At 49.7% G+C, this 141,600-nt stretch overlaps 5 protein-coding genes and 4 non-coding genes across 20 annotated transcripts; 4 read left to right on the top strand and 5 right to left on the bottom strand.

Moving 5' to 3' along the window:
• Positions 1–30,092: 30,092 nt before the first annotated feature.
• On the bottom strand, positions 30,093–73,200 carry LOC117226002 (uncharacterized). Of its 4 annotated transcripts, XM_033479900.2 has the most exons (10): positions 73,072–73,200; positions 72,486–72,840; positions 72,154–72,341; positions 53,905–57,260; positions 53,166–53,396; positions 42,015–42,152; positions 41,600–41,686; positions 32,439–32,639; positions 31,824–32,015; positions 30,093–31,482 (listed from the first exon to the last, which is right to left on the bottom strand). In XM_033479900.2, the coding sequence occupies exons 4-10, from the start codon at positions 54,212–54,214 to the stop codon at positions 30,761–30,763; spliced, it is 1,881 nt and encodes a 626-aa protein (XP_033335791.1). In that variant the 5' UTR covers positions 54,215–57,260; positions 72,154–72,341; positions 72,486–72,840; positions 73,072–73,200; the 3' UTR covers positions 30,093–30,760. The 4 variants fall into 4 exon arrangements, with proteins under 4 accessions (XP_033335791.1, XP_033335792.1, XP_033335793.1 ...); XM_033479901.2 differs by lacking the exon at positions 73,072–73,200 and having other exon boundaries at positions 41,600–41,701; positions 42,039–42,152; positions 72,486–72,847; XM_033479902.2 differs by lacking the exon at positions 73,072–73,200 and having other exon boundaries at positions 42,039–42,152; positions 72,486–72,847.
• Positions 73,201–73,303: 103 nt separating this feature from the next.
• On the top strand, positions 73,304–74,662 carry LOC117226004 (ceramide-1-phosphate transfer protein). Its single transcript, XM_033479904.2, has 4 exons — positions 73,304–73,435; positions 73,610–73,818; positions 73,891–74,066; positions 74,135–74,662. The coding sequence occupies exons 1-4, from the start codon at positions 73,308–73,310 to the stop codon at positions 74,255–74,257; spliced, it is 636 nt and encodes a 211-aa protein (XP_033335795.2). The 5' UTR covers positions 73,304–73,307; the 3' UTR covers positions 74,258–74,662.
• CNT2 (Concentrative nucleoside transporter 2) lies at positions 74,482–80,157 on the bottom strand. Its single transcript, XM_033479903.2, has 12 exons — positions 79,716–80,157; positions 79,022–79,081; positions 78,362–78,530; positions 77,698–77,866; positions 77,465–77,630; positions 77,015–77,209; positions 76,721–76,882; positions 76,562–76,655; positions 76,323–76,482; positions 75,816–76,002; positions 75,260–75,599; positions 74,482–75,197 (listed from the first exon to the last, which is right to left on the bottom strand). Exons 1-12 carry the CDS (start codon positions 79,740–79,742, stop codon positions 75,106–75,108), a joined length of 1,821 nt encoding a protein of 606 aa, XP_033335794.2. The 5' UTR covers positions 79,743–80,157; the 3' UTR covers positions 74,482–75,105.
• A 218-nt stretch (positions 80,158–80,375) lies between these two features.
• Positions 80,376–99,480, top strand: LOC117225908 (uncharacterized). Of its 3 annotated transcripts, none has more exons than XM_033479721.2 (6): positions 80,376–90,991; positions 91,239–91,265; positions 96,338–96,459; positions 96,631–96,870; positions 96,958–97,190; positions 97,723–99,480. In XM_033479721.2, exons 1-6 carry the CDS (start codon positions 89,577–89,579, stop codon positions 97,777–97,779), a joined length of 2,094 nt encoding a protein of 697 aa, XP_033335612.2. In that variant the 5' UTR covers positions 80,376–89,576; the 3' UTR covers positions 97,780–99,480. The 3 variants fall into 3 exon arrangements, with proteins under 3 accessions (XP_033335612.2, XP_033335610.2, XP_033335611.2); XM_033479719.2 differs by having other exon boundaries at positions 96,958–97,194; XM_033479720.2 differs by lacking the exon at positions 91,239–91,265 and having other exon boundaries at positions 96,958–97,194.
• Positions 99,481–99,958: 478 nt separating this feature from the next.
• LOC117225909 (NAD kinase) lies at positions 99,959–134,865 on the bottom strand. Of its 7 annotated transcripts, XM_033479724.2 has the most exons (9): positions 134,145–134,865; positions 129,249–129,302; positions 109,803–109,886; positions 106,447–106,576; positions 105,578–105,703; positions 105,325–105,496; positions 104,230–104,582; positions 103,056–103,138; positions 99,959–102,170 (listed from the first exon to the last, which is right to left on the bottom strand). In XM_033479724.2, exons 1-9 carry the CDS (start codon positions 134,255–134,257, stop codon positions 101,978–101,980), a joined length of 1,308 nt encoding a protein of 435 aa, XP_033335615.1. In that variant the 5' UTR covers positions 134,258–134,865; the 3' UTR covers positions 99,959–101,977. The 7 variants fall into 7 exon arrangements, with proteins under 7 accessions (XP_033335615.1, XP_033335616.1, XP_033335613.2 ...); XM_033479725.2 differs by lacking the exon at positions 129,249–129,302; XM_033479722.2 differs by lacking the exons at positions 129,249–129,302; positions 134,145–134,865 and adding an exon at positions 119,447–119,930.
• TRNAE-CUC (transfer RNA glutamic acid (anticodon CUC)) lies at positions 118,715–118,786 on the bottom strand. Its single transcript has one exon. It is a non-coding gene; the product is annotated as a tRNA-Glu (tRNA).
• Positions 124,487–124,558, top strand: TRNAG-UCC (transfer RNA glycine (anticodon UCC)). Its single transcript has one exon. It is a non-coding gene; the product is annotated as a tRNA-Gly (tRNA).
• TRNAG-CCC (transfer RNA glycine (anticodon CCC)) lies at positions 125,028–125,098 on the top strand. The gene has a single exon. It is a non-coding gene; the product is annotated as a tRNA-Gly (tRNA).
• On the bottom strand, positions 132,835–132,906 carry TRNAG-UCC (transfer RNA glycine (anticodon UCC)). The gene has a single exon. It is a non-coding gene; the product is annotated as a tRNA-Gly (tRNA).
• Positions 134,866–141,600: the final 6,735 nt, after the last annotated feature.

Below are 141,600 nucleotides of genomic sequence, written 5' to 3'. Positions count from 1 at the left end.
ATTCGGCTAACTAGAAACTTGCCCCGAGACTCGACCGCGAGGGTTCACCGACAAAAAATCACGAGCTGCCGGCGGATCGACGCCCGCGCTGATTTTTTCCACCCGCCGATCGACAACCGACGCCCCGGCGTCGTTTCCGAAACGGAGGTTGATTCAAAAATCACCCGGAGACCGATAGCAACCGTGTTCGAATAAAAAAATACGATAACGGACGACTCGTAAGAATGAAAACGATCCGCGAAAATCGTCCGTACATTTTCTACAAATATTTTAAAAGCATTCTCCGAGCTTTCTCTACATTTTATTAAGTAAAATAAAATATTAATATTTAATTAATATATATCAACAACTAAAAGAAAAACTTCTCTAAGGTATTACGATAAATATTCCACTTAATATATTTATTTATTTAAGTAAAATATTCATCGTAATATTTTTACGAATTTATTATAATACTCTGCTCGACATAAATGCTGGTCTTCCTTTAGTTGTCCGACCATGTGCTGTCCATATTCTACTTATTTCGCTATTGCAATATATTTTCTCGACAAGCCACGGTTTCGTGCTACTTGTCCGACCACAGAAAGTCGCGTTCTACTTACTTTAAATAACTACGGTGCATTGAAACGCGCCGGACGATAAATCGTGAACAATATCGAGCGATCGAAGGGCTCGTTAAACGCGCGAGAAGTTTTCCCCGACGTTGAAAACACCATGGTGGAAATGCCACGGTGCGGAAGTCTCGCGTTCGGTTGATCATTCGACCACCATTCTTCCGGAGGGCGCAACTTTTAATTCGATGAATTTCGCGGCGGTGGCAGACAGCGATCTGGCAGGGCGAGAAGGACAGAGGGCGCGGAGATGAAACGAAACGAGAGGAGACGAGACGAAACGCAACGGAAACGGCTGCGTAACCGAATTTAGCGATTTTTAATTCCCGGCTACCCCGGCCGCCGGCCTCCAGTCAATACTACAAGGGGCGAATCACCCTAAATCGCTAATAAGGCTTCGCAAACCTCTGTACATCCCACCGACAGGGATTCCCGCGCCTGGTTCTCATTCCGAATGGTAATCCGTACAGATCTGATCGGACGCCTCGTGAACAACCACCCCTTGCTACCCTCGTCCAAGACATTTTATTAACTCCGGCCGTTCGTCGCTTGTTAAACACGCCACGGCAGAAATTAAATAATAATTATCGTTCGGATTAATCTCGCAATCGATGCGAAAGCTGCTGGAAGATCTCTGCCCGATGAATCGAGCCGCTACGATAATTCCGAATAAATGTAACTCTGCGAAATATATTGCGGCACGAAACGATATTCGTCAAATAATCTTCGTTAATTTCTTTTTACGGTTGCCGTTGCTAGGGCAACTAGAAAAACTTGCACGATTTATTTCGTGTCCGGCACGACGCGAAACGGCACGGGTGAAAAAAATGATTAATTCCGCTTTGGAATTCTTTAAACAGTTGGCAGGTTTCTTCCATCGAAGCGGAAATTTTGTTCCCGCATTAGACCGAAACGAACAGCGAGAGAGGGATTTCGTTTCGAGTGCTGGTTGCCACGGCTGATACCGGGCATCGGCCGAACAAATCTTCGTGCATCAACGTGCACGGGAAATGGATACGCATCGGTCGTAATTCGTGGCCGCAGAAGTGCAGCGCAATTAATTTTCTCGCTGCAACCCGGATCCGCAGTCTTTCCGCGTTTCGGCGGTGGGTCCGCGCAAGCCGGCCTTTAATCTCAAAGCGTCGGTGCTGCTGCATCGCGGAACGAAACGTTGATTCTTGCTAGAAATATTCGGCCATTCGAGGATCCGGGAATCCCTGGGCCGAGAGAGAGAGAGAGAGAGAGAGAGAGAGAGAGAGAGAGCGAAGGATTTCCGCCGGTCAAAGTAACAAGGTTGCTATCGCGGTATCGCGCGAAACTCTCTAATCATCGAAAACATTTGAAACGCGAACCGTAAAAATGTATTTGAGAAATTATAGCAACGCTGGAATTAGTTTCGGTATCGAGCGGTCCGTTCGAGCCACCGAAATTCAACGATATTTCACGGAAACAGGATTATCGAGTCCCGGAGAATATGGGAAATATTCGAGAGAAAGAATAGCGAGAGAAACGCGAGACGTTTCGCGCGACCGGGAAACCGTGTTTCGCGAAATAAAATTCGCGTCCGCGGATGAATAGGGCGGTTCGTTCGATCGAGGTTCGGAATCAATGCGCGGAGGTCGGGAACGGCTTATTCCGACGTGAAATCAATCGAAGGTATAAATAGAAGCGGAATAATTTAACAAACTGATTATACAATCAACGTCCGACTGTGATTCAATAAGTCGGAGAACCACTGGGTATTGATGCTCGATCAGGCAGCCCCTGGAGGTTTAATTAAATACAAGCCCCAACCCCCGTTAGCGTGGCCTCGCCTCTACCGCCTGTAAAACGAGCGATATTTTTCACGAAAACCACCTCCACTGCCGGTGATCTCATATCCGGCACCGGTATTGCGAGTCCGACGACCGAACCCGATCAAATTATTAAGTCCTGCCCGGTCTTCTTGACCGAATGTCCTTCTCCCCGTGAAAAATTGCGAACGCGCCGTTCGCAGTATTCGACGACGCGTATTCTCCGTGGAAATAGCCGGAAATTTGAGTTTTCGGTAGTCGAAACCAGTCATCGATCGGACGTCGCTAAGTTGTACATTTTGGCGTGTTCCAGAATGTCTCAATATACCCGACTAATTTTCAATCGTACGAGCTTGCAATAGAAGGTGCGTTTGAGAGAATTTTTACTGGCACGAGTCGATGGTTCTCGGCGCATTGTTACCGCATGGTTCGATACAAAAACGATGGATTTTAGGATATGCGAATGCGCGATATTCGGAAATAAAATGTACAGTAATGTTTCTCTAAGTGACGCTCAGATTGTACCCAAAAATGGACAATTTAAGAAGATTATTCGAGGCTTGCGGTTCATTTTTATAGTCACGAATTGTCGACAACTATAAAAACGAGATTTAAGGCTCGAATAATCGTATCTGCTCTTCCAAAATTGTCCATTTTTCTGCACAATTTCGGCGTCAATTAGGGAGACATTACTGTAAATCGTTCCATAGGGAAACACGTCATGTCCATGATTTCTGGAACGATGCTATCGTTCGGACCACGAAATATCGCGAACGCGTCCGATAAATCTAGCGATATTAATTGCATCGCTTCGCTTTACTCGATTCGGTAGGAAGTCGCAGTTTCAGAGGCCGATCGCCGGCCAGATTCGCGATCCTTTCGTCACCGATGCTGCTGCGGGGGAGGGCGTGATCCCAAATTAAGCTGATCGCGTCGCGATACGATCCTGTCGTACCTATGGGCGCGTGACGTTGGCAGCAATGTTGCTGGGGGATATGACAGGCGCGCATGGCACGGAGCGTTGCAACACCCCCCGCGTCAAGAATTCATGCAGCCCCCGATGGGGGACCATAATTAACCGAATACCGATACTCACCGGCTTACCCGACTCCATCTGCGACATACGCCGCGTACGTATATACACGCACGCGTGCGTCAGTGTATATAGATATGCGGCTGGTCGCGTAATTCTGCGTGCACCTGTTCGCGCGCTAGGTATGCACCTGAAACGGCCGACCGCCCGAAAAATCCCGGTCCTCTGCTGCTGCCACCAGATATGCAACACTCCGAATTCTTCGATCGCCCAAGAATTCCCCGAGGCATCGTCGTCAACCCCATCGATATTAACCGTCCCTTTATTATTATAATCCGCGAACCGATCGTCATCCTTTGCCCCCGATCGATATTCGTCTCTTTTTCGACCAACGTTTTATTTACGATAAATCTAAGAGGAGTCGCCGTTCGTTTAAAAGCGAACTTTCAGGTGTCGCAGACTTGGAAATAGACTAGCGATAAAAATACTTCTGCTTCTTATAGCTGCTCTTCTGACAAGAGCAATTGCTTGCAATAATAACGTGTTCTAAATAATCTGTTCGAGCAATCTAAAAGTCTAGCATCGTTCGAGTTAGACTTACCACTTGAAAATTCAAGCTAGACTTTACCACTCTCTCTTTCTCTCTCGTCTCGTCAGAGCCTAATCCACGACCGACCATAGCCAGCTTATTCCACTATCCTCGTCGAGAGTCCTCCCAGTGATTTTTCCATTAGCTCTCGGCCCTAGGCGGGCAAAATAAGGTTTCCCACGGTCGTCGGCCACGGGATTTCCCGCAGGCGGACGTAAAATCACGCAGACACCTGTCGACAGGCCGGCAGCGGAGCCAGGTGGGGCGTGGGCTCCCGATTCTGTCAGAGACATCTCAATAATGCCCCGATAGGGTCGCGCCTAAAGGCCTCGGCGCGGCGAGTCGTCGTCCTTCGACTGCGACTATCTCCTCGCTATCTCGGCAATCGCGAGTTACAGAGCGAGAGCGCGCGCGGGGGGTGAGCGAGCAGTGAGAAGCGAGGAGCAAGAAGCGAGAAGAGAGATGCGAGAGAAAGGTGGCTAGATAGAGGCGAGACGAGGCGAGGCGAGGCGAGGCGCGGCAGGGTGGGCAACGAGGCGAGGCGAGGCGATGCGAGCCGAGGGAAGTGCTCTCTCGCGCGAAAGACAAGGAAGCCGAGCGAGAGAAGGCTCGAGGAGCGTTGCGAGTCGAGGAGCAAGGGGTGAGTCGAGGAGCAAAGGGGGTGAGTCGAGGGTGGCTGTACGTCGATAGAGCGGCGCGCCACGGAGGCCAAGATACGACACCGCCGCCACCGCCGGCACCGCCAGCATCGCCGGCAGACCCGGTGAGGAGCGGGGGTTTTCTCCGTCTCGCCCTACACTCTCCTCTCCGGCCGCTCGTCCTCTCGCTCCCTCTTCCCTGTGCGACGCGACCGGCGGCGGAGGGTTTCGGGGAACACGGGGAACCGCACCGGGGCCAGGGGGACCAGGGGGTCCCGGGGAAACGGGAAAGGCGGCAGCGGCGGTAGGAACCCGGAGGATGAGGAACCGCTCCTCGTTCCTTTCGAAGCTCCCGCAAGGAGCGCGACAGAGACCCGGAGACCCGGTCCGCGGTCTCCTTCCCGCCTTGCTTGGCTGCTTCTTTTTTGTACCGAGGCAGATGTTACACACACCGGGCGACGCGCGCCATGCCCGGCCCTGCTGCCTCGATCCGACCGACCCGCCAGACGGAATTTTTAATCGGCGCCTAGGCGAACCGGTCGACTAAGACGCTTTCCTGCTTCGACCTCCGCGAGGAACGATGCTCCTTTCGAATGTTTACCCTGGACCTGTTGGTCTTACTCTACGGGAAACTGTGCTTTAGGATAGATAGGTCGTGCGACTAGTTCGAACAATATATTGTTCGATTTTAATTCGATGCCGCGACACGGTCAAATTTGATCAAACTTTTCGACGCGTCGGCGTGACGGCGGTCGATCGGACGCGTTGAATCGGGTTGGTGGCAGTTCGCAATTTGTCTTGGTTCCGAAAGATAGTTCGGAGAATCGACGAGCCGTCGCGTCGAGGACGTCGTTCAGCCGGGGGCTGAAATCGGAGGCTAACAATCGAGAGCGATGCGGAATTGGTGAATGGAAACGCGGCTGGATGAGATGTATTATCGTGAAAACGCGTTATTGAGATCTCTATGGGTGAATTAGCTTCCCTCAACAGTTTGCGATGCACGGGACCCCGTCTGTGCACGTTCCCGAACATCGGGGATTTCCTGTAGGTTAGTTTGACACGACGGAAAATAGGTATCGCGGAATCCTGGATCCGGGGAAGGACTGCCGGGCTGTCACGAATCCTGCGTTTAGACGACTTTATAGGCTACCAATAATTACATTCTACCCGGTTGCAACTCTGTTTAATTCGCTCATCTTCCCATTTAGGTCATCGGAACTTCCCGGCTTGTACAGTCTTATTAACCGGAGCCACCTCCGAGAGTTCGCGCGAAGTTTACTGCAGTTTGACGCGATCGCCCCCGTCTGATTAATCGTGCCTCGCCAAATAATATCTCGATCGCTTCGCTATCAAATCCCGCGGAACGGAATCGTTCCGATTCGGTTCAAACTTCGTCGAACCGTCCCGAACAGCCTCGCCAATGTTTCGTCCGTTTCAAACTTCGTCGAACGTCGCTCAACGGCTCCGGAATCATCGTCCAAATCGACGCAAGATGTAAAATGCGCGGCAACCGCGGCGTCGAGTTTGAACTGGTTTGCGAAGAAAGTCAAAGCCGAGCCGGAATCGCCGAGATAAAAATCGTCGTCGTCGCGCGCGGTCGGGCGCTCGAAATTCCGCGCGCGAACGGCTCGGGATCGCGTTAAACCTCGCGTTGAAACCTCGTCAAACGGTGTTGAACAGCTCCGCGATATTTTTGCCGGGGGCAGGAGGTCCGAGGGCATCCGCAAGGATCACGAGCGCTGGTCAGGTAGTACTTGCGCGATGTACTTGGGGAATACGCGTGGCCCTAAATCAGGGCTGATATCCTCGAAACAATTCGACCCTCGGAGGATGGTGTCCGGCGGCTGCCGCTGGCCTGGCCGGGTAGCACGGAAGAAGATTTAATTAAGCCGGGACCGATTTATCTCTCTGACAGCTAACCCCGTCCTTTCCACCCTGTCTTCCTCCTCTTTCGAATCCTCGACCCCTCGGAGAGCCCATGCCGCCCTCCGCGACACGTTCTAGGTGCCCGGACTTACTCGGAACAGGGACACGCTGCTGGCGGTGAGGGGGGCTGGAAACCCTTTCGAGTCGAACCTCGACAACACGTAGGTGTTGCTTCCATCCGCATACCCTTTTATTGATACCCTAACCGGTCCCGGATGACGATAAAACGATCGATAAACCGATATTTCGGACGCCGCGCCGCTCGCTACCTGCTCGATGCTTTTCGTTTCGTTTCGTTTCGTTTCGTTCCGTTCCGTTCCGTTTCGTTTCGTTTCCCGCCGCGGCGGGGAGCGAGAGTTTGTGAAATTCGAGGGGATGTTTGGTCTGCTGCCTTTTTAGAGCCGCGCGTGCTGCTCGCTGCGCCAGGTGTAAACACAGAATTTGTCGGTGGCAGACAGAGTTTAGCAAGTCAGAAAATAGCGGGACGCGTTTAGAAAATCCTGCGGTTCTTCTCTCCTTCGCCTCCGCCGCCGTTTCTTTTTTTTTCCATCGAGTTCTGTCGCGCGATACTTCCTCCCGAGTAATTCCCGCGTTATTATTTTCTCGACTAAAACGTCCACTGGATAGATCGACGGCAAACCGATCGCATTTTACCGTAGTCGCTCGATCGTCGATCTTTAAAATATCTTCCACGGCGCCCGCGCGGATTGTACATTTTTTAACAATTATCTCGGATCGATAGCGATCCCCGGAAGCATTTCAGGAAGCGAACGAACCCTTCGCAGAAGCCATTTTCTAAGCGACTGCAGCCCCGCCGTAGGAAAAAAGGGCCGGTTACATTTTCTTTGATATATCTCGCATTAATTCCTACACGATAAAACGGAGGAACAGTTTTCCCCGGCAAAAAGGGGTGGAAGTACTACAGATCGATCACGATCGTTGATCTTTACTAGCGGCGGTTACCGGCACCTATGGGTCCCCGTCCTTCGAACCGTCTCTCCTCGTTTCTCTCCCGAGGACCGGTGGCACCCTCCAGCAATTATTAATTAACGCTCCCCTCTCAAGGCATTAACGCGGCTAAGAGCAACCCCCTTTGCATCTCCGCCGTCCCTGTCGGCCTCCTCCAACCCCTTGCCACCGGCTCAAAGCGACACGAAGTAACGATACACCTTGGCTACGGGAACGACGACGGCGCAGCGCGCCGCTGGAGAACGTCCGACGTCCCGGACTTTGTTCCACAAAGAGACGGACCGCGTCACCCACGCAACACTCTGCTAAGACGCGTGAACTTATTACCTGTCGCCGGAGAACCTCGGACACATCGTGCTCGCCCACTCGACGAACGAGCGAAACTTCCGCATCAGTCCGCGCCGCTGACACGGTTGACCCGTGCTACTGAATTTTTCGGAAAATTGCCTCGCCTCCGCTCGAGGATATTTCATCGGCACCACCCGCCGTTTTTATTTCATTCCGCCTCACCCTCTCAGTCGTCCCCGAGTCCGGATACAAATTTTTACTCGATATTTCTTGCCGCGAAAATAATTTCCTTCGAGACAGTCCGTCGGTGGAACAGAAATAAAAATACAAATATCTCTCTCGATTCGTCGATACAAACTGACGTAGTGCACGATGTGAAAAAGACCATCGGGCTTCTCCTCGTTGTAAATCGAAGGATAGCGCGCCTTATGATCGCCTCCGACGCCGCTGTAAAATAAAATTCAGCCGTTGCGTTCGACTCGAAAAAGGAGCTCCGCCGAGCTGTTCCACGGTCGTCCGTAATTTTTCGATCGTTTATAGATAATGCAGAGAAGCGAGGAAAGCTTGCCGGGTGGGGAAACGAAGTTCCGCGGACAGGAAGGCGAATCGTGGGAGTCGCGCGCGACACAAGGATATCGTCCTGGTCGAGTGTAGGGTGGTCTGGGTCCCGGTGTGGCGGTCCGCGTACCGGGATAAGGATTTATAGTTTAATATCTCGGCCGGCTGGGTCGTCGTCACATTTTCAACCCCCGAGAGAAACTATACACGCGGAGCTCCGCCACCCTCCGAGCCCCGGCCACCCCTTTTACGGATCCTCTCCTAGGCCCCGAGACACGCACACAGACTGCCGTCGCTTCCGGCGCGGCGGCCGTGTGTCTCCACTCTGGTCGAGCCAGCGTCGAGGATTACCGAGTCAGGATTCCGAGGAAGATTTGTTTCGGTTTGATGGGGCCGTTTAGACGTGTAAACGCGCTCGTTAGATTGGAAACGCGTGCTCGGGATCGATCAAGGCGGCGATCTCTAACGTTCCTCCAGAGACGTACCGTCCCCACGCCGGAGACGGTGGAAAAACGAACAGACAGCTCGGGGACACGGTTTATCGGAGGCTCGGTGCTTCAAAGCTACGATCCCACCCGGCACGTGGCCGAACACCGGAAACAATGTGGCGGAAGTGACGGCTGATGGGAGCGGCCGGACCACCGGCCGATCGGGAGCAGCTTCTGAAATCGCTGGTACTCTCTCTTCCGAATAATTATTGCATCGTTCTTGTCGCCGATGCTTTGCCGAGCTTTCAAAATTCCTTTTTTTATCGTAATATATTCGAACAAACTAAAGTCTTATAAGATGTTTAGAATATAACCCTTTGCACTCGAAGCTATTTTTCAACTGAAAGTATAAGATCATTTTTCTGACTTACAGTATTTCTATTTTATACGAGCAAATGCATTTTATGCATGAAAATTGACTCTTGGGACTCGCGCAACAGTTACACTCTTAACTATTTTTCAAACGTAAACTTTGTTAATATCAAAATTATCCTGAAAGGTGATATAACAAATATTAGTGGTGCCTCAGAGTCGCCATTCGAGAGCAAAGGGTTAAAAGAGTTCAAATATTACTCGGTACGATAAATTACAGCTCTCCAGTCTTGGCTTTAATAATTAAATCGCTTCGATCTTGCGGAATTTCTGATTAGAATTAGACGAAGATTTGCGTCTACAGTTCGATTCAAAAAGTTCTCTTCCCGATCCTGATCCGATCTACAGTAATGTCTTCCTAATCGATGCTCGGATTGTCCACAAAAATGGACAATTTTGGAAAAGGAGATAAGATTATTCGAGCCTTGCAGCTCGTTTTTATAACTGTTGAAAATTGGTAACTATAAAAACGAGTTGCAAGGATCGAATTCGCAAGGCTCCTCTTCCCAAATTGTCGATTTCTATGCACAATCTGAGCATCGGTAAGGGAGACATCAATATATTTGAAACAGAAAAAATATTCTAAAACAGAAAATTGCACGACCAATTCTAATAAAAAAAAAGTGCGATTAAAGGAGCCCGGATCAACCGAATCGTCGAGTCTGTTTAATCGTGCATTCGTGGACACGAAGTTTTTAGACGTTTCTTCGAATAACAATGTTGCAGCGTTCCCCCGATGTTTGAATTTTCCCCGTCCGTGTAATTGAATCGTTTAATGTGTCTCGTATTTCTGGCCGGTCCTCTAAACGTTAGCCGACAGCGGTCGTTTAATATGAGTTTCCAATTAATCCCGGAACCGACGAACAAGAAAGAAAGTCTGGGGGCCACGAGCGAGAGGCCGTATGCGGCGTATATTCGTGCACGTCCCCGATTAAAAGTTTCCTCGTGGCGGTCGACCGCTCGTGGATCGAACCGGCCTCCCCGCGACACTTTCAAATTCACCGGATAAAAATTCCCTCGCGGAATTAATTGAGCTCGTAAACAATTTGTCCGACCAGATGTTTCTTTTTTCAACTTTCGCTCGGGACAACGACGTGACAAACTTCCGCTCCCTGCGATATATAATCCCGCGCGCGATCGGCCGGCGATCGATTCCGACGATTTCCGAACGATATAATAATTGGAACGATTATACCGTCTCGATGGATTTTCCCCTTCCAAATCGGTCTTCCGCTCGTCGGTGAAACGAGATCGAGAAACTTTTTGGACCGCGGAGAATCTTCCAAAAAATTATTTCACGTTGCCGAAACGAACGTCGTTACTTGTTTCGTTCCATCGTTGCAATTTATGCCAAAGAAGGTGCTGCAAAATGTAGGAAATTGTACGATAAAAATACGGTCTGCTTAAAAATAGATTTCTCGCCCATCCTCACGATGTTCCACCGATGTTTCTGAAATCAATTTCCTAAACGTCATTGTTCGAGGCGAATTATTTCTCAAAATTTCAAGAAATCTGTGAACGCGATTCCGCAGTTTTCCAAAGTGTTACAGATAAGATCGAATAATTTATGTGCACCGAAGAGCAGCGAACAGTTGATAGAACATAATCGTGCAACCTCCAAAATCGATTCGTATAACGGCACCGTTTAAAGGGAATGATTTTCGAATTCCAATAAAACTGCAAACTGTAATTCACCAGCTTGGAGGCAGCAGTATTCCGAAATTTAATTGAAAAGACCCGAGAGACATTCGCTGGAATCATAATCGTGTCTGGTTCGCGTAAGAACGTTCTTCCAGGCAGTCGCAAGATGGCCAGAGTCATAATAAAAATTTATCGTCGTCCTGGACACTTTTAGTAGGCACCGTAGACAGTAATTTCATTCGACGTAACGTTCCATCTGACGAGGTGGAAGAAAAGGCTTGTTCCTCGGGCGCGGGGACGCGCGGGCTCGCGCGAACCCCTAAATCAAGCAAACAGCCCCCGAAAAACACGAGAGGCCGAGCAGTTACGCAGCCGGTTGGTCATTTGCGGTCCCGGAAATGTCCAGGATTGCGATGTCGCGATTCTTCGGCCTCTCTGTCGCCCGCTTCTCGTATTTATCAACGAAACTTTCAAAATTATGGAGTCCATGAAATTACGATTTCCTCGAATTTGCATCCCCCTCCGAAAATTCGGAGGTTCCACCATGATTGAACGTTGTTTAAAACGTTCTTTCGACGTCCCTCGAAATTTCCCTTTCAATATCTAAGAATTCGCGGGGATCGATGAATTTAAATCGTTAACTCTTCCGCGGAGCTCCGAGTCATTTTAATCGAGAATTGTATTCGTTAAAAATTATTAAGCGATTCTATCGATGCCAAATATTCATTCCGACGCTCTTTAAACGAGTCTCGATTTTTCATTTCTGATATCGAAAATGCCTATTCGATCGCGATCGAGAAAGTTCTTAATTTCCTTCGGGAAACCACAGCCGGGCGCGAGAAAGATCTTCCGCGAAAGTGTGTAGGAAATTTCTGGCCAGCTTGTAAGACCGAAGAACGGTGATTCATAGCGGTGCAGAAGGATTTCACCGAGCAGGGAAAATTGTAACGAGCACGGAGCTCGCACGGTGTATCCTTAAAACGAAACCAGCGCACGTATTCGACTAATCATACCGCCATTTCCTTTAATATCCGCAGATGCCCGCCCTACCGAACCGTCCTGCGGCACTCTTGCGAGTCTTAGGGACTTCCGGTGAGATTATACCGTCGACGAGAGCCTCGCATCCGCCGCCTAAATGTTTCAACTCCTACGCTCCCGGGGAGAGGGGCCGGGAAAAGTCTGCGTCGATAGAAATCCCGACGAAAATGTTCCGCGTTTCACCGGCGATCCTCCGGTTTTAAACCGGGCTACTTATTAAACTAATTTATTTAGCCATTCGAATATCTCGACCGTGCCCGTGTAATTAAGGGCTGAACATTTTACGAGGGTCGAACACACGGCGACATAAATAACCGTACAATTTGCAGACGCAACTTTTCTCGGAATTCCCGTGTCGCCAAAAATTTGCTAGACTCTTCGGACGCTTCGACTGCCGTGCCAACGATCTCGGAAATTTCGGAAAATTCAAGCGTTCGGTTTAAACGAACCAAAATCGGAAAGTCAAGCTGTGCGACGTGGATAAATTTTTCCAGATCCTACTAAATATTCGGAAGGTACAATGGATCGTAAATTTTCAAATTTGAACGAACAATTGGATCACAAAATCGATACGTTGGCATCGTCGGAGAGCCTCTCGAGTTTCAAGAAAAATATCTAATTTCTTGTTAAGACTTGTTAAATTTTATTCAATCGTCGTCCGGAGACAAAGTTCCACCGTCTCAGTCAACAATTGGCAAAATAAGAGAGACCCGAGGCCAGCGATTTCGGTCGGTGTTAAAACGGTGGTCCGATATATTTTTACGAGGACGGTTCATTCATCGAACTCCGATCCCGATCCGAACGAAAAGTGATTCGGAAAGGGCCAGGCTCGAGAGCTTCCTTGTGGACATTTTCATTTAAATGTGCCCGGCACACCGTGCACCCTTTCGATCCACCCTGTATTGGCCAAATCTCTCGCAGCACACGCACGTCATTAGTGCGGGCTCGGACTATCGATACCTAGCCTATGCCGGCCGCTAGTGCGTGGATCGTGTTAAGCGAATAAAAAGCCTATTGCTCCGAAATGCCGGAAATGTTCGTGACGAAACGGTCGGTCCGTGAATTCCGGGCCGCGGAATCATCTCCCCCGGGCAGGTGTGAAAATCGAACGTCTCTCGCTCTCGCCAGAGATTCTCCGATCTGAAAAATGAGGAGCATCACGATCGGCTTGCTCGGACATTTTCCCTGGAAAACCGTTCCCCGAAACCGCACAAACTTCGTTTAATACGATCAACGAGAAGCTGCGGACGAATTTCCGCGGAATCCCAAGGACATTTGAATCGGTTACCGTTAAAATAACGGCACAGATCAATTTATCCGTTGAAAGATTTTCCTGTTTCCTCTGTCTAGAAAAATATTTCACGACTATCGAGATACCGTGCAATTATGCAAATTATTATATAAATTAGCAAAGATTTTCTGACGGATCTAGCGAGGGTGCGCGATCGATTGAACGAATCGATCAAACTATTTGTCAAAATTTCTAATCTCTTCTTTCATAGTGCAATTTGAATTTGGACCGCAACTTTTGATAACGCACGATTACGATGGTGGCAAATTTATTCCGCTGTTCCAATTATGTCTCTGTCGGTGCACGAACTGGAAGATCGTCGACGGTTCGATTTCGATTCGCCGGCCAGGCCAACAGCCATATCGTCGTACAAACATTTCGGTTATTTACATACGGATAAGTTTCTCGCGCGGCCCTCCCCTCCCCTATGGTTTGTCTTATAATATTAATAAGGGTAGTTTCCGCCCTGGCGTGCTGCGGAATCGTGGAAGGGGTCTGGCAAGAGCTATGCCCGCTATGTCCGGTAAGGGTGGTATGTTGTAGATAGTCCTCGGCGTAGCCCCCCGAGGGATGAAGTCTGGACCTTGTTAGAACTAGAATGCTAATTTATTAGGGCGCGCCGGGGAACGGGAGATGCTCGTGCCGGCGATTTTCGGATGCTTCTTCGAAAGAAACTCGTCGAATTCTCGCCCCCCGCGCGCGCGATAATTATCAAATTTCATCGAACTGCCGACACGCCCCTCCGAAAGATACGCGTCTAAGCACGAGATTTAACGAGATCTAACTTCACGGACCTTCGAAGCCTTCCGCAAGATCGGCGAAACGACGACAGAACGATGAAGTGAAAATCGTGAAACGACAGCCGCGCACGATGCTGAAACTTCGTCGAACCTGTTCGATCCTTCGAACAACAATTTCTGGAAGAACGCTGCAACTCCGCAGTCTGTCGATTCTTCCGCGAGGTCGACGGGCAGTAACGGCGGAACAATTCGATACAAAAAATGGTCAACGATAATCGCGCTGCTTTGAAATAAGAATTCGAGAGAGAGAGAGAGAGAGAGAGAGCCCGGAGGTAGAAACAAGTGGCAGAGGATCGCGTAGCGTCGCAGCAAGATCGTAACAAACTCCGCGGTGGTACTTTCGAACCGTCTCAAACCTAAGAGCGAATAAAACAGGGCCGAGCCTGCCGATAGAAGATTGCTCTAACGAGCAAAAACGAGCGCGCCAGACGCGGTGGTCCTCGTGCAATCGCGGAAGACCGGCGGCGAGAAGGTGTGCTCCGGAGAGCGCAAGGGTGGCGGCGGTGTCGAAAGAAAAAGAGTAAGAAGCCGCGATCGATGCTGATGGCCCAGGATATCGGAAGTTATACTTTTAATAAAGAGGTATCCGGCTAGCCGACACTAGTATCCACCGGCATCAGCAGCCTCAGCATCGCCAACACCGATTCCCCGGCTTGGACCGAGTAGAGGGTTGTCGGGGTTCGGGCGACGGGGGTGGCGCACAGGGGGGATGGGATGCGCGAGCGCCACACGTGTCTTGAGGGTGGTAATTACGCGGCATCTGCAGCCAGCCCACACCACCCTGCCGTCCGCCGGTTCTGCCTCCACCTCCGACTTACTCCACAACCTTAGGTGGGCTGGTGGGTGGATTTGGGAGGGGGTTAGGGATGAGGCAAAGGGGTGGCGAGGGATGGGTGGCCACAGTATTGATTTTGTCCAAGACAGCCGACGCCGCCGCCGCCGCCGCCGCCGACGCCGCGGCCAACCAGACCCACCTCTGGTGGTACCCACTCGGCTACAACACCAATCCCCACCCCCACATTCCACCCTGACTGCTCTCTGTCTTCCTTTCGCTAATGTTCTTTCTCGGCTCCCTGCTCGCCCTCTCCGCGAGCCGAGCCGAGCCGTCTCTGTTTGACTTAGTGTATGCACTGCCGGTGCGTGTGTATGTCTATACACCGACCCACCCCACCCCATTCCCCCCGAACCCCCCGTGTTCACACTGGCTCCCGGATAAGATGCCTGCCGAGCATCCTTCCACGAGATCTTTTATCTGCACCGTGTCACACCTGGCCGCCGCGTCGATTCTTTCGTTCGGCTCCTCTCCCTGTCGGATTCGTCTGCAGAACACAGGATCGTTCTCTTTTTTTTATCGGGAGAGCTTGGTTCCGGCGGAGCGTTTAATTGCGGCTGGAAACGCGGTCGGTTCGAGCTTAGAAATTCCGGATGATTTATCGAATGTTAAACGAGCTGCTCGCGCACTTCGAAGTTCCATTATTTATAGCACAATTGTGTCGAGACGTTTGTCAATGTTTTTCTCTCGTTTAGATCTTCGCGTAAATTCTTCCGACCAGTTCTTCCGAAGCTGGAAACATCTTTGACGCGACCGATACTGAAAAATGTAGAATTATTGATCCCGAAGATTTTCGATATAAAAGATTTAAAAGATTTTTCTAAATTTAACGAGGGGCCTATTTTACCGAAACTCGGAATACTCGATAGATCTCTCCGCTTTTTTCGCCCATCGTTCGGTTTATCATTAATTCCAAGGAAATCAACGCGGTTCGCGTTGTCAATATTAATTACGCCCCGCGGATTTGGCCGATTCGCCAGGCGTGTTCGACTCCGGGTAGATGGAAAAAGGCGAGCACCGTGGATGGAAGGGGAACGGAAACTGACGAATGTCTTCGGAATTCGCGTCCCCTCCGCCCTCGGTCCAAGTAACGATAGTTTAGAAACTTGACGATGGCTGGGCGACGGGGCAGCGTGAGAGCCACGGCATCTGGCCGGTAGTTAAAATGCATGTAGTCCTCCGAGAGTCTCGTATTCAAATACAGGATCAGTCCTTCTTCGACCTCTCCGTAACTGATCCCGATCCCGATCTCGATCCCGTGTGCCTCAGGAAAAGAACTTTTCGTCTTGTTGGGAGGGTTCCAGGATTCGCCGCCTCGACTTGGATTTTCCCACACGAGGCCAGGCTGCTGCTGTCCTCGTAACCCGTCCCCGCGCCGCCCCGTTCGTTCCTTGGCCCATAGCTCCCGGAGAAAACGTTGAATCCGAAAATTGGAATTAACCGTGTCCCCAAAATTTGCTCGCGCCCGGGATCCGGTTCGAAAATTCGCTCGGACGTGAACGACGCGCTTCTCTCGCACGGAAACCTTCGGAAAATTATTCCTTTTCTTCCTTCGAAATTAAACGAAAACTGATTTAATTGGAATTTCTAGGAAGACGCGAGAAATTGTAAACGATGGCAACTCGATCGATGGATCTTCGAGGCTATGAGAAATTTCTATCCGGATTTAAGATTGCAACGCGGCTCCGTGTTAATTTTTACATCGTTCTCGGCGGGTCGAGGGGCGAGGGATCACCGTCGCAGTTTCTGTTGATAATTGGTAGCTTCGAAACGAACGCCGGGGCGTTCCGTAGCCGCCGCGAATCGTGAAAACGGAGAATTTATCGTTGCCGGAGTAGAAAGGCTCGGCGTTCGCGAATGGCCGGACACGCGTAGAACGAGCCTCGAAAAAGGGGAAATGAAGAAAAGCACCGATGTCTGTTTCGCCGGGCCGTTTTTATCGGCAATTCCGACTTTATCCCATCCGGCCTGCCCACCCCTCTCCTTACCATTCGATATTGTATTCATAGCCAGCGCTAAGAGACAGAGATATCGGAGTGATTCACGAGCGCGGAACCGACGGAATTCATATTAGGAGAAAAATGTCACGGGTCCCTCCCCTACCTCGGTCGCGCGCCAACCCTCCGGAACTAACTGCTCCGATGCCCGTTGCTGGACATCGTTCCCGCTTGTCCCCGGCTACATAGATTTCCGCGATATCGGCCCGTATCGATTGTCCACTCTTCCAGGAGCACCGAATAACAAATAGAAAGTCTCGGACAGCCGTCCCTGCTTAGCGAGATATTCCACAAGACTTTACGAAGAACCTTCCCTTCTCTCTAACGACATCGATATTTCTGTATCGGTGAACATTAGTCGTCATTTTCTTCTCTTACGTCGACACTTCTGGCTTTCGATTTGCTACTTTGTTCCATCTCGTTGCTACTTTGTCCCTTTTCTTGGCTACCTCGTTCCTCCCCCCTTGCTACTTTGTCCCTTTTCTTGGCTACTTTGATCCTTCCTGTTGCTACTTCGTTCCTTTTCTTGGCTACTTTGTTCCTCCTTTTGCTACTTCGTTTCGGTACGAAGTAGTATGGGCCAGCCACGATGCAGACACTCTTAACTCGACGAAGGCTTCGAATTAAAGTAAGACACCGCAATTTTTAAATGTTTGTTCACCCCTTCTGTACCGTGTTCGGCAACGAACGAGACGCGAAAGTAGTATAAGTCGACCGCCGGACTCGGACGGACAAATGGAAATTAGAATTAAACGCGGATTAATTTCGGACTTCCGGGCATTACGCTTAACACGGTGCGACGTCACAAAGGGACGCAGCAGCCGATGGCGATGCTGAACAAAGTCACCGATTGAATTAAACAAGGGGATGCGGCTCGGCGGGGACTGCGGAGGGGGTGCGGGAAAGGTGCACGGTGGGTAACGCGAGTCACCGTTTCCGCGAGGTAGACGAAATACAAATGTCTCCCGGAGCTTTCAGTCGCATCGAGTTGTTGTTACGCCGAGGAGTTCATGAGGAGTAAAGAGGATCACGCGATCCAGATAAAAGAGCGAGCCTCCGGTCGGAGGACGATCCATAGGTCCCTCGCATGTATCCAGCTTAGCCGCGACCGCAGTTTAAGGAGCTTTGGCTTTTGTTTAATCCAGAGTGAGTAAAAACGAGATGAAGCGATCCGGCCTGGCTGCAGTCACTCCCGGCTCTTGATTCGCGGGAAAATCCCTCTCATTCCGTGACGGCCACGGGGATCAGGCCGGAAGTTGACAGCCCTCTCCATCGCGGCGCGTTTCCTTAATCATTTTTCTCCCCTAACCCACGCGCGCCCGCGATCTTTTGCTCCCCGGCTAAGAAAAACCTACGAAAACCTAAAACGCTGCGACAGAAAAGCGTCGATTTCGGATAATATCCGAATCGAATCGATTCTAGCAATGAATTTGCAAGAGGCCGAGGTTATTCTCTCTTCGCGCCCTCGTAAAATTCGTTGCAACAACTCGAAAACGTACGTAAAAGTCTTCCAACCCCGTTCAGAAGTACAAAATTTGAAGTTGTTAACCTTAAAGGCCGCGTTCGCGTTCGCAGGATCGTTTCGAACGACCCGAAGATTATAATTCGCGTCGAGTAGCCTAGAAAATGTGCGAGCGAGCGAGCATATACCGAGAATTAGTTCGAGTCGCCGGTCGATACTCGATAGTTGGAGCGATAAGGGGTTGATCGTGGCACCTCCGGTGGGACATTGATCATTTTCCACGGGTGGCAGGTCGAGTTCTCGGACCACCCTCGAAATCTTGGGCAGCAAAGAAGCCGCGGCGGGAGGGCCGCGTCTGATTAATCGCGGCCGGGGGTGGAAGCGAGCGCTCCTCGAATATTCCGTGACATGACGGCTCGCGTCGTGTTTTCTCCTCAATTACGTCAATCCACTCACGACCCCCGCGTAACGGAGCGACTACTCGAATCGAAGCCCTCCGCTCCGGTCCTTAATCGGTCAAGTGATCGTAGACTCCGGCCGACAACCGGCTGCCTGGTCTGGCCGGCGGCCGAGCAGCGGAACAGAGACGGATCGCAGAGAAAGACAGCCGCGAGGGCGGCCGGCGGGGGGGTGTCGAGGCCAAACGGGGCGGCGGAGAGAGCGCGGCCCCGGCACCACAGAAAGAGAGAGAGAGGTCAGGAGAAATGGCTAATTCCGGATATTTATGTAGGGGGTAAAGTAGGGGTTGTTACGGGCCTCGAGATCGCCGCTATAACCCTGGAGAGCCAGAAGCGACCAACTGACCAGAAAATTAACCCTCCAGTCGATCGGATGGAGCCGGACCACCGGACCACCGGAACAGGCCGATGCCTTGACTCGCGTCAAGCCTCCCGCCTCGACTCGCCTTCTTTTTTTCACCGTGAATTTCGACCCTTTGAATTATCGACCGTCCCCGACGCGACGGGCTTCTTCAATCGGAGGATCGCGCGTCGAGTCGATCGCTCGGAACCACCCCGTGTGCGAAACACTCGGTTCACACCGATCTTAGGCTCCGTCCTAGACACCTGTCTGCTATCTCGCTATTACCTGTCCTAAAACCTGCTGGACAACGCGGGGTTCATCGCCATTTTTTTTTCAGTGACACAGTACCATTTCTTCCTTTGGTCGAAAGTGGCACAAGTTGCACCCTATCAGCCACATCCAAGTATTAAATACTGAGAAGAGAATGCCACGTTTTTCAGTGAAATATTTAAAAATAAAATTCAGCACTGAAAGAAGGATTAGATTAGCTTGCCATTGGATCGTCGAATCGACGAAACAGAAGAGTCGATCGTCCGCGACGGTTCGAAGTCGGTCTCCGAGCCAAAAAATTCTGACTTCTTTCCCGGTCCCGTCGATATAATTAGAGAAGTGTTCCGAGGGTTCAAAGAAAGGGTTCCGAGAGGCGAGACAACGCGAGCGGAGCGTAGGTCCGCATAAACCGTGTCGACCGGCGCACGAACACCGCCGCGCCGACCCCCAATAAAAGTCAACAAAAGACTAACGATTCATTCGGCTAATGGAAAAGTCCGAAAACAGAAGCGCACCCGGTCTCCCCCGCCCCACGCTGTCGCCCCCGACGCGTTCCTACCGCTCATAATTAAGCAAACTTTTAGCAGATTAGATCCGCGATTTCGCGCACGTCTCGTTCCGTAAGTTGTCGCGCGGAATTCTTTTTCGCGGAAAATGTCACGCGCGAGAGATATCTTATCGCCTGTTTTTCCCGAACGTTTCTTACGGCCGCCGAAAACATTTATTTAAGCCGAATCGATAGCTAGGATTTCTGGTTTAGCACGGCGATAGGAATCGAGAGGCGGAATCCGCTCTACGAGATTGCCGCTTGTATCGCGAAACCGATGCTTGCAGATAATTACTGTCGGATACCGGTGTCGATCCGTCGATGTTCGCACAGATCATTCTACTCCAACGATTTTTCACGTTAACCGGTGATTTCTACGGCTCTGTTATTCTGTAACCGAATTCATAGAATTAATGATCGGCTCAAATCAACCCCTTTTCAATCAATCATTCGAAACGGCTGATCGTTCGTTAAACTCGACCGTTCGTTGTTAATGTTAATCCCTCGTTTATTACCGCAACGCGGAACGTTACACGCGTTCCGATTTTTATTCGACAATTTCAGACCGCCGCGTGTAAAATAATATTGTTCTTTGCGGACTGGCTGACGCAAAAGAGAAGAAACGATATTTATTCTTCGACGAAGATTTTAAATCATCCCCTGCTTCAAAACCCTTGCAAAATTCCTAGAAAAATCGATGAGAAATGCCAACTGGTCTAAACCAATTTTGCGCTTCGCAAAATAATCGGCAACCCGAAAGTCCGAGCGAAAATCTCAGCGAGAAAATTCTCAGGGGTTGGTTCGTCCCGGCGTCCACGCTCCGGGCAGATTTCGGAGACCGCTCGCTCGTCTCGGAGAACCGAATAATCGCGAGAAAGGGCGGGATCTCGTCGGAACCGTCTTCCGCGCGGGTGTCGCGGCTCCGCCGTTTCAACGGAACGAAAACAAAGAAGATCGTTTAACGATATTGTCAGAGCAAAGCCCCTCGAGGGCCAGCGGCAGCCGCAGTTCCTCCGAGGCAGGCTTGAGGGGAACCAGTGCCGGATGTTGGATGTTGGATGTTGGGTGCCGGCCCGTTCGGCTGGCTGGTATTATTCCGAACCATTTGTCACTCGGGCAACCCGACAACCCCTTTCGTTTCACGGAGAGGAACCAGCCCCCTCCGCTCCGTGGCTCGTGAGTTTTTATAGCCGCGAATCGTCGCAATATGCCGACAAGGGGCTTAACGTTCCTCAGCCCGGATCCTCGAGGAGTCGAAGACAGATTAAGAGGGTGAGAAACTTCTTTTTCCCTTGGACCGTTCGGAGCCACCTTCTTCGAGGATAAGCCGAGCCTAATCCAGATTTCGCGACTCGTTCGGGATCGAGGGGCGACCCCGAAGAGTGTCCGCGGAAAGATAATTAATTCCATGGCGAGGGTGGTGTCATCGATGAGACGAAAACGGGGTAAGATCGCTTCAGCGGGCTGAACATTTTTCTGGGAGTCCTGCAGAGTCGAGGGTGCGATCGAGAATTATTTGAGGCTTGTAGAAAACTCTTGAATCCGTCGTCAGACTTCCAAGGAGGTTGCAGGCGTGTTTGAAAATCATTCGGAGCTACGAATACGCGAGAGGCTGCATTTGTAAATGCTTGCAAAATTTTTAAAAAATTGCTTTTGTAATTGACTTAGAATTCAAATCGACGTAGGAACATCGTTGAAGAGGACTTTGGTAATCAACCCCTTCGCATCGTGGTTTAAAATTGTGTGCCCCGGAAAAATTCTGTCGAATACCGCAGCAAAGAACAAACTCACCCCCTCGAACGGGTATAAAGAAAATTCGAAAATCGTCGCGGCGCGATGGGGTGCCAGCGCGAAGAAAGATTCCGCGTCTTCCACCCTCTCGCCGGAACTCGGCGCGAGCCATTAAGCAGAATCGTTTGGCTAACCGAGACAAAAATCCGGCTGCGATATTTTTTTTCTCCCACCCCTCCTCACGATTCGGTCGTAGGAGGGTTCCGTTGAATTCCGTGCGTGCCGGCACGGACAAAAGACAAACGCCGCGCGTTTCGTCGTCGTCTTTCGTTTGTTTCAAGCGTCATTTGTTTGGCGGCCTCGGATGGGACTCGGTCCTCGGTCCTGGGAGAAGGCACCGCGGGGTCGGGGGACGCGCCTCCTCCTTTTTCAGTGGAAAGGATGCGGGAGATATGAGGGCTGCATGGTTAGAAAGGCCGCATTTGAATGCCGCCTCCGGAAAGGGGCTGCAAGCGGCCTTTCATCTCCGCTTTGTCGTGCCACCTACCGGCCAGGACGCGCGCGCGCGCGCGCGCACCCGAAAACACTTCAGGCATGATGGGACCCTAAACTTTCGGGAATATGCACCGTACCGGATCCGGATGCTTCTGCTCGGATTTTTTCATTAGCCCCTGGCTTCCGTCCCGAGCCGGCGAAACAGATGTCCTTTTATGGACTGTAAACTTTATCGTTGGGATCGGCCGTGGATCTTTACGCGAATATATATCATTTTCTTCGATGCATATTTCGTTTATAGAAATTCCGGTCGAGGAACAATTTATGTTTGCCCACCGTTGAATTCGCGGAACGAAGCGAGAGAACTATTTTTCTGTATTCAATTTTCAAAGAATGAATTTTAAGGAATTTTGTAAGGAAAAAATAATATCGCAATTTAATACATCGTTCTGCGAAACTAAAACAAATCCGTTCTCTTGATTCCCAATTCCTGGATTGATTAGAACTATAAATTCCTCCTGGAATGGTCCTGATTGTTCTTGTCCGAGCTCCGCTCGAGCCTCGGTTCGATTCGAAAAAGATGAAGCAGAAGCAGCCGCGATTACTCGGACGAATTTGCAATCCTATTTCGAGGGAATCGGGGATTCTATTTCGCGAGGAGAGATTCTAATCCTAATTTCTATTTGTCCGTGCAATCTAGCGATCTCGGAAGCCGTTCGGAAGATCGAAAAGGAGGAGACGCCGGGGCGCGGGAGCCGGTTCCAAAGGGAGAGGTTTCTTTCATCAGAAAATAATTAAGGTTTTCTATGGAGATGATGGATTTGGCGGAGCTGCCGTTCGCTCAGTCAACGTCAGAGGTTGACAATAGGTTCAATGGATGGAGCGCTCCTTTATTTAAAGTAGCTTTGTGTCCTCTCCGGCCTCTCCTTACCCTTCGTCCAGCCGAATCTGGATCGTCCATTCTGCCCCACGGAGAATCGAGTTTCTTCGACCGGTGGGTCGCGGTAGTTAATGAAAAAACGGTGATGCGGCAGCCTAAAGTACACCTTAAAGTCCTCCGGTGTCCTCTAAAAAAATCCCCGTGCGACGTCTCCTCGTGAAAATTCCAAAGTCTGTCGAATCTCTTCGGAGCCACGTCGAGGAAGGCGGGACGAGAGAGCGGATGGAAGAGATCGAGCCAAAAAATGGTTGCTTCGAGCTGAAGACGTCATCCAGGACTTCCTGCGCCAGGAGCGAGGCGTTGATCGCTCGCAGGAAAGGGAGACACCGTTTACGGCGCCCTTCTCCCTTTTCTTTCAATACCTTAATGTCAGCCAGCGTTACGAGCCTTTGTCTCCAGCTCCAGCTTCGCCCCGCGCCTGGCGCTGCTGCAAAGGGGTTTTCGTCGCTCGAATCCTACTCGAGGATGAAGCTTTATTTAGCAGATGATATTTACGACTTCCAATCCACCGAGACCCACCCTCCCCGCCGCCCCGTCCCCGACCAACTTTTATATTGTCTTTCGCGAACTTCCTCGCCGTGTTGCCTCGAAACGGTCCCCCTTTTCTTTCATCGACTCGTCTTCGAGCTCGATTCAACCGCCGGAAAAGAGGATGCAGCCCACGGTCTTCGGGCAACACGCCTCTGTCATCGAGATTCTCGCTTCAGAAACTCCCCGCCACGTTCGATCATGTTCGAAGCCGTATTCGTCGGAACTTTTATCGTTTAACGCTGATTCGGTTCGATGTTCTCGCGAAAACTCGCTGTTTCAAGGTAACCCCGGAGTGCAGATTGAACAAGTGGCCGCGGATCGCGGGGCGCTTCGAGTTCTACGGCCTTTCGTAATGACGAAAGCTCGGATTTTTCGATTCTCGCGCGATCGACTTGTCGCCTTTTGCGCCATTTGTTTTCCCCGGCACTCGGAGCAGCGTGAATTTAACCGTGCAATAGTCTTTACCGAGGCCCCTCGACGGTTCGAATTCGAGGTTTCCCGGATTCCGAATAATGTGAAACGGCTCCGGGGAAGAGGTTCGACGCGATGACAGAGAATTTCTTCGGCAGAGATTAACGTCTACGCAGAAATAACTATAAGAGAGGAGGTTCGTTTCACGCATAGCCCGGAGCGTTCGGTATATTATGTTTGCCGCTGGTGTTTACAACTGCTCGTAGCCCGGATGACAATCTCGGATCAAGGGTGGCTCGACGATAAGACAGACGTGCGCGCATATTTGTTTCCAAGTCGGCTGCTGGAAACGTTCGGGGGAGGAGAATATCGAATGATGTTCCCGCTAAACCTTTCCCTTAACTCCGATCGTAGGAAAAAAGGGAAGGTGCATAAATTAAGGAAACATTCTACCGGTGGTGTAAACAGACAGCAGACGCGGACCACAGGGGGGTTGAAATACAACAATTGAGATTACACTCGCGAAAGGAATAGAGAATAAAATAACAGGAGAGCTTTGAGTAGAATGCGTCCATATTTATCGGACAAGCGTTGCTAACGCTCGGAATTATCGACCATCAGTACAGATATGAGCAAAAATTTGGAACAAACGATCGCGATGGTTCTCGAAATGGTTACCGAAATTAATCCGTCGAACAACATTTCCGTTTCGCCGGCGACAAGTTCCAGAGACGGTGACAGATTTCACCCGACGGTAACACGAATCGAGCGACAAAAGCTCCGAGTAAAAAGCATAGCAAAGATTCCACCCCCGATAAATTATACGTCGATAAATTAAAGCTGCGTCGGTGTCCGCCGATAAAAATCGAAGATGCAAACCGACCAGGCCGATGGAGGCGAAGCCCGACGGTAACAGCGATTCATTTTTCATCGACCTAACCGAATTTGTCGAACTCGGAGCCGCGCCAAGGGTGGGATCTAATTTTAGGGCCATTACGATGTGTACGAGCTTTTCCTACCCTAGCCGGCCCGATGGCCGTGAACCATCATTTGTACGAATTACACCGGCCGGGCCCCTCTATATCGGCGATCGTTTATTATTATTAGCATCGGCCCCGTCTTCCGTGGTACCTCTCGCCCAAGGATTCTACGATTAATCCGTCGGAATTCGTAGAAAAGTTGCTGCTCGCGTAACGCGATTAATCGAATCGCGAAACGAGTCTACCAAATTCTTTGTTGGTTATATCGTTGGTTTCGTTCGCTTCGTTCTAACCCTGTTCGGTGAATTTCGGGTCTGTTCTACTTTCCGGCATTCTTATTCCATCCCCCGTTATGGCTCGAAGTTTCGTAAAATGATTTGACTTCGTAAGGAATCGGAAATGCGATTTCGATAAACTTGGATCTCGACCGATTAATTTCGCTCTATTCTAGCAATATTATTTTGGATAAATCTATTCTGCGGTGACCGGGCCGATTAATTTTTATTCCTTCCCACTGTCGGCAAGCCTAATCCTTCCTTCGCCGACGCATACACGGGAAAATTCGACTGTCATCGACGACAGAATCCACGCGATACACCGCCGGGCTATCTGCGAGATAGTCGTGGCTGATTAAAGGGGGCGGGGGCGTATCAGCAAATTATTTAACAGGGCCTCGGCGTCTTCTGATCTTTTCCATCGGGTAGATGAATCCTTTCATCCGCGGGAGAGGGAGGGGGGGCGAGAGAAAAAGAGACAGAAAGAGAGAATCGGTGGCTGATGGGGTTCGGTCGAAGCCCCCGATCCGCGACGATGGAAATTCTATATACGAACATAAGAGGAAGGCGAGAGACTGGTACGTTAAAGAAATTAGAGAGATAATTCCTCGGACGAATACCCAATTTACCCTTTCGTCCGTTCCCGGAGCGTCCTGGCCTTATTATCTAAAGTGCTCGGCAGCCAGAGGCTGCCCGGCAGAAAAAAGGAACAGCTCGCGAAAAAACGATGAAAAAAATGAAAGAGGAACATGCACCCTCGGCACCGACGGCCTCCTGACAGCGGCCCGGAGGGTCCGCCGTAAGGGGGTTGAACGCGGTGGCCCCGCAAGGACAAAAAGTATTAAAGGATACCTCCGAGGATCCTCCGGCGAGGCTGCGCTGCCCGGAGCTCGCTGGCTCCGAGATGTTGGGCGAACTTTTTTCGGCTCCTATCATTTATTCACGCCAGAGTTATTTTCCTCCGCACTTCAACGCCTACCACCCACGCCCTGTTCTACCTTCCCACGGCCCGGCGCAACCCTCCGCGCTGGTACCAGCCCCCCTACCCCGGTCTACACAGTCCTCCCGGTCTTCCTCCTTATCTGACTTTCCACTTCGACAGCTGGTTCGACGATTTCAACCCCTTCGGGACGTCCCCCCCCCCCCCGTGAAAAATTCAAGTAATAATGAAGGCTTTCAAGGCGATTCTTCGGCAATTGCGCGACGTCCGCGACGATTGTGCGGTGGCCTTTAATAACTGTCGCGATGGATTATGCTCTGGACGATTAGAAGCGCGAATTGGGGTTCGTCCGGGAAGGATATTGGGAGAGAAGAACGATATCGTGTGGAACACAATGTCAATATAACACATGTCTCCCTAACTGACGCTCGGATTGTGCTTAAAAATGGACAATTTGGGAAGAGGAGAATACGATCGTTCGAGCCTCCTCGAGGTCGTTTTTATAGTCATTGACGATTCGTAACTATAAAAACGAACCCAAAGACTCGAATAATCGCATCTCCTCTTCCCAAATTCTCCCGTTTTTGTGGACAATCCGAGCGTCAATTAGAGAGACATTACTGTATTTTAGAACGATTAGAAAAGGAGAATAATCGACAAAGATCTCTAATCAAGTCCGAACAAAGGACTAAAATGTCTCCGATCCCCAAACAATAGCACCGACTTCTTGAGCGTTAATTAGAGAGACGTTACTGTATTTTAAAACGATTAGAAAAGGAGAACAATTGACGAAGATCTCCAATCAAGTCCGAACAAAGGACCAAAATTTCTCCGATCTCCAATCAATAGCCCCGATTTCCGAATCTCCACCCCGAAAGAAATATCTCATCGATCGTTCCATCGAATTACCGATTCTCGCTGTACGCGCGGTAGATCGAGCGATCGATCTCTGGATCGCTGCTCTCGAAATCAGCCCCTGTGCCAAGCATCCCCTATAATCGCAATCTTACACGGTTCCCGCCGCTGGAAATGGATGCTTGTATCGTGAAGGAGAGAGTCCGCAAACCGCGACGGAGAGTGCGACGAGGGAGTGATTCGGGGGTGGCTGTCCGGGGGTGTGGAGGGCGCGGGGGGTGGCCACGGTCGAGCGATTCCATCGGGAGATCGGTGAAAAAGAGATCGAGCCACAGGCCGCCACCGCTTGAATTGAAAGAACCGGCCCCAATCATCCTGTGGAAATGCATTTTCCGTCTCTCTGGCTTCTGTGCCGGACGCCGATCCGCGCCTCGCCTCGCCGCTCCGCTCTGCTCCGCGTCCGCGTCCGCGTTCGTGTCCGCGTCCGCGCCGCGCCGCTCCGCTCCGCGCCGTGGCGGCGGTTTTCGGGCATGGCTTCATACGAGCCGCACACGCCAGGAGGAGAGAGGGCCAGTCTTTGTCGCTATTTTGGGGGGATGAACGAGAGCCGGGGACACGAATACGAGTTCGATCGATGAATCACTCGACGTGCACCGTTGACGTTGACGTGGAACGAGAGGACCGGCCCGATAGGACAAACAGAGAGACGGAGAAGCCGAAAGCGAGAGAGAGGGAGAGAGAAAGTGAAAAAGAGAGAGAGAGAGAGAGAGAGAAGGAGAAAGTGGGAGCAGGGGCAGCGCAGTTTCGTGACGAACGATGCAACGAGAACGGAGAGAGAGGAATCGTTTAGAGGGCCGACGAGGGGCGGAAGCGGGGGTGACGCGGATGCACCCTCTCGCATATACAGTAGCAGCTCACCGGTTGCGGGTGTAGAGTATGCAGGTGCGGGTGTATTAAAAAGGCGGGGGTGGCTGCGGTCGCGTACCAATCACCCGGCGGGGATGAGCGGGGGCCGAAAGGTGGTCTGGGGCGGTGGGCTCGATGGACGGGGGCAGTCACGGTGTAGAGAGGGATCATACAGAGACGGTTTGTTCCGAGAGAGAACACGCCCGAGCCACGCAACCCCCGTGAAATTTTAATCGTGTCGTCATTGGGGTAGTTTGTTGCGATAACCCGACCAGCATGGACGTGTACGGGTTTCAACGGGGAGGGAAAAAAAAAGAGAAACGCCGGACACGCCGGTGGAGATCGTTGAACTGGTACGGTTTTTATCTCTTTTAGCGATCGGGACACCCTCGATCCTCGTCTTGTCCCGCTTTTACCCGTGCGGATTTTGAATCCGTGCGCCGCTCTCGATAGAATTAAATCTTCCGCTTTATTAGATCCTTCGCCGGATCATTTTCTCAAGCTGTTTGCTAATCGTTTAATTAGACGTTTCGTTCTGTCGCTCGATTCGCGGCTTTTTCGCTCGGTTGCTGGATCGATTTATTCTTTGAAAGTTGAACGTTGAAATAAATTTAATTTTTACATCGGAGATTAATATAAATAAGAATGTTCGATCGATCGATTTAACATTGACCCGTTGAGAAATTTTTATTGCTTTCTCGTCCCTCGAAAGATAGAGATTAGCGTCTTCGAACGATAAATTATTCGGAAACCGAATATAAATTTTAGAAATGTAAACTGGTTAAATATTGAGAATCGTGTGAATTTACGAACACGCTAAAATTGATCCAGCTCCGCGTTGTCAATAAATAAATAAACGTGGTCCGCGCAGCGTCGTTTAAGCCGAACCTATGTTTGCTAAACTTGGGGAACGATAAAAAATCATAATCGAATTCTGGAACGAACGAAAACAAATCGTTCGACAGTTTGGTACGGTAAAAGCCAACGAACGTAATAATAACGGCAATTAAAGAGTGCAATCCAGCGACGAAAATTCGCAAGCCCGAATTACAGCGTCGCCGCGTGAATTTTTGGTATCCTTTCGGATCGGCCGATAACGCGCGGAATGTTTACCGGTCGTAATTAGCGGCGTGTCGCATTTTCACCGGGCGAGCGGTGAGCAAGCGGACCGTGTGAATGGATCGGCCCCGAAAGATTCATGGAGACGCGACCCCCGGTGGTATTATTGCTCATTTGACCGGCCGCGCATCGGAAAATAATGTAGAAAATTGTTTTGCGGTCTTTTTATCTCGATTTCAGGGACGCGACCGAACGGCCGCGGTGATAGGCAACTGCATGACCGAGCGCCGGCGAGGGGTGTGGGTGGAAAACGCAGAGGGGGCACAGAGGCGAAAAGGGGAACAGGGGGGCGCTTTGTGTGTCCCATCAATCACGCGGACCTTTTCACCGAGCGGATATCGGGCCTGCCCGTTTTTGCGTGCGGTGCATCCCTCTCGATTGCAATCGCGGCGAATTATTGAATCTGCTGCATCTCGTCTGTCCGGATTAGGTTGGGTTAGTTCGCACTCGTCCCCGACTTCCCTTGGCGGTCCACGATCCTCCATAACGGAGGCCCGGACCATTTTCCGAAATACTTCCCCCCCGGACCGACGATTCCTTACCGATTTTCCGGCTCAGCGAACTCTGCCTCCCCAATCGCTGCGATTTTTCCTAATTTCGTGGAACAGCGGCTTTCGGAAATGCTTGTGGAACCGAACATTTCATCGACCAATTTCTCTGTTCGCATCGTTGCTAAAATAATTAGGCGGACTTCGTAGAAAAATGATATCGTTGTTAACTGCATGCGTCGCTTCGCGGTCTGAACAAAATCGCGGAACAAAACGAAACCACAAAATATGGTCGATCAATTGTCGCGAACCTTCGGTCGGCGACGTTCGACAGAATTTTGCACGCGATGTCGATAAAAAAAAAGAACAATAGACGTTCGCCAACGAAAACAAGCCGACACAAAATTCTCGACGGTGGTACTTACAGCGATATTAAGATCCACGGATCCCGGATTCGCCTGCGTAAGAAGATGGTCATTGATGGAACGGATGATATTACTTTATTTGACGACGTACTTAAACAGTGAAAGATTTCGTTCTCCCAGGATCGGTCACGCCCGCGCGATCGAGCACGTCGCATCCTCGATCGCTCGTATATCTCCTCGTACAAAAACAAAAAGAGAGGATCAACCCGGAGGCATGACTCGACCGGGGCTTGGAATCCTTTAGGACTTGTGGTATTTACAACGGTTCGCAGTTTCTCGTCGGGAAGTGGCCAACGATTCCCATCGCACAGGCTCCTCGATCGCTCCTCGTTTCTCATAAAATCTCCTCGTTGTCGGCCCGATGCGACGAGGATCGTCGCTGAACGACGATGTCAGGTCGGCGTTTTAACACGTACGTACGTTTAGCCTAGGTAATAATTGGACGCCGCTTATATTTACATACTATACGAACGTAAAACCCTGGTTAGTCCTCGAGTCCTTGATAGGTCCCAGCCAAAGGACCAGGCGCTAAGCATTCGCGGTCGCTAACCCTGAACGAGGGCGCTGTACATTCGAATACGGAAATCGACCGGACCACCTAGGTTGGGACAAGCGCGAACGAGACCGTGAGAGGATCCGCGGAGACGTGTCTGGTCGGAAGAAGACTCGTCTCGGAAGATTCGTGCCGAGTCCAGGTGCGCCCGGACGGTTCTACGACCCTTAATAAGGTCTCCAGACGTGTCTTGGCTTGGGCGTCCTCTCTCTTCTCGGTCTGACGGCGTCCCTTTCGACGTCGGTGTCGTCGTCCTTCTTCCTGGTGGTCAGATCTTGTCCAACGTTCTCCTTGTCCTGACCTCGCTTCGTGCTGAGGTCCACGGTGCCCTCGAGACGGATCTTCACGGACAGATCTCTCCGCGGGAGCTGATCGTCGCTGGTGGTCGTCTCCTGATCGTTCGAGTTCTCCATGCTGGGCCGCAGGTGAACAGAGTTCTGGAACGACGCGTCGTTCGTCCCGTCCTCGGCGTCGCTCCTCGCGGGAGAGATCCTCGGGGAATCCTGCTCGGGAAGCGAGTCGTCGCTCCTCACCCTGTCCCTCGTCTGCTCGTACTCGTTCCTGTCGTCCACCTCTATGCTTCCGTCGGGGCTGTCCAGTCCCGATCTTCGTAGCACGTCCTGGTCGTCGCCGTCCCGCTGTTTCTCTTCTTTCAGACCAGTCTCGGGGCTGTTGCTGGTGCTGCGGAGCTTCCTCAGCTCCTCCAGCCTGGCCTGGTCCGGCCTCTGCAACCGCTGCTGAGCCATTCTCAACGCCAGAGCGTGCCATTCCGGCTCCAGCATGTACTGTTGCGTGTGGTACAGAGGGTTGTAGAGCCAAGACGATTGCGGCAACAGCGGAGCGAATATCGAGCCGAAGATGGACCCTGTGGCTCCCAGGAGGTGCAGACCTGTTGTTAGAACGCGACAGTCAGTTTTCTCGTTGATCCGTGACGGAGGAGCAGGACCGAGGAAGCTTGGTCGGGTGATAGGATCGGTTGGTTCTTCCGTGGATTTTCAGGATCCGATGGGTTTCGTTGGTCGAGCGTTCGAACGACTGTTCGACGTTATTTTATCGTCGGTGCAGGAGGTGTTTTAGGTTTCTTAACGTTTTCATATTTTTCAACGAAACGAATCGAGAATGACAACGAACGGTTCGTTACTCTGGATTTCAGGCAACGGAGGAGGCAAAAATCCGCAATCCGGTTCCGGCGTAAGATTGCGAGAAGAGAAAAGGAACGGGGGACAGTACCTTGGAAATGAGAGTGATGTCCGGAGGGGCTGGGTGTCGTCGTGGTGGTGGTGGTGGTGGTCTCGGCCGGTGGGGTGGGCGCCGCGACGGTGGCCGTCGTGAGCAAACCTGGTCCAGAATTGCCAGGTGACGAGGTTGGCGTCACCTCCCTCACGGAGACGCTGATTGGACCCAGATCGTTTCTGGACGACTCTTTAAAAAAGATTCACAGTCTCCCGTTAACGAACGCACCGCCTGTCCATTTATCAGCGATCGCATTATGTGACAACAAAGGGAGGAAAATGCTTCGACTTGTGTCTCCGAAAATATCTGGATGTTCGGAGATGTTTCTAAAACCAGGGAATTATCTTTTCGTTGGAAGCTTTAGTTTGTAAAGCAATGTTTTATTTGCACTAATGTTTGCACTTCTGAGACTTCTGAGCTCTCTATTCGATTTAAGTTAGGATAAATAAAAGCGTATATTGTAATAAGTATGAATTTTCGTTTTTTTCAGAAAGTTATCAACGAGGAAGGGGGCTAATTTGCGAAGAAATTCGCAGAGCAAAGAGTTGAGAGAGAAGGTTTCTGGTCTATATCGACTCTTCGAGATACCGAGGAAGAAAGTTAGGCTCTTACCGGTGTTAGGTCCAGGCAGTCTGGGAGATCTCTGCTCGATGCTGTGGTGGAAGGGATTGAAGGCCGACGCACCAGCTGCAGGAGGATGTGTATGCGAATGGTGACCGGGAGGCGGCGGAAGACAGTGCGGTGGCAGAGACCCTCGAGGCAGTCCACCCCACCCTTGGCTGGCTCCTTGCTCCAGGCCCAGGTGTTGCAAGCCTGTGCAATCGAACAGATCTGAAATTATGTCTGTCAGGTAGCTCGGCTTCCGAGCCGCCTAAGACTTTGAATAACCGAGGGACCAATCGGGACGATACCTTCGGAAGGAAATTTCGTTTTCGGTCGAGGAAGGAATATCGGGACAAATTTTTGGGAGGGACGCGTCCCTTCGGATTGCAAACTGTCGTCTAGGTATTATTTCAGGACTACGGAAAAGGAAGAAAACAATTTGGATGCACGCGCTTCTGTTGTCTAAGCTGCGCGATACGTAACCATATTAAAAGAACGATCGTTTGGTATGGTAAGGGTTGGATACAGGTTGGAGTACGCGATGCGGTAAGTAGAACAGGTCTGTCACTAGTCGGACAATCTACATGGATCTATCTCGAAACAAATCCTTGGTAGAATTTAACATAGTTCTGGTTTGTTTCGCATCTACAGTGACTATAGGCGCTAACATTAAAAACCTGTTTGATTCTTTTTTATTGTATTCGATTTTACATGGTTCTATTTGATTTTGATTCGATGCTGCTTCATTCTATTTTATTGTACTTCATTCTATTCCATTCTATTTCATTTTATTCCATTCTGTTTCACATCCTATTTCATCGTATCTCAACCTACTCCATTCTATTTCATTCTATTCCATTTTTTATCTCATTCTATTCCATTATATTTCATTCCATTTCATTCTAATTGATTTTATTTTGTTACATTCTGGTCTGCTCCGACCCATTTTATTCTACTTAAGAAGAAAATAATTTTCCCACTATTCTGGAGATTCGCCAGCCAACAGAGGGTCAAGGAGAAGTCGATCAAAGTGACAGTCGCGGGCGGCACGTGATCCGGAAACGAGCACGCGGTCAAGCCCCGCGATAAACAAGCCCGGAATGTTCATTAGAAAAAAACTGGCCATCGGGAAGCGGGTTTCGCAAACGGCCGTACAACGTCAGACGGACAAACGATGATCGGGTGACAGACGTAGCAACAGAAAGCGTTTCCCTTTGACGGAGCTATCGTTTGACGTGGATGGACAGTTAAATTTATCCAATAGAGAATAGAGGGACGATCGATCATCTTTTTTCAGTGGGTGGCCAATACCGCGGGGCCACGGGGCGGAAAGGGTCGGCCCGTGTGTGTGCAGGTATGCAATTAAATCCACGACATCCGAAGAATTAATCTGTTCGAGCGCGATTACAGTGGTCGGCGACCGCTGTGCCATCGGTTCTTTGTCCGGGAAACGAAATTTCGAAACGGGTAAAACGCCGTTGCGAAGAACCCGCGAGACTTTCCGATCCGTTGGCGAAAGTATCTCCGCACCCGCCCCCTCCCCCTCTGAAAAGAAACCGGCGAATTTCTAATAACCGCGGGGAAGAAAAGAACCAGCCGAACTGCGAAGTTACGAAACCGCGGAGAAACGAGTTCCGCCCCCACCCCCCTCACCCCACGGTTTCATCCCTCGGGGCCGGGAGAGGGTGGTAAAGAAAGGAGTAAAAGTGAAGCCGTAGTCATCGGTATGGTATCGGTTTTTCGAAACACCTTGATCAATAGCAGATTATACCGTCATCTGTGCGGGGCAGTTTAAAAATTCCGTGAAAGCTCCGAAGCCACCGACTGCGGGGGTGGGGATCGCGGCGGGGCGAAGAAGATAGGGGAGGTTGGCGGCGAGGCGGTGGGGATGCTGGTCCGGTCACTGGAACGTGGGCGTGGCGGCTCGCCGCACGGCTCGCCGTGATTGGACCAGCCGGCATCCCCACCGATCCGGCCGGGAGCACCGGTGGGAACGGAAAAAGCTCGGTAGGGGACGAAGGGGTGATTTTTAAGCTCTCTTTAAGCCGAGCTTGCCAGAGAGGACACCACTATCTCGCGTTCTACCACACCGGCGTGGTACGGCGAGCAGCCCAGCTGGTAGCTCGCATGCCGAAAGAAAGGGGGTGCTCGATGCGGGGTGCCACGGGGGTGCCACGGGACCGGGCGAGAGAAAGCTTGTAGCTGCAGCTACTTTATGAGGGGATTAAGAAAACGATAAGAGGCGCGCGAAAGCTGCGCTGCCTGCGAGCTTAAGGAGCCAAAGGGTTTCCGTGTACCTGATGCGCCGTTAGCGCGGACTTTGTCGGGGCTGCTGGAATCCGCCGGCGATTTTTCACCCCCCCCCCTCTTCCCCGCGCATCGAAAGAATCCCTCATATCAAAGCTATCGCCGTGCTCCTTGTTTCACGGTGATATTCGTTTCTCGGAGTTATCGTCGACGAGGCATTTAGCTTTCAAGGGGTTGCCGGTTGCATCGGCGGCTCGGCGGGGAATGATTTCGGCGTTTGACAGCGGCTCGTAACACACTTTCAATTTAATAAACCCCCAAAACGCCCGGCACCCTCTTACGGTGCTCTCGCGTTCCGGGACGGGGTCGGGACGCCGCGCCGGGCGATAATTCCGAAAACAAATGAAGACTAATGAGGGGGAGAACCTGGCGAGATCTCTGAAAGAGTCGGTGGGAAAGAGACGGAACGCCTGTAGAGAGCTGAAAGGGTTCAAGGAGCCGCTACCCTTTAAGGGGTGAGAAATGTTAAGCTTAAACGTTACGGCCGTAGGGTTAGTTGCCTTTATGTGTGCCTTCCGCCGGGGCACCGAAGCTTTAAGGGATGATGTATTATCGAGCAGCATGCTCAAAATGTGCTAGGTTATTCTGGCCGCGACGCGCTCCGCCTGTGTCAATGTTACGCCCCGACCCGTGACACATTTAATTATGAATCCTGCCGAAAGACTGTCACAATTAATTACACGCTCGCGCGCCAGAATATACCCAAAGAAATCACGCGTGCACGCAAAAATTAGCGGTCGCTTTCCTGTTCGATCCTTCTTCGAAAGGAAAGCGAGATTTTCATTGAAATCGACGGATGTATCGTATATCGGATGTTCTATATTTATGGCTTAATTTGACATTCCGAAGCCTCGATGAACAAACGATAGAAAAATCTGCGAACAGGCTTCGAATTGGGTCGAACGATCGCGTAGATTTTTAGGAACAGCCGTGAGGAGAGCCGCGTCATCAGATTTAGCATGTGTTTCCGTTGACGGAAAAATGTTTGGCAAGAGAATAAACAGAAGCCTGAAGACTCCTTTGTTTCGCGCGGAACGGAGAGGGTTGTAGAACGAGAAAGAGAATGAGAAAGAGAAGAGGTGAAGGAGGAGAAGGAGAGCGAGAACGAGAGGGAGATCGCGTCTGTCACGCCTAGAAGAGGGCCGTCGGCAGGGCAAGTTAAGGGGCGTTTAAAGACGTTGGGCTAAAGTCGGACGGGCGCCTCCGACAGTAAAGAGTAAAGCCGGTCGTTCGGGGGTTGCTCGCTTAAAACCCCTCCGCTCGGCAGCCAGAGATACATAATAAATTAATTCGCGTATTTTCCTGTCCTCCTTATCTATTCAAATCTATGCAAAACAGGAGTTAAAACGCCCTTCTTACTCCTAAGGCGTTAACCCTTGTGGAGCCAGCTAGCGCGAAACCCTCTCCCTCTCCCTCTTTTCAGCTTCTTCTCTAAAACCACCCCCCGTTCCTCTCTGGCAGCCCCCGCTCGGTGCTCTGGGTGCCTCGAACCGACCTCATCCCCCTTTCCCACGTTCTAGCCTCTCACTACCGACGGTAGGATGTCTTTGCACACCCACCCTTTGCGCCCGTTCTCATTATCGCGTCGCAGCAACCCCTAAAATGCCACCCTGGAAAGGTCCCTGGCACCGATCTAAGCTCTACGAGGAGATATTTCGAGAAAGGACGAGAAAATTGCTGTCTCTCTTGCTCCCTCTTTCCCTCTCTCTCTCTCTCTCCCTCTCTCTCTCTCTCTCGCTCTCTCTCGCATCACCGCGTTTCCTCCCTTCCTTCTGCCGGCCGTCTCTCGGCCGCTCTCCCTCCCACCTACGACCTTTTCCTTCTCTTATTTACGCTTGCATCCTCTTTGAAGTTACGAACGCGGATAAAAACGACGAACTTTTCGAAACGCTCATTGTACGCCGGCTATTCTCCCCGGGTCACGTCCCCGTGTAATTCCAATTTTATTTCCCCCCGAGACGATTGCGTGGGCGGGATTAAAAATTGACGGGTTTCGCCTTCGACTTTCGTCACGTCGAATCCCGACCCGTGGCGTCCTTAGATTTTTTTTCGAAAACATTTGCGAATCGTTTTAGAACGTTCGGAGGCTGGCGCGTGCTCCGGGGATTTTTATTTATTTTCGGGGACGGAGTTAATTTGACGGACCCTCCGCATCCCCCCCGGTTTAATGGAAATCGATAGAAGGAAGGAATTACAAATCAATGCCGCCGCCGCCGTGTAAATTCGCCGAATTGATCCAACCCCCCTGCGTCTTTATGGGTTTTTGTGTCACCGATAGCAGGGAAGACGACGCTACGAGGGCGCGAGTGGGGGGACGAAGAAGAACGGCGCAGGGTATCATTAGTTACCGTCGCCTCCGCCGAAAGGTTCTGGTCACCGGGTCTGATTAAAAGACGGGGACACCCGGGGACGCCCTTGCAAGACACGCAGGAGGGTGAAATGTGACGCGAATTTAAAGGATCCGCCCGTGATTTGACGCAGGGGTGGACAACCCTTAAAAAGGGAACCTTTAAGGATCCGGCACCGCACTCCTGAAGGGTTACTCGGTTTTCCGTGTACGTGAAAAGGCCCTTTACGAACCACCGAAGGACTCGACTTCTTTGAAAACCACCCCCTCGACCATCCCAGCCCGCACGAACCCTACCGTCCGCGAGGATCTCAAAGAAATATTATTCATTAATTTTTCTAGCCTTCGGGGGTACCTTTCGCGAATATATACCCTCGATCAAACAACCCTTTGCAACACAGATATTCGACGCTGAAAATTGCATACTCGTTGTTCAACGCTGATTATTGATTCGGGCACCGACCGGATATTAAATAAATTGTTTTGTACCGAGAGTTTATAATAATCCACTTAAAAAAGATTGGCGGAGGAGAACGAAGGGCTGGCTTTTCAAGGGAAAAAAGTTCTCGAATGTACTGCGAAACGATCCAAGAACGAAACGACAGTTTTAAACGGAACGTTCCTAACAATCTCCCCCAAATGAGGTAAAGGCCACCTTATTGAAACAGGGGTTGCGATTTTTCCGGTGCTCCCCCGACCACCGGCAGGCGGTTAATTGACACTGGAGGGTGGAATCAAGGGGGTCGAAGAGGGGGGGGTGGCAGGAATCGAGCTGCGCGAGCTGTTCTTGTTAACTCGAATCTCCTGGCTCTCGCGATTTTTCATCCCCTTAGCCAGACTGACAAAGACCGCCTCTCGGGAGGCACGTGATCAGGGTGTTTTCGCTCCTGGACAATCTCAGCCAGGATCTTTCGCCTGTTGCCAGTCACCGGATACATTAATTCCCGTCCTGCCGACGAGCATTCCTCCTTTTCAACTTTTCTCCTATATGCAAATGGATTCCCGAAGACGAGCAGATAGCGCGGAGGAGTGGCGTTGATGGATGCAAAACACAAGAGCTCGCCCCGTGTCGATCGCAGATAAATACTAAACTATTTCCATACCGTATAAAAACAATTCTCTAGATATTAAATAATTAAAAAAAAAATACTAAAAAAGATCAAGAAGATATCTCTATGCAGTGGTATCGAGCAAAATATTTTGCAAGCCCGTAACCTGCTAGAATAGAAAGAAAATATTCTGCAACCCTTATATTTTATTTTCTGTGCTCGTATAAAAATTGTAAAAATATTCCTGATCGAACAATCGATTCGGCGACACAGTGCATCAAGATTCGCAGCTCCGCGCATGCAGAACAATGCGACCAAAGTGGTCGAACAGAAGCCAATGTGCCGGACTTCGAGGTCCTCGGGGTAGACCATAAAATTGAGGAGGGCGGCCCCTCGAGGTAGGCCCGAACGAAATTTAATAACATCCCCCTAGTTACACCTCAATGGGCACCTTAACAACCCCTGCTCGGGTAGCCAGCCGTCTCTCGCAGTTTTCCCTTACACCCTCGCCGGCTCCTTATCAACCCCACCGGCGAAGATATCTAATAAACCAGCTCTTGAAACGCGTCTTTATCCGCGCAGCGATACCGAAGAGGCTCCAGCGTATGGGCGGTGGAAGTTCAAAAGCTGGCCGACTGACCCCACCGCGAACTGGACGGAGGCGCAACCTGTGCGCCGACCGACGAACTACCAACGAAAGGGTTGAAAAACTGCTGGACAACCCTCGGAATAAACCGATCGATATGCGGGTGATGTCGGTCGCGACTGCGACAACGTGCACGACCCAGTTTCACGCGTGCACGTGTCGCCGTTGACGGCCAATCGAACATCTTCTCGCAGGGGTGGTTACTGCCAGTCTGCAGAATGTGTCCCGGCATGGATAATTGATGAGACTCGTACTACCGGATCAACACTGGTGGATGGTAAAAGGTTTCAACGATTTTTTTTCTATGCCGGAAAAATGTGAGAAATCATTTCTCGCTACGTTGGCGCAGTCGAAACGTTCGAGGGGGTAGTTTCTGCAACCTTTATTACGATGATTTGTGGCGGGAGGAAAAATATTTTCAACGTTTCTGGTAACGTCGCAGGTAAGCTATCCGTTTAATTATTTTCAACGATCCGACAATGCGAGTATATTAAATCATTTTGCAGCGTTCGCTCCGACGGATTCGCAGTTCGTACAAACGAAAATTGCGAACTGACAGCGGGCCGGAGATCCCGTAGGTTGAACGTTGTATCTCTGAAGTGTCGCCGAGGAACAGCTCAGAGTTCGCTGCATAATGCGGAGTAGATCAAGCGACTTTGCGAGCGGCGAGCGGATCAGGTGGCTGTTTATGAGGAATAACGATAGTGAGGAGCTTCTAAGCGCGGACTTTTGAGCGCTTACATCATCTGGAATACCTACACATCGGTGCTCCCAAACACCCCTCAACTGCAACGTACGCGTCGGACGACCAAAAATCGCGAACCCGAGCGAGGAGGAAAACGTTCTCGAACGAAAAGGATCGAGTCGAATAATCGAGGCGGCGTCGAACAGGGCTGATTCTTTGGCCGCAGGGGTGTCGGCTAGACGCGGAACAGCAAACTCTTGTTCCGTTATAATTGAATTTGCCGTAGTTGCACGGCCGCGTGACGCGACGGCGGAGGCTGCGGCGCTTCCGCTCGCGATCACCGTGAAACAATCTTATGCAGCCGGCTCGGAAATTGTTGCGTCCGTCCTCGTTAGCTGAAATTACGATGAAAATCCGAAGGAAAGAACGAGGCGAAGTCGACGGAGAAGAGAGCCTGCCGCCGGGCGCGGCACCGTTGGTCCTTGATTGAGTAGACCACGGGGGATGGGGCGCGATGGGGCGGCTGGGGGTCGACGGGGGGTCGACAGGCCGGTCGGAAAAAGGGGGTGACCGTAGGATGGGACGAGAAATCGACGGCAGGACTGCTACTCCACACCGCCGCCCCGGCAGAGGGGGCGGGGGAGATCGGGGGCCGAGCGGCTCGGCAGGGAGAGAAGCTCCGTTAAGCCGCTTATCATGCCGAAACAATACACTGTCGGTGCACCAGTATCAGTACCCGACCCTCGCTGCTCGAGGCTAGTCCCATCAAAATTTCGAGCTTCCGAACGAATTTGAATTGGAATCCGTGCCGCCGAACTAGCCTGTCGATGCTACGGAAAAACCCTTTGGAAATTCGCTCGCTGCTCGACGCGGACCGGCGACGACAGTCTGTTACCGTGATTTGATAGAAATAGAACCTTCCCGGATTTCGGGGGTGGTTTTTGGCTCCTGGACCGGCCCCCGGATGGAAATTCGAATTCTGCGGGACTTGCGGGTCGATCACAGCCCGCGTCACGACCGTTCGTCGATGGTCCGTCGCCCGGAAAAATGTTGCAGCTTTTCTGGATTCGATGAATTTTCAGCGGCAAGCGGCGCAGGCCGGGCCATTACAGTAATGTCTCCCTAACTGACGTTCGGATTGCGCAGAAAAATGGACAATTTGGGAAGAGGAGATACGATTATTCGAGCTTTGAAGCTCGTTTTTATAGTCGTTGACAATTCGTGACTATAAACATAAACCGCATTTTTGTGGACAATCTGAGCGTCAATTAGAGAGACATCACTGTAGTCCGACATCGAGGAAGATTACTGTTCCGGGATCGATGACTTTCGACGTCGGTTCGACAATTTTCTAAGAAGAAAAATATAATTCGCGGATCTTCCGATCTCTGGTGCGGCTCCTAAAAATTCCTGAACCACCGGAGAACCATTTCACGCTGCCTGGATAAACAATTTTCCATCGCCGAAACGATTAAACATTCGGTAAAAAGAACGAAAACGATCGACATCTCCGAATCTTCGGATCCGAGAATTACAGTTAGACTATTTCGGGGGTGGGAAAGGGTGTTGAGACACGCCTGCCGATCATCGTCGGTATCTAGACTGTTAACGACACGCGTGTCGTCGAGGAAAGTCCGGAATTTCGCCGTCAGCCAGGCGAACGGCGAACAGCGAGCCAAAGTTTCCGCGAAGAGTGAGCGTAAGTAGAAGCGTCGCGCGTCGGCAAACGAAAAGGCGGAGAGAGAGCCGCCTCGCCGCGCCTCGCCGCGCCGCGTCGTCGCCCGGGGTTTAATCAGAGTCTTCTCCACTTAGACGCCCGGTGGCAAAACCCAATTTTGAGTCGGTGCCTGCCGACGCTCAATTTTGACACCCTTCGTAGCCACGAAGCCAGAGCGCGCGCGACGCGCCGCGCCGAGCCGACCCTGGCGAGGATGTGAAAGGCGGCCTCTGCTTCCATGGGGGATAGGCGACGAGGGGTGGGCTTGCAAACTTAGTTACCCGGCGACTCGCGACCGTAGGAAGCCGTAGGACACCGTAGGAAACCGTAGGACACGTCCTAGGAAACCGAAGGTTCGCCGGACCAGGGAGACGAACTCGGGAAAGATAGTCGACCGGAGACGATCCGGGGCCACTTACCGGACAGCTTGAATCCCAGCGGGTCCTGAGGATGGCCGAAGGGAAACGGCCGGGGCCCGAAATGGAACGGATGAAAGGCCTGGTGTCCTGCAAAGAATGGGTCTAATATCAGTGAATAAAATCGCTTCGTTCTCCCCCAGCTCCGTCTCCACTTTACCCTAAAATCAATGCTGATCATGGGAGAATGCAACGATCGCGGCGATTCTGGTCGGCAGAGTCGACGATCTCCAAAAAATTCCGCTACTCTTCGAATTTAACCGGCGAGAGATCGGTTCGAAACGTCTCTTCGATCTGTTCTCTGGTCCCAGAATCGCCCGATAGCCTCGGATCAAGAGCGAAGACTGTAGTTGCGAAAATTTCGCAACTTCTAGACTCTTGGTGTCGAAAGTAATTAGAAAGTTAGGCGTCGCCTTACCTACGGTTGGTAACGACCACTCACTTGTCTTGGACCTCGGTTCCCTGGGTCCGTCGACGGTGACCTTGATCGCCTTGGACAGCGTGGCTACCTGGGGCGGCGAGGTCTGCAGCATGATCGTCAGGGTGAAACTTTTCCCTGGAACGAAAATCGGAAGTGAGAAAACGGGGCCAGTGCGCGGCTGGAATTATCGCCCGGTGGTAAAACGAAATGGCCAGGTGCTCCCGGCGGGGGTGGCTGTTCGTTTTCTGGCGGCTGGTCCCGGTATTAGAAACCGTGGAGCCGAGTTTCCTCGGTTTCGCGGCCCTCTATTATTCAGAATCAATCCGACCGACCCGCTAAGAGATGCTCGCGCTACCTCGGAATGCTCGGACACCGTGGTCGAAATTTTAGATCACGATCCGGGGGTGGAACTGCGTCAGCCACTGTTAAACGCGATTCTATCGCGGTAGATAATTATCTGGATTCTTGAGAAATTCGTTGGGTCGGTTTTACCGATGTTTTAAGGCTGATCGAGAAGGGCTGACTCGATACGAAGACCATTCTTTAACGCCTCGACGTGCGAATAAAAGGTCGGTCGATGCGTCCGCAAAATATTAATTAATTTGACAGAATTGAACGAGGTATATTCCGAAATATCAATTCACAAGATCGTTGTACGATATAGCAATAATTCTAGAAGCATGCTCCACAGAAATTTAACAATTACGCGAAACATCCTCGTACGATATTCGACAAATTTTCTCTTCGCAATTTCAATCGACCGGCTCGATTTAATTTCAAATAGATTCTCCGAGCTTCGAACGAGTTTGCTCTAAATTTTTGGCCACGTTTGTGCTACCCCTGGTTACCACGTTACTCTGTCGAATCATCCCCTGACACAATATCCGCTGCACGGAGCAAAGATTTTGCAAATCCCGTCAACGGAAACAGTTTTTCGGAATTCGACGTCGCGGAGGTTCGCCCGCAAATGGAATTTGTTTCGAGGGATGAATCAATAGAGAAACAGAAAGTCCTGGGTCCTGGGTGTCGCACGGCAAACATCCCCCATCGTCCTGGGCCACCCCTGCAATCGCTTTCGACTAAATGTCTTCCCTTTCTCCTTTTTCTGCCGCGGGAAACGCGGCCAACTGTTCGCGCGAGCAAAACGGCAATGTGCGCGGGGTGCGTTCGCTGGAAACAAAACACAAATGTGCCGGAAGTAAGGGGGTTGAACGAGTGGCGCCGCCGCGTCGATGTTTGGCCTGAATCGGCCGGAATATGTTAATGTCGGGGACGCTAAACGCGAAAACCCACACCCCCGCGCAGAAATATACGCGGGCCGCTTGTCACGCGCGATTTCGTTGTTCCACCTTTTCGCGATATTTTTGCCGAACGATTCAGATGCTTGCTGGATCGCTGACCGACGCGGCTGCAACCCCCTTCCACGCTATTTCATCCTTCGCGATCGAATTTTGCAACAGCTACTCGAAGCGTTAGGACGACGACTGAAATTAGGATACGTTTCTTCCCTGATTATTAAAATTCACAGTTGTTAATTCTTTGAGAAAGTACGACGAGTTTTATCGAGTTCCCATGCAGATGCGAGTAAACAATGCAATTATTTAGACCCCCAAAGATCGGCAAATATTTTTCCGATTCCTGTAGAAAATTATTTTCAATATTTTACAAGGTCCTCATCTACAGGGAGGTTATTTTTATCGTAAACATGGTGGAAACATCGAAGAAAATTTTTCCTAGAAAATAAAGTTAAATAAATATTGAAATCGTACGTTTTATCCCGGTGCAGAGAGCTTCCGAACAGTGTCAGGAATTTACAAAGAGGACGTGGAATAAATAAATTGTGAAACTGAAACGTGCAGATAAAGGTTAACGAGGAATTGCGAGTCGCCGAACGTTTCTCCGCAAAACTACCCTCAAAAGTGATAAAAGTGGTAACAGCAGTTTCGAATGCTATTTTATTTCGTGTTAAAAATCGAACTGATTTTTCACGTCGAAATGAGTCGAAGAATTCTTTCGGGCGAAGTGAAAAATGCCGGTGGTAAAACGGAAGCCGGCACTTAGGCGCGTTCTCGCGCTACGACCGTGAAGTTATACGGCTTATAATGGGGTCGGAGTGCGTATATGCACGCGGTTGCGTAGTTTTATTTTATGGTGGCGCGGCTTGGACGGCAAACGACCGCGTTTTTACGGTGAACCACGACATTTAACCGGCTTACCGCCATCGTCCAACGAAATATTCCGGCCCGGCTCGTAGCACAGCCAGAGGGAAACGTGTTCTATCGCGTGGCAGCTTCTAGATTGATGCTTGAATCCTTCAAACTGTTTCCAGCCACTTCCTTCCTGCAGTGAAATTTTGTTTTCCCCTCCTTTCTTTCCGGCTGACGTATTTTCCAACAAATTTTCTTTCGCGTTTAATTAGACAACGAAATCAGGAGCCTCTCGCGAACTCCAACTCGCGCTCTTTTTCGTTCTAAATTCTTCGGTTTATCTGTCTAAAATAATTTTCGAGTCGCTAAATAGAATTTTTACTTGCCAGAAACTTTATAGAAATTTTCTTTTTCTTTCAAAGAACTCTAATATACTATAATTTAAACTATCTCACGAAGTAAATTAACCGGAGATGTTAAATTATATACGAATGTCATTAACTTATTTTAAATCGGGAAAAAGATCGAATCTTCTGTCGGAAAGGTTTCAATGTCGAGATAAATATGGACATGCGAATAAATTCCAGTTTATTGTCAAAAACGATGCAGCTCGAATCACTTTTGCCGTGAATAGAAATCGCGGGTCAAAGGTTTAACGTTTATTCGAAGTGGTTCGAGATGCTTGGAAAAGCAATCGAAAAAATTGAACGGCGCGAGGTTGTTTTCTGGTTGACGGAAAAGTGTGGGACGAAATCGCGGAAAACTGCTCGAAACAGAGAGATTTGAAGGGCGTGGGCGTAGGGCTAACGAGGGCAAAGTTTATTGCCGGTGCGGTGTCAGATCCGTGATGGCGGTACGGGCGCGAATCGAGGGTGATAGCAGGCGTTTTGAGGGTGTTTATGAGGCATTATGTGTAACTCGCTGGAAGAACGATCCTCCCCCTTGAGGTCTGTGTTGCCCTCCACCTGCCTACGCTCGCCGAAATCGTAATTCGTTGCGTGTTAAACGGCGGCTTTCCAGGCATCAATCTGCGCCCGAAAATTTATTCGTTCCCCGCTGCCGAGGTTCGTCCCGAATCTCGCGCTATTCCTCAACCCATTTGCGAATTCATTGCGAACGACACCCTCGCGCTATTTCTTTTTTTCATGCGAAAATGCTGCCTCGGCGATACGCTGCGTCGCAGACATTTCAGAGAAATTCATTTTTGCAATTCGGCACAGGAATTAAATATCGCAAAAGCTTTCTTTCGAGCCTTCGTCCAAATTTGAAGGGTTAAAAAACTAAACCTACCGGTGTCGCGAGCTGTGTCGTCGAAAAACTGTTAAATAATTTCAGATGCGCGGTCTGTTCTATACGAATAATCCGGGCCAAGAGTTCTCAAGACCGGTTAATTCCGAGCTCCTTAAACAAAGAGCAGTGCAACGGAATCACCGTTTTAAAAAATCAACCCGAATCTTTGAAAAAGTCTCCCGGTGTGTGTAGACGTTCGTGCCAATTGAAACAGGATAGTCGGAATCGCATTCACTTTCCGACGCTTAGATTATTCGTCGGATTATTCACCGTTTTCCCCGCTAAAAGACCGGTCGGGATTTTTTGTGTCTGCCGAAAAGAAAAGTATGTATAATGCTGGCGCGTTTATGGGCCGACGATAGTCAGCGGCCATTTGCCTGACAAGGATTTGCACACCGCGAGAAGACACGAGAGCGCTCGCGTACACCCTAAGTTTGCCCAGGGATCATGCAGTGTTAAAAACTCCCCTGTTTGCCGGCGAGGCGAGCTGCGAGGGTGGCTCTGGATCGTTATTTCAGAGTGTTTGTCGTGTTTTAAGATTCTGACGTTTTGACTGGCCGAATCGCGACGTTGCGAGCTCGCATCGACGGCCGAGAAGGATCGCGAGCCGTCGGCCGGAAGTCCGACCACTTGCGAGATACTTTCTCTTTTTTAATATTCATAGCAATCGACCGAACAACCGCCTAACGTCGTTCAACGCCGGCCTGGGAGTCACGAACTGCTTAAAAATTCATTTCCTTATCCTCGGAGGATGATAAGCCCGCCTTCTTTTAAGATACTCTCCGACATTAAAGACGGTTCGATCTCCTTCTGAACATGTTCGTCGTTTCTAGACCTGTTCATTTTTTCATCGAATTGTGCAATTGTTCCGAAGAAATTCTACAAGTTTTATAATATTTATAACCGCGTAGAATTCATTCGGAGAAATTGTACGATTACAAAGTTCAGGACATAAAACTGCTCGATGATTTTTAGAGAACAGACGCTCGTCACAATCAACAGTTCCCATCGTTTCTATGGGAACCAGTTTTGCGACAAACGGAAACCCAACCGATCTAAAATGCAATTATCCAATAAAACGATGTTTTTTGTGACATCTTCGACGATTCTCCAGGACGCGTAACTCGCGATGGAAGGTCGCACGACACAAAGACGATTCTGGCGGCGTATCAACGCAAAAAGCGTCGTTAAACGGGCAAAGACTGCTGCTACTTATCAGCTCGTTGTCGTTTGTACACTTATCTGTATTAAAAAGGTCTCGTTAAATTGAAAGGCAGACGGACTGCATCGTTAATCCATGCAAGAACGATCCCCGGACGAAAGGAGAGATCATCGGGGACTACGACAGTGGAAACGCGATTCAGAACGAGGCGGAACGAGGCAGAATCTGGCGGAACGAGACGGAACGAGGCAGAAAGAGGCTCGATCGGATCGGTTCGAAGGGGGAGGGCCGATCGACGGGGTAAAGGGGGAACGAGAAATCTTCGGAGGCACGGGGTAGACTCGTCGGTGTCGGCGTCGACGTCGGCGTCGGCGTCGAGCGTAGGATTCATCGGAGCGTTGCGAAAAAGCTTCAGGAAAAACGTGGAGAGCGTGGAATTAGCATATGTAAAAAGAAACAGACCGGGCACCGGGCACGAAGGACGACCGTAGGAGGCCAGCACGAAAAATAATGTTTAATCGGTAGAAAATCTCGGCGCAGTCATCCGCCCCGTAGAACTGCTGCTTCCCCACGCACCCCCCGAGTCTCATCCTCCGAGCCCGCCCCTCCGCGCCCCGCCGCGATCCTTTACTTGAAAGAGGGCTAGACTTTTTAATTTTTAATTGGGAAAAAACGTCGCCGAGGTGGTCGAGGGAATCCACACCCGTCCGGCACGCGGATTTCAACGACGTATCGCCGGGTTCCTGTGTCCAAGGTTATTTCCGCCGCCAAGGAACACCCTCTTTCGCGAATCAGCTTTACATTTTTTCCGAGAGCTTTCGTACTTCGTCGATTTCGAAAGTCTTTAAGATCTTTAAGTCGTCACCCTTCGTGGACAAAAGCATTTTCGAGTTCGAAGTATTTCCGATTTTTGTGGTTTCCACCCCCGTATAGAGAGTATTTTCCCCAAGGCAAGTTTCCGAAAATTTTTCGTGCGCAGAATTATATTTCGAGACCGTTGACTTTTCGGTACGCGGACAGTGGACGGAGATCCGGGTATTCGGATCGTTCTGGATCCAGTAATTAGGCCACAAAGGTTTCCTCGGGAGAGCCGTAGGAAATTGATTCGCCACGGGGGTGCAGTCTTCGCACGCGGCAATTAATTAAAGCAGGGGGCGCAGTTTCGCGTAAGTCACGCACGATCGACACGGAATTTCGAGGATCGCAACAGCTGTTCGGCAACTGGCGGCCGACGGGGTGCGTTTTAGAGGTCCATGAAAAAGAGCGACGACCCTCTTCAACGTCGCCGGGCCTTTACGACTTATTAAATCATTCCGGGAGTCTAAGTTTTCCTTATGACGGCTCGAGAAATCCAGACGCGAGGGAGGCCGGGACGAAACGCTCGCAGTCGTGGTCATCGGACGAATTTCCGAGAAGCAGAGACGCGGACCGGATCGATCTTAACCCCACGGAATTCCGACTGAAACACGACCCAAGAAGAAAACGAATCGCGTGCGGAAAACGAGGCTTTGTAAAACTGTCCCTAAAAAATCCTCATAAAAAAGATCGTTGCTCGAACGAAGAACGAAACACCCTGAGAAATCGCTGCGTAAAGAGTAAAACGTAGATCGGAGGATCTTCAACGAGAGAAAGCACCGTTCGAAATGATTTTCCTCGCGACCTAACGGCTCCTAATCCGAGAATGCAGCAACGGTAACTCAGCATCGGAGAGGGGCCGAAGTTCTCGGAATCGGTAAACAAGCTCGAAGATCAAGGGATCGAGAGAAGCGGCGAGGGATGGAAGAAAATCGCGTGAATCACGATCTAAAAAGCGTCGGTATCGCGGGGTGGGTTGGGACGCGGATCCGAGGGGTCGCAGATTCGAGGACGGGGGCGAGACGCGTAGAATCCATTGCGCGAGGACATCGGTCAGGATCTGGCTGTCGATAGCTCGAGCTTTGCCTCGGATTCTCGCGCTCTCCTGCGTCGCGTATACCTCGGGGCCTGGGCACGTCATAAAACACAGGTAACTCCGGTATTTATGTCCGTCGTTTTTACGGGCGTCGCTGGCCACCGGCTCCCAGCGCAGCCAAAACCTACATACGCGCGCACAAGCTCGCGTCTCGCCGCTGCCTCGTGACTCCTAGCAGTCGGAGCCTGACGCTAATCCCTGTCGGGGAACGAAAGGGGTGGCCGAGTGATATACGCCTCTGCGCCGCTATGATAATATTCTCCCTCCCTGCCCCCGCGGCGCGCCCCCATCTCCGCAAGACCGCCCTTTTGTTTCGCGACTCTGCCAGCGACGCCAGCGTCGAGCGACTCTTCCATCGCGCAACGATGAAACCCCGCTGCCAACGCGGAGACACCGGCTCTGTATCGTCTCTGGGACTTGTCAGCAGGACTACGGGGCCCTGCCGACACTTTCACGCCTGCCACTTCTCGCCGAACCATGAATTCTCAGCGGCGCGACCGGAAGTCGGGCAACCCTGAGACTGGCCTTCCTTCCTTCCTTCCTTCCTTTCTTCCTTTCTTTCTTTCTTTCTTCCTTTCTTTCTTCCTCCCTTTCTTCCTTCCTTATTTCTCGTTTATTCGAGACGATCGATTCGTTTCGATCTTCTCTCGGCTAATTTTCTAGAAGGATCGTCCGCCAACTAGGCGACCTCAAGACTTCCGGGGCATTGAATTAATGCGCTCGATGAAATAGAAATTGAAAATTTAATTATCGAGCACACCTTTAACCATCCTGCATTCTGCCGAGGCTTGTCAAATTTAGTGCGCAGCAGGGCAATCGACGTGTCAGACAGGGAAAGGAAATTTATATTCATCGTGGGCCGACGTTTAACGATCGGATATCGGTAACAAGTAAATGGAATTCGATCTCGGTCCAGAACGAATTCGTAACGAGTTAAAGACAAGCAGTCCGGGCTCGATGTTGCACAGCCAGAAATTTCACCGAGGGGGTGAAAATTTCACCGACGGCGCACAGTTTCTGAGAGCGATGGAATCGCGAAGGTAATCGACGGCGAATCTTCGCGGCGGGAAAATGGGACGCGCGCGGTTCGACGGGAACAGTAATCGATTAACACCGATTCTACGCGGCCTTTTTACCGTGAAACTATCGGCCGATTAAGAGGTGTTGGATACGAACGAGGGGGGTGTGGCGGCGCGGGACATGGTAGAATCTGTGGTCCAGGCGGCGGCTCATTTCAATTTTTCGAGCAACGCTCTCACCGCTCATCTCGACTAAAATCATTCCTCATCCGCATTCGCGATATTAAATTGGCATGGGGACGGCCGCGAGCGAGCATGGAACAAATATTTGCCCCAAAATGGTCAGTGCGCGTGGGCCGCGTGCAAAATAACGGAGGCGAAAAAACGGGGAAAAATGTACACGGAATCGGTATATGAAGCGGCCGCTGCCGCTGCCGCTGCCGCCGCCGCCGCGGTCGCGGCCGCTGCCAACGACTCGTCTCCGAGCGGTATTATGCGCGGATACGCGACGTGACTCCCTGGCAAACATCATAAATTTTCGATTTATTTAGCAAATCTGTTTGCCGGGCTCCGTAGACGATAACGATTGCCCTCTACAGCCCGTTCGGCCACCCCTGGCCTCGCTTTATCGGTGATCGGCAACGATCGCCGGATCGCGCAAATTGTTCTGCTGGTAGACGGACCGACGTTTTCCCTTTTCCCACGCTTCGCTTTAGGACCTTCTTTTTCAACGGCTAACACCCGCTCGTGCTACCTTCGTTGAACACTTTGAACCTCGTTTAAAGGGGATTCGCGTAGGCACATGGAGATTTCGATATACCATATTATATACTGAATTGGGACGGTCGAATATCGATTACGAAATGACCGAATTTTATTTCGATTTGATTAATGGCGCTAGAAGGCAACGGGTCAGAGGTGAGATAATTGGCTGGATTAAGTCATTGTTGTCCGGCTCTCTTCTCGCGCTAGCAACAATGCAAGTTATATTTTATTCGTTGAATTAAATAACGCACAAACGACGGCTTAAATTTCGCTATTCACGCAGTGAAATTATAATCGAAATCAAAGTTTCACGACTGCCAGCGTAACTGAAACCTTCCAGTAACTTCTTTGCTATTTATTATCGCTAGACCGGGGATTATTAAAAAGCAAAGTGGACGATATTAAATCGGTGGTTGTTCTATGAATAATTTGATACAGGTGAGAGTACGAGGTGTCAGTTATTTGGAAATATTTCGCTAAAAATTCGTCGAATCCGCGTCGATTAAATAGAAAATTAAATAGAAACGCGCTATCAAAAATATTTGGGAAATAAAAGCCTGCATCGATGTGAACTGCATCTTCGAAAGTTATCCGCGAGAAGCAAACTCGCCTAATAATCTCTGGTCGTTCCACGAACCCTCGTTCGATCTTGGCCCTCCCCGCGTGGAAGCGACCCTTGTCGCGGAACAATCAAGACCGTCGAACGGTTTTCACAAGTTTTTCGGGAAAATTCGTCGAATGAGGAGGATATCGCGGATATATAGGGAATCACGGAATAGAACGGCGCTCTCTCGCCGGGTGGGTGGCCGCGAGGGGTGGGCGGCGTAGGCCGATGGGTGGGTGTGGGTGGATGGGAGTAGAGTGGTTGGCTGTAAGCGGCTTTGGTTTCCATGGCAGTAAGCCCTCATTACTGTATTACGGGCAGCCCCTAACTACCAGCCGTACGCAACGATTTGCCTCTAGAACCTCTATGAGGGTGACGGATCATGCAAGATTGTTTTCCGCGTGTCCGGGAAACGCCGATATTCCAATCTGCCGGAAATATTTCCGCCGCGGGATCGTGTCGGGACCGTGCTGCGGGCTCTTCCGAGCCCAGAACCAGTGATCTCCGGTGAGCCACCGCCTTTAACGACCCCCTAAGTGACGAGACAATCCCGGAAAAACAGTGCGCGCCGTTTTCCGTAAACAACTCCGGAGGCCGATCAGCCTCCGGAAAGATCGTAAAAATATTTACAAATTTACGCAGCCTCTCCCTAGACGGCGAAAAAAAGGACGCCACTTAAACCGCCGCCGTTTAACTCTCGCCCCCTAGGCGCAGGGGGTGGCAGACGTCGAAGAAGAGGAAGAAGATCGTCGATATCGCGGACCCCGCAATTTCCTTTTCCAATTTGCCATAAACAAGCCCGACCAGCGCAGCCCCTCGTTAACCGACTACCAGGTTCGTGACTGTTCTCTTGAAAGTCGCGAAGAAGAAGTCGAAGAAGGGACGAGGGTGGCCGGGGGTGGGATGTCGCGTCGGTGCAACTCGGTCGAATTAAAGGAATTAAAGGACGCCTCGTTACTCGTATCTCTGCCGATCCTTACCACCCTCGACGGTCGGCTAGGGGTTGAAAAAAAAGGAAACGGAGACCGAAAGAAGAAGAAGAAGAAGAACGAGAGGGAGAGGAAGACGAAGAAGGGGGATCGCGGGGGCTAAGAGAACATCCTGCGAGAAACGTTTGCATTAAGCGTCCGTAATGGCGGCGATTATTGGCGCGCATTATTCAGAGACCCACGGAACGTTCCCCGCTCTTGATTTTTCTCTTTCCAGTGATATCGGGTGCTGGCTCCGGCTTCCACGGTCCTCCTTCTCCGTAGGTCGTTCTCCTTTTTCCGCGGGACTCAAGGAACGCTGAATTATTGAAACGCGGAGAGGCGGGAATTAAAAAATCTCCGCGACGCGACGACGGCGACGACGACGAAAGGCGACGGCCGAGATATCGAGTCACGGTATTTGCCGGGTGAATTAAAAATGAGGATGAAACGAGGGGGCCAGGTGGGCTACGCTCGCCCCGTCCAAGGAAAAACGAGGCCATCAGTCGGCCCACCGACTTAATGTACCGACCCCTGAATCATTTAACAACAGCCGACCTGGAAAGCTTTCTTCAAGCTGCGAGCGAGCGATCGACGCACGCTTTTCGATCGCCCTTCTCGGCTGCACCCCCTGCCCTACACCGTGTCCTCAGGGTAATTGTTTGGTTGTCTGGTAATGGGATAGCTGGGATACCGGAAAAGAAATCGCGAGGAAAGCTGTTCTTTTAAGAGGGCTTGTCGGAACTCTAAAGCGGAAGCTGTTGGACGAAGAATTAGGTTTCAGGCAAACGTAGATTTCGGATTGATCCGAATGCGTAGATCGGATTTCGATTGGATCTGAACTGTTTCAAGTTTGAGAACGTTCGACTACTTCCTGGTCGGGTTCAAATTCTGTTCGAACTTGGATAAATTGATCTTAGATAGGTGTCGGTTAATTGTGGTCTTCGGGTTGATCCAAGTTCGACGTGCGTCAAAATTAAATCTGAATTTGTAAAGGTTTGGAAAGGTTTGAATCAATGCGATGTTACCGCAGTTTAAACCGAACCCGTGTCAGGCTTGCTTTTCACTCGAGTCAAGTGTGAACCACGTTGAAATTGAGTTAGACTTCGAATTGAGCTGGAATTAGGTCCACTCTTGGTTTGAATCGAGTTTGAATGAAGTTGGAATCAAATCTGCGGCAGATTCGCTGCAGTTTGAGCCGTCTGGCTCGCGACGTGGACACAAAGGGCAAAAATATCTTACCTCGACCGCTTCTGCCGACGAACCTCAGGTCGTTGAATTTCGCGACCTGGTTCTTCATCACCGCGGTGGAATTCCGCAATTCTGCACAGCAATTCTCGTCGTTGCCTGCACGCACCGTCACCAGTGTCCCGTCACCGACCTCGCCCAGAGCTACCACTTTAAACGCTACCGGAAGCGTCTTGTTCGACCTCCAGTGTGCTGGTAGCACCGTGCAAACCACGTGCGGGGAGCCTGTCGACGAACACCATTGCCAAATCGTCAATACCCATCGCGATCGCTCCCGTAACGCGCTAACCAAAAGATTAACCGAACATTCTATTCGAGAATAAATCGGAGATTGCTCGACAATTTTTAACAATTGCGTTTATCAACTATTTTATAAAGCCTCTTCTGTGCAGATTGTACTAAATTTTCATTGAAAAATGTCGCGTATATATCTGCCGAAAAAAGTAAGTGTAGTTTCAAAATAATCTCCCGAAATCGTAACGAGGAACGAGCTCGTTTTCAACGTGAAAACGGTTGCTCGGTGTTAGCTGTGTCCGTCCATAATTTTTCGTCAATAAAATAAGGCAAAATAGACAAGATTCTCGAGTTTCCTTCGTGAACTCTAAAGACATACGTCGAGGTCGATCGTGGAACGAAGCACGCAGGACAGAATTTCTTCAAAATTAACCAACGAAGAGCTCCAAGAATCGAAGGACAGAGCGACGAATGTTTAAAAGATCACGTTCCGTCTCACCTGTCCGCACCAGTTCGCCAGGATGCTCGGCGAACAGTCCATCCAAGGTCCTCTCGGCGAGCAGGTCCGCGGTGAGGGCATAATCGGACAAGTTGTTGACAGCGGCGGTTCCTTGCGGCGGGACCTCGTTGGCCAGGTGCATCCTTCTTCTCAGAGACGATGTCCTGGTCCTTCGTATCCTCGGCCCACCGATCTGATGCACCGAGTTCGCTTGGTGAGCCTGGTGGCCGTTCCTCAGCAGCCTCGGGTCCGGATAGTCTAAGCCTGGAGGCCGATCCTCGGGGCGCGCATCTCGTAAAGGATTCGTCATGAGCACGGGATCATCGGTCTCTTCCTTCGGAATGTCCTCGGGCTCTTCGACAACCCGCCTCTCGTTCGATTCGATCTTCTTCCCGAACCTTTCACTCCGAAACTCGAACACGAAACCCCGAACCGAACCGAACCGAAACGAACAAAGTCGACTCACTGGACACTCGAACGATGTCTCCAAGAATATGTCCGGTCCTCGACGAGTTCTGACGTTCCCGATATTCGTGGAACCGACGAGCAGGAAGTCGGTAGTTAATTAAGCCGATAAAGCGCGCGGATCACGATCGACGCATTCTTCTCGGCGAGCACACACGCTCGGCGGCGGCACGCGCGGCTCCGCGTGGCGGCCCAAGGACGCGGCCCTTTGATCCTTATTTCATTATCCCGCTACCGGGGCCGGGGGCAGCGGCAGCCGTTTGCAAATTCTTCCTCGTCTCGATTGCCAAGTCGCGGGGAAAATTCGTTTTATTGGAACCGACGTCGGGTCGGCCCCTCGTCCCTCTTCCCCCGTCCCGCGATTTCTTTGATCGTCTGCCCCGCCGCCAAGTCCTCGGCCACTTCTGCAATCGCGTTCAATCGTCCTCCGAGTCGAGAGACATCGGAAGAACACGCGGCCTCGATCAACCGCTAATAACCACACCGACACCCTCTAACAGGTGTTAACTCCGGACCCCGGATCATCGAGTCCCGCGGAACAACACTGACCCCACGTAGACACCATCGTCCCTCGCTAAATCATCTCGCTCTGTCCCCTCTCCGGTCGCCGACAGTGGACCACGCGGTCTAAACTCTCTTCGAACACCGAAAACAACGTTTCCGCGTAAATTCTTCGAAACAGCTCGTCGCACCCTTTCGACGGTCCTCCGCGAACTCGAACACCGTCTCGCGGCTCGTCGATCCCGGACGCGGAGGAATCCTTCGTCGAAACTGTCACTCGATGTCCCGTCACTCGACGCCTGTCACGTTGCTGATCCGCGCCGTTCGAAGAGCGCGGACGAGTCGCAAGTTTTTCTGGCCGATCCGCTGACTGACAGCCGACCAGTGCCACGGCGTACAGCGAAGGACACTTCTTGGTGGTCGCTGGCTCGGCGGCAGCGGCAGCGGCAACTTCCACGGGGAAGTAGGATAGGGTGTTTAACTCGCGCGGTCTCGTTTCGGTTCGGCGGTGGAAGATGGCGGCTTCTGCGGTGGAGCCGCGCGGTGTGGTTGCGGTGTATTTTTGAGGCTGCCGCCCCCAGCCACCACCGAGACCACCCTGGGTAACCTACCCCTCCGTGGCTCTCTCTGTCTCTCTCCCTCTCCCTCTCTCTCTCGCGCGCTCTCTCTTTCCACGCCGCCGCCACCGCCGCCTGGCCGTGCTAGCCGAGAGAGAGCTGGTGGGGGTCGGTTTTTCCAAGCGGTGGGGAAAAATCTCTCTCTCCTGCTGCACCCTCTTCCGCGATCCTGATGCTGCTCCTGCTGATCGCGACTACCCGATGACAACACCCCCTTCTCTACCCCCTTCCCCTCTGCCTCTCTCCTTCTCTGTGTTTGTCTCTCTCTCTCTCTCCCTCTTTCTCTCTCTCTCTCTCTCTCTCCCTCTTTTTCTCTCTCTCTCGCTCTCTGTATCTCTCTATCTATCTATCTGCTCGTCGTTCTTCCGCCCCGCGCTCTGGCCCTCCTGTTGCCGCAGGATCGGAAGAATCGCGGAGGAATGTCTTTCGGCCGGAAGATTCTTCTGAATGGGATCTGGAATTTCTTTTCGCGTAGTCACTGTAATTCGAATCCCCGTGCACAATGCTTTTTTCGGGAACGGGAACGGTTCACCAACACAGGCAGCGTGTCTATGGCTCTCTGTCTATGTCTCTAGAAATAGATTAGAGAGCCGAACAGGAACCGCTCGCACGGAACACTGTCACGGACGCGGAGCTCCCGGCTCGCGGTGTCTCCTCTGATTTCGCGATCGTCGGAATCCGATCGGTGGTGGCTCTGTCGCCTCCACGCACTCGTGGTCACTGGTCGCACGCTTCATCTTGTTCAGAGAGCGTTCAAGATCGACGCTTTGCTCTTCGCACGATCAACACTTTGACCACCTTGACTCGGCGATCCCGAAAGTGCCATAAAATCGGGGCAGTTCGACGGTGAAGGAACGATTGGAAGCAGGCGATCGGTTGCACTGGCTCGCGGCACTGATACGAGCTGCTTCCCCTTTTGCGGGTCCCAAGTTCATCGACACTGAGAAATAACTGGGATCGTTTGTACGGAGAAGAGCACTGTACGTGTCGCTAATTCGAAAACTCTGCATCGTTCGATAACCGTTTAGAAGTCCTTCGCGGAGACAGGTCGTGGCTCAATTATACGTTGTATAATAACCGTAAGCCAATCTCCCTAAGCGATAACGAAATCGTTGAAACGGTCTACATATTCTCCAGTCGAAGTTCGGGACGATGTCTTCACTGTGTTCGATCACTGTTTACAGGTCCCCCGACGACCTCCATCTTCGTGGCCAGTCGTATACACGGTCGTACGACCGTGTCTGAACCATCCTTCGAGCCAATCAGGTATGCAACAAGTCAATATTTCCAAAACACAGCTGCCAGCGGTCGCAGCAGCGTTCTTGGACCCCGATCGAACGAGGATCGACGAGATCGCGATCGATGGATTCGACAGTCGTCCGACGGACTTTACGCTTGGACCCTGCTTGAGACGTCAAGATCTTCTCCGGTCGAAGGTCGCGGCGCGACGAAATTCCGGAAGCCACCCTTCGCAGCGTTTCCCTGCGGTTTCGCCGGAAGAAAAAAAAGAGGACTCTCCGGGCTGTAATTACCGAGTCCCTCTGATCGTTTGCAGGCTGCGGTTCCACGGTACACCGATAACGAGCTTCGCCCTTTCCCTGGCCACGCCGGAGTTCTCGGATCGTCTCCGTTCCTCGCCGCCACGCTCCTTCCCCCGTCTTCTTCGGCCGGTCTTTTTCCGTTCGCTTTTCTCCTTTTCTTTTTCCTGTTCCTTTTGGCCCTTGTCACGGAGTCCTCGCCGCTTCCGTCGTTCAACGACCTCCCCGCGCGAGACTGCAAAACGACACTGGGAAGAAAGGGAAAACAAAGACGGCAGAAAGGTCCCTCGTGTAGTTGCGTTTAGCACCGAGGGACAACGTCGGCAGCCGGGGGAGGGGGTTGCGCGATGCTTGGGGGCTGTTCGAGGGTGCACGAGCGGAACGGAGACCCGCCGAGGGAGAGCGACGCAGAGGGCGACGAGGAGGGGGGGCCACACTTTGTCTTAATGCCCCCGTCATACGTGCCGCGCCGTGCCCCCGTGCCTCGGACTACAGAAACGAATCTTGCCAGATTGCGAGGGTGAAGCTCCTTCAAGTGGTCACAATTATCGTTATTGCGAGCGGGACCGAGCTTCGAAGCGTTCGACGCCGACCGAGATCGCTGCCCAGAGTTTCGACGATGTCTTTCGCCATCCGCCGATATCACCCGCGGTCGTCGGAAGCACCGGCAATTTTTTGATCATTGCCGATCTCGATGTGTCTCTTCGAAATAAATTTTTAATCGAGATGCAGTCCTCTGACGAGCCCAGAAGGTAGCTCGAATGCTTTTCAACGATGAACGCTGCATGTTTAGCCAAACGTGAGAAAGGAAGAAGTAGAAAACTTAAACAACTGGCTAACAAAGTTGTTCGTTGAACTTCCACCAGGATTGAATATAATTTTGGAACACGGCGTTACAAACGAAGAGGTAAAATGTTTGAGGAGCTGCTAAATTTGTCTACCGGAACTCTGATGCCTGAATCCTGGCATCCGTTTTCTCTAACAAAATTATGGGAAATAAAAGTACCGCGGAGTACCACCGAAAGGGCGAGGAAGAACCGGAGGAACGGTAAAAAATAGAGAATTTCACTGACACTCGCGAGGATGGGACTGCGATCGGAGGAGGAAAGATGGCCGGACTGGTCGGAATTAAGTTCGGGCCGGCATAGACGCGTTTCTCTTTCGACAGACGACGAAAGACTATCGATCATGACGGATCTGTAGCAAGTCGCGAGGATCCCAGAACGGGAGAGAGAGGCCACCCCATATAATCCTACACCCCTACGGGTAACAATGCAGCGCCTCCGCGTCCCTAAATGTCGCGTTCCCGAGATGCATTTCGTCATACATCGGACCCTCCGGCGATACATCGCCTTTTTTCCAGTGTTCCTGCATTTTTTCGCCCCCGTTTTCGACACGCGTTCCTATCCACTCTGTTTAGGACCGCCGGGTAAAAGGAACGCCGTAATTCCGTGATCGTTATTCATTCGGCCGACGATTGCGTGACGTCGTTCGTGGACCGATTCGATTAAAACGTTCGCTACGATCTCGAAAAGATTAATATCGACAATGTCTTCGTTGCATCGAGAAGAAAAAGGTAGCTTTGTTTCACGTTGCTCTGAAAAACATTGTCCAGCAGGCGAAGAAATTGCTTGCTCGTTCTGACCTTCGCGAAATAGCCTATTCACACGACTCGTCGTTCGAATCATACTCCAAGTTCGTTGGAAGGAATCTTCGATTGAAAGAAGAAGACGATGCGGACAAATAAACGGCCCTGTTGCAGTGTAAAGAAGAAAAGGGATATAAATACCTGGAAGAACGAATCAAAAATAAATGTAATGACAAACGACAAATCTCGTTGTCAGCCGCGCCATGTCCACGTCCAGCCACGTCCAAGTAAAATAAATATGGACCCGACTTCGCTTTGGAAAACGCAGGGTAGAGAAAATGAAAAAAAAGAAAAAAATCGAGTATTTCCGCCGATAGCGGATGAATTCTGGAAGGCGAGAACCTGGAGAATTCCGGGCGCGTTCGCGGGATCTCGAGAAAAGGGCCGGAAAAATGAAATTGGAGACAAACGCCGATCGAATTCGCAAGTCTCGCGGCCCTCGGGCGCGAATCGAATAGAATTCGAGGGCAGAACCGGGGCGCGGAAGGCATCGAATATTTCGAATAAAAACCGGTAGCCGCGTGTAGAACGGTGGTGGCGCGCGTCACTTTTTCACGGTGACGAACAGGTATTTAATTATACCGTCCGGTTCGACGTGATTTCGTGTAATTAAATCCTGTCGCCATAAAATTACCAGTCCGAAACGCAGCGACGATATTTTTCAATTAAAAGAAAAATATATTCGATTACATCCGGCCGGGGTTTCGCGCCCCTTTTCGGTCTCCCCCCCGCGGCCTCTCCTCGGATAACTATTTTCCCCCCGGTTCCACCTTTTTTGTTCTCCGTTCGTTTTATTTTATATCCTTTTTTGTCCGTTTTGGCGCACTCACGGGGCGGCGAACGCCCTTTCGACGGTAACGATATTCCACAACCCGCATCCGACACGGTCCACATAATCGGTATCGCGGCGGTGAATGCTAGGCGATTATCGACGCACTTTTCCGTACAAATTAATTGGCCCAATTATCGGGACCGAACAATTACCTACTGGCGACCAATTAGATCAACGCCAGTCGTTGCTCGCTCGCTGCTCGCCGCTCGCCGCTCGCCCGTTCCCCTCGCGGTGCCCGGCAAGAAATAATTGGTGCTCCCGTTCGCCCACCCACGCACCCACCCCCCTCGGCTGCCCGCCGAAAACCGTCGACAAAATCACCCCGAAAAAAAGCTCGCCCCCTGAATAGGGGAAAAAAGCTGCGCAAAAAGCCGTGGAGAGATAGAGAATCAAACCGGATACAAACATCCAGAGATATCGGAGCAACTCACGCTGAAGCGTTCCTCTTTCGCGGTCCTCTTCTCCGGTCCTCTCGAATATCCAACAAATTCAGGCTCGACGATCCACGTTCCGGCGAAGATCCGCAACGACGAAGAGACCGCGGGTCCGCGAGTGTCCGCGGTACGTGGCACTTTGATTTTCGCGCGGGAACCGCGTCGCGCGTCGCGCGTCCCCTTTCGTCGGGTGCCGGCGGAAACGGGGGCGGCAAGGAAAGGGGGCCGAGGGGGGTGACTCGAGGGTGGCTGCGTTTCCCGAACCGGAGGTAATCACACACGGTTAGCACATGTTAGCCGAAGCCAATTCTCGAAAAAGGCCGCAGCTCGTCCTCTAAGACGACCGCGTCTTGGGGGGACTGGGGGGTCGGGTCTCTCGGCGGGAGGACCGGCCGCGGGGGTGGAAAAGGGACGCGGAGACGATAGGGAGGCGGCGCCGGAGGCGGGTCGCAGTTTTTCACTGGCGTGTGCGCATGCGGCCACTTTTATACCCCACCAACCGGTCCTCCCGGCCGCCTTGGCGTTCTTAAAGGCTTCTTAGGGTGAGTTTTGTCCCCTACTTCCACGCCAGGCGCGGCGGCTTCGCGCTGCCTCCCCTCGAGCCGACGGGGGCTGCGCGGGGTGCTCGGGGAACGAACAGGATTCCGAGACGATCCCCAAAGGGTTGCACCGACGACACGATGCTTGCGGACGATGACAGTCTCGGTGAACCTCGACCCGATATGCCTTCTCGTTGACGATCGTCGATGGGATCGAATCTATTAGCTGCTCGGGGTTGGGGTGGCTTTTCGTAACCTCGGTTGTTCTAGAACGTGGAATTACAAACCGGGCTGGCGGGCCGATCGCGACGATGCTGTTTGCCGAATTAAAAAGAAGCGGGTGGATTTTGCGGCTGTGGGGGTGCAATTTATTTTACCGAATGTGGATGATGTAGACTTCGGTCCGTTCTTGTCTTCGCTAGGCCTTGTCTAAATCTTGATTGAAACGACGATATTAACGTCACTGTTCGTCTTTGATGCAGCTACTGTTCAAGGATTGCAAACAGACTTTTTTATAGATTGTGAAGCTAAACGACGATGGTAATGTTACCGTTCGTCTCGGAAGAATATGTAGACAAAGTAGAATCTATCGAACTCTAGACTATGCGTCAATTGATCTAAGCACGGTCGCCTATGGTCTTGAATCTGAGTTAAACCTCGGTCAACTTTGTATTACAAGTGATCGCAAATGTCATGGCAAGATGGTATCGATCTTGCGAATAAACGAAGAATCTGCCCGAATCTAAATATAACCTCCGCATCGATAGACCCAAATAAGGTCATCGGATCTTGATAAAATCTCAGCTAAATCTGCATTACGAGTCGTCCATCGGCTGTGGTTCCAGATGCGCCGGGAGACGACGAAAGCTAGGAGAAAGATCGCGACGCTAGCCACAGCAGTCTGTAAAAGGCCCACCACCGTCGAATAAGTTCTCCGGCTCGGGCGGATGTTGTGCAAGTCTATCATCAGCAAGGCTCCACGTTTCCAAGTCCGCGCCGATCCTACGTAACAAGATTGTCGAGAGAAACCAAAGGAGTAGCGCTAAGGAGTTGTCGGTCTGGAGGCGGGTGAAATCAGATTAGTAGCCAGACGCGTAATCGGGGCTTCTCGACAGCTACCAGCGGACATCGCGTTTCGACGAGGAACTGCATCGTCTAATCATCGATGCTTCTCCGTGAAACAACGAACGCCGCCGCCATGAACGTGGAAACCGTATCCGCGCCGACCTTCGCACGCAACAGCCCGAAACTTTCCTTCCCGAGAAAACAAACTTCGACCATTATTCCACCCTCGGATCCTACCGGAAAAGAAAAAGTCGACCGGCAACTGGCGGGGAAGAACGGAGGAAGGGGTTGCAGGGAAACCATCAATCAGATTCCACCTGTTTACCAAAAGCTACCCGACGCTACCCGGGATCTCGTCAGGATTTCCACTGTCTCTACACGTTCGCCAAAAGAAAATTGCCAAAGGCGAAGCCGGCGGGGCGCGGGGGGCTCATTTTTCGATAGGGGTTGCAACCGAGACGCTGGGGCGCGAGCCGAAGAAAGAGAAAAGTGGCAAAGAAAGCAAGAGAGAGAGAGAGAGAGAGAGAAGGAAGGAGGAAGGACGCCTCGTCGCGGAGAAAATAAGAAAGCAAATTACCTAGCAGTCACCTACCCCTCGGGGATGAGGTGTCGATATGACATGTAGGGAGACAAGGGACCTACGGCTGGCAACCCCTGGGGTTTATTACAAGGGTGGAATCAAATACACCGGGTGTCAAAAAATGAAACGCCACCCCACCGCGTGCCTCTCTCTCTCCTTCGCAGCCCTATCCACCGCGCCACGCCGTCGAGCGTTCCTGGGGATGAGGTCACGGTAAGTTACGAAGGGGTGGCAGAGGGTGGAAGTTGTAACGGAGTCGGGCTCGGCTGGTTCTTCGCGGGCTGGGGACTGCAGATGGCTTTTCCTTTGTCAGCCGATCGAAAAACCTGACTCCAATCATTGCGACGGCGGGCCGATAAATAATTGCTCGCTAAATAACCTCGCCGACGAATAGAGAGTGTAGTACTTTTTGCAGGACCGTAGTTCGTCCGTTGATAAAAACATTGTAAAGCAGACGAAGGAACTTGGTGCAGAAAAATGTCCATTTTCCATTCTCGGAGACTATGTATCTCTTAAGAACAAAGTGAAAATTCGTTTCATCGAACTCGTCGTGGAGATTTCTACTGATAAAAAATGTTCGGATGCTGCCAAACAATTTTTAATCTATCGAATATTTCTTGCAATTGCAGAGTTTTTAGACGAACCGAAAGCTCCATCGCGTAGACTAGGATCTTCGGGGTAGAACCGAAGGAAAATCCTCGCCGGTGATAAATATTGGACGAACCGCTGTAAGATCCGGTGGCAGGTCCGAAATATCCGAGAAATAATCAATTCCACCCCCGGCTTATTACAGAAAATCGTTGTCTCTCGCGGTACTGCCGTCGGGGGCGACGTCTGAGGGGAGATAGCGTCGTTCCCCCCTGCATCGTCACCCCATTCGCCGGCTTCGCGCTCTTGTTTGTTTCGTAATCTTTAAGATCGGAAGGGTTCGAGGCTGCGAGTCGCCGGGAATCTATTGTCTCGCTCGACGTTACGTTTTCTCAAACCGTTCCCACCATCTGGAACTTTCTCCGTCAGCCGACTAGCCTAAATTCTCGAAAAACCTGGCGGTATTGTACCGGCAGGGAAAAGAAGTTGTTCGACGGAGGAAGATGTTGGACGGAGATCGGAATTGGCTCGAACGGCAAGGACGATTCATTTGCCGGGTCACCCCGGCGAAACTTCTTGCTGGCGGGACGCCGGAACGAGTAGTGATTAAATATTATGACCAGCGCAATCTTCGAGGACGCCGCTACGAAAAACGTTACTTAGTATAATTAAAAGGACGTTCCGCCGACGGAATCCGCGCGCGGCTAGCGCACCGGAAACACAATTTTCTCGTTCGAGCCCCTTGATCGCGTTAATCCTTCTGTGCAGACCCGGCCTGTGCGTTTCATCCTGCGCCTCGTTTTCAGGAACGAAAGTGATATACGCTGAAGCCCGGAAAGATTTTCACTCGATTACAAACGCGGAATGTCTCTTCTCGTTTTTTGCAAATTCGCAACAACGACCCACTAATTTCTACCGTGCGGTATCTTTGATTTATCGAAGCATTCTTGTTGCTAGAAATTTATCTGAAATAACATAAATTTGTACGAATCTCCGCAGTTCAAGAATTAATTGAAATGCACAGCTTTCCCCAATTTCTGCAAGCGACAACCCCTGTCAGAAAAATTGTATTTCCGAGTCGAGACCACCGATAAAAAAAAAGGTGATCCGAGTTTAAATTCGCAAAAATTGTCTGTGGAGTATAAGGCCGCAGGCTTGCTGGAGAATGGAACTACTATACAATGATTGTGAAGGGGGTATATTAATTTGGAGGCTCGTTCGGCGATTATTAACAGCGGTGTCTCGCTGCGAAACGAGTGTCCCGAATGATGCACGATGAAAACGTCTTCCAGACGACGGTAATGTCGTCTTGGACACAAGCAGCCGTGACGAGGGTCCGTTACTGTCAAGAAACGACTCGTCACACGAGGGGTGCACTCCCCACACTCCCGTTCTCAACTCCACCTAACTTTCTCGCCGTTTCTGAGCAACCTCCGATTACCCTGGTTACGAGAGCGTCTCGAGTGTCTCAAATGTTCCGGCGGTAGCGAATCGGGGATACCTTTGCTCGCCTCCGAATCTTGTTCCCCGAAAAAAACGAAACCGAGCGGGCACAAATTATAGCCCGGCTTCTCTCCACGGTTCCCCTAAAATTATCAAATTTCGACTCGGGCAATTTGTCTGTTCGTCGATCGTCGAATACCTGATTGGACCTCGTTTGTTCCACGTCTTCTCGTCCAAGCGTCGACGGGAGACATTCATTTTTGTTCAACGTCGATTTTAATTGAAAGTATTACCGAAAGCATCGATCAAAGACCGAGCAAGTTTTTTAGTTTGCTTGGAAAAGCAGGCACCGCCTCCGTAAGAATTCTTCTAGTAACCGTGGAACTCGGAACCGATAGAAGAAAGTTCAAGGTCCGTCAGAAAACTCTCCGTTTTCTATGAAAAAAGGGAGAAAGGAGTCAACGAACAATTCCGCAAATTTATATTCGTACAGGAAAGGTCGACTCCGGGTCAACTTCCAGGTTTGTTCCGGCTGTTCTTCGACGACTCCAACGCGCGTCCACCGTTCGAATATTAAATCTGTCCGAGTGTTCGGAACCTTTCGAATGTAGCAACGTCTTCGCAGCACCTGTACTCATTTGCTGGGAGGGTGGTAGTCGTCGTCGTTGCTTGGTGACCTCGTAGATTAAAGACGAGCGGCAAGTACAGCGGTCCCAGGCGACCCTTTATGTTCAGCCACGTTTCTACGGTGCTTGAACTATATAGGGGACGAAGACGGAGAACGAGGAAGGGAGAGGACGATAAGAAGAGGACGATGCGAGAAAGAGAAAGACAGAGGGTGGGAGGGAGGGAGAGAGAGAGAGAGAGAGAGTCGAGAAGATAGGAAAGCTACGGGCTAGGTGGAAGGAAGCAAGGTGGTAAGACTCACGGCAGGATGGCGGTTGGTTGGAGGTTTCAAGGTGGAGCCCTGGCTGCTGTCGTGGCTCTAATAAGCTACCCCCAGCCTCGTTCTACCTTACGACCCCTTACATCCCTTTAGGGGCACGCGGGCCGGGCCGGGCCGGCCCTGCAATTTGATAAACTGTCAACGGCGGAAGGCCTTGCCACCCGAAACTGCCCGGAAAACCGAGTGTGTTCCTCGGTTATCGGGTTTCGTTTCGAACCCTGTCTTGGCTGCCGCGTTAATTGATGCGGAATTGTTGGGGCTAATGTCTGCCGACTATGCGGTTAATCGACTGCTGCTCCGATACACCCTCCGCCCCGCAACAAATTTTCAACGATGACCTCTCGTCCGCTTGTCGCCGCAAAAACTAGATACGTACGTTCACCGGCTACGTAATTTTATATATTATATATTTTAGATACCTTTGTATTTGATATAATTGTACCAAGGACCTTTACACGAGTTCATTATCTCGGACAGCGATTTTTAAATTCTTTTTGTTGCAGATTATTACTTTGCATGAATTTGATAATATTGTTATATCATTTGTATCGTCTGATCTGTTCACTTTTGCGAATCAGGCGAAAATCCTCGGCCTAATTATCCTGCTCCGGTGTGTACGTACGATGTAGGAATAGGAAAGCCTCCTCGAAAAGCAGAAAATAAGAAGAACGTCGGTCCGAAAAATGTCGCGAACGTTCTCTCGTTCGGGCAACGTTTAAGCAGCCGAGGTTCAAAAATGAAGACTCCGCGACGGAGGAGCAGAGAGGCTGGCTGGTAGCTAGGGGTGGCAGATGTTGCTCGTTGGCACAATTTCCTCGAGGCAAACAGTGCCGGTGCACGCATCGAATCCAGCGAGCCCCGAACGGAATAAAACAAGCGCGGGTAAACTACTCGGCTGAAATCACCGGACGCGGAGTAATTCAGGTGACTAGAGAGAGCCGTCGAGAGATGGTCCCGGTGTTTCGGAATTCGTCGCCGTTTCAGCGTTCCGACTCCGAACGCCCGGCAATTTCCATGCAAATAACCGGGCGCCATAATTCGAGCACGCGGCTTCTGGGAAAAAGATTACAGTCAGTTAGTTCCGGGCCGGGGCTTGCTCGGATGAAGCTTGTTCTCCTCCCGTATCCACGGAGCGGGAACAACCGGGCGGCGACTCGTTCCGACGAACGATTTCGTTATCAAGCGACGGAAGCCATCGCGAGTTCCGATACCGGCGTATATCGATCCTTACGGCCGATGGACCGAGAGGGCAGCGCAGCTGCCAGGACCTTGAAGACCGACCGGACCCCGAGACCTCCTGGGAAATGATACCACTTTGCAAGGAGCGAATGGAAATCACCCCTGCATCGCCTCCGGCTACAACGTTATCTCCCTCTCTCTCTCTCTCCCTCTCTCATGGGTCGTTCTTGGTCAGAGACGATGACGACTGCGAGGGACCGGACGACGATACTACTCTGATTAAGGAGCGGTCGTGTCCCTTCGACCGTTCTCCCTTAACTGTCCGCATGCGGTGGACTCTATTCTTTGTAATTGCCGGGAGAAGTGTCAGTTTCAGGAAGCCGGAATCGCGCATTAATTCGTTCGAGGCCTCGTTAGAGTCCTGCGCGTCTCCGACCTTATGGGGCTGTACCTTGACTGTGGTATCGCGTAGAATTCCACTATGTGGTATATTAGCTGCGGTTTCTCGGTCCTCACCTCGATGATTTCACGTTGATTTGGAAAATATAGACAACCGAGAATTTCAGACGAAATTCAGTACGATGGATTCGCACAAAATTACGGAGGGTTTTGTCATTCGTTATTTTCCATGCTTGCGATAGTTTCCGAGTCCTTGAATCAACTCTTGGATCGACGATCGCTGCGGAACACGGCATGAAAATCTTCTACAATTTGTGCAAAGAACGAGTAAACCCAGACGGATATTCCTAAAAACGGTGTTCATCGACGATGCGCGACAGATCCCTTTGTTTTTTTTTATTATCGTTCCCTTTTTGTCGAGTTCCGTTGCGCGAAATCGTTTACACTGTTTCTCGGGCCCGTGTGTCTTCCGCGAAGGGAATCCTTGGTAATCCAGATTTATTTGTCCCTCGATAATGTGTCCAGTCGCCGGCGCATCGAGCATCACGCGACTTTTCCCCGCGTTTTCTATAAATCAAGCAACACTTCCCCCCTATAAATAAAGCTGGCGCAGTGCCGATCCCGCGGCGAACGGCGCGAAATTGATCGGCACTGGGTTAAGTTTCGATGCGTGTCGGTCCGCGCGTCGCATACGACATACGGCTACGTACCCGCCGCTAATCGTATCGATCCAGCACTCTTAATCCATTAATGAACTTCCCGGGCTCGTTTTACGCCGACTACCTGGGCTTTTCGCGCCTCCGGACTCGACACGCGGCGTACACAAGCTGCGCGGTGCCTGGGGAACGTCTGAACTCGGCATTCTGCGCTCGATCGTTCAAATACGTTTCGTGTAAAAATTCATTTCTCAATTATCGAGCGCTTCGACGCACCCTTGTACCCGGTTTTTAATCGACGCTCGATTGTAAAATAAAATTCAAACCGATTTGCGGGGATCCGAGAAAATTAGAGAATAAGAACTGCTTCGATTTTTGAGTACAGAATTACATTCTTTTGTGTACCGATATTCAACGTGCTACATACGGTGGAAAACGTACAAGAGACCGAACGAACGAATTACAGACTTAGTTCTACATTGGAAAGGAATCTTTACGCGAGTGCAAGTGTTGCTCGGTGAAAGAAGAAGATTCGAAAACGTTCCTAAAAGATCGTCGAACGAGTAGCCGAAGAGAAATCTCGGTTATGATAATTGCTTAGACGAAGGGTGTGTAATCCTCCCCCGGCCGAATTTACCGCTTGTAATTCCCTCGGAATCGGCCGGTCGAGATATCCTGCGCCCAGGATCCTCTAGCCAGGAGCAGACGACTTCCTATTGATCCCACGGATTGATATGAGCACAGTGTAGCGTGCGGCCCTTTAGACCTCGTATGGGGGTTGAATTTTAAAACTACCCCCTGGAGAGACGCTGGCGCGGACCGTCTTTTTGAATCAGGCTGGTACACGCGGTCCCGGTGTTGCGTGAAGAACTACAAATCCCTCGGGAACACGCGTCGATATCTATTTCCCGAGCAGGATCGACCGGGAGACGTTCGACTTGAGGTGAACAGGACCCCCTTCCACTGCCAGGATCGTGGTGACTTTCGCTGACGTCTTCGAACTAGTGCGATGCTACTTTTGTCGCATATTTTTTCAAACTTGTACTTGTTCGGGCGAATAGAGTTTCACTTTATCGAGGATTACATTTCCCAATGCAATGATTTATTGCTAAGATAAATGTCGGAACGAGGTCTAGAATAATTTAAGAGAGGCTGATTAATCCTGCGACTTTTAATATTATAGCGAGACTCGTGGCACGACGATTAGAAATATAGTCTAATTAACGTTGAAATGATTCGCTTCTTCCAAGTCCACATAAAATGTTCAAGGTGCAATCATCGATGCGCAAGAAAAGAAGACACTATTTTGAAAACACAAGTCCTGTCTTCGCATTCCCTAAAATCGACCATTTGTATGAATTATTTCTGTAATAATTTAACATTGGCAAACATTCTAGAAGACTTCGAAGAAGACTTCTGTACGTAAAGCACAATGAAACGCGTCCGTAGGTGTAAAGTCGTCGAGGGTAAAGTCAACCGTACTTTGTAAACATCCGTTGTAGTCAATGATATACTTTAAACTTCATCGAATGCTTTTCAATTAATTCACGAAGACGGCGTACTTTAAGAAGAGTTCGAGAATCGAATTCGGAATCATGTTTTCTCGCGATAATTACAACCTGCCCCCTAACCCTCGACCTCTGTTTTCATTCTTGCTTCACCCCTGTGCATTCTGCATACGGGGATTGACTGAAATCGTTGCTTACAGGGCTGGTAAACAAGCGATAGGTCTCCCGATGCCGGGCGTCTTCCACGACGACAAATTCCTCAAATATTTATCTGTCTTTCCCTTCGAACCCTTCAATCGTCGCCGCCCCCAAACGCCACTTCCGTTTCACGGCTCCCGGAGAGTGTGTCAATGCTGACGCCTATCGACGTATGACAAATACCTCGTCCCCGATGCTTGCACTTTCTGTCAGCCCTGACGACCGGGACAAAAGGAGGAGACGAGGGGACGAGAGGAAGCGTCGTCGGGGCTGACTGTCGTCGCCCAGTCACCATAACCTCCCCTATTCTCGATTTTTTACGCAGAAAACATCCCTTGCTAAACGTCGAATATGACAACCCGACCCTGCTTCGCTAATAAACTGGCACACAGCTACAGGAGAATATCAAATGCGAAACGAGGGGGGTGGATTGGAAGCTGGAAAGGTTGAAGAAGCGTTGAACAATTTCTGTGGACGAAACTTGGAACCTAAGAAGTTAAAAACTGAAATCTTAATTAGAAATTCGACGGAGATCTTAATTTAGTAAGAAGACGTTCCATTAGATCGAAGGATGAAGAAGCTGGAGCAATTGAAATATCGCATTCGCAAGACCTGGAAACTCGCTGGATCGAAGTGTTACCTACAAATTCCGCGGAGATTTAAGTAATAATAAAACCTGCAATATTGAAAAAAAATGTGTGATTTAATGGGACCGAGAACTAGATCGAAGAACCAGGCGGCCTTTATGGGTAATCTTGGAAGTCCCGATCGATCGTACCCCTAGCAAGATCCCCATGTTCCCAAGCTTAAGCGTGCTCCTGACACACGCCAGCAGTTCGCAATTAATTTATTTTTCTCTAGTCAGCCGTTAATTGTTAAACTTAGATGGGCGGTCGTCGGCAATCCCACGGCGAGACTAAGACACCGTATAGACAAAGATGGGACAGGTGACGGGACAAACGGCAGAAAAGGATCGAAGCAGACTCGCGAGGATGGGATAGCAAGTTGCCGGAGGGTGGAAAATTCGTCCAGGCGGGGGGTGCCTGTAGAATCGAGAAGTTTTGGGAGGGAATCGAAGCAGGAAGCCAAGGCGCGACACGAACACTGGATTGGGTTACCGAGATAATTAGAATAATGATTAGGAGAGGAGCACGCCTCGTTGACCAATTTCTTTTCGCCTCCCCTTCGGACCTCGGGGATCGGCTTTCTTCCGGGGACCTCGACGGTCAACGCGGCACTTGCTATTCACCCCCATAAACATTCTACAAATAATCATACTTCCTCGGAAGGTCTTCTCTCGAAACGGGCCACCGAAATGCAAGTAAATGCATTTCGAAGTGGGAAGTGAAATTAATTTTGGAAACGTCGCCTGAATCATCAAATAGTAACACAGTGACTAAATTAAGGGTTGAAAAAGGGTCAGCGCTTCGGTCTGAGTTAATTATGAAAAATTCGATGAGAAGACATTTCTGTCAATCGATCTCGAAGAAATGAAATTAGATCTGGTCCTAGACGTTATGAACGAGAACTTCGAAGGACCTCGAACATTTTCTGTTAGCCAGAGGAAGCCAGGAGTCTCCTGGGTAGCGCAATGAGTATCTCTTAGCCGGCAGCATCGATACTTTATCGAGGGACGAACGCGTCTGTTAGTTACAGGGAAATTTACGTCCGCTGGTCGATGGCCGATAAAAGGGGGAGGAAAAACGCTGAAGCTAACCAAATTCATCGAAGACCACGGGTAACCATCGACCCGGTGGACGGAATGGCTGTCGACAAGCTTCGACCGGTATTACAACACCCAAGCGACGCATTTTTATGCGCCTCAGCGTGATTGGTCGTTCAAGTTGATCCCCTCGGGATCGCTTAACCGGATACGCGTAACCATCGTAAAAAAAAGGAAGAAAAAGGAGAGAAAGGAGAGAGCCGAGTCCTCTCTCGGGTTGACAAAGGTGAATATTTAGGTCGTCGAGCGGAATCATCGGATGCCCGGTGTCCCCAGACTGTCTTAAGCAGCCGTAAAAGATTTTGTCGAGGGAAATAGTGTCGGACAGTTACACAGTTTCTGTACTCGACGCTGCTTAGCTCCATCCGCGTTGAAGTACACGTGAATATTTGATCGGCCCTTCAACCTTCGCCTCTTTCGCCCTCCCACAAGCCTCGCCTCTTACCTAACCCTCGGTCCCAGCTGCGGTGAATTATTTAACGCCCCCAGGGACACCAGTTACCAACATACATCTTTGTGTCAGCGAGATTTTCAAACTCTTTGTTCTGCCAGCCGAGTCGATGCCATAATGGACGCGGCTCGCTAAACACCGGCACAATGTTCAAAAAATGAGGTACCTCGGTCTTCCTCCCCCAACTTCAAAACTGCCCCCAATAGTTGCGATTCTAGTCTCCGCTCTGAGAGTACGTGAATATACGGGGATACAGTATATTCTTATAAAATGTATAAATGGAACTCGTACGATGGAGACGTATCGATTATAATAACTTTTCAGTGATAAGCTAATTGTCCTCGTGATTAATAAATATTTTGCACTCATTGCTTCCGCAATGAATGAACGGAATTCACGGGAATGGAAACGCGGTTGCGCATACGGTAGAGATTTGATTGGGTTAATTAATAGGCGCGTACAAGGTGAAAGACAAATTCGGAACGTTTAACGTCCATTCATTTTCGATCAAATTAAGCTAGAATGGAGAGGACAAAGAGACTGATGGAAGCGATGCATGGGAAATTTTTCGGAAACTACTGAGGAAAAGAGAGTCGGTCAAATAGGAAAATCGATACTTCTTGTTGAATACAATTGCTCAAATACGAATATATATCCTTTTGAATCATTTTAATATTATTGATTAATCTTTATATTATATCACAAACAAGATATAGGAGCGGACGTAAGCAGCCAATGTAAATTTTTGCCACCCAAAACTGAGGCTTCGGTAGCCCAATTACCATTTCTACGTCGCTCTCATTGTTGCACACACTTCCGAAATTTAAGCTTCCTATTGAGAATCGGGTAGTCTGCATATCTCACTTTGTATTACAAGTTTGTAATTTGAAAGTCAGAAAACATTCGTGCGGCATGCATATTCAAACGACTAGGACTTACCGGTAGTGGAAACGCCGTCGCCATCTTGCGGCGGAAAATGAAGCTCCTCAGTAATGGCGCCGAAATAATTCGAGCGAATGTGCGTGTCTCCTGCGTTGTCGTAATTACTGTATTTCTTCTCTCAATTGATGACCCCATCCTCGTCGCGTGTTTCCGATCCAAACTCGACTCCGGAGCAATCAGGACCACTATGACACACAATCGCGGAGTGAGTAGTATATTAATTCTAAGCATGTGAAAATACGATTTTGGAAAGTGCGTGATCCGAAATGTACGTGCATGCTCATGAATCTACGAAACTGTAACATTATCAATCGTATCGTAAAACTTACCTAATGCAGTAAAAATTCGTTGTCTCCCGATTTTAATAAGCACTCTTAGCAACAATTCAATGCACGTTTACACTGACAAATTCAAACTCGCGAACTTATTCGAAAGGAACTCCGAAGCCCGATGCGCGCGCGCTGACTCCTACTCCTCGAATGTCTCTTTCGAAACTGTACTTTCACAACTAGCGCCACCAGTCGTTTAAATCGAGTACTTTTCCCACCGCAAATAATTCGTACCGCAGTTTTCAACCATCTTATGCCTCGATAGGCAAGAATCATTCGCGCCTATAATATATATACGCACACCATATGGGCAGACATAAGTCCTTGCTTATATGATATAAGCACAGATAAAATTCTGTTAACAGAACGTAAACAATCAAATCATTAAATGTATTACAAACGAATTAATCAATAAATATGTATCCCACCCCCTGCGAAAAATATTCAATCCTACGGTCAACTGGATTTATTTTAAAAAGTTACGAATTTGTGTTCTACTTTGTTTAAAATCGTAATTACATATGTAATAATAATTTACAAAACGTTCAACAAGAGAACAACAACGTGTAAACACTGGTAACAATACCTATTGTCATCTCAACCTGTTTCCCTTGAACCCGACCGTCCGTCGAGCGCTGGGCATTGATTATTTCAGTGACACAGTGTTACTTCAACAAATTGTCTTTGTTATTCGGCTACACGTAATTCAATTTCCATAAGAGATAAGAATGACTTCTTTAACTAGATAACGTGGCCAAAGTCGCACCTGCGTGGCAAGTAGTCGATTTGTAGTCAATTGTCTGTCTCAAGTGTAACACTGCGATGGCGGAGGGTTCTGAGTTAAGTTTTTTTGATTTGAGGCTGGTGCACGATCACTTTGATCGTGCTATGATCGAGGACGACGATATAGATCTCAAAGCCTACCTGGAAGCCTATCATGAACTCTATAAGTAAGTTATCACTTAAACAACTGTTTTCTCCAGCAAACATAACCTTCCTCTGCTTTATTTCTGTATAAAACATCTTTAATTAAGTCTCATTCGTTAACAGTCTCTAGAGCTTCGCGCTCCCTCAACTCTTTCGTACGATTGACTCGTGCATTGTAATTCCATACGTATCCGTAGGTTTTTCCAGCTGATGGGTAGCGTATTCAGTTTCGTATCCTCAGATTTAAAGCAAAAGATTGAGATCCTAACAGAATTTATGTCCAAAGACGAACAGAATTATATCACAGTTAAATCTATGATATTATACGAGAAGGAGAACAATATTCTAAACAAGGGAGACTATACGAACGGTGCTCGTACGCTGTTGAGGCTTCATAGAGGATTAGGTAACACCGTATATTGTACTTTATACGTATAAAAGTCTTGGTACGGTTGTTTAATGCTCGGCCAATTATCAGATTTTATTAGGGAATTTTTAAGGCAACTAGGCGATCTATCCGACACCGATAAAACCTCCACATCTTGCCAGGACGCGTACGGCAAGACCTTAGCCAAGCATCATCCTTGGATGATTAGAAAGGCAGCTGTAGTTGCCATGTACACTATGCCCACCAGGGATGTTTTATTCAAAAAGGTGAATATGGCTCGATAAGTTTTACTTGGAATTGGGAAGAGTACATTTTCTAGATAAATTAATTCCAGGTTTGCGGAGCCGAGGTCCAAAGAAACGTGGACGTTCTGCCCAAGATGCTCGAGGTCACCGAGGAAGTGTTCAATCGCACCAACAACATTTACGATATTCATCAGCTTCACGACTTGCCATAAGATTAAAGAAAAAGCTGATTTATTACGATCGTGGTGGGGAAAAAACGCTGCACTTGCTTCACGAAGCTGCTCGAAAAGGCACGAACACTCCGATGTCGAAAATATTGTGATACGCGGAATTTTATAACGGTACGGCACGACCTTGCCAACCTTTTATACTACACTTTACTTATCATTTACACTTTACACCGTTAATTATGTATAGTTTCTGATATTGTACAAAATGCACTAGATTAGGATTTTATTCTCGGTACATTCCGTAGTTTTAATTTTCATTGAATTTTACATCTATAGAATCCGTGTGAAATCGACGCCAAACGATTCGGTGCAGTCTTATTTAACAATTAAATGTTCTTATTAGAAATCAGTATTGTACAAGATCGTCAATGGATATGTTAGTGAGAAGAGCCAGCCTGTTTCTTTATCCTTCGGTATTTACACGAGCTATTTTTAACAATAAAACTAAACACCTCCTTTATTATCGATAATAGAGATGAATTTCAGAAGGAAACATAATTGGAGTATGAAAGAGTGAGCAATGCATTTTCCCGGAGTTCGCGTTCTTCGAGATTTCAGGCCTACCGAAGTTTCAAATCTAATTATATTTTCTTCCGATATTTTTTTCCCATTGTCAATAATAACAAAGATATCTAAAAATTTAACGAAACATCGACGTCAACGAATGGCAACGGCACCGCCATTTTATTTTTACCGCGAGGAATTCGTTGGTCGATGCAACGAACTCTTGATTCGTTTTGGTTTATATAAAACAGTCTATAAAAAGTTTTAACTTATATAAAATCTGCGGTATAGTCGTCAGGACGACGACTCGTTCGGCTAGAAATTCATTAGACAAACGCGTTGGTAGAATTGGCAGCGATCAAAGGTGTCGCAGTAGAATTGGCAGGGCTGTCGAAGGCACCCTCGGTGACCAGTAACCCTGAAAATGACGGTGGATCGTCAAAAATGATTAAACGATCGACGAAGATATTCGAACCTTACCAGCGATGCTGCCAGTCATTAAACACACGATAGTGCCAGCCACAAACGCCCTTATAATAGTGCCGCTGATCTCTTTTTTCTTTTCCGGTGCTAAACTGGTCATAGCACCTAGCGTGATACCTACCGATCCCGGATTACCGAATCCGCAAATGGCGTATGTCGCGATGGCTTCTGCCCTACCAAAGAGCTTGCCCTGGTTCTTAAGCACCCCTAATTTACGGTAGGCTACGAACTCGTTGACCACTACCTTCAGGCCTATCAAGGTCGCGACGTGCTCGCACTGTTCCCATGGAACCCCCATTATCCAGCTTACCGGCTTGAACACCTTCGATAATATCAGCTGCAACGAAAATGCACTCTGCACCGAGACGTTTATGGCATTTGCAATGTTTTAAAAAGACGATCATTAATTGCATCGCGGACTTTACGGGGCTGTCGAAGATGTAAAAAGAAAAAGAAGCTACGACATATGACAGAAATATTGAAGTTGTTGGCCGCTCCTCTTACACGCGCGTCCAGGTCTTAAATATTGTTCAGAGAGGCGATGATCGCTTACTTCGAGACTGAGAGGTTCGCCGAGTTGAGCAGGATCGTAGCCGACCAAGGTGCCCAGCCAATTTAGCAACGAGTTCACAAGTGCGATGAATGCAACGAACGCGACGATATTGGAAATGATGCCCAGAACCAAGGGGATGCCTGCCATTGCACCCTTGGTGGCAGCGTCCACGAGGCTGGCGTCTTGGCTGCGAAATTATAAGCGATCTGATAATGACCAAAGGAAATTTGAAGAACCGTGTTTCAGTTTCTACCAAGTTTCGCAAGTGATCACACGTATAAAGGAATACAGTAATGTCTCCCTTACCGACGCTCAGATTGTCCACTGAAATGGACAATTTGGGAAGAGGCTCGCTTGCGGCTCGCCTTTATAATTGTCCGCAATTTATAACTATAAAAACAAACCGCAAGACTCGAATAATCGCATCTTCTCTTCCCAAATTGTCCATTTTTCTGGACAATCTAGGCATCAATCAGAGAGACATTACCGTAGTGCGATCGAACTCACGATTTCTCGAGCTTCACGTTTTCGCGGGTAACGATGATCTCCTCGGTCTCCGGGTAAAATAGTTTCGCGTAGCATAGCGAAGCAGGTGCTGCCATCAGCGATGCAGTTATCAGATGAGCCGGGTTCGCGCCGTTCTCGATGTAAGCGGCCAGCACCGTTCCTGCGTAGAACCAAGCAGACGTCATGCCGCTGATAAAGACTACCCGGCGATAACTGGATTAACGAGCTCTTCAATTAACCTGATATCATCGCGAATCCCGAGCACATGAGAGCATGGAATTCGGAGGTTGTCAGCTTGTTCAGGTACGGTTTGATGAGCAACGGAGTTTCCGTCTGGAATCAAATGCAGGGATTGCAACGATCGAACTGTAATTCGCGATCATAAACCCTCTCCTCACCATTCCTATGAACATGTTGGCACAGCTGTACAACGACTCGCAGATCGACGTGCCCATCAGCACCTGCAGAATTCGACCAACGGTCAGGATGATCCACTGCATCACGCCCAGGTAGTACAGTATTTGGATGAAGAAGCTGAAGTAGAAGATCACTGGCAGCACCTGGAATAGAAATTCTGTTGCCGAGGAAGGATTCTGTTATCGACTCTATTTCCGCCACGATTCACCGACAGCTAGCTAAATCGTTGAGAATCGAAGGATGGATTGCTTCGAGAAAGCAAAACGTGTACTCACCGAAAACGCGAAGACGCCGCCGTTGACCAGCTCGTCGCCGAAGATGAACGACGATCCGGCTTTGGCGAAGTTCAGGAACTCGGCTACCTTGTCGGACACGCACTTGCAAATTGCTCTGCCGACCTCCCATCGGATCGTGAACAAACCGAAGAGGAACTGCAGGATCAATCCGCAGAGGACTGTCCTCCAATTGATCTAAAACAGTCCAGAAACGACCATTATTTAATTAGCTGCTGGACCGGACAAGAAGCTCGTTTCGATTTTAATACTTCCGGACGGAAGTCGTTCGAATTGCATTATCCTTCGTTTAACTTGAACCGGTGGAACGCTGTGCATCCACTGCTGCATACTCGACGGTGACGCGTCGAAACGACTCGTCGTCGTCGACTCGTCGAGATTGATGGATTAACGAAAGATCGGCGATCGTCGATGATCGATCGATATACTCACGCGACCAGGATGCTTCGAGAAGACCCATCCGAAGCATATGAACGTGACGAGTCCGATGATGCCGATCAGTCTCTCTCTCGAGTCAGCGGTGTCCAAAATTAGGAACACCGCGAAGGCGGCAAATATGCAACCGTATAAGACCGACTGGAAAACGATTCGACCGTGTCTGCGGACGAATAATGGTTAATTGGTATCGATAGCATTACTTCGAGTCGATGTCCACGACGCGTTACCTGGTGCTGAGGAAAATTTCGAATCTCTTGCTGAACTGCTTGGCACTCTGGCCGAACCTTTTTCCGAAATGTTTCGCGGCATGATGGTAGGCCACGCCGCCATAACTGAACAGGAACAGAAGGAGCAGCATACCGTAGCCATTGCACCAGTTGAATCCTTGCTCGAAGCCTGGGCAAATTACGTGCGAGAGTTAAAAAATATTTGGATTTTTTTTTCCAAAGAATAGATCGATTAAAAAGTGACCGCGCTACGAACGATTCCTTAGAGAAGCCTGCTTTCACAATTCTATCATATCGCAACACTGATCGATCGCTTCCCAGCAATCGCTGAGAATTTTTACACAAACAGTTTTTTGTAACTTGCGTCATGATTACCCGGAAAATGGTTGTTTCTGCGAAAAACCTCGAGAAATCTTACTCGGAGGTAGATAATTCTGCAGAGTCTTCGCCAGGCAGTAAATCTTCTGGAACATCTGATGCTCGAAGGCTCTAGTTACAAGTGCGTAAAATCAGGCTGAACGTCTAAACACCGGATAAATCTCTGACATTTTATCGTTTTCTTTCTGCGTAAAGCCTGCAGTTTATGTCTCATTAGCTGAATTACCTTGACTCGGTAGGATTTGTCTGCGCGATGATTTATCTTGCCGATCGTTCAGATACGTACGGTTGTTCCTCCAGTATAGCGTGGCGAAGACGAAGTATGTCAGCAGCAGGCCATTGAAAGCGAGCCATGCCAGGATCCTGACGATCCTGTGGTGCTTCGACAGGAAAGCGCTGAACGCTAGGTATCCTGCTGCTAAACAACCGACGGAATCGTCCTCCTTTCTTGCTGCCTGCGATCGAAACGGAAAGCGTGTTTTACCAACACCGTCGAAGAGCCAAGGCTGATCCATTGTTTAGCAGATAATGAAACTTTATTGTGCCGATACACCGCGAACGCGTTCGGTTCAATGGTAACGCGCGAGCCTCGTGCTTGCCGCTAATGCGAATCGTTTCAAGCGAACTTTTTATGGGACCGCGGTTACGGAGGAAAATAACGAATTAAAAACAGCGAACACAATTTTCTTCCATTTTATTGGAATTTTTAATAGAAGACCAGAGAGCGAGTCCGGTAGATTATTTCTTTGGTTAATCACCTGCTGAAAAGTATACGTTACACCGATACGATTGCATCGGTGAAAAAAACGTGTATTCTCTTTATCAGTACGTTTCAACAGAGATGATCCGGAGTCTATTAATAACTGCAATTTATTCCGTTGATTATCGATCGCGGAAAACACCGAGATTCCGTGACAATTACACAGAGAGACAAACAAATGCATACCTTATCTTCCACGGATTCATCGCGACAGCGGTCAATTTCCAGTACACTGAGCTCGGTGTCCTGTTGAGATAACAGCGATAATTAAGAAACAATGTGTCGATCGTATTTGTGTCGGTGCTTCTGTTGTAATACTTTCGAGCATTCTCTTATGGCAAGTATACAATTCTGTTCGTTTAGATTTTCGATGTCGGTTAGCTCGGTATCTTTTTCATTCGCCGACAAATAATACGAAATACAATACAATCCTGTGTCGGATCACGGTATTAAACAATAAAGCAATCTTCTAGAAATAAAGCCAATCAAATCGTCGAATGTGGGACACTTTTCCAAGACGCGAGCGAAGGTCTACGTGTGACCAAAGATAGGATAAGAAGCAGGTAAACAAAGGTCACTGACTCGTTCCAGCCTCAAAACTTTCTAAACTTATTCAAGCCGAGTTATACCTCCAGAAAATTTTATCAACCAACACAGCGTTACCCCACTTGGTATATACATTAGCATAGATAGCTCCGGCCGTGTATAACTACGGTAATTATCGAGTTGGAACAACGAAGCACCAAAACATTCGGTGTAACCAAAAAATCCCGGTTAGCGGATTCCGTAGAAAGTGCAGTCCGCGTCGAATTGCATTGGACAAATTCAAGAAAGCGGTAGCGTCTAAGACGATTAACCAGAATAAACTGTCGACAGGTACCTCGAACGCAGGATTGGCAGGGGCCATGGTCTCCCAGGTGACTCAGGCCGGAGAGAAGGTGTCGTCGTGGTCAGCCTTGCTTCAGCACTGTCGCGAGCCTAAGCAGCAGCGCATGATCGTCGATCGAGGTAAACGAACATAGCAATTATATCTGCCGCGCCGACCGAACTTCACCAAGACACTCGTGCGCCTCGTGGCTGGAATAAAAATCGTTCAAGTAGCTATCAGATAACGCTGATAACGAGAATATCGGCCCAGCCTCGGCCGATCTCTCGTCCGAATCACACTTTCCGCGTCCGTTCCGCACGCGACCGACCCAGTTTCGAGGATCGATCGATCGCGATCCCTACTCGCAAAACGATCTTCTGGGAATCCCGCGGCATCGGCGGCGCCGACACGCGAACACGAAGGCTCACTTTGTTCACTTTGCCGTGGCTGTTCGCGCGAGCAACGATAAGCCGTTCGAACAACTGAGGAATCGGTGGCGACTCTGCTGTTCGACTTGCGACTTCTATGATAAGGAAGTAGGGGAAACGGTGCCGATATTACAATGAACTTCGAGTGCCGGAATATTGCAATTGACCTCGTAACGTGTCGAACCAAATGTCGGCGCGCGTCGTGCGAAGTCGGACGCGGCTTACAATGTATCAACTGTCGCGGATTCTGTCGACAGCCTCGGTAAGATGATTTTTCTCGCCGGGACTCGCTTACCGCGCGATTAGGCTGGCGAACGCGGTTGCGTTATCGGTCGCAAGATTGTTCTTTATTAAATCGTGCGGTTTTATGCATGCATTTTTTTCTAGCCGTTTTATCCGAGGTTCGATCGGGTAAAGGATTGCCAATATTAAAAATTGAGAAACCCGACAACCGACTTTCCTCGAGAGCGTTTTCCGTTAGACGTCAATGCGAGCCTGACGATGTGACACCTCCGCCAGTATTCTTGACTCGTGAAAGTTCTATCGGCTCGGTCTAGGCTCGAGATTCCTGAGCATTGCTGTCGGCATGCGAGGAATCGCTGATTCTCGGAGACAATAAATCGATTTCTTTGGGCACATCGGAATCGCGATAAATCCGAGCGAATGCATTCCTGTCATTTTTACAAAGCGATGCAACGCTTCAACAGTCCAGCGTCCAGCTATCCGTACACTCGGTATCGAAAAAATCGAGAACTTTCGATGCTCGTAAAAGCGCGACAGCGCGTCGCACGAGCGGAATTCGAAGTCGCGACGCAGGAAAAGCATCGTTTTTCCCTGAGAAGCCGGAGCGCCGTCGCCGCCGGGGCTAATTAATGGGGCAGGAAGAGGTTCGAAGGCTAAAAATATTTAACGGTGAAAGGGCGAACAGATTGAACACGGTGGCCCATAAAAATTCTTGTGGCGCGCGCACGCGTCTGCCGACGCGCATTCTCGCATTGCTCGAGCGTCCGAGAGCGTGGTTCGTTAATCGGGAGAACCAAACCGGAAAACGTGCCTGTAATGTGCGTGCATCGATGCTGTAACCCGCGCTATCTGGTCGCGGATCCTGACGGAACAGAATTACGCGAATCCGCGCGTTGCAAAACACTCCGCGATCGGTCACCGGAACCGGAAACGTCTGGACAATCTCCCGATCGAAAACGCTAAGAAATAACCACGCTTTTTGTCTGTGATCACAAGACAAGAAACATCGCGAGACTCGAGAAAGAAATTTCTTCTTCGTGGCAACGAAAATCGATTTTCTTTCAGGTGCTCGTGGTTTCGAAGATATCTGTGTAAGATATCGATGTAAAAATCGTAAGAGTTCCGTTCTTACTAAGCTACGAGACTCGAAAAATCCTGAAAAACGATCGGCCGACGAGACTCGAGGCATCGAATTCGTTGGCGCGCGGATCGTCGATCTCGTTATCGGCTCGTTCATTGAAACCGGTGTCCCCTGACGTCACGGGACGAATTCGCGACGTCTCGTATCGAGACTTTCTCCTCTTTATTCAAGAGTCGGCGGCGCAACGGCCGAAGCAACGGTCGCCCGACGTCGGACGATTTTCAGCGCCCGGGGTCTTTATTTGTTTCTTTCTCGCGCGCGGATCGTGATCCGAGATTTTAATCGATCCCGCTCGTGGGCTGCTGGCTTGTTTGTCTGCACGTGGAGAAGAGCCCGAGTAACGGCCAGCCGAGAGCCGAATCTCTTCGGCGTGCGTGGAACCGGCGAAGGTCTTCCTGGAAAGAAATGGACGTCGAGGATCGATCTCCGGCATCGGCCAGAGAACGAATCTTCGGGACCGTCCAGACGCGGCCCCAGACGGCGTTAATTTCCATCCTCCTGCCGTGGCATAAACGGCTTAAACGGAGAAGAAAGATGCGTTCGTTCGAGCGGGAGCCACGAGCCGAGATTGGGAAGATGACGCCGCGGCGCGCCGCGACGCTTGGCTTATCTCTTCGAGACTCGAGCAGCTCGGGCTCCGGTCACGTACAGAATTTTGTGAAGAACCACGTTTGCGCCGCCCTCGGACGCTATCTGACCCTGGCGGAGAGAATTCGATTTCCCAGACAGTGCTTATACAGCGGACAGATCGCACCTCGTGCACCTTCTACTGCCCTTGATTCGGCGCGGAAGTCGACGGAGAAGGGGGAACGAGATCAGCGAGAAGCTGAAGACGGCGCAGACACACCCCGCCTCGTCGAACGATCGTCGGAATTCCGGGAGAACGTTCTCTTTCCTGGCTCTCGTCGTTATTTTGCTAACAGAGGGTCAAGAGGAAACGAGGTACACGGGTTAACAAAATCGGTTGCAGCCCCGAAGAAGCTTCTCCCTCGCGAGACGAACGAACGATCTTTTTCTAAATTCGTCGAGGCTGTACGAAAAGATCAACGTCGAAGCCGCGACTAAACACGGTTGCGCAAACGTAGAGGAAATTTCGTGAAGGAAAGTTCGAACGATCGCGTTCGGATACCTATCGAATTTTCCGAGAACGAGCCGATCGTTACCGCCCCCAGGATTATTTCAAGATCGAACGAAGCCGCGTCGATGTTACGATCGACGTGCAACGTTCGCGGTACGCCTAAGACGCAATTTGCATTTTTCGTCTTGATCCGCTCGTCGAACTGTCTACGGCCTTGATATCTCTGCACGGCTCTTCTATTTTCCTGCTCTACGTAGCGGATGGTTAGGCAGGCCAGTTTTAGGTCTCTGGCGCGACGCCAGAACCCGATGAGAATAGCGAAATCTGAAGAACATAACTCGCTGGTAAACATCGCCGTTATACATTGCGTCTGAGGCTACGTCGATTCCACCGAAAACTACGAGCGGGATCCGTCACGAGCGAGATCTATCGTTGGCGAGATCTATCGTAAGCGAGATCGAACGTAAGACGAACGAAAATCCCGAAAAATTCAGGTTGCTAGCGCGACTCTGTCTTCGAGAAATAAAAAGGGACAGTAATTTCTTCTTGTACTTCTACGCGAATGAAATTCTCTTGCGCCGAATCTTCGTCTATCGTTTCTTCACCGTATTTTATCGATGCGTCATTCGTTCGATCGTTGCCTCGTAATTTTAACGCTAACCCGAGTTGTCGGACGGAAGCGGAATTTTGAGAATAAATCGAAGATGAGGAGGAGGAGGAGGATAATTCCGCGGAACCGTTCGACGTCGCTCCAGATCCAGAAGAGAAGGCGCAAATGTCGGCCGAAAAGATGGCGACCGAGCGGCACGGCAGCGTTTCCCACAGAGGAATGCAACGGGCGGAAACGCGCAGTTGCTTGCCATAGTGGAAACCGTAAACCGGACACGACGCGATAACCGAGGAAAATTGAAGAGCGACCCGTAGACGATGCTCATCTTCCTGTTCCTCATCTTTCCCGATCTTCGCTGCAGCCGCACGGATTCTGCGTGCGTTTCTAAACACGAGCTGTGTACGAGGAAGCCGCGAAAAATTGATGGTCCAATTTAAATAATCCTCCGCCGTGGAGCTCGACGTATACGTATATTCCGAATCGGCAGCATTCGGTAGCCGACCGTGCAATCGAGAGAATCTGTTGTTGGTTCGCGGTGCATAAACAATATAAATTTATAGGTCACTGTAATTTCAGCCTCCTGACAACGGTCTAATGCATTTTTAATTGGCTACCCGCGGCTTCTGGGTACCATTAAATCTTCCCCGGGCCTCGATCCGGCTAAATAATTGCGCCGCACCTCCTCGTTCTCGGTCCCCTCCTCCCCGAGGCGAGGGTTCCATCTGGCTACCGTTTGCGACGGAATGCGAGTCGCATTCTGATCCGTCGCAGCTCGCAGCTCGCAGCACGCGACACTCGTCTTCGAAGCCCGCCGCGCCGGTGTCGGATTCTGTCCTCTAATTGTCTCTCCGCGTCAGCTCCCATGTCCTTTTTATCGGGGATGATGATCGTCTTCCGAAAGCTCGACAGCTCGTGCATCGAATTTATCTCGACGCTCGACGCTCGACACGCGTCCGAGGAAGGAGAACGGAGAACGAGGCTCGTGCGATCTTCAAGATCATCATTTTCATACTGGGTCATCGGAAAAGTTCGGTTCCGTCGTCGGAATTACGTTCGGTCTACTGGAAAATTAATGAACAAAAATTAAGGAAAATACTGAAAAATCTTCGCGCGCTTCGGTCGAAAAGAATCTTCCAAAACCCCTTGTTGGATGGCTCCATCCATCCACGAAAATTGTCTACGATTTTTTGGGGGTAGTTTCATCCTCCGAGCTTCTAGAGAATCGGTGAAGCTGCTGCTGCTGCTGCTGCTGGTTTCTATATCGTTGAGAGACCAATGGAATAGCAACTGGTGAACGAACAGAGAAGAAGAGGGAACGTGACCCTAAATCTCTCGACAGCACCCGGCCACGTGCACCGTCGTGTCAGAATTCCGTGGGCCCGATCGGGTTAAATGCTAGAGATCGTCTAGACGGGGCCCGTGTGCCGAATATTTTAGCTGGCCCGGTAAACACGACGCGGGGGCAACAAAGGGGGAAGGGGGGACTCCGAAGAAACGGTGTCCGAGTCGATTAGCACGAACGCGTGTTTTCGATTTCGGCCGATCTCTCCGGTCGAAGACGGGACGAGACGCGGCGAGACGAGGCGGGACGGGTGCACCTATGCGTGGGTGCGATTGCGCAATCCGATCCGAAATTCAAATCTCCGTTCCACGAAGACCGCTGCCGAGTGGCGAGGCCCCGGCGAGGACCGGAGACCGGAGACCAGAGTCCGGAGAAGAAGAAGGTGGGCCTCTCCTGCCGGATTCCAGGTACGCCTTATCTCGATTGCCGTCTGCCTCCAGGTGGGGGAGGAAGGGATCTGTACGAGCCATGCAAATTGCACCATTTCCATTTTTCCTTTTCTCTCTGTCTTCGCGCTCTGTCCTCCCCCTTCCGAGAGCTCCCGCCACGCCGCGCCGCGCCGCGACGACTCTTCCTCCCTCTCTTTTATTCCTCCGCTTCGTTCCTCTTCCCTTGCCCCCTATTTTTCGGAGTTTATACAATTTCGAAGGGAACAAATAAACGGGATTGTACCGCGCGTGGGCGGAACACTGATTCTGATTATTTTCTCCTGCTGTGTTTGGGTGTTTGACGTCACGGGGACTGCCGACGACGGAACCGGGATGTCCGAGAGAAAGTCATCGAACCTGTCTTTCTTAACAGCCTTGGGATCATGGAGCTTGCGAGAGGAACGTTGCGATACCCTGAAAGCTCCGGGACAAAATCATGGCCGGAGATGCGAAATTCGTCGACTCGACGCTCAAAATTCGTTCTTCTCTCTCTCTCTCTCAAACCCCCTCCTATTCGACTATTCGACTATTCGGCAAAATGTGAACTTTTCAATTTCGATTCGATCAAAGGAATCGTCGAAGCATCGCTGCGGATCCGCGTAAACGATGATTCGCGAACGGCAGGCGATTCTTCGAGATCTTCTAGACTTCTTGGCCGAGCCGAGCAAACGATCGTGGCTCTGTAAGCAGATCGGCGAACAACCGCGGAGGGGAGGAGGGCCACTCGGTTCCACCCCCGATGCATTCATATCGATGCACCGGTGTTTGCATCCCGTCACCGCGCGCCGCGCCGCGCCGCCTCGCTGTCAACCTCGTTCCGCGACGCGAGGTTCCCGCGCGTTCCCATCGGCCCTGGGACACCAATGGGACACGCAGCGCAGAGAGACACGTGCACGCATTTAAATATACGTCAATCGAGAAAAAAAAACAATCGAATCGGCGCGGCGAGGCGAAGAAAGCAACGGGCGACGAGCGAGCGACGCGACGGGATGGACACGGGACAGAGAAGGAGGACGCGGAGGATGGCAGAATCTCGACGATGCAACGAGAGCCCGTCTCTGACGTCACCTCCGAACAGTCCGTCGCGATTCGGACGTACGGACAGACAATCTGGCGTCTAGACGTGCCAAAATAAATAACGCGCCGGGGCCTTGCCTCGCCATCAAACCGTTGTTTGCACTCTCGTAACACCCGTCCGTCGTCCTTGTCGGGCCCCCGTCAGGGATGCCACGAGATCCCTACGTTGTTCGCGTCACGTGGACGTGTGTGCATCGTGTGCACACCATGCGCTCGATTATGCCGTCTGCCGGAACTGGATCGTCGGAGTAATCTGCAGCTTCGACGCTGGAAATGTTCACCTCGCGACGAAGCATCCCTCCGAGATCGTCCGAGCACCAATGGACTAATTAGAATAGCTCCGGAATGTCCTCCTTTCGGACGCTTTCATCTTCGTCTAGCGCCGAAAGACCGTTCCCAAGTTGGACCAAGATTGCTCGAAATTTGGTGCGACGAGCGAGCCGAGATCTTCGGGACACTTTCATCCGCGTCGCCTTCGGCTAATGTCGACGGTCGAGCTGAAACAATGTTCGCCCCGCAGAGTACGAATAATCTTATCGGTTGATTGTACAGATTCGGCAAATGAATCGAGAACCCCGTGAAAGCAACAACAGCCATCGGACAGACCCCGGAGATAGAAGAAGCCAAACGCTTCCGGCAAATTCAGCAGTGACACATTCCCGTCTGCCGCGAGCGATTTATTTTCGACGGCAGACGCTCGCATGGCCAATGTCTGTCCACCGTTAGACGGCCGGACAGGTTCAGTCTCGCCGAATCCTTTAACCCAATTTTCGTGCCGGGCCCCGCCACGATTCCGATCGGGCCCCGCCCGAAAATGCAGATTCCTCCCTCTCCTAAGCATTCCAACTAATTACGCGGCGTCCATTTCTCCGGCCTTTTCCTCTTTCCCGTTCCATCGGTCGCGGTCGCTCATCGCTCAACAAACGGTATTTGGACAAATTAATTCTTCAAATTAATCGATGGGACCAAATTGCTTGCGGAAGATTCCGAGGGTGGATATTTCCATGATACAGTAATGTCTCTCTAATTGACGCCCAGATCGACCACAAAAATGGACAATTTGGGAAGATGAGATACGATTATTCGAGCCTTGCGGTTTATTTTTATAGTTATAAATTGTCCACAATTATAAAAACGAGCCGCAAGGCTCGAATAACCGTATCTCCTCTTCCCAAATTGTCCATTTTAGTGGACGATATGAGCGTCGGTAAGGGAGACATTACTGTACCTACTAAATTGGTACGAATTATTGGACGCTGAAGTTCGCGCAGACAAAATTGTGAATATATGGAAAGAATTCAAGCACACTGTCGCGAGAAGAATGGATTTCGTTCGATGGCACACGACGAAGAAATTCGTGGAGCAAGGGATACGACTTGGGGCGTACTCCGCTCGGCGAACCGACGAAAGAAAGGCTGCGAATTAGAACGAACCTGATCAAGAAGTTCGCGGAGGAGGAGCCATGATCGAATTCCGGCAGCGAATAAAAGAAGAAAGGAGAAGACCGAGTGAAAAATCTTCGGTACAGAGGGGTTTCCCTTCGCCGGCGATTTGATCTCGGTCGCGCATATTTTTGCCGGCTTCTCTCCGGCGCGTTTCTCTCTTTCCGTCCCTCTCTCTCTCTCTCTCTCTCTCTCTCTCTCTCTCTTTCTCTCTCTCTCCGTCCGTTTCCCCTCTTTCCTCGTTCCCGTTCTTCTTTTTGGGCCCCGTCGTCGACGTGCGTTGCCACGCATCGTATTTTCACGCACGCACGCGGAGGCTGCATTTATTAAAAGCGATACATTATGATTCAAAGATCATATCTTTCGATTCGTCTAGACGTCGGAGAGGGAGACACCCTATAAAGTCGTGTGCGGCTGCCCCTGAAACGAGCAGCCGAATACAAGGTGCCCGGCTCGATCATTTCTCGCGCCTCCGTACGCCGATTCGTTTTCCTCTCCGGCGTCCACGTCCAAGTCCCCATCCCCGTCGACCAACCCCTAGCCAGTGCGTCCCTTTCGAACGTCCTACCACCAATTAGCACACCCGGACCAGAAGCAATTAGGATCCGGAGGATCGCGGCTCCGGGAAGACTGCGAATCCTCGGTTCGCCACCGAATCGAACGACGGCCGGGGTCTGGCCGGTGAAAGGACACAGCGTGGAGTCTCCTGAATTGTGAAAGGATCACCGATAAGGATCAGTATGCAGACTGTCGCGCGCTCGATAAAGATCTTGGAAGGCTGGGCCCGGTGAAGGAGCATACCGCACTCCGGTCTATCGGCGGTGCATCGGGTCGACCAGACAGACAGACGGTCAGACAAACGGCGAAAGAGAGGAGAGAAGAGACGGTCGGAGCGAACGCTGGTGGTGGTGCCGTTGGCTGGAGAGAAAGAGGAGAGAAAGAGGAGAGAGACGGAGGAGCAAAGAAAGGAAAAAGAAAGTAAATTCCGTGCGGTGTCGGGTGAGTAATCGAAGGAATCGCCGAGAGGCCTGCCTACGAATCGAGAGGAAGAAGCAGAAGCAGAAGTCGAAGCAGAAGCGGAGGCAGAAGAAGAAGAAGAAGAAGAAGGAGAAGAAGAAGAAGAAGAAGAGGCAGAAGAAGAGAAGGAGGAGGTGTAAGAGGAGGCGACGCGACGGTGGTTGACGGAGGAGGAAGAAGAGTAGGAGGTCGAGGAGTTGGAGGAGGAGGTCGAGGAGGAGGTGGAGGTACCGGTGGAACACGGCGAAGCGGTGCACGCGGTGTTGTGTTCGCCGGAAGCGCGAGAGCGAGGCGAAGAAGCGCGGCAGCACGCGGTGTCGAAGCGTGCAGAAGCGGATAGGCCTCTATCGCGCCGCGAAAAGGCGACCGGACACCGAGGGAAGGAGGAAGAAGACGAAGAAGACGCGAAGAAGAAACCGCGAGATAAAGCGTCGCGGACCAGAGAGAGAAAACGCAGTCGGATTTCGGCGAGCGAGGGAAAGGGACAACGTAAAAGACGCGGCGCGGCGCGGCTCGGCGGGTGGAGTTCGCCGGCGAGCGGATCGAGCGGATCGAGCGGATCGAGCTGATCGTACGGATCGAGCGGCATCGAGCGGCATCGAGAGAAAGAGAAAGGAGGCCCTCGGAGAACGAGAAGAAGGAAGAAACGAGCGAGGACGACGGAAAAAAATAAGAACCAGTGATCGTAGTAATGCCGCGCGCCGGTCGGCTCTCGCGGGTTCGTGCTTGTCTCGGAATTAGTGAGTAGACAGAATTATGTCTGTGAGCAGGCCGGCACCGCCGCTCAGTTGATACTTACTGCTCAGCCGGTGCACACGCGTGCCACGGATCTCTTTCCTGCTCGCGCCTTCCTGATGCGATTAGCCTAACCAACCGTCTAACCAATCGTCTAACCAGCCGCTCGTGTTCGCGTCGGATCGTTCCAAGATCAGTGACATGGAGGACACGGTTCGTCGATGACAGTTGTTTGACGGATCGAGAGCACAGTGAAAGAGACTCGAACGAGACGTTTACGAGTGGCAGATATTACGGTCGATTATCGCGATCCACGGAACCTACGGGGCACGATGAAGCTCGCCAGGTGTTTGGTACTGCTGCTGGCGGTGTGCGCCATGGACGGCGTCTGCTGTCACCACCATCACCACGCGGACGACAGGAGGAGGAAGGACCAGGTGGAGCAAGACAGGAGGTCGGAGGACATGAACGCGATCTCCTCGTTAGGCGAGAAGAACAGGAGGAGCCTGGCCGGCGAGGAAACGAAGGACAAGCTGCCGTACAGCGACCGCAGGCTGGAGAAGATGCTGGAGAAGGCTATCCTGAAGATCATCACCGGCGATCTGAGCGCCGGCGACATGCTGCTGCTGAAGAGCCTGAACTACAGCCTGGAGGAGGTGCTCGCGATTCGCGAACGGGAGCTGGGCAAGAAGAAGGACGAGGAGGCGAGGAGAAAGGACTCCAGGTCCTGGACGAAAGCTTTCTACGGCGAAAGCGGGGAGAAGCGGCCCAGATACTGGGAACAGAATTCCATGGAGCCGAGGGCCGACGGCAAAAAGCACCGCCACGCGGACAGGCCATCCTACAAGGACTTCGACTTCGAGGCGTACAACCGGCAGGCGATCCTCGACTACGAGAACCTGCCGACGAACCTAGAATTCCAGCAGTCGAGGTCCGAGGCGAGCCTGGACTTCGAGGAGCCGGCGAATTCTGAAGAGGACGAGAGCGTGCGCCGCGAGTTTGACAGGGCGATGGCTCCGCACGTGGTCTTCAAGATCCGCTACGACGACTCCGAGTTCGATTCGAGCTCCGGCTCCGACGAGAAGAGTCGCCGGAAACATCGCGTCCCTAGTTCGAAACACGCCGCTTCGAGGACCAGCTCGGCCAGCTCCTTTCACGTATCTCCTACGGCGACACCGACTTCCGCTGCTGCTCCTGCTGCTCCTGCTGGTTCCCTGCCACTTCCTCTGGTCGGTCAGCTGAGCAACAGCATCCAGGACCAACAGATGCCTCGTTCCACCAGCGCTTCAGCCCCTGTCGCGAGCAGCACCGACTCCGCGAAGTCGCTCGAAGTCGCCGGTAGCTCATCCGACGACCTCTCCAGCCCCGAAGACGTTGTTCAGACGACCAGCCCGAGCAACGAGACGAAGCTCGAAGAGGAGCAGGATAGGACTAGGAAGGTCAGCGAGTACGAGGGACTCGAGTGGGTCGAGGACGACGTCTACAGGGTGCTGCCCGAGTTCGTGGACTCCCTCGGCTTCGAAAATAGCGGGGACAACGAGACGTTGTCGTCGGACTACGAGGACACTGGCCGCGATCTCCGCCGCAATTGGACCACGGAGGAGACCGAGAACGACACGTTGGAGTACCAGAACGACACGCCGGACTCCATCAAACTGTTCATCGCCAACAACAACATCTCCGCCAGCTACATTCCCTTGGCGAACCTGACCAGCTATCAGCAGGTGGCGATAGCTCACCGCCGAGAGTAAGTAGACGCTTTGATCCGATCCTCCGGCTGTCTCCGGCCTCTGGTCCTCCGCCTCCGGAGCTTCTGATAGCCAGTCGATTCGAATTCGAATTCGCTTCCGATCGTGGACGGTGAATGTCCGAGAGACTCGGACGCAGAACCTCGGAGAGACGGAGGACAAGTTCTCGTAGGTTCACGCTCATGCTGCGTCCCGCTTTCGCTATACTAGATTAGTCTCACGAAATGTGCTTTTTGTATCTTCTAGAGGAAAGCTAACCTCAAGCTTCGACAGGTAAGCACCGGCCCCAGATGATCGCTTTTCGGGTAAGGGACTCGGTCTGCCGATTACGAACACGGATTTTTCTTTCTCTTTTACTTTATTTCTTCTCTCGCCCGCGGGCTTTTCGGTTTTTGATTTTTCTTTTCGCCGAGCCCTGCGGCCGGCCGCTTTCTTTCTGGCTTCGCTTGCATAATCTAAAAATACATTCTCATCGCAGTTATCTCATTGCTCGTGTTGCACGGGCCGCGATTTCGCGCGATAACGACCAGACTCCTTTTCTCGTGCGCTGCGTGTTGTGTCTGCATGAAAAAGGTAACACCACTTATTTTCTCTACCTCTCTCTCTTTCTTCCTCTCTTTCTCTCTCGCTCTCTCTCTCTCTCTCTCCCTCTCCCTCTTTCTGTTTCTGCTTCTTGCTGTTTGAGCCTCCGTCCCTCGATCATCGCGACGAGAAAAACTCGAACGGTTTTCCAGCCGTGCAGACGAACACGAGGACCACCGGGCAAATCGTTGCCCCCGGCACGTAAAAATATCTCGATGGCCTGTAAAAATATCGTGACGAAACCGAGAGCCGGGAACCGCCGACGAAATTCCGCGGCTCCCGCTGACCAACTGCCGATTTGCCCTAAACCCTTCGTCGGCCGCACCGAAAACCGCTAAGTCCGAAAATAAACGAGCTAAATCCATCCTTGGTCCATTTTAACGAGCTACGGAATTTCCAAGCCCTGTAAAAGCCGTAAAAATTCGTGAAAGGAACCGACCTATTTTGAACGGCTTTCTTGCCGATTCGTTTATTGAATACGTTCGATAAATTACAAAGACGTATTATACATTTCACGTTATAAATCGTTCAAATGTTTCGTCGTTTCAAATAGAAATTGTACATCGAAGAGTTAAACGAGAGACTCGGGAAGCAAGGGACAGTGTTGGATAAATTGGCACGAGCATTTTACCATTTCAAAAAATACTCTGGGACTTATTTTTAAATATTATTTATTTGGTAGAAATTCTAAATAGACGCGTCGTATATTTTCTGATAATATTAAACAATATTTAACGTCGACGCGCGGCGTTGGAAACGCACGACGTCTTTTTGCGTCTAGTTTCCAAGGGCTTTCCTGTGAAAAAGTAAGCATAGGAAGAGAAGTCGTGGCAGAAAAGCCTCGAAATCCTGAAAGTTTGGCCACAGGTAGAAGGGCGGAACAGAGGGTGCCAGGCGGTTGCTAAGAGAACAAGGAGTCCAGCCAGGAAGGACACGCGGTGGAAATTCCGCGGCGGACCCTCAGCTATGTTTTTAAATCGCCCTGCTCCTCGCGCGGCCCCTCTTCGCGCGGGTGCGAAGGCGTTTCTTTTATTTTATTAAGTCTAGACGCGTAAATGCATTCGTGTCGGCACTGGCGTAGCTTGCTCGACGAGAGAGATAGAAAGAAAGAGAGTTCTCCTCTCTCCGGTGTGCCCATCGGATTTCTCGGTCGGCGTGCGAGCACCGGGGATCCACGACGATCTATAAGCGGGCGACAGATAGGCGGGGAACCAGTTTTTCAATCGGTCCGACATTTTCCAGCGTCTCGACTTCGAGAACATCAAACGAACCGGGACCATAGGGGAGACGAAGGGGTTACACGTGTCGTTCGACGACCATGGAACCCATTAACCCTCTCCGACGCTCCCTGAGAACGATCGCATCGAGTATCCTTTGTCGTAGTCTTTCGTTTATTTTCGTTATTCGCTCGGGTCCTTTTAGAAATTCTGGACAAAATTTGTTGAAATTTTTCATGGTATATAGATCGATTTTCTATGGGCATAAGAGACAGCGTCGAAAACGGAAAACGAGTGTACGATGATTAAGGGTGTAAACCACTAAGAATGAGGTAAGCTTCGCGGATACTTTTCCAAAAAAGATCGGGAAGCGGATCTTCTTGAAACTCCTAGGATATTTTCCTCAATGTTTTGGAAACGTGTATGAATTTTTTCGTTGGGAAGTATGAGGCAGAACCAACGGGAAAACGTAGTTCCTCCAAACGCTGCTTTAAAGCGTGAAATACTTCGACTTGGTCAGACTCGATCCCACAACTTCCGTAATTCCGCGAATATTCGCAAGGAACTGTTTCTAAAAGATCCGCAAAATTGCGGATGCGTTTATTTATTCATTTGCGAAATTTCGGAGCGGTTTAAGCTTGCACCGAGGATCGCAGAGATTTCGATTAAACGAAACGCAGCGTAGAATACCGGCGATTCTGGCCCCGAGATGAGAGTTGAGCACCCCCGTAATCACCGGGTGTCTAGTCAGATTGCAGTCAGGACTGCTCTCTTACGAGGTTATGTAACACATTTGAATTTAATGCGCTGACCTTGTCTATGCGTCTCTCTTCCTATGCGAACGGAGAGGGCGAGACGCGCAACCGACGAAGAGAGAGGAGGAAGTTTTCACACAGTGGCTCTCCCCCACCAAAGTGCATCCAGACGCGATGCAACCGTGCATTTTTCGGCGGTGGTGCTTGAATCGCGTCGGTGCACGGTGGTTCCCGCGGTTACTCGCCGGAATGCCGGGGCCACTTTTTCCTGGGGCCACGACCCCCCCGGGTGCCAACGATTCTCACCCCGCGGTATTTCTGATCTCTATCTGGGCCTAAGCCCCTCGCGGTCTTCCTCGGGCTGACTTTTTCGCCGGGACAATTATAGGAACCGTGAATCACGGAATTGCTTTTCTATTTTCAGTTTCCCCGCCGTTCGCGGAATTCTGACGCTCCTCTCCGTTCCGTCAATGTTGCGCGGTTGCTACCGTCTTTAGCTGACCTCTTTGACCCTGCACCCGCTTTCGTAACTTCTGCCAACGCGATACAGCAATGACTCTCTAATCGACGCCCAGATTGACCACAAAAATGGACAAATTGGGAAGAGGAGATACGATTATTCGAGCCACAATTAATAATCGTATCGCCTCCTCCCAAATTATCCATTTTAGTGGACAATCCGAGCGTCGGTAAGGGAGACATTACTGTAGTAGCTTTTCGCTATTTTCCTTGACGTTTCGCCGTCTGAACTTTACCATACGGTTGTCGAAATAAAGATGGAAAACGAAGCCGTTCGTGCGAGCTGTATCAACGCGAACTTCGCGTAATCCGCACGATATTATCGCACGATCGTCGTCGTTGTCGAATAACGTCTGCTTAAATAAATGGGGAGGTGTCAGGGGTAGGGGCTGAAGCGAGATTGACTTGGCTGCAGAAAAATCGTCGGTTACCGGGATTTCTTGGAGAAAGAGCTTGAGAAAGGTCGGCTCGACGATGGCGGTAGCAGACGATTTTCTCGATACGGTACTCGGCAAGGATCACCGGATTCATTCTCATGATGCAACGGCCTCCAGACACCCGAGTCCTTCCCTTTCCCAGACGGCAGACAGACGTGACACGTACGCAACGAGACGGTGTAGAATGCGTGACTTGGACGCAGCTAGATTAACGAGCATGTCTAGAATCGTATACAAGCCGGTGGAGGAGATTTCGTGGGGAGATTTCGTCAGCGGTGGCCAGGTCTGCTGGTGCTTCTCTCGCCTGGCCTGCCGCTCCTGTCCAAGTTCCTGGAAGGAAAGGAATGAGACAGGCCAACAGGATAGGGTCACCGAAATTCCTCCACGTTCGCCTTCACCTCTCTTTCTCTGTCTCCCTTTCTCTCTCTCTCTCTCTCTCTCTCTCTCTCTCTCTCTCTCTCCCTCTCTCTTTCTCTCCCTCCATCTTTATCCATCTATCTATCTCTATCTCCCTCCGTTTCTCTTTCTCCTCGACTATACCATCCTCCTAGACATCCTGTCTGTCTGGCCGTCGTCTCGTTCCCTGGAAAAAAAGCGACTTTTGTTTCTCGGCCAGCGACGAGGTCGTTGACGCGCCATTGGCTGCGCTCAAATCTCCGTGTGGGCGTCCAACGCAGCACAATCCTTGCCTGTGACGTAGGGCAACGACGCTCCTCCTTTTTTTTCTCCCCCTCCCCCGGTTCGGTTAACGACTCACAGACGTCATTATGCAATCCCGTAATCTCACCTGATCCGCCGCTTGCCTCGGCCGTCGAGTTTACGGCGCGCGCGTCCCGCCGCTTGCGGAAAGATAGATGCTGATGCCAGTTTAGGGGATTCTGCTGACCTATTCCGATTTTCTTGCCACGAAGGGCTCGGAGATTGTTTCGTCGGTAGGCAGCAACGTTGCTCGAAGGACCGAAAGAGTTCTACGAATGTTCCTGGATGCTTCGAGTAAAAAATGTCCGATAGAACTTTAGAGAGCACCTCGGTCTTTAGAGATCCTGACGTGTCCCGATTTTCCCAGCACTTCGAAAAGTTTGCGTGTCGTTTCGCCGAGGAGGAACGATCCTGATGTCTTATCGTCGACTTCGTGGTACCTCGAGATCTTACAAAATCGTCTCGTCAACGAGGAATATCGTTGTCGCAGAGAGCCAAGTATTCGCAAGTATTGCGATAGGAATTTAAAGGATCCCGGTGGATCTCGACGTCCTGTCCTGATTTTCCTAGCACTTCGAAGAGTCCGAACGATCCTGGCGGACCGTCGTAGATTTTCTCTCTATTACCCGAAGAGGTTTGAAATTCGTTTCGTCGATGAGGAATGTGGTCGCTGAGGCGGCTGGTCGTCGGAAAAGGCTTGAGACGCGACGGCGCGAAGTGTTAATGCTTCTCGGGTAGATGGATAGATTAGATGATCGTTACACCAATGCCCTCGCTGTCTAGCCAACGTCTAGAACGGATAATAAATATCTCTGACCCATACCGCGTAGAGTCTATAGGTCACTGACCACCGTCCAATGGCCTGTCCCGCCACCCGGAAGAACTTGCATGCAACGCGAGGTGAAAATTTCCACGACGCGTTAGAAAAACGACGCCCGATCCTGGCTTTTAATACGGAATGCTTTTGATCGCGTGTTCGTGTCCGGGTGCCTCTCGGCGTGTCGTTTGAATTTTTGTATGGTGTCTCATTTGGCGGAACATAGCTTGGTCATTGTCATGGGTTTTGTAGCTTTTTTTTCTCGACGCCCGATGCTCGACGGTGTTTTTATTTAAACGAGGCTCGTTTGTCTGTGCAGCCAAGGCGAGAAGGCCATCGAGGACATTAAATCGAGGGTCCTGGCCCTAACGGGACGGTTGAACAATAGCGGGAGCACGAATCAGGTGCAACGACAGAGGCTGACTATGTTTTCTCCTAGCTGTGAGTCGAATCGGTTCTGCCAATTACGCGGGTTGCGCTAAAATCAGATGTCCGATCGAATAGAATCGTCGAGACATCTGCGATTCGAACGCCATCGGTTTAGCGCACCCCGCAATTGTCGCTTAATCGGAGTCGCGATGAATATTTGATCCTATTCGTCCTCTCGATCAGGCCAAGTACCAAGGAACACGGACCAGGACGCCTGGGCGGACCCGTACACGATGAACATGCACTTCCAGCTGAACCTAACGTCCAGCGATCACGTGGTCGCTGCAAAACTGAGGATCTTCAAGCTACCCCAAGAGAACCTGACTTCGTCGACCGGAGGCACCTTCGAAGAGGACGAAGAAGACGAGAAGAAGATCAGAATATCCGTCTACTACTACACGAAGTCCTTGAAGAAGCATCGATGTAAGTTTGCCGCGACCTGTCCGTGAAAAATCCTCGATCGCGAGATCTTGATCCCTGAAGTTTTGCTACACAAGTTTGTCCTTGCAGCGAAGAAACGTTTGATGGACTCGGTCGTGACCCCGTTGACCCCGGAAGGTACCCATCTGGCCATGGACGTCAGACAAAGTCTGCGATTCTGGCGACTGAACACCAGAAACTCCCATGGAACCGGAAGCAACCACGGATTGGTCGTTCTCGTGGAGGATCAAGACGGACGACCACTGAAACCAGCCCTCTACATCCAACAACCATCCTGCACGGAACAAGCCACGGATCAGAAGGCATGTGAGTGTGTGCGCTAACAATACTAACTCCGATCTGGAATGTTTGCTTGTGCATTTCTGAGTGATACTTAACACCGTGTGCCGTAACACACCTGGTTGGACAATAATCGATCCAGGAACGCGACGTCGCGATCGATCGCGATTGTTTATTGGCGATGCTGTACGGTTTTTTTGCACAGTTTGACGATGACCATTCGCAATCCTATCGAGACCTGTTTGCTGCTTCTTCGATTTAGAGCCTGGAAAATTCAAATTCAAATTCAAATTCGCGTTGTTTCAAATGCTCGAAGATTTCAATTCAATAAGTTTAGCTGCATAACAGTTGAATGTAATCCTTTCTTTACTGCAAAATTCGGTAACTTGAACTTCAGGTTCGCGTTTAAAATCTGAAATGTTGAAACAAAATGCGGTACATTACCGACAATTGTTCTTGGTCTCGTAACGGATGGAACATATTTCCAAGGATTACTTTTCTTCGAGAATCATAACTGATTAATCATACTAATTGTAATTTCGTTTCGTTTTACAGACCAGCGCGTACCTGCACTTTTCCTCCGAGCCTGTGCTCGTTATGTTCGTGTCGTGAACGGTGAAAGAGTGACGTACGTGAACTGTAGGCACTAAAATGTTCACGCAACAGCAAACATGAACAATCGTTAGCAACGTAATTTATTCGAACCGACGACGAGAGAACGGGAAAAGACGGAGGTCCGTTTGATTAATTGGAGCGTTTGGAAATTAAACGCGTACCCAGTTGAAGCGCGGGAGAACCGGTGGAGAACCTGAATCGTGGTGGATTTAGGTAGTTTCTCCGAGCGTTCGTCGATTGCAGTGACTTTTTAAGTTAAGTAGTCGTCGAGAAAGCGGTCGATTAAATTATCGATCGTTTTCCTAGTATAGATTAATCTACCGTGCATCGTTGTAAAAGCCAGGATACTTTTTCCTCTTCTTTTTACACGTTTGAAACACGTCGCGCCTCCTAGTGACACTTCCGTTGTTTTCCGAAGCGTTTTACGGCGCCACCATTTCGAACAGATACGAAATTCGAACCGATCCCAATGGCCGCAGAGTGCTGGACAATGGTTGGCGTGGTTACGGATCGCAAGTTGCAGCGTTCGTTTCGTCCTGTCGAGAGGTCCTTTCCCGAAAGAGTCCAGGACAGACTGTGTCGATTTCGCATTGTACTAACTTAAAGAGAGGAAGCGCGTTATTTAAGTGCAGTAGCCGGTAAGTCAACTATGGTTAATCCTGATTAAACGGTGTACCCGGTACGAGGCCGGTCGAAACCGGTTAGCGCGTCGCTTTTCCGGCTAACATTTAACGTTTAAATGTTAAACGATTTAACAATGTAAATATCAGCGGAGCCGCGTCGATAGGCGGATTAAGTTGATTAGATTATGTTCGTTGACCTCTATGCACGCGCACCCACGCATATGCACGCCAAGCGATGGCTGTACGGCACGTGTGTGTACGTTGTGTGCAGCAGGTCGTGCCCATGACTGATGTAACCAAATGTCAATCCTTAGAGGTAGATATTTATGTCATACTTATTAGTTAAGGAACAGGCTGCCCTTATGGCCCTCTAGTTTAGATCATGGGTGAGACTCGGCAACGAGGAACCGTTGTCATTGGTAGACTGTGGGTGGTTATGCACTGTTACAGTGGCTGGTGGACTTAAGCTACGCAGGCGTTGAGTAATCGGTTAGTTAATGTAGTAATTATACGCTGACACTCTGCTACAGCAATTCGTGAGACGAAAGAAATATTTTTGTATCGCATTGTTCCATAGAAATTTCTTTCAATAAGAATTTGCATCGATTACGGAACGATTCGGTACCAAATGATTCTCTGAGAATCATTTGTGTTTCTTAGACAAAGCGCTACTTAGCTTTTGCTAGATGCGCCTTGCGATAGATCGTACGCATAGCGCAGAGTGGTCTTACGACGGTAATGGATTGTATTGTCTATACATTGCGAACTCATTGTTTCAATATTAAATTGCATTCACCGATGCACTTTGATGACACTGCAAGATTAATAAAAACAACGAGTGCATAAAGACCTGCAGTCTAATTAGAGACTAATGCAGCAGAAAGCTGCGCCAAGAGCTTCTCTTACTTTATAAACATAATACACATTGGTTCACCCAAGAAACTTATGCTACTTATCATTATGCGAGTGTCCAACGAAACTAAGGAAAACCAGCTGATGTAACTTTTACACAATCACTGTATATAATGTATATTTAATTATCTGATTGCGCAGAAATAAATGCATTGACGTCGAATTTTAATGACCTTGTCCCTCCGTGGAAATTCATTAAATTTGACCTCTGCTGGCTTGAAATTCTGCAGTATACCTATGCGTAATAGCGTTTATCCCTGATTGAAACAATTGTTTGACGCGCATGCGATCGCATGAAATAATGGGTATTCGTAGATGTAACAATAGTTGCCTAAAACCAACTAGTCTTATCAATTAGCTCGGATTTTTCTTCCTATTCCTCCAATTTCCACGACGTCGTACATTTACATATGTCACATCGGATAAACCGTTGCAAATCTTATGCGGCGTTGTAATTCACTTCCACCAGATTTGCATTCGTTCTATCCATAGTTTAGCCGTTTTTACTATTATTCGTAATTTTATCACCGCTTTTTTCGCCGTTTTTCTCACGATCTCCACATCTTATTAACCCGCTCATTATACGTACTATTTTTCTACGTTCCGAATACGAGTGCAATCCCGAGGACAACGAGGACCGATTCTGTATAAAAATGATTTTATTAAAAATTCTCATTTATAGAACAGTACATTCAACATTTACAACAGGATGATCCACGGTTAGTCCATGTTCGTTGTCGAAACTTAAAACTACCAGACAACGACTTCACTCGTCTTTTTTCGTCTGTAGTAATAATAATAATAGTTAATAATAATAATAATAATAATAGTCGATGATCCTTGTGTGCATTGCCAATAATCAGCATGTCGCTTGTAGAGACGGAATTTGCACGCGTCCGTACGGAGTACAAATTCGCATAAATCGGCGGCATTGAAATGCATCGAGTAACGTACAATAAATAAGTAATGAAACCGTGCGACTTTTGGAACGTTTTTCCTTTTTTTTTTGTTCTTTTCTATATCCCTCAGAGCTTCGATCGCGAGTGTTAATTTGCTATTGAAATCGCTCGGTTAAAATACAGAGGCAGTAAGATATTGTCTTTCCATTCCTAGCGCGCAATACTTTGAAGACGCGTCGCCCGATATCCCTGTTCAATTTAACAAAAACGAATTTTCCTCCATCCGAGCAGCGGGCGGCGCATTATTTTTTTTTTTACGACAACAAAGAAAACCGATTTCCCCGTACATAGAACTGCGAATTGGCTCAGTAAGGATTCGACGAGAATTTTTCAGAATGATCCGCGACAAATTTCTACAGTCAGAAACTGGAACACAGCGAAGAAAACTCTCGCGACTCTGCGAGTACGATTACTCGCCTTATTAGGCTGCGGATTATCACGCGTAATTAAAATCGTCAAAATCATAAGAATCATCGGTTCGAAATAGGAATGAATTTCCTCTTCCAATTCTTTTTGACATCTTCGATGCGCTTAAATTCTCGATCGATTCAATTTCGTTGAAAACAATAATATCACGAATCCGCAGTCCAGCGTTCCGTTGTGCTTTTTTCCTTTCCCGAAAATTCGCACATCGCGAACAGGAACGTGCTTCTAGACGCACAGAAGCGAAAGAATACACGCGATGCACTTTCCCCTTGCGGGTCTCCGGTTTTTCGCGCGAAAGCTGTTGTGCCCGGACAATAAATTCTTCTCGCTCTATCGGTCGAATCGGGGGTCGATCGCCGCGATCTTTTGAATCGCGGATCACAAGCATATACATTATTAATCATGGTCCATGCGAGGCTCCGGTCGCTTCGCGTTCGCACAATTAAAGACAACTCGATATTACTCGGCTACGAGACTTCGGAGCCGTTCGCGAAACGGCCTCGCAAACGTGCTCGTATCCGCATCGTGCACGCAAATGCTCTTCGGCTCCGTTTAACCATTCCGATTGTCGGCCGATCGTGCCGAACGATTTCTCTTAGACGATTAACCTTCACGGCTGTTAGAGGGTGCGTTGAATTCTGGGTATATGTACAGAGGGTCCGATAAAAAACCGAATTGCTTCTATTTACACGCGCGGAACGCTATCCATTTCGTCGCCGTTTCGGGCCAGCTCGACGAGACGATGCTCCGTAGAAATTCGCTGAATCGAACGATTGCTCGTTTCGATGGAAGAGATCAAGAAAAATTGTGCTCTCGTCGAGAGCATTGTTTTGGCGAACAGTCAAGCGTCGCAAGTTCAAAAAACCTTGGCATGAGCACCGATCGCTCTCTGGGAGGGCACGAAGCCCCGCTCTCTCTCACTGGCAGGTCACACCTGTTCCACGTAAATGGGAAGATACAGATAGCCTTGGGGTCATAAGATCGAGAACGTCAGAGCGTTCTGACGTTGAGAGGGCAAAGTGCACGCACCCGGCCGTGTCGCCCAGACCCGGAGACGTCGCGTTCGAATGTTTAAACAGAGGTCCGAGCATCGTGCACGACTCAATTGCTCATAGAAACGCGCAAGCAGGCGATCCAGAGCTGCGGATCGTCTCCGCACGAACGAACGGTCTGGTTTCTGTGACGAATCGTCGAGCCTTTCGACGGGCTCCGAGCCGACGACGGCGCGGAGGTTGGTTCGACGACGGAGAGCCCGTCGGGACTCGCTTGCCTGGCCTAACTGTCGCGATCCAGCGAGTCCAGGGTGTCGTTGCTGGACGAATGGGTGAGGTCGCTCAGCTCGTCCAGGTGTTTCTGCTTCTTGCGGACGTTCCAATGCAGGCATTCCGCTAGCGAGTCGAACCAGTCGGTGATTTGGTCGGCTGCGCAGATGCTGGGCACCGGGTACACGGACGTGGTCACCCTTAGGCTGAAAACAGAGGAGACAGGGGGTTGATCGTACGGCTAGAGAGATGTCAACGCCTTGCTTCTTAGCGATGCCGCGTTTTGTATCTGTCGTTGCAAACGGACCGCGGATCTTCGTGCGTTCATGGCACAACCGTGCGGATATTTTTAATTTAATATCTCCGATCGGAAAGAGATCTTTCGCTCGTTACGAAAGCACGAAGTTCCGCAGTCCGGTCATAAGCTAACGTGTGTGACACAGAAATTGCAAGTATTTTGAAATCGAATAGCAAGGCAAGGGGTTAATAAGAGCAGAACGACGAGACGGAAAAATGCAGCGAATGAAACACGCGATCGGTCGATTCGAACGAGTAAAGAATCATGTTAAACAGTGGCAGAGAAACAGTCGTGGAAAGACGTTAAAAACGGACGTGTATCGACGGAGATAAAGAGAGACCCGAGAGAGAAATAGAAAAAGCCAATACCAAGAGTGAAAGAGAGAGAGAGAGAGAGAGAGAGAGAGAGAGAGATCGTGAAGTCGGTTAAATGCGAGACAAAAAAGAGGAACGGAATTTAAATAGATGAATGACGGTGTGTGTATGTGTGTATGTGTGAGTCGTAACGTAACGTTGCAGCGTCGTGCAACCTGTCGTTTATGAGAGTAAAGATGAAAGACGAGAGATGATATTTCTCTGGTATTTGTTCCTTTCTTTTTGATTCGTTTGTTCGCTTGTTTGTTTGTTTGATTTTCTTTTTACAAAATTAAACAGACCTATCCCCGACGCGCAATTCTTGCTGATTACGACCATCGAAAGAGACGTAAGCTGTGCTACGGGCCTTGCTGTTTGCCATAATCTGGAACAATTGCGAGAAAACGCCGACGATTAGACAAGTCAGACAAAATGTTTACCTGTCGCCGTGGAAGAGCTCCTGTCTATTTCTACCGTCGAAGGACACCCACGAGGTGTTCCTGCTGTCCGGTGAAACGGAGATCTGCGGTAGAAAGGTGGCAATGGTTAAACATAAACAGTACACGCTAGCTATATCTTGAGGTAACGATACGGCGAAGCTTTGGAAAGGAAGATGCATCGTCATTTTATCTCGAGTCTCCTTCAAAGAGCTTCTTCAGCGGTTAAAAATCGATCGAGAAAGGGAGCACTAAGTAAACTTAGTACTAAGCACGCGATCCTTTCTACTAGCTCTTTGTATAGAAAATGTATAAAAAAAGATTGATCAAAATGGAGATCCAAAGCAGAGAACAGCATCGCTATCGTTCATTCATCGATGGATTCGCAAGCGTCCAAAGTCCTCGAGCAAGAACTTCGAGCTACGAATCGTCTTCGGTGCTGTTCGCAAATAGCTGGCCCCGGTTGACTCGTGCTCGACCATATCGTTACCACGAAGTACGTGGATCCCGGGAGAAGCAATCTAATCGGTAACATCCAGAGCCCGGTTCGAAACGAGTCCGGCAACTCGGCCGTGTCGAAACTTTTCGAAACGTTGCGGCGCACGGTCTGAGAATGCGGGCGTCATCCGCCAGGACCAAGTTTCCTTCTAGGGGACAACCAGCAATCTTGATGCAACCGCGATAAGAAGCCTCTCCCGGTGACCCACACGGAAATACGTGATCGCGTTAACGCGAGAAACGCGGCTCGGTGCTGCAGTTTCTTGCAGTCCGACACAGTTCCGACGCTGGTCCTCGAATCGAGGACTTTCTCGGTTCTTTTCAGCATTCCTCTGTGGGTGCGCAGTTGGCCCCATTCGAACTTTCATTGCCCATTGTGGCCCGAAAGAAATTGATCCGAAACGCGAAGTCTGCTTCGCTAAAAAAACGAACCTAGAGTATTTTATCGCCGAAGGAGGAAGACCTTGAGAACAGCTTGCTCGGCTGCTGAGAGCAGCTTGAAAGACAAAACTTACGATTTCAAGATCCTCCGGAACGCTTCGGGGACCACGTTTCTCGAGAAAATCGCAGGGACTTGGATTTTATTGGGCCTGATCGCGCGTTGCTCGTCGTTCGAATCAACTTATTTCGGGACACTCGCGCAGCCGGAAGAAAGCGACCGGGAAAAATTCGCGAATACCTTCAGCTCGACGCCAGCGGGTACGACGATCGGCCTGAAGGACAAGGAGTGCGGGCAGATCGGTGTGATCATGATGGCAGGTACTGAAGGATGAATCATGCTGGCTCCGGCCGCGACGGCGTACGCCGTGGACCCCGTCGGCGTGCTGACTATCAGACCGTCGCCCTGCACGCTGGTCACGTGTTTGCCGTCGATGAAGAGATCGATATTCGAGAGGTACGGAGACGGGCCACGATCCACCACGACCTCGTTCAGCACCAGAAGATTCGTCGGCGGCTTCGCCGGCTTGCCCTCCTCTCCTTTGCGCATGATGATGCATCTCAGGCGGCTCCTCAGGGTCAAGGCCGCGTGACCTGTACACCGGCGAAAGATCGTTAGAAAGCTCGTTGCTTTGGACAAGCATCGGACGATACGATATCTGCGTGATTAATTTGTCCGCGCGGACTTAAGACCCAAGATTCCTTTACTCTTGCCACCTCGGCATTCTGTTCGACGTGTAACGTCGTTTTCATTGCAAATTGAACATCGAACATTTCTACCAAAGACTGCACTTTTCGAACGAATAATTTCCCCTCGCGAGCGTTCAAATTGCCATCGGAATACGTCGGTGGACGCGTGCCTGACGCAGATCGCCATGCTCGAATATCACTTTTATTTTGTTCCGATTTGTTGCACGAATTTATCGCGAAAAGCGATGACTTTGCGACGCTTTATCGTCTGACTCACGGAATCCGACGACTCCCGACATTCTTCTAGACTAAACCGGAAGATAGCGAGAATTAATTAGCATGTCGGGCACAATGTACTCGCGACCGATCTACGATAATCTGGTTTTCTCGATCGAAGAATAAGATTGTGGCAGCGTACGAGGAGAGTCGTTTATTCGGACCAAATAATAATAATAATACTAATAATAATAACAACAATAATCGAAAAGTGGAACTCGCATGACGCTGGGCCAGCACAGGCGTCCGATTGTCGCGTGCGCAATTATCTCGTCGACGAGGGGAAAGCTGCGCGCCGAAGGACGCCGATATTTGCGCGACAATCTCGCCGCAAACAGCGGAAAAGTGGGGCTCGGCCGATTCTACTCACCCTCTAGGACGTTGGTCACTTGCTCCTGGAAATTGTCGAACTCGAAGGGCGTGAGAAAGCCCAGGGAGCCCAGATGGAAGGCCATCACGGGCGGCACGGATTGCTGGAACAGCAAGCTCGCGTACAAGAGCGTCCCGTCGCCTCCTAGACAGACGATGAAGTCGATTCGATCCTGAAACGATCGACGGTTCAACTGTATACTGTCGAACGACTGGTCCACCTTTGGGTCCTCCATTGGGAACGAGGTATTTACCTGGAGATCGTCCGTGCCGTCTCTGAAGGTCTGCAGCCTGTCCCGGACCCCCTCGAACCTAGGGTCCCTAGCCAGGGCCGGGTCCTCCAGAACGGACGCCTCCACGAACACCACCATCCGCTTCTCCTGCGAAACGAAATTCGAACTCCTGAACTGCTCGTCCGATCGCATAAAACTAATGAGGAACGTGACGCAAATGCTGATCAATAGAGGAATAAAACGCATCGAGTCGCGTCGGCTCTAGCTCGTGAGAACCCTGCGCCGATTCGAACGCCTGCGAAACTTCTACTAGTCATGCTGAATCGATAAACCGATGGAGTTTGCACGCGGGTTTAGTCGGACTCGGAAAATTGCGATCGGCGCCGAGCCGACCAGCCGCGCGTACGTTCGCAAATTCGCGAACGTTCGAGTCCGTCCGGGGAATAAATTCGATCTGAACCCGACAGGTCTGGGAAAAGTAAAGAATCTCGGAAACGAATGAACAGAGAACAGAGATCATGGGGAACGCAAACATCGAGAAAGAAAATGTATTGTCCGTTGTCGAATAAATTATGCACTAGTCGATGCTGTTGGACCGCGTAGGTTTTGCACGGATTGAAGAAGTTTGAACGGAACACGAACACGCGCGATAGAACTCGATGGGTATTAAAAATGATACGGAAAAAGGATAAAATAGTAAGCGAATAAATTAACTGCCGAAGAAGACGCTGTTCGACCAAGCGAGCACGCTGGAAACCGGAGAAGGTCTAAAGATTGAATAGGAAATGGAAAGCAAATTCATTCGTGAATTTTCGAAGGACCAAGGGGAATCGGAGAAAATGAAACGAATTAAAGGAACCGCGCATTCGAATTGAAGTATTTTCACTTACCTCGATCAGCCATGTGACTAATTGAACGAAAGGCGGCAGGACCGACGAATCGCGGACCTTTTTGATGACCAGGACAGTGAGCGGCGGCTTGTACCACGTCAACCTCTGGGAGGCTGGGTCCTGTATGGTCCTGGAATAGAAGTTCAACGTTCCTGGGTGAACCTTGGCGGTCGAGTCGAGGGAGTCGCGGTTCTCCGCGGCGAAGTTGAAAGGCGAGACCGTGCGCGTCATGAGATAATTAATATTAATGACAAAAGCGTTCTCCGCTCGGCGATTAGCAGGAATCTTCCGCGACCAAGGACGAGGCGAACCGTTCTCCGCTCGGACAACCATCGGACTACGGTCTACAGTCTACGGTGTACACGAGGGTTCCGATTGCGAGCCGAAGCACTCGATGACCCGACTATTTAATATTAAACGAAATTGACGAACGGTCCCGTATGAAGCTCGGAGGGGCTTATCGGTGAATTACGGTCGCCGGGGATCAAAGGTGCGAAGGGATCGATGCATAATGCATCGCAGCCGTCCGGAGAGATGCCTGTCGTTCGGTCGTTCGAGAATCGATCCTATTTCCTTAGAACGCGATTTCAGAAATTAACTTTCGTCTCCCTTTCGGCGAATCTCGCCGAGTCATCCCTCTCGAAATTATTTTAACGACACACGGCGGGAAGGCGCGTTTCGTATAATTAATTATTGATAAATCGCAAAAAGAAGGGCTAAACTGAAATTACTATGTTCGTTGTTACAATGAAATGCCTCTGGACGAAGTAAGAACGGCTTCTTAACATTGTGATTTTTCGTAGAAACAGTATGCATGGTTAAACAATATCTAATCTGAAATGAATTGTAACCAATTTGAATTATTTTACATTTAAAATCAAGCAAACAATGCTAATGCTAGGAACGAGACAACAAACATACTTGCAACGTCGACAATTATTTAGAGGGAATAGTTGACAATGTTGGTAATAAGTTTGGAGGAAAATTTTTGAAAATTTTGAACTATTATATAAATTGGCAATGTGTTGAATGTAACTTTGAAATAAAAATTCACTGTGTTAGAAATCATTTCGAATTAAATATCGCCAAGAAGAGGAAAGAGAATATTGCCAAGAACTAGGAGAGAATTTTGGAGATGATACTGAACCAAGAACCGACTGTGCCATACCTTGTTTTCAATGAAAAATCGATTGAAATGATCCTGAATTAAGAATGGCGAATGCTAGGAACGATCGAGTTCTAATTCGTTGTCGCTGATGAGATTCGACAGCGTCCCGAGTGCAACGATGATCCTAGGTCCGATTGCATGAAGACGTGATTCGAGTGGCCTCCGAAGAGCCTACCTGACAGTTCCAACCATGACGTGGTACCGGATTGAGAGTCGCGCTCGCACTGAACGTGGACCGAACACGGCGGTACGTTTTTTAACGGTAAACAATCGGACGACGCGCAAGCGCGCACAGACGGTTTCGTATGCACGCGATTCGTGATTATGCGAATAATACGCGCGGGGACGACGCGCGACACGAGGCGATAGGAGGTGACGCGAAGCCGAGGCACCCGACTCCTCCGATTCACGTGCAACTCTGTTTTGCCCCGACTTTAGTTCACCGACGTCCTACTTTGCAGCGGGATCGATGAGTCCCTAGCTTTTCTCTGGCGGTGCATCTCGAACGATTATGTCACTTGCTCCGTGAACTATCGTGACTTTACTTTTCTCGTCGTAATATGTCGTTACTATGAAATCGATGCAATGTTTTTCTACTCGATCGAGAACATTTTTGCTCGTCACTCTCGATACAAAATGCTGACATCTCTTTAATAATTCCTCGTCGCGACAGATTTTTAAACGTGTCTGTCGACCTATCGTCGTTATGTGATCGCGGAACGGAACACGAGTCGGATAAACGCATCGTGGAATCCGATGGTGCATTCGTTGGCGATGTGCTAATGCGCCAAGACTATTCGGCAGGAAATTAGCAAAAGAATCGAACATTCGGTCAAAGGACCGAAGAGAAATAAATACGATGAACATACAAAACGGGGGAAGTGCAAACGAATTACCGGACAAAGTGCCGAAGACAATGCTGACGTGCCAAATAGACTCGCCGGAATCTCTCGGCAAACACGCAACTCCCGCGCAAATCATGCTAAACCTCTCATCAAAGTCCACTGCAGCCTCTACTTGCTTAACCATTTGACAAACCGACACGTGCGATTCGATTAATGATGCGAAGTGTCGTTCGTTAATGAAATTCGGTTTTTCCTTCCGACTGCAATCGCACGAGTCACCGGTGTTCCGTCGATCGCTCCTGCTGAGTAACTAATGAATGATACATTTTACATTTGGCATTAACATTGAACTTCTAGCTTCTAGAACATAGCGACTGTTCGTCCCACTCCAATATTTACGGATTCACGGCATACCCGATCGCCGGGGCAGGATGGTCAGCGATTTTGGCAGTCCCTCGACGATAATCGGATCGCGGATGACTTGCATTTTCACGGAATTCTAGATCACGCGAACGATAGAAAATAGCATTCTATAGCAAATTGAATTTCATACGAATTTCGACAATACCTTGCGAATTTGCGAATACAATAGCCTGCGAAAGCCGACTTGGATTATTCGTAGCCTCGATTATATCAGTTATACAATGAGATATACAATCAGTGGCGTTTCGAGCCACGAGGGTTTATTTATCTAAATTATGCAGAACAAAGTAGTCGCGAGCATTTGTTCCACTTCCCCTGCACGATAAACTGCGTTGGTTTTTCCTCGGACATTACTGTTTGAAGGCTGGAGCATCGTTCGTTCATTTGCATATTCAAATGCCTTGTCATGTATATAATTTATAAGGTCGCTATTTTTATATTACGATAATAAACCCGGACACTCGGACTCGCTGGAGAAGTCATTGTTACGGACAATTAGGTCGTGTCACGACGCCAGCGTGTGGCGCGTCGGTTTCGAGCCGAAAGAGCCGCGCTTTCCTTCGCTGCCATAACCGCTGACAAACCGTCTTATTAAAACAAAAACGTTTTTGCGCGGCGTCGCGTCGTCGTAACCGTTCCGCGAGACTTTCTAGCAGGATCGAGCAGAGCTACAACGATCTCCTCTGAGAATTTCTAAACAATTAAAACGTCCACCGATCGCCTGTCTCCAATTATTTCGTCCGCTCGGTGCAATCTGTCTAAACTTTTTATCGCAATTTCTCGCGGCAGTGCCTGGAAACCGACGGAGAAGTTTTCCGAGAAGTTTCAGCGGCGGAAAGGCGTTGAAAACGTTAGCATTTCTCGAGATTGCTCGGTAGATGTTGAAAAAGAAAAAAAAAGGAGAACAAGGTGATACTTACATGACCATTGCAGAGTTTTTCATAATACGCCCGCATGGGCCGAACTGTTGAATGGGACTGGGCGCGTTCAGACTTCTCGTTCTCCTGGAAACAGATGGAAAATCGTCAAAAAAACGGCTTCGAGAAAACGATGTTTCTTCGCTGTAATCGATAGCGGTGCACGTGAAAATTCTAGCCACAAAGTTACAGAGCGAAAATTGTAACAGTCACGAGTATGTAAATACAGGAGATGTAACGTAACATATATAATTTCTTTACCCGATTAGGTGTTGTTATGCCATACTCTACAGAATTATGCAACGATTGCACTTCTTTACGAAAGAAAGTAGATACGTTTCAGTGCCAACTTTGAAATATGTACCCGATGTAAAAGTATTCCGCCGGCTACAACATTAGCGACGTTGATCCCATTAGCGAACACCGCGCGCGCGCGTGTGTTCGGTGTCGTTTCTTGAATTATTCGCGACCGGAAGCGACGGGAAGATTCAGGGACAGAAAAAAAAGAAGAAGGAGGAAGATTGCTCGTGCGAGCCGCTCGAGCGACACAACAGCATGCGAATCAATTTGTGATACATTACGTCGGCACCGGGCAAATCGACTGGAGGATCCTCCTTTGAATCACTATGAACTGCGAGAGACGTCTGACGGAGAGCATTCGATCACAGTCGTGCGTATACGATCGTTCGAAAAATCATAAAATATTATTTCACAACGAATTTCAAGCGGTTCCTTGAATCGTCGTCGATCTTTCCCGATCGAAAAAGCAAACCCATTCGCGTTAATGTTTCATCCGCGAAATAAACGTTCGCAGCATCGGCGGCAACAAACGGAAGCCAAATCGAAATTTCATTTCTTTCAGTATATTCTTCCAATCCCTCCGTCGTTCTAAATTCCAGTTGCTCCCGATGATTTACGCTTGTACGTCAACGAAGCGGCGAAACGATAATAATTTCTCGGACGTGGGTTCCGTTTTGTCCGTGATCTCTCGCGGACGGATTGACCAAGGTGAATCCAACGGTGACGTAGCACGTACGTGCTCCCTTCGCAAAAAAGACGCTATGCGTGGTTTCGTCAAACGTCGATCACGTTGCGAATTGTTACGCGGCCGGATTTCATGCATATTTAACGGCTCACACTCGCGATCCGGTATCTGCGAATATGCATCGAACTGCGACCCATTCTTCGTCTAGATTGACGTAAGACGCGTCAAGCGTGACACTACCTACAGGCCGGCTTAATGAGACCGTTTATTGTACTTGGACGATCGGCTGACTTCGAGGTTGAAGACCTTCTCTCCGGCAGCGATCGATTATCTATTACAATGGTCGCCCGCCGATTCTAACTTCGCGATGATAACACGCTGGATCCCGAGACCTTATATAACGTGCCCGGGAACGATCGTGCCGGTTGAAACGTGATAAACGATACGGGTCGCATCATCGACCGTTCACGTGATCACTGACAACGCGAGTAAACGATAATGGTAACACACGCTATGGTAACCGATTATGGCCTTTACTCGCGCGGATACGCGACCGTCTCGATAGCGTTCGATTTTGTATCGCGCGGTTGTGATACGGATAAGCGTCGAGTCTCGAGATTAGCGTGATTTAACTCGCAGAATTCTGGATTCGTTTCCTTCTTTTTTTGTATCTTGCTACAAGCGAGCAAATAATTTTCTATCGATCGGTTACGGAGGTACTGGAAAAATATACTTTGCGGAACGTGGAAGCACAAGTTGCTCGCACTTTGCATTCGAATCGAAAGAGGCGCGTTAAATGCACTGCAAAATTAAATGTGCTACGTGAGACGATTAATTCTTAAACCGTGGTGGCCAAGATTGTCCGAACCTTGTTCCCCATAGCTTAACAATTAAGCTGAAACTAACCGAGAAAAACTGAATTCCCAATGTATCGAAATAAAAATTGTTTCAGCAGTGCGCTAGGATGAAAAGAGTAAGCCTGTTTGCTAAAACGCAGGATAAACGTTCGAACAGAGATTCGCATTCCAAACTACAGAAAGAAGAATTACCTAACAATGCACAATATCGAAAGAACAATTTTTACAGCGAAATGCAAAAGAAAGAAAGGATATGCACAGAAGTAGACACACACGTACACAAACAGTCGTCGGCAAAATGCAGTATGCATGGCACCAAACTAAATCCGATCGTCGGACTGCACGCCTCGAAATATTCGCAGCAGATAACATTTTCGTTTCTCATCGCAACAGAGTTTACAGAAGCGGTAAGTTTCCATCGGAAGCTTCTCGGAACCGGAATCAACGGGCAACAACAAGAACCTCCAATTTCTTGCTCAACTTTAGCGAACAAAAAGCTAGCTAGAGAAATAAATCCGTAATTATCTACTCCGTTCGTGCCGATGCAATTAGCGTCAGCAAGTAGCAACGAGTCCCCGGGGCGATCTATTAGAATCGATAGAATCACAGAGAGCACACAGACACCGTCGACTACTTCGGAGAATTCTGCAGTTTTTCTCTGCAACTTCGCCGAAGACGATTAAAAGCTGTCTACCTGAGCACTCGGTTGCGCAGAGCGTGATCCATCGACGACTTGATCGATCCATCGGCGTCGAGATGCCCGTTGCTTCTTACGTCCAGCAACGGCGACACTTGATCGGTCATTTTTCTCAACGGACGCGCCGAAATATTCTGTCTTGAGGAAGGATTTTCTCGAAGATTCAAGCTCGCGTTGCGAAAGCCATTCACCGGGTGTCCAAAGGTGCGCCTATGCAAATCGCCTCGGACCTGGACGACGACTCTTTGTTAGGCAATCGTGGAACGACTTCGATTAGGGATCCACGGCGATCTATCGCGCCGAGTTATCGACGGAGCTGGCTTCGGCCGGCGTCACCTATCGAACCATTTTTTTCCTTCGTCAACGTGCAACGATATCGCTCGGTTCGCCAGCTAGGTGTCACGGATACCCGTTGCTGACACGATCATCTCGCGTTGCATAAAAATTCTACGCGCTCTCGAAACGCTGCCGCGATCCTTGCAAAACGCCGTTCTCGCTTTTTTTTGCGAAATTCAATCCGCGGAAGACCGATTTATGGCAAATTAACGGCGGCCTTCGACGACTGCCTAACGCGTTTCAAAGGTGATTCATTTTCTCTATGGTTAAATTAGAACTCTTCCCCGTTACACCCCTCTCGCGCGGCACACGCTGCGACGAAACTTGCGGTGATCGAAAATCGATACTCGATCGCTGTATAATAAATCGAAAAAGAAATTGCTCGAGAGAGAAGTGACTCAGCGGTTTGCGTCGCGCCGATCTTCGTTCTTTAGCATTCGGTTTTTTTAATATCCACTTTATCGCGTGGATATTGATACTATTGTGTTCGCATATTGGCTCGAAACGTCGACAACCTGTTTAACGTTAGCGTTCGAATCGTGGGAGTCACGTTTCAGTAACACGTCCTCGGAGAGTCGCAACGATTTGCAACGAATGTAGGTCAGGTCATACGAAAAAACGAGAACTGGTTCTCCTCGACTGATTGATACAGCGACACCGTACGTTTCCAGACGATTTACTGCACGATAAGCGTAAATAAAACATGTCCGACGAGGAACCGTCCAAGCTAATGGTGCAGCGATCTGAAATTTTTCAGCAGAGACAACGACACCGATTTCGACCGTAGTTTCGTCGCACTGCGCACTATGCACTCCTATCAAACGGGAGGCGTCTCTCGCGTGACTTCGAAGACACGGAAAGCAAATTTTCCGCGCGTCCTCGGCGAAAGGGATCACTGTGCTCGCCTTGAAACTAATCTGACCGTCGACGATCGCGCGAGCCGCTCCTTTGGCCACTGATTGCGTCTCCGGACGATCGCGTTCAATGACGACGGCGGGCTTCAAAGCGTCAATTTAGCAGCCTTGAACCTCCGCAACGATCTCGAACGCGATCTCTAATTGGATCTGCCATTGTCCGAACCGGAAAACGCGGGCTCCCTCGGAAACTGATCGCGAAACACACTTTTCCGAGCACCGAGAACTTTCACCTGGCTCCGCGACGAATATTACGGCGACGCGACGGTCCAGCTGCCATAACTGCCGGCGAGAGCAGCGAGAAAGGACCGGATCGCAAGGTGGCCGACACCGGAATGACCACCGGTCCCTCTAGTGGCCTGCAATTATGGGATTCTTTCTATGGAAGTCCGTCGGATCCGCGCACCGTGGCCCGTGCCCCGACGCTAGCCGAGCCACGGTTGCGCAACAATGCTCGATTATGTCATATCTTATCGCACGGTGAATCTTCCACCGAGATTAGCCAACCCCCCTCCGCGCACTCCTATTGTGACATCGACACCGTGCGCAGTATCCAAACTAATTGTTGCAAGTGCACATCTCTATGCAGATCCTTGGTGTCGTAAATCTCTCTGCTCACAATTTTGCGAACGGGAACGGTACAACCGTAAACTTAGACTCATTTTAAAGCCCGAACCTTCTACTTTCGCGATCCGTTGGTCGTTTTATTCGATCGCGGTTCGCCACGACACAGCGGCCGGGAAACCGAAGACGTGTTTTTCCTCGCGTATGCTAGCTATTTGGACGTCCGTGGAAGCGCTCGCAAAATTTTTTCACGGCTCGAATTTACCACGGATTCGAAGATTGGATCTTCCTCTTTAAAACGACTGTAAAAATATCGATGTACGATTTTTTGGGACCGGTTTATCGAACTTGGAGCGGAAGGTGTACCGCCAGATGCACGGTGATACGAGATGACCGAATTTGATCTTTGTTTCTGGCTCATAAAAGGATCCAAAAAAATCGTACACTCCGTTTTTTGTAGTCGTTGAAAAGAGGAGAGTTTATTCTTCGTATCAACTGTAAATGCGGTAAGGAAAAAAATTTTCCAACGCTTTTACGTTGACTACAATTTTCCCAATCCTTCCCCTGTTCGGCACGGTCTGCATATTGCCCGAGTTTGCACGCTGATTCGTCGCCGAATTTGAATCGAAGCCGAACAATTTTACGTTTCCCAGTGTAAGATCAAATTCTGATCGAAAGGATGGTCCGAATGAGAGAATTCGTCGGACCGTTTCCAAATCGTTAGGCAACTTTTTCCCCTCGGTTTCACTCGATCGCCGCGAGACTTTCTCCGGTCGATTGAGAAACCCGAAGAAAAGAGAGATTTCACGGGAGTCTGCGAGGGCTCCGCGAAGGGAACAGCCACGAAAATATGTACTGGCAATGAGAAACAGGCTCGGGCGTTCCTAATTCACTGATCGGAGCCGAGAGAGATCCCACGGAGCCGAGAGATTCGTTTCGATCCGTCGAGAGGAGAAAACGATCCGGTTCGGTAATCGATTGCATCGCCGCGGAATTGCTGGGATTCCGGGGATGGCTGTAACGGGGGCGCCATGGTTGCACAGCAGAGCACAGCACAGCACAGGACAACACGGCACAGGACGTCGCGAGACGGCACAGCACAGCTCAACGTACGGCCCGATGGGAGCCCATGGGCCATCGGGCGCTCCCCAAGTGAAGTCGATTCAAGCCGAGCCGAGCTGAGCCGAGCCGAGCCGGATGGAATGCGCGGCGAAAGGTGAACGCGTTCTCGCTCTCGAAGAAAGGAACAACAAAAAACGCTCCCACCCGTGCAGCCGTGGTTCGAACAGGTACCCGGTGTCTCGTTGCACCCGCGCGAATGCACAGACCATGTACGCCAGTGCACGCGCGATCGCATTCGCCACCCCAAGACGAACGTCCACCCCCGATAGACCGTCGCAAGGCGGATAGAACTCTGAATAATGCATTTTCGTGAAAAAGAAACGTACACCGATGAAATTGGAGTGGTTTTAAAGCTCGTGGTATCTACTTTCCCGCACCGTTAATTATTTCTCCATAGAATTTTTATGAGCGACGTAGCCGACGAGAAACCGAAGACGCCTTTCTTCTCGAAAATGTCCACGAAAATCGTCTCTATTCGAACGTCTCTAAAATCGTTCGAAAAATTTTTCCTGCATCGAGTTCACCGTGGATTCGAAGAGCGAAGCTTCTTCTTTACAGTAACATCAAAAAAATTGATGTACGATTTTTCTCGAGCGTTTTATTTAGGTTTCAGCGTAAAGTGTACTGCCAAATCTCCAATAACGCGAGATAGATCCGACTTCTTCCACCTCTTCGCTCCGCAAAACGGCTAAAAAAAATCGTAGATCGAGATTTAAGGGCTCGTTGCAAACGGGAGACTTTATTCTTTAAACTCGCCGTTGTCTCATTCGCGAAGAAAAATGTACAACGTTTCTAGAGACGATTCAATTTGCACAATTCCCGAGAGAAACGATCGGGAGAGAAACGCTTTCGGTTTTCCACCGACTGCGTCGCGGAGGGATATTCTCGAAATAAAATGAACGATGATCAGCGAGAATAGCGAGGCTCCGAGCTTCGAAACGAGACCAATTGTATCACCGTACTATTCTTCGTCGCGAAATTACAACCGTTGGAACGTCGACGATGTCCTCGAAACACGGAAATCCAGATCACTTTCCACAGCAACCACCGAGTCCTCTAACGCCCCCAGTCTCGGCAAAAATGCTCCCCCGAACCATGCACACCCACTGAACGTCGACTGCACGACTACCACTCGGTCCGATAAACAATGTCCTGTCCCTGTTTCATGGGAGGCGAGCTGCGCGAGCTGCGATACTGTTGTCCGCCGGGTTCTTCGAGTCTTCACTTCGCACGATAATTTCCGCGTGATACGCTATCGCTATGCGGTCGCCGATACCCTCCCTTGTGTCGCGAGATCATGGTTGCGACCCTGCAGCGGCAATCGACTTAAATACGAATTTCCGAGGCGGACGCACTTCGGCCGTCGAAACGTTTTGGAGTCCCAGAAGCGATTGCTCGACTTTTCGCAGGCGGAGCCCGACCGAGGCGGATCGACGTCGCGGAATGGAAGCACATGTTATACCAGCGAAGATTGAGGTTATCCTGCATTCGGGGTTCGTAAACCAACACGTGCCCTACCTTAATTCATCCTCGTCCATGGGCACCAATCGTCGAACGGGATTCCGTGTGGGCTGCGACGCCGGCGGACTTCAGAGGGCCACGCTACGGCGAGCCACGCACTGGCGATTCGCCGTCCCCGATTCGGCAAAGAAGTTCACGCGGGGCCTGCCCATGAGCAGCAGAGAACAGAGAGCAGAGCAGAGCGAGCACAGGACGGTACAGAGCCGTGCCTGTGCAGAGCAGAGCAACGGGTCGAGAGACGCTGGCGACGCGGCGCGGCGTCGCGACGCCCGGTGCACTGCACGCATGCTCTGCCCGCGACGACCAATCAATTCTGTCGCGGGCCGCACCGCGTGGCTATTTTCTAACCGATTTTATTTAACCTCCTTTTACGCAACGCCGTTTTTACGATGCGATAATCCACGATGCAGACCCGGATGGAACCACTGTGCCGATAGCCCGCAGCTAGTGCGCAGATTCGCTTATCGCCGATCGGGCGACTCCGACCTCTAAAAATTTCTCTTTTAATCGATGCACTTTTCCGCGACATTTGTTGCGTCTGTATTTTTGTTCCGTTGTTTTGTCTCCGCGTGACTAATTGTTCAGATTAACGCTTAGCCAATCGAACGGGGAGATCTCCCCGTTTTAAATTCAGTCGGTTGCCGACCGCGAATGGATGATTGAAAATGATTGCTTAATTTTATTAAGATTTGCAAGAGGCACGCGAATGCTGAAGAAGTAATCGGTGTCATATAAGTTTGCTACATCATTTTTGTTTAATCGAATGAAATATTTTAATTTCATGACAATTTTTGAGGTTTCTAGCGCGGTCGTGGAAGTGTTAAGACCGAGCTTTCCGTTCTCAATAGCCGTCATAAACTCGTCACTTTCGAAGGGTCGACCCGAAATCGTCCCAACATTTGAGGCTACCCGACGGTTGATCCGGAGGTAGCAACGCGTTGCCGAGGTTGAAGATTCCACGTCAAATTTTGCTTCGAGAAGGCAACGGGGGTGGCTCGTTTCAGACCTTCACGAGGGACCGTGGATATTTGAGCAAAATGAACATTAATCGTAGCAGCTGTGTCGGGAGTTAAATAGAAATTGATTTATCTTGTAAATAGGTCGTTGGCATATAAAATCCGTCACGATGCACAATTTATCCGAGTTATAATTCCAATTCGGTATTGGTATTCTATCCTAGAGCAGTACGATCTATCGCAGAAATGCAGCGATGCAGTTACACGGAGCAATTGCACTTTCGTTTAATTGTTCGCGTCATTTCGAGGGAGAAAGTATTTGTTCGAAGTTGCCATAAATATTTCAGTGCGGTCAAAATTCCTGTTCATTCGTCGATACGAATTTTCATTTAATTTACTCGGGGCAACGAAAAATAGTACTCACTGCGAGGTAGTCTTGAGTTTTCGAATTTTCGTTCGATTTCGATTCCACCGCCTCGGAGTTTTCGGAGACTTTTGAAACTGTGTGGCTTAAATCGTTGCGACGTTGATCGAGCGAGGCACAAAGGAATGTAGAAAACCTCGAGGAGGAAGCGTATTGTTTCCACTATTCGTGAGTTTTGATAAGGCAATGGATTCTCTGTTTTAATGGGCACGATACGTCACGCCGAGTGGAAGGAGCGTTGAGCAAGCAAATGACTTCGGTCAAGTTTCACACGAATCGGAATCGGATTACGCGGTTCCAGTTTAATTACGAAATTGAACTACCGTAGACTGGTTTCGGTACAGCTTCGTCAGTTCGGCTTACTTTTCACTCGCGTCGTGCCGCGTCGCGACCGAGTACTACTGGGTCGCATCGCGATCGACGAACTAAATTATTCCAATGGAACAACGATCTTTAAAAAAAAAATTCGTTCCATCGTTCGAATCCTCGTGCGAGATGCGGAGAGTGCGAGAGGACATTGCCGCCGGAAAAAAAAATAATTCCGGTACCGGGAATCGAACCCGAGCCTCCTGGGTGAGAGCCAGGTATCCTAGCCACTAGACCATACCGGATTTCGATACAAGAGATCGTTCGTAAGGGCAGAAAATTCAGCCAAGATTGTTAATTATCGCGCTATCCAAATACTCCAATCGCTGCACAAAGTGTTCCAGCAAAAAGGCCGGGGTAGATTTCCTAAGCGCGCCCGAAGGGTGCTAGGGTGCGCCAAATATTTTGCGCGCACTTTCGGCAACGTGCAACATGTAATTCGATCGCTCGATCTGTATGCAACGAGCACAGATAATAGCTCCGGAGGAAACACTCGCGGCACAGAAATATTTTTTCGCGAGCAAATTATTTTCCGCATCTTCCGAAAGCGAAAAAAAATCCCCGAGCCCTTCCAATCGGAATAGAATGCGCCATCTTACAAATGTCTTTCGGCAGCTAAGATGCAACGAAAAATTTCGCGCGCAGTCCCGTTGACATAGAACTTGATCGCTCACGGTCAACGGCAATCGAATCGCAAGCAAAAATATTCTTTGCGGCTTTCGAACCGAGGAGGATAATCGAGTGGCCTGCATTATACAACACGTTGCCAGTCGGTTACGCGCGCGGACGCCTCTTCCCGTGAAAGTGCAGTCTGTCGGCATGGCATGGCATGGCATGGCATGGCATGGCAGCGCGACCAACGGTTTTCCAGCGCTTTCGAAAATGTTGTCAAAGCGATTACTCACGGCCATGTACCGGAACGTTTCCGACGTCGCATTTCCGGGTCCTTGTCGTAATCGTCGAGGAAGGGCTTGTCGTTGCAGTGCTCGTCCGCCGCGTTCGCCGCGTTGTTCCTTGCCATGCACCTCCAGTCGAGCATCTCGCTGACGCTTCGCCGACGCGGCTTGTCCCTGACCGTGTCCATTTCGATTTCCATATCCATGGTCCTCGTATCATCGAGCAGCGCGATCAACGTGTCCTCGCAAGCCCTGCGAGCGTGTTGCGCGTTTTCGGAGGCCTTCCCAGAGAGGATTGCACCGCGTGCACCACGCGCGATCTACGCTCGAGCACGACTAACCAGCAGCTTTTATCCAAGCAACACGTGTTCGTTGTTGTCGCGGACCGCGCACATGCTCGACACTCGAAGATCCAACACTCCCAAAGTCTCGGGCAGAACCGTTCTCGCTCGGAGAGATCGAGGGGATCGGCGGCTCGTCACTGTCCGGCAGCTCGGTGATCTATGCGACTCTTCCCGCCGGGCGTTCACCGATTTCTGGAAACGATCGACGGAGAGCCGGCGCGCGCCGAAACCCTCCGACGTCGATCAGCTGGCCACGTGACACGCCCTCGCCTCGCGCCGCTTTCAAACGCCCGCTTTCTTTTTTATGCCTCCCTTACGCAATCGGCGGTCGGGGCCCGGTCGCGGGCCACCGGCTCGGATCCACCGCTCCGCGGATCCTATTCCTCTGCGGAGCTGCGCGCAGAAAAAGGAAAAACTGTGCCGCGATTCGACCGACCCCTGCGACGTCTAAATAAAACCGCCTTAGAAAGCGTTGCGCAACCCGCGCCTGACCGCTCGTGAATTCGCGCGCGGCCGACCGGCCGCGGATGATTCGGCCGCCCGAAAAATCGCGGCAACTCGAAGACGTGCTCGGGACGCGTTCGAATTTGCCGCCGCGATCCCACCTCGTCGCGCGGAATTTCTCCGCGGTTTCGACCGTTATCGGACTCGTTTACCCGTTATCTTATCGATTTACGTAAAATGCGCGCGTGTCGCACGCTACGCGTTTCCGCGGAGCGAGCTTCGCAATGTCTTCCCAGGACGACTCTCGCGGCTGGATTTCAAATCGGAGCGATCTCTGCCGGTGTCGGCGGATCGCGTAGCTTTTCGTGCAAATTGTGACGCGTTCTGGAAGAAGGTACAAGCGGCTCGTCGCGTTCGCCGCCGCTCTCGAATCTGGAATCGAAGCGACGCCAGACGTTCGCGCGCGCGAATTCGCGATCCGCGAGGACGTTCAACCGCGACCGGTCGGTCGGACTATTTTTAAAAGAGAAAGCATACTTACAAGGACGATTATTTAGTTAAAAGTATAGAAAGCGCGCGTCGCTTAGGGACAACGTTTTACGCAGTGTTCTTAGTCGCTTTTCACGGCGTGGCTCTCGCGACGCCTTGCGGGGCCACGGCCGGCCTCCTCTGTTCGCCGAGGAATCGATCGGACGCGGGTCGAGGACTCGGAACGGTTTCGAAACGAGGAACGAGACCCGCGAAAAACGGCGGAACGAGCGAAAACGGGGCCGCGGGAAAACGATCGTCGGACGAGAGAGCACCGCGATCGACGACCGCTCCGAGTTCACTGAGCAGCGACTTTACCGGCCGCAGCCTCTGAAAGGCACTTAGGGCTTTCTAACTCGCTGCACTCCCCACCCCGTCTCTCTTCGCAGTGCTATCTTAATGCGTGCGATAAAAATTCGTCGAGGAAGTTATGCTCGCGCCGTTCAACCGTGACCGGACGGCGCAAACTCATCCGGTCTATCGAAATTCTGCTTGGAACGATCGTCGAGCAACGTTTTGCCATTTTTCTTCGGTGCTGTAGAATTGGGATAATTGGAGAACGACGACCCGATTTTGACGTATCGTGACGCCTAAGCTCCAAATTCTGGGCCAGATCGATCTAACGCTGTCGATGCTAATTAAATGAAGTATTGACACCGTTCGGCGAATCGAATTAGCGGACCCAACCAACGGATCGATCGGAGCACTGTCCCAACCTTCTTGGTATCTCCAACTTCCAACGTTTCGCTCTCGCGTTGGATAAATCGCTGTTACGTTAAATCGAAAAATGTACTTTTTTTAAGAACGATCGAATATTCGACGCTCGATCTAGAGGTCCGAACAAAAGAGAACCGCTGTTCGAGTACTATTGTAGAAGTACTATTGTTAGAAATTTCGGGTGGATAGACATTAGGCTTTCCCAATAACGGTGTTCTGAGTCTAATATAATTCTCTCGCCATAAAACTCCCTCGTCTTCCCCACTCCGTGGCCAGATCCTTCTAGAAAACCACCTATGTTCGTCAAGCTTGCGGTACAACCTTAATGAATGCGCCCCATCGAGTACCTGAACAAATCCGTCGATACAAATTACGGAGAGGCTACCATAAAGTAATCGCAGGCGGATTCGAGCCAGGCTATTAGCCTTCGATTTCTTTTAAAAGCAAGCTGTCGTCAACATATTGTATTGTATTCAACAATTTCGATTCGCATGCTACTAGAATGATCGAGGTGTTTTTTACGGTTACTCGGATCCCTTCGCCCGCGGCTCGGCTAGCTCTAATTGGTGAAAGCAACAATGAGAGGCGAACGAACGATTAACTGGCTCATTTGCGAGGAGACCTTACAGCTGCGCTAGCACCGGCTCCGACAGCCTAGGCTCTGCCATGCTTGACCCATTTCCATTGTTCTTTCCCCGGGCCTCAAAAAAAGAACGTTCCTTTTTTCCTTCGGCCCTGCGGCCGATCTATAAAATTTCCTTCGACGCTTCAAAAATGGAAAGCTAGACGCCGACCGAGCTGCCATAAATTAGGCTTTTTCCTACGACAAATCGAAGGTCGTAGAACCGCTTTGCAGCCGGACTCCTCTATCATCGGACTCCTTTTTCGTAGAATCATCGGTCAGCAATGTTTGTTCGAGACTGCGATGCAGCTATGCATTTTGTATAACTTCCTTGAATACCGAAGCCGACTTCATTATCGCTTCTGCGACGTATTAATTATACTGTTTGCTCTGTTATTCATCGCCGAGTCGGCCGTCGGAATCTGCTTCCTGGTAAATGCTGTGTTGTGCAGCGCTCGTTGCAGTCTCCACTACTGCAAAAGAGGTTGTCACTCGGGGAGGTGTCACAAGATTTCACAATGTAATCTCACAAATCGTCGATCCATTGTTTCGGAATCAATTTCGGAGCGTTGCTTCGTGATTTTAGGCGAACGGTTTTAGGCTTGTTTCCGATTTTCTCCTCGGACTCGAGTCTCTCTTTGGTTCTTTTTCCCGATTGTTCGGTCGGAAAGGTTACATCTTGATAAGAAGTTGGTGGTCGACTTCCGGCCGTCGACACTCCGTGTGACCAGTGTTGTTGAACCCTGTGTCGAACGGTCTCGACTCGAACGGGCTTCACCTGCTTGTTCTTCTCTCTCTCTCTCTCTCTCTCTCTCTTTTTCTCTCTTTCTCTCTCTTTCTCTCCCTTTCTGTTTCTGGGAGAGGAGAGAACGTTTCTCGCGGATCCGACGCGCCACCACGATTGCATAATAAACAGTGATACGCAGCCGCGAGAAGTATATATAACAAGCGGGTCGCAAGGCATAATTGTAAACCAGTTGCGCGTAATGCAATTATGGTATGAAAGTGATCAAAATTTATTGCGGCCGCCGGGCGCCGCGTTGCAAAATCGAACGGAGAGTTCGCCGAAATTCGACGACGGAGTCGTGCGAATATATTTTCATTGCAATAGGCGCCATGTCCGTCGACAAGTGGTAAGACAATTTAAATAATATTTCAGTTAAAATCGATTCAGTGTGTTCGCTTAGAATTTTTCTCAAATTCCACCGAGGCTTATGAATTTTGAAGATGCTAGAACCAGGTGGAAGTTCAGATTCAAAGCTCTATGCCGAATTAATCGACTTTCGATAATATCAGATTTTAGCGTATTATCGATAAAGCAGAGCTTCGCGAAGATGCGCGTGGTTCGCTTCGAATTCGACGAAAACTGAAACGATAAAGAATTTTCACCTCTTTCATTATCCGACAGATTCCATGCGCGTGTTCCTGCACTTTAGACATCCGCAACTAATGAACGAAGGCGCAGTCTATGCACAGGAAACGAATACAGATTGCTTTTCTCGGTCGTGCACAAGGTTTCTGAAATTTCAATAGCGCTTGTGAACAGATTTTTCGGAATATCCGAGCAGCCTGGAAGACATTTCAGATTCAAATCACCGTGCACAGCGAAGTTAACTAGCAACAATTTCCCCCAGAGCTCGTCTCTCTGAATGATAAACACTTTCTACGAGAAGGAAGCACGTACGGAGTCGGTCTTTCCTGCATTCCGCGAAATTAGATACTTTCTCACAGAGGAATATAAAACTTGTGGTTTAAGGACGACGCTCTGCGGTCGACAATGAGGCTCCCTGTCCTTCTAGAAGCGCGTTTACAAACTATGCTAATGATGCTCGTCGAGTGGTGGTGTCGTCATCGGTTGCACCTTCTCAATCTTTATACGACTCAAATAACGTCGAAGGAGACTAATAGAAAATATATTGAGATAGGTTGGGACTGTTTAAAAATAGTTAAAATGGAACAGGATTTAAAATTCTGTTGTAAATTTATTGCACGAAACTCGAATAATTAGAGGAGAGCGATAATTTGAAGGACTGTTTAAAAATAGTTAAAATATAGTAGGATTTAAAGTTCTGTTGTAAATTTATTGCACGAGTCTCGAAGAATTAGAGGAGAGCGATAATTTGTCGGAAATACGATCGGAAAATAATTAGACGGTTAACGTTTAATTTTTGTTTGTCAGAAAACTGAGAATAGTTTGTTTTTGGTCGTCTCAACGCCGTCAATTTTGTGGACTGGTGTTCGCGAAGCGAATACGGCGTTTCCGCCGTGAAATTACAATAGTGAACTTGACAACGAACAATTATAGAACTCTAACCAACGGCATTGAGTTTAAATTACGCGAAAGTGTGTCAGCGGAAGCCATTTCTACAGACAGAATGGAAAGTACTAGCACGTGCGATGGTGGTGTAATGGTGAGCATAGTTGCCTTCCAAGCAGTTGATCCGGGTTCGATTCCCGGCCATCGCACAACAATTATTTTTGACATTTTTTTCCCGAATTTTCGAGCTCGAAATCTGCACGCTTTGCACCATCCATCGTTAATTTTTACGAATTTATTTTTTTTAAATTATCTTAAATACACTGTCGAGTATCTTCGACGTGAATAATTCAATACCTCGCGAATGCGATCGATATCTTAAGAAATTGTCTACGTTGCAATGTTAGGTGCAACAGAAGTTTGTTACTTTTAAACGATCGCGTACGTTTTCATATATATTTTTAATATTTTAGGCGATTCAAGCTGGAGTTCGATTTTCGTACATACGAGAAATTGATAAATTCCGATTTTAGTAATTATGTAATAATTGTTTCGGACATTAATGATGTTGCTGTCGCGATATCGTTGCGGTAGCGTTAATTATTAACGCGATTTCAACGACATGTTTGCAGCAGCGCGAAGCATATCTCCGCGAAAATAAAGCAGCGTCTGCAAGAAGCACTGCTGGTGTAGTGGTATCATGCAAGATTCCCATTCTTGCGACCCGGGTTCGATTCCCGGGCAGTGCAGATTTTTTTTTCTTCGCGAGAAAAATTCCGCACGGTCGCACATTCCTTCAGCGCACGATGCGTTCGAAAATTTTGCAAAAATCACGCTGCGAACGCTCTCCCCAAAAAAGTTCGTCAACGTCGAGTTACGACACGTTACGAAACTGTGCACTTACTGATTCTTCGATCGTTCTCTAAACGCGATACCGACGCGATTATTTATTCGAACCGGCGATAAAAAAATCACAGATCAAATTTTCCAAGCGATTCTAAAGAAGCACAGACGAATCGAACATCCTCGTAGACGCACAAGTTTCTCTCAGCCGCAATGCGATTGCAATAATCGCAATGAATTTTCAGCTCGACGTTTCTCACGACGAAAACTCGAAAAGAAACGAACAACACAAAAGTTAATCTAATCTTTCCGCAGAATATGCAACTCGCAGCGAATTTATCGCCAACGTTCCGGACGATTAAAATTCAAGAACGAACAACACAAAAATTAATACGATTCCTCGGCATCCTCTTCGAATTCTAAACAGTTGGAAAATCTTTGCCCACAGAAGCACAGCGAATTTATATCATCGACGCTTCTCGCGTCGAAATCTCTGGGATTTCGTGAATTATTCTCGTCGATCGACGTTCCCGGACTGCGATCGTCGTTCGATCGCGAAGCAACGGTCGATCGCCGACGAAACAGGGATAGGAAGTCGACCGTGCCTGTCATTCATTAAGAATTCAGAAGTCCGCGACGGTATCGATCGTCGCCGGCGACGTCTGTTTTCGTTCTATCGACGAGTTTCCCGACGTCGTGTCGCGACGATAGATCGCAGTTGATTGTTTACCTGATGATTCGACAAGCGCTCGCGTTTCTTTTGAGCAACACAGCCCTACCGAGGATACTGCCACCACGTTGCATCACTATATACCGAGCGGCGCTCTACTGAGTTCGCCTAACAGCGTGAACACCACTCGAATATCCATCGGCAAACGGTGCATTGTCGGGGAAGGAAGGAAAACAGAAATTGTCGAACGATAAGCGGGAACCTCGGCGATAACCTAACGTCAAACGACAAGAAAAGATTGTTCCCGCGTGTTCCAGGCACACGCTCCGCGATACTCGATCGATCGATGGATCCCGCGCTCGCGGATCGCTCGTAGTTCACCCGTCGATCATTCCCAGATCCTCCCGTACCTCGCACGCTTTAATCTCCTCAACCGTCGAGGACTGTTTTCGGCGAGCTTTTCGGAAATAATCTGCCGAGAGTTCTCAACACATTGCCGTAAGCGATATTGTTTGCGAACCGTATTTTCCAGTAAACCGAGCCCCACGGAGCGGAGATAGTTTATCTGGCTATGAGACGGCGTATCTGCTGTCACGAGAGTTCCATTCTACCAGATACATTATCCATGATCGACGATACCGAAAGCTAGTGACGAAATCTAGACACCGTCGGAGATAGCAAATATCATTTTTAATTTCCAAGCTGTCGAACTTGAGCCGTCGAAATTTTGACTGTACAGACTCCTCGAGAACTTGTAACCAATTTTTACGAAGTTAATGCTTTCACGATGTAACAGAATTTTGACGGATCTCGAAATTCTCCGATTCAATTAACCGACTCGCTTCTTTTATCGACGATTAAACATCGAAAAACGGAATGGAGAAACGACTTTGCTGCAACACGTAGACTCGCGTGAAGAAACCGTGTGCCAAATTTCAGGGAAATACATCGACTCGAGCTCCGGTTATTAGCTCCGTCGTATCGGAAATTATATCACGCGTAAATCTTTCGGCAAAGGTAATTAACCGTGGCGTCGCGGCCGATTAACTCGCCTATACCTCGTAGCAGAGAGATGGCAATGTCGTTGCCGTTACCGTTCGGCAACGGTAGCCTTCGCTCCACCGCCGATCAAGGAAAATTATCGCGGCCTAGTCGTTGTCATAATTAGCCATTGTCAGAAGCCGGCGCGACGCCTTTTAAGGAAACACGGTTCGCCGTGTCGACCGTCGACGCGGGTCGTCCCGTGTCTTCGTATTCCTATCGGCCGTCAACATGGACGTCGACTTCGCAGGCGGGTCATTTCGGTATCAGCGACACGAGCTGGCAAACATACCTCCGCTGATACCGTGCCATCGTTAGATACCGGGGCCTGCTCTATCTCGGCACCGCGGCGACGGTTCTTCCAGGTCGTCATCTTCCTCGAGATCTTTGATCTCGCGAACGTGACCGTGCCCACGATCCTTTTCGCGGAACATTCGAGGCCGTCGGGATATTTGAATCTCCCTGCCAAGTCAGCGAGCCTTTTTATAGGGTAGCGGAGCCGGTTACCGAGGCCTGACCAATTGCCGTCCAATTTTGTTATTCTTTTATTTGGTTCATTTTTTGACAAGAGAAAAATCGAGCCTTATCCGATAAATACGAAGAAACGAACCAAGCGAATCATTTTTCAAAAGATAGGAACCCAGGATCCTTTGGATCCTTTGGAACCGAAGGATCTTTTGTCTAGGATATTGCAATTTTCATTTCATCGAACAAATTTGATTCGACGAAATTTTCGAAGCATCGAGTATAGACGGTCGTCGATATTTCACAAGTATCGACGAATCGCCAGTCATTCGGGATTAATCGGGATTTGCATACGTATGATTTTAGCTGTTTCAAAATTTCCGAGGCGAGAGACAGTCCACGGACTGTCTGTACGTTCTGTTCGTCTATGTATGCTAGGGTACGCGTGAACGAGACCTTGGATAGGTATTAGACCGACTCCTGAAGGATCGATTTTTCTCCAACAGCGCTCTAGGTCTATGTTCGCCGCCTGCTGCTGGTTGTCGCCGTCGTTTGAATTGCATCGCGACGCGCGAGAAAGTGCCTTCTAAGGCTCAAGGTTAATTTACACAACATACCCGATCGAAAGCTAGTTTCTTTTTTAACCTGCGCGCACCGCTCGGTTATGAAAAAACGTCGTCCCGGATTGCTAAACGAACAAAGGTGACCGGAGCCGATCGCGAGGAACATTGCCAACGCTAGACTACTGCTATACTATAGCTAATACAATTACATGACTAATTACATGACTGATTCTTTGCAGAATCAGAAATTTTTGTAGACTCTCGCGATTTTTACCAAAGGGTCATTGCAGAATCCTGTCCGGTGCATTCGTGGCGCATCTCTTCGGATGCAGGATTTCGCTATCGGTTTTTTATTCCGTTGAGAATATTTCTCTCCGCATCAAAAATATTTTTTATTGCACTTTCAGAGTATGTTGGCTGTTTCTGAAACATTGGCAGTGCGTGGGGATTTTTTCTACCGCATGCTAATTGCATCAGATCAATAATCAACCCTTAGAGTACCAGGATACGTTTACGATCTCTCCGCGTCGTGTTATAATTTCTTTTTCGCTTCTAGTGCATCCAAAATCTGTCTACGAAGCATTTGAACTGCAAGAATTATTTTGAGCGCATCAGAATTTTTTCTGCCCCATCCCAAATGCATCAGAATTTTTCCTACCCTATCCCAAGTGCATCGGAATTTTTCTACCACGTTCCTCTACAATTCCACGTTTTCCCGACTGCACTAGGATTACCTGCGCGATCTCCAGCGCACGAGGGTAGTCTTTTACCCTCGGAGTATCAAGATCTTACATCTCGACGTTCCTCGGACATTAACAAAGAACATACACGATGTAAAGATCTTTCTCCGAAACTACAACTATTCTACAAACTAGTCGACAACACAGCTACGATTTTGCAAATAGGGACACTCGTCATGCGACAGAGGGACAAAACCATGTGTGCGTAGCGGTGAAAAGATGTCAGTGACATTGTGCTGCACGGGAAATTGGGGGCGGAACGGGCGACACGTGCGGCGGAGGTGCAGTTATGTTACGTTACGTTGCACGCGGCGACCGGTTCGCTCTTTCCTTTGTCGTTTCGAAAAAGGGAAGAGCAGAGTGGAGGGCGGTGCGAAACGTCACGGCCGAAAAATTCGACCGTTACCGATATAGACCCACCTCGTTCCCGATCGTGTCCCCGCGAGATATGGTATGTACTGTTGAACGAGCAACGGCGTTTGCGCTCGACGCGACAAACTGGGAACGCGGTTGCTCGTCGCGCTGGTGGCGCTAGGTTACAGGGGCATACAGGCTTTAGAGTAGACAACTGCTTTACCTGCTCGTTTCCGTCGTCTTGATGCAATTCACCGTTAACTCGGACCGCGAGTTGCTTCAAGAGAAAAAGAAAAGATCATGTGTTAGTATAGACAGTACCATCAAGAACAATCACGGTGTCGGAATACAATACATTTATCGCGCGTATTTTCCGAGACGAGACTATGTACAGTAATGTCTCCCTAACCGACGCTAAGATTGTCCACGAAAATGGACAATTTAGGGAAGAGGAGATACGATTGTTCGAGCCTTTTTATACTTGTTGACAATTCGTGACTATAAAAACGAACCGCAAGGCTATCGAATAATCGTATCTCCTCTCCCTGAATTGTCCATTTTCGTGGCTAAACCGAGCGTCAAGTAGAGAGACATTACTGTATTGCGAATGCGAGTAATCGACAGCGATCGTCGACGGTAGAGTTTCGAGAGTTTCGACGAAATAACCGAGGGAAAGAGAAATAGCGATAAGGACGGTGTGTCGGAATGCAAAATATTTGTCTGACAATTGCGAGATAATTGCAAGAGCGACCAGTTACAAGCAGAGCATTGCCGACGCGATTTTTTCGCGAACTCGGACACGCGTATTGTTCCAGGCGAAAATAATACATCGGGGGTGCACGGTTCGTTTTACACGATAATTCTAGTGGAATCGCGAAAGCGAATCCACGGCGATCCATCGTCGATTGGTCGCTTCAGAAACGAATGAAGCGTACACGTTACAAATTGATAAAGAAAGCATCGCGGCAAACTGTAAATTATTCGTCGTCGGTCGATCGGTGCATCGACGGAGCCGGTGCATGTGCAACCGAACGGCCTCGAAGCGACAATCGCCAAGCAAGATATCCTTGGCTCCATTGCTTGAAACTCGAAACCCTTCGCACGTTCCCGTCGGAGATTTAGATGTAGGCCCTGCGACGATTTAGACCGCAGCACGAAATTATGACGTTGATAGGCCGACAATGAAACGCATAACCGGTGGTTGCACACACAGTGTGCTCGGCATCGTTTCCAGATGCGTTTGGGAGCCGCGAGGAAACGCCGAGCAAAAGGGAAGACATCAAAGCGAGGCGTTATCGAAGTTTAGCGGTCTATGAATACGATTGCTATTTCCGCTTTCAGAAGCGGCGTACACAAAATTATCTGGAATCTGCGAGTAACACGGAGAGAATTCACTTCGAAACTTTACGTATTTTTAAAACGATTAGCATGTTGTGCAAGTCGGGTACACTTGAATTGCGAGTCCACCGATGCAAAAATAGTTCCGGCGTGACGGTCGCTTCGACGTAGCAACTTTTCGGAAAATCGTTGCTAATCGTGCCTGGATCGATTTAATTTAGACCGTTCTAAACTTTGCCGAGCGCGTATCTTCGAGAACAAAAAATTTGCTTCCGTTTCATCGACCAACTTGGCGATTTTCGAATCTCGAGAATTTACGAAAATATAATAGAAAATAAATGAGCTCGGAGCTGTGCAAACTCGCTGGCAAGTTTCGTCGCTATTCAAATAATGATAACGATATGCGCGACGATCAAGGTGTGCGATCTTTAAATATCTGCGTTTTTAGAGATCTGCGATCTTATCTGAGAAATCGCAAAGTAATCGTGACTCGTGTTTCCATGCATAATTAGTAGTTAGTTATGAGACCGTGCGCGTAACTTGATTCTAATCTCAGTCGGCAGTTATCCAAATTTTTTGGGATACAAATAAAACGAAGGTACGGTAATGTCTCTCTAATTGACGCTCAGATTGTCCAAAAAAATGGACAATTTGGGAAGAGCAGACGCGATTATTCGAGCCCTGTTTGTTTTTATAGTTACGAATTGTCACCAATTATAAAAACGAGCCGCGAGGCTCGATTAATCGTACCTCCTCTTCCGAAATTGACCATTTTTGTGCACAATCTGAGCGTCAATTGGAGAGACATTACTGTATTTCCGAGTCGCGAGGCGACGAATTTAAAAAGAGGGGGTTTCAACAATTGAAAGGATCGAAATTTGCCCAGGCGGTACAGGAGGGTTGGCAACGCGTTCTATCAAAAGAGAGAGAGAGAGAGGGAGAGAGAGAGAGAGAGAGAGAGAGAGAGACGGACTCTCGTGCGCAGATCCGTCGCTCTACAATTACGTACACATGTACTCTGTTCCACAAAGGAGAGTATTGTCACGAATAAGAGCGGCAAGGTCCGCTGACAGCCTTGGCCTAGATCGCCCAAGCCCAAATCATCTCGGTGAAGGGATTCGATCTAACCGCGCGACCGAGAACGCTGCGTTCCAATAAAAGGAACGAGGTTATCAATCACCCGTCTAGATTAACATGCCGCCATTATCGCCTTGCTGGAACCACCGGTCGATCGGCCTACCGTTAATGAAACCAGCATAATTAACCCGTTATCCGGCAGAGAACTCATTCCTTTATATTTTTGCGCGGTTTTCAATTGGTCAAATCGGATCTCGAAGGAACTAGAAATCATCTTTTAATTTTTAACGGGTCGCAGTCAATCTTCTTGAAGCCATGGAAATATTTTATTGCACCATTAGAGTAGTGTGTCTATAAATAATGTTGCTGGCTCGTGTTCGACTCGTCGCGTCGTTGAAAAAGTTGCTACTCGCTTCGAAGAAAAAAATTTATGTTTAAGCGAACAATTTTGCGACCGTTCAAACCTTTGAATTTTCATGTATTCACTTAAGAACGATTCGCAGTCTGGTCACGACGTATTTAATATTTCAACGGTATGTCGTGACGAATATTATTTGTTAGTAAATGAGCCGTCGATGAGGCAGCAGCAAACATCCAATTAAATAGATATACATATGTACGTATTTGTGACACGTGCGAGAATACACGTTAGACATTACATAGAAATGTTAGAGTTTGTCTAATTTTTAGAAGCCTGACTCTGCTGCATATTTATAGATCAGTGTTTCACGTGTACTGTGCACTCGTTGAATTATGACCGTTTCATTTTTTATGCATGCACAACAGTTGCTACCATAAGGAAACCGGCTGACTTCAATTTTCTCTTTAAACAAGTTTAAAAATTGATTTACGGTTCTGGAACGACAGGTACAGGTGGAAATTAGTGTGTGCTAAGAGGCTACGAGAATAGAAATATTGTTGTTAAGAATACGTTTTTGCTCCAGTTCTTAGTAAACGTGTATTTCTAATGAATAGTTCAAACGCGTGGCTTCCGACATCAACGATCTACATAAAACATGATAGTAGGACGCACATATGCAAATTTGCAAAAAAAAAAGAAAAAAATTACAGACTGCAATAGTTGGCGTGCTAGTAAGTCGCATTTGCTGCCTGAACGATCAATTGACCGTGCTATTTGTAAAGATTTTCATAATTTTTTTTCATAATACGTCGTCGATTCAACATCATTTTCATAAATTCGCATAAATTTCGTTCGATGGGACTAAAAATAGTTCTCGATGGCGAACGCATCGATCGATCGCGTGAGCATTGACACAAATCGTCCGGCTGGCGGATTAAAAATATGCCCTAGAATTTAGGTATCGATGTTTGCGGAAAATAAAATAATTAATGGCGGAAACAGCGAAGAATAAAAGAGAGAAAAAAAAATAACATGCGATGGCCGGGAATCGAACCCGGATCAACTGCTTGGAAGGCAACTATGCTCACCATTACACCACCATCGCACCCGAGAACAGGGGACCGAGCCGTCTGTGACCTATCGCGCGGCAGAATCGATACTCCGAAGCTGGTCGACCATTCGTGGCCTTGACTTTTCCTCGGACCCGAGCCGAGAGAATTTCGCTGATAGCGTTTTACACGCGGCTACCTACGAGTGGCCGTGTTCGTGTCCAGAACACGATCAATGAGCGCTCATTTATTTAAGAACAGCGGACGTTAGCGTCGTCCACGGCAACGAACCAGTTCCCGACTCGCTGCCAATTTTATTTCTAGCCAACCGACGCTATTTGTTCTTCCTAGTGCATTTCTCTCTTCGGTGCATTTTCCAACGAGATACACAGCCGGCGCGCATGATCGGCCGCAATTCGAAACTGATCCCCGGGAGCGCCGGGGCTCGATCGATCGATCCAACGATCGTCGAAAGTTCGTTCCAGCTTGTAAAACCACAGCAATATTTATTTATCGGTTCGTCTGTCACATTTGTCCGTAAAACCCAGTACTGCGGTAACATTCTCGGTAGAACGTACGGGTGTTTTTATATTGTTTTCACTTCGTTACAGGAGGAAATACATACACTGCTTCGGAACTTCTGTTTGCTATAATTAGTACAAGCGATTAAACCGATCAGAATCTTCGAGCAAGAGAACGATCGTCCGTGTATCCGAATATCGAATATTTTCCAACAAAGATTTCGTTTTCTAAACAAACTGAAATTATATATTTCCCTAGCAGAATTTCCTACGAATCTTTTGCCCGCAGAAAATGCAACTCCGCGCATCTTGCTCCAAAATTTGGCCAGCTCCAAAAGGTCCACGCAGCAATGGACCTACCCGGCAACGTGCTAAAAAGCATAGATAAATTCCGAGGAATTATTTGCGCTCGGAATAATCGCCCAAGCTCGTGCCCGTGAAAAATGCGGCTGTAGCGAAGGGTTAATCCGCGACACCTCGCGTTTAATTAGGGTTCCGCAGCGTGGACAGCGTAAACGGCGTTCAGTCAGCCGACCACTATATCGTTCGCGTGTATCGCGAAGGGGTTGCGGAGACGGGAGACGGTGTCCACAAAGCCGCTATCGCGTTACCGACTCCGGTTTGCTTTGGTCTACGGTCACACGCGTTCGAATCGAAAATCACAGTGTCCTTCGTCGATCTGTCACCGTCTCTCTCTCTCTCTCTCGCTCTCTCTCCCTCTCTCTCTCTCTCTTACACGCACACACAGACGCACTCTCTTTCTCTCGACTCACCTGAAGGTCTGTTGCTTATCCTGCATCCTGGAGACGGTGGTCTTCTTCTGCGCGGTGTCCTCCAGCTGAAAGTTCACGATCGCCTTGGCCAGCTGTAGGTCCCTTTCATTCATCTTGAACGCCGGTTATCGATGATCAAGCTAGCTCCTTTCGTTTCTCGCGGTGATAATTCACGATGCACCCGGTTGCACTTCTTGCGAACGGTGTTCGAGCGTTGTCTCGCGGACGACACGCGAGCGGATCGACGAAGTAAACGACGACGAAACGACGATGAAACGACGACGGGTGTCCGTCGAGTCGCCGAGGAACTAGTTGCGAGAACCACACCGAGAGATGTCTCGTCCCGTACTGAAACACCACTCGCCCAGACTTAACCTCACACACGCCGTCCTGTTGCTGCGAACGGATTCGTGGCGTGGCTCTCCTCTAATGGGACACACTCTCCCTTTCTCCCTCTCGCGGACACCCCTCTCCCGGCCCCGCTACTTTGCCGAATAACATTGTCTTGCAAATGAGACGCACGCTGCCGCGCGGTGTTCTATTATCGGCCGACCGGGTCCTCCGAGAGCCTGCTCCTCCTCGCTCTTCGGTGTTATCGCACCTCGCACCCGCGGCTGCACTTTTGAATCGACACGCGTTTCCCGCTCGAGTCGCACCCCGATCGAGAGAGTCCCGGCGGTTCCGGACTCTGGATCGTTCCCGGATCGAAGTCGCTATTCGTCGCCGCGTCGAACGCGCACCGACCGCACCTCCTCGTTTTCGTTGCGATGCATCGTCGAGCCACTTTTTCAATTGTTACGAACGTCGCGTGCAAAATAACGGAGCGATCGATCGAGACGCGAACGATAGTTCGTTCCGGGAATTCGATGATTCGCGAGGCCGCGGTATCGATCGGTCGACGAGATTTTTATTCTAATTAAGAGAGTTTCCTGGTGCGAGTAGTTCGACGCAGTTGCGTCGGCATTTCAAAGGTCACGGCGTAGGCGAACCCGTCTATGAGTAGATCGCGCTGGTAGCTTGTTCTTTGCCTGTTGTTTCGATCAATTTTCTCGCGCTCTCGAGCTTCGGAGAACGGAGAAGGAACGTCGAACGAGAAGAAAATCGAGGAAAATCGAAGCGATCGACGAACGTTGCGAAGGAATAATTCAGATTTCGTCTCGTATCGTTACCGAGAACGATCGAATTAGGTCAGCGGTACTGACAGCGAATTGTTGCGGTCGGAAACGCGATGCAGCTGTACGTTGCATTAATTTTGGATCGATGCCCAAGTTCTGCTACTCTTCGCTCGAAATAACCGTCCGCGCGGCTCTGCGATTGACTGCGATTCTTGTAAACCGTTCGTCGAAAAACTAGAGAATCCGCGGCTCCAATGATAACCGGAACGAGCACCGTTCGCCATCTGCGACGACTCGGTTGAAAACGTCGCAAGCTGCGTTATCATTCTCGCGATTCGAATTGCTGCGAATCCGCGGAACGATCAAACGAATTCGACCAATCGCAGGAAACTCGTGTTTGTCAAGGGTGTTATATAAACGGGAGTACGTGACCTAGCCGAGAATAACATCCCCGCGTCGCGCCGCGCCGCGCCGCGCCGCGCCGATTCGCAGAGAGACCAATTAGTCGATCATGATTCATCGGATCGACCGTGTCTCGTTGTTTTTCGGCCCGATTCTGCTCGATTCGGCTTCGAGACGCGGCTCGAAAGGGGGGCAAAGTGGCGCGTGGGTTCATCATCCGGCGCTCCGCGGAGAAATTGCGCCGGCCCATCTCGCCACCTTGTCTCTATATTAAATCTTTTCCGCATAAACGAAACGAAGATTTGTGGCCCGCCGATTAACAAGCCTCGTTAGTCACGTTCCGCCGCGCCGGTGTCAGAGTTCATCGACGCTATCGAGTTTGCATCAGCGGCCACGTTCGGCCCTGCGGTCGCTAACAAATCCGATATCCGACACGATGCACCGGCTGCATCGGCAAATTGAATGCATCGAACGCCTCGAATTATCCGAGGTCTCCTAATATCGGACACGCGAACTCTTGGACGCTCGAATCGCAGGAAAATTATGCTCGACTTTTGTTCCCGGTTGAAGAAACAAAATCATCGGGAGAAACGGATACGCCGATGCAAATTGTTCGTCGAGCTCTGTTTTGCGAGTTTGTGTTTCACAAATTAGTTGGAAATACAACGATTCTTTCGACGGTTTAATGCTCGTAAAACGTCGGGTAGACTCTCCCTAAACGATCGGCGTATCGCGACGCGAATCGGTGCGTAATAATGATTACAATTAGGCGATCTGCGTCCTGACGAGTTTCGATGATTTTACGCTCTCCGACCCTGGGAAATTGGACATAGTTGCCAGAACTGGAACCTGGAATTGTCCCAATTCCTCCAAATCTTTCGAACACGATTACGACCGGACTGTTCCGCGCACAATTTTCAGCTGCGGAAAAATTTGAAGAATTGCAGAAAGAAAGGAGAATTATCCGAACCGATGCGGAACTCTTTCGTTTCCCTTGTCTCGTTCTTTCGTAGAAATGAAAACAGCAAAGAACGAACAACGTTCTCATCATTTTTACTGCGGTAGAATCGAACGATATCGGCGAGTCAAATCGGATCCATCGAATTCTCTCCAGCGGAAGCTGGAATTCATAAGCGTGCTATCAAAAGCGGCGCGGCGCGCGGCTTCCCGACGTGCACAATCCAAATTTAGCCGATTGCTTACGCGTCGTCTGCGCACTCGTTAGGTCGCTCTCGCGACTTCTCCGCATACCGAGGCCGAAATTTCTCTAAACGTCACCTGGGTGCCCCGTAGGTCGGCTGAAATCCCTGTGCACCGTTTGACGGCTGTCGATGCCAGCCAGATAATGTTAATCCGTCTGGAAGCTCGCGCAAGCCACGTCGCTTCCGATGGACATTCCAGACTTTCAAAAGGCCGGCGGGCACGATTGACGGGCTCCGAGGGAGCTCGTTCGTTATCGGGAACGACCTTTGAAACATCCTGCGACATAGCATCGGTGAAAAGCTGCCGGGAAAGTTTCCCCGATAAGCTGACGCGGGAAAAGGCCGTTTCCTCCTGCCCCGGTACAGTTTTACACCGTTGAGTCATCGCGCCGCGCCGTGCCGTTGCAAAAGCGCCGACGGAAACGCACGAATTAATTGGACCGTTAAGGATTTTTATGGTATTACGATGACGAAAACGTGGCTCGCCCTAAGCCGTTACGGGGAAAACCGGCAGCCCGATTAATCGCTTCATCGGTACCCGCCGATTTCGTTCGTTTCATCCGCCGATCGACGATCCAGACTGGCTCTGACGTAAGCCAGAGAGAATCGAGGAAACGAATCGTTGAGTTTTCTCAAAAATGAAAGCAACCGGTGCTCATTCTTCTTAAATATTAATTCTCCTTGAAAAGAAAGCCTTAAATCGAAAAGTACAGACTTAATGGAAGCATCTTGCAATCTACCGTGCATCTTTCGCTTCGAAGACGTATTAATATTCACCGGAAATAACAGCTGCCTGACTCACGCGATCGCGATACGTTATCGGTAAACCGATCGGCCAAGAACAAAGAGAGCAGGGATTCCGTCGATTTCAATTATTTTCACCTTCCCGCGAGCACGTTGCGTCACCTCGACTCCGTCCAATTTCGCACGTGATTCGGAAAGCTGGCTCCGGAGAGAAAATACATGAAAATAGAGAAGTTCGAGCGCAACGGCGCGACGCGCGCCGCGCCGGAATCGTTGCTTCAACCTACAATGCCGGCGTTCTTTCGAAATTATTAATCGACGCATTATAATTGATCCATAAAGGTAGCCTGCCGTAACGAACAGCGTGTTACGCGTTTCCTCTAAGGTGAAAGTAAAAGTGGACGGTTCACCCGCAGCCGGAAAACCGTCGCGTCGGTTAGTCCGTTATCGACCCGCACACGGCTCGATAAGCATCATGGTACCCCATGGAACATCGCGGGATTCGAGCCTTTTTTCCGAGGATACCGAGGATACGGAGAAAACCGGACCGAATCGCGCGAAGTTTCTCTCTCCCGCCCGCACGATTTTTATCGAGGCCTCCAGGCCCAGTGTTCCGAACGCCTAACCGCGAACTATGCGACAGCAATAATTGCATCCGCCCGGCCGGCACCACCGGAAATTTAGAATTTGCTTTCCGGCCACCGTTTTCCAACGACCGCTCTCGCCGTTTATCGCCGCTTTACGCTCGCGCGGAATTAAGTGGTTCGCACCGAGCGCGTTAAATTAATCCGCATCTGGCAACGGGCGGACAGTCGCTTCAGCGTTTTCAACTGGGTTACAGCATTGTTGCGAAACGCGCGCATTTCTGCCGCGATTCTTTCGCTTATTGGCACTGCTCGTCGTGCGCGAGACCGTCGACCTGTTTCGGGCACTTCGGTTCACCATTTTATCGTAATATTGCAATTTTATTCGATGTAATACGAACACGCGAGAACACGGAATACATACTTTCGAACGAACGATCACGGTTTTAGCGTAAACTCGACGGACAAAGACTTTATTTCCACGAGGAATAGAAACGTGAATTCGGTGGCCTTATTACCAGGTTGTTGCACACGAGACTTTCTATGAAACGACGCCCGCCCTATGTTTTCAGACCGCCGATTCCCCGCAGCAATTCACCCCTTCCAGATCATCCCCTTGTTTAATCATATTTGCCAGCGTCCCCGTTTCCGTTCGATCAAACGCGAATCCTTTTCTAGTTTTCGAGCGAACCGACGCTCGAACTTCATCTACTACTATATACGGCGACCGATAAATCAGTTCACCCCTGTCACCGGAAATTCAGTGAATAAGACGCGGCCGCGCGTCGAGGCTCGTTAAAAAGTCATTCTTTTTCGGATACGATCGATCGGACACGTTCGAACGTCGTCGGAGGAACGGGGGAACTCGATCGACTGACGTCAAACTGTCTCAAGACCACCGAGAAGTCTGCCCGGGCAAGGAAAAATGAAAAACACGCTGACACACTTTCACTCTTGAGCGCCCGTGCAACCTGTTACACGCGCTCACGCTGGACGCTATTGACAATCCCTCTAATTATGCGCGAACCGCGGCAAACACATCAACCCGATCGGCGACAGACTGGCTGAGGACTTAGACGTCTCGCCTAGATCTGTCGCTGCATCGCCGCCTTACCTTTTTCCCATCGATCATTCACGCGGTGTCTGCTTTTTGGTCCAACTTCTTTTCACCGCAGTCCGTTCGCCTTCCTTCTATTCCGTTTCATTTCGCCGCGAAATCACTTGCAATTGCACGAACTTACTCATCGAATAGCTGCCGAAACAATACCTGGATTTATTTCATTGTATTCTAGATTTCTGTCGTTTCATTCGTTTTAATTTACATTTCTGTCGCTTCGCTTCTTCTCGTTCCTATTTCATTGAATTTTCATAAAGCCGATTTTACAGCGAGTTGTCAGGCGATGAATCGTTTGCAAATATTCGTATATATAAATTTGGAATACACGTATTTACGGAATTACGTGTCCAAGTAATTCCCGATTATTCTGTATAAATTCCGTAGCGAGATTTCAATGCACAATTTTGGAGCGAGGTCTCGTTCGCCCCAACGCTGCAAAATGCAGCCTCGTTACTCTTCCTAGAATAATTATTCGTCCCCTGGGTTGCTTCTACCGTTTCGAATAAAGATCGTTCGGCGGCAGCTTCGATTATTTCCACAGCAGAAAAAATATTTCGAACCGTGAAAAACGCAGCGGGGCGACGGCGACGTTGCGTTCTACGTGGAACCGTCCACGTAGGTTATGGGTATTGCTTTTATTATCTGCCGGGACGAAACACCATAAACTCCGGAAACTGTCACACAGTGTTCCCCAGCGATGCGTGGAATTGTGGCGACGACATATTAGCAGCTTCTCATTGTGCGACCGAAGAAAAGATTCGCCGAGGGGTGGAGAGATGCGACGGAATCAGTCCGCCAAGGGTTGCCACAATACGGACAGGTGAAAAAATAGGGTATCCGTTCGACATGGGACGAGTAAGAAGCGGGTATCCGGAAATTAGATCAAGGAATTTCGGTGTTTGCTGTTCGCGTTAGACTGCGGACAATGGGCGCCATTGATGCGCGATCCGATGCATAAATTATCGGTTTTCGCAAATACAGAGCCGTCAGAACCTGAAGTATCATTCACGGTTGAACATCGTTCAGGTTCGAGCTATTTACTAAATTCGGTCGAAAGTTACGTAGATTTATAGCCGGTGTTCAACTTTATTTTCGAATTATAATTATTTTCAAATAACAACGAAGTATAAAACGCTATCAGCGAGTTTAGTTCAGCGAGAGGCTTCTCTGGTAAATATTCACAGGGCTTTTTCTGCGTTTCTATCGTTTCCGAGGATAAAACCAAGAGATTCTAGAATTCTTGGGGATCGATAAAATAAACTGAAGAGATCCGAGAGTGCATCGGTGCATCCGACATCGACGAGCGCGGCGCGAGAGACCGAAAATTCTAAAAACAGTAGCACTATTCTGGTCGCCGGCGTTATCGGAGTGTTAACGCGGCTTCATTCTGATATTTCAGCCGGTTATTTTAACGAACAGGCCAATAATGGGACTGTCATCGGTTGGCCGTGCGATCGAGCACGACATAGATAATTGGACAATGCACCGATGCATATCGAGGTTGCATTGTATCGGCAATGGTGCAATACGATGGAGTGCTCTCCGATGTCGTCTGCGATTCGATATCGGTTGTTCCCAGCGTATTCGAGAACAAAAGAACGCTCGAGTGGGACGCTCAGCCGATCCACTTCGCAGGGCTCGCGCGGTGGTGATCGTCGCTTATAACGACGTTGTAAAATCCGCGAGAGAGAATCGATCGGGAGAGACCTTCGTTGGAGACGCGAGAAAAATTCAGAGCGAGATCGGTGCCGAGAGAAACGTTGAAAACGAGGGGGAAGAAACAGAAAAGGAAAAGAGTGTACGCGCCAAAAATATCCGAAGCCGAGGCTCTACTCCCGATTCCCGCGGAGCGAAACCAAGCTTTTCCAGCTGGAAATAAAATTCGCCCTCCTGCTGTAGTATAATACGTTATGCTTCCTGGTCCGGCAATCTAATTCGAACCCAATCACGAACCCGAGGCTGAGGCGTTGCTGGGAAAATTCTCGGCCCGCCTTTGCGACCGGATTTTATCGAGATCGTGAACATTTGATTTATATATATATTAATATTTACAAGTATCAAAAAGTCTACTGAAAGTGTGATAGTACCGAAAATAGAAAGCACAAGTTCTTCCATTAACAAAATTATCGTCAATAATTCTTGGCTGATTGGAAACGCGTCAGAGACGAGACAATACCGCCAACACAATACCCATACTATTGCTTTATCATTCAATGATCGTTATCTACCATCGGTACAAAAGCTGGTATTTTACAACGAACTGAAAATCGTCAACGCTGGAACACCGCTCGA

The sequence above is a fragment of the Megalopta genalis genome, chromosome 11, assembly GCF_051020955.1.
Source record: "Megalopta genalis isolate 19385.01 chromosome 11, iyMegGena1_principal, whole genome shotgun sequence".
In the NCBI taxonomy this organism is placed as follows: domain Eukaryota; kingdom Metazoa; phylum Arthropoda; class Insecta; order Hymenoptera; family Halictidae; genus Megalopta; species Megalopta genalis.
Note: the sequence above shows the minus strand (reverse complement) of the source record. Positions and strands in the feature narration are given on the sequence as shown.

What these genes read in the sequence shown, in the direction of transcription:
- LOC117226004 (XM_033479904.2), top strand. Translation starts at nt 73,308, where the DNA reads ATGGCGGAGGGTTCTGAGTTAAGTTTTTTTGATTTGAGGCTGGTGCAC. An exon ending in GCCTATCATGAACTCTATAA is followed by an intron (nt 73,436 to 73,609) that starts GTAAGTTATCAC and finishes ACGTATCCGTAG; the next exon opens with GTTTTTCCAGCTGATGGGTA. An exon ending in GAGGCTTCATAGAGGATTAG is followed by an intron (nt 73,819 to 73,890) that starts GTAACACCGTAT and finishes GCCAATTATCAG; the next exon opens with ATTTTATTAGGGAATTTTTA.
- CNT2 (XM_033479903.2), bottom strand. Translation starts at nt 79,742, where the DNA reads ATGGCCCCTGCCAATCCTGCGTTCGAG. An exon ending in CTGCCAATCCTGCGTTCGAG is followed by an intron (nt 79,082 to 79,715) that starts GTACCTGTCGAC and finishes TTATCTCAACAG; the next exon opens with GACACCGAGCTCAGTGTACT. An exon ending in AATGACTGGCAGCATCGCTG is followed by an intron (nt 75,198 to 75,259) that starts GTAAGGTTCGAA and finishes CGTCATTTTCAG; the next exon opens with GGTTACTGGTCACCGAGGGT.
- LOC117225909 (XM_033479722.2), bottom strand. Translation starts at nt 119,643, where the DNA reads ATGGATATGGAAATCGAAATGGACACGGTCAGGGACAAGCCGCGTCGG. An exon ending in AAACGTTCCGGTACATGGCC is followed by an intron (nt 109,887 to 119,446) that starts GTGAGTAATCGC and finishes ATCTGTTTCCAG; the next exon opens with GAGAACGAGAAGTCTGAACG. An exon ending in CCGCTGGCGTCGAGCTGAAG is followed by an intron (nt 103,139 to 104,229) that starts GTATTCGCGAAT and finishes TTTCTACCGCAG; the next exon opens with ATCTCCGTTTCACCGGACAG.
- LOC117226002 (XM_033479900.2), bottom strand. Translation starts at nt 54,214, where the DNA reads ATGACGAATCCTTTACGAGATGCGCGCCCCGAGGATCGGCCTCCAGGC. An exon ending in GTGGTCGTTACCAACCGTAG is followed by an intron (nt 41,687 to 42,014) that starts GTAAGGCGACGC and finishes CATTCTTTGCAG; the next exon opens with GACACCAGGCCTTTCATCCG. An exon ending in GCTGGGATTCAAGCTGTCCG is followed by an intron (nt 32,640 to 41,599) that starts GTAAGTGGCCCC and finishes TCGATTGCACAG; the next exon opens with GCTTGCAACACCTGGGCCTG.
- LOC117225908 (XM_033479719.2), top strand. Translation starts at nt 89,577, where the DNA reads ATGAAGCTCGCCAGGTGTTTGGTACTGCTGCTGGCGGTGTGCGCCATG. An exon ending in CTAACCTCAAGCTTCGACAG is followed by an intron (nt 91,266 to 96,337) that starts GTAAGCACCGGC and finishes TTGTCTGTGCAG; the next exon opens with CCAAGGCGAGAAGGCCATCG. An exon ending in AGCCACGGATCAGAAGGCAT is followed by an intron (nt 97,195 to 97,722) that starts GTGAGTGTGTGC and finishes TTCGTTTTACAG; the next exon opens with ACCAGCGCGTACCTGCACTT.